The sequence below is a fragment of the Sorex araneus genome, chromosome 2 (assembly GCF_027595985.1).
Source record: "Sorex araneus isolate mSorAra2 chromosome 2, mSorAra2.pri, whole genome shotgun sequence".
Taxonomy (NCBI): domain Eukaryota; kingdom Metazoa; phylum Chordata; class Mammalia; order Eulipotyphla; family Soricidae; genus Sorex; species Sorex araneus.
Window position 1 is genome coordinate 216,217,087 of NC_073303.1, and position 144,179 is coordinate 216,361,265.

General features: G+C 40.3%; 1 protein-coding gene and 2 pseudogenes across 1 annotated transcript; 1 reads left to right on the forward strand and 2 right to left on the reverse strand.

Moving 5' to 3' along the window:
* Positions 1-17,402: 17,402 nt before the first annotated feature.
* LOC129402715 (U2 spliceosomal RNA) lies at positions 17,403-17,486 on the reverse strand (annotated as a pseudogene).
* A 26,473-nt stretch (positions 17,487-43,959) lies between these two features.
* LRIG3 (leucine rich repeats and immunoglobulin like domains 3) lies at positions 43,960-91,847 on the forward strand. Its single transcript, XM_004601958.2, has 19 exons — positions 43,960-44,367; positions 50,095-50,166; positions 50,375-50,449; positions 71,038-71,169; positions 72,338-72,481; positions 73,499-73,642; positions 73,932-74,075; positions 74,532-74,675; positions 75,633-75,713; positions 76,740-76,811; positions 79,273-79,344; positions 79,957-80,120; positions 82,886-83,206; positions 84,517-84,798; positions 85,937-86,389; positions 87,825-87,983; positions 89,376-89,519; positions 89,619-89,894; positions 91,186-91,847. The coding sequence occupies exons 1-19, from the start codon at positions 44,156-44,158 to the stop codon at positions 91,428-91,430; spliced, it is 3,336 nt and encodes a 1,111-aa protein (XP_004602015.2). The 5' UTR covers positions 43,960-44,155; the 3' UTR covers positions 91,431-91,847.
* A 3,355-nt stretch (positions 91,848-95,202) lies between these two features.
* LOC129401741 (eukaryotic translation initiation factor 3 subunit H-like) lies at positions 95,203-102,958 on the reverse strand (annotated as a pseudogene).
* Positions 102,959-144,179: the final 41,221 nt, after the last annotated feature.

Below are 144,179 nucleotides of genomic sequence, written 5' to 3' on the forward strand. Positions count from 1 at the left end.
GTTTAAGGATTCCTTCAATATCACAAGTAATCATCTAATTTTTATTCAGCTACCTCTGTTGAGAGGGAATGCATGCATTCCACTGTCTGTGTCTTACAAAGACCTCATTGTGAAACCAGGACAGAATATCACCTGTGTAGTATAATAGTCCCCAAATGTCTACCATCAGTGTCATTATAACAAAGCATAAAATAGTCTCCCAGTAGAGAACACTCTTCAAAATACCTTACCAATAGTTAAAAATTTTTCAGTCATGAAAGACAAGACTGAGAAGTTGTTACAGCTTCTGAACAGACAAAGTATGATTTCTGACACACAAAAAAAATTTAAAATGGAATAAATGAAGAAACCAAAAATTATTGTTTTTAGTTTTGATAAGTATACCACAATCACATAAAAAAGTTAAGACATTTACATATATGCCATGCTTTATTTTAGGTATTACATTATACAAAGTGATAAGAGGTAGCTGTGTGGAATGTATATAGAAAGTCTTCATATTAGCTGTGTAAATTAGCTAAGTAAAATTGTTTAAAATAAAACTAAGGAAATGTGTAGGAGCTGGAGCTATGCTACAGCAGGGCAGGGTGTTAGCTTTGCATATAGATGACCCAGGTTTGGGCTCTGACATCGCATCCTGACTGCTGACCAGGAGTGATTCCTGTGCATAGAGTCAGGAGTAAGCCCTGAGCACAGCCAAGTGTGGTCCTAAAAACCAAAGAATAAAAGTCTCATATGAAAAATAATTTCATTAACCCATCATCTGTTATGGCACATCTACACAGTGCAATACTATGCAACTGTTAGAAAAAGATGAAGTCATGAAATCTGCTTATAAGTGGATAGACACGTATAGAGAATCATGCAAAGTGAAATGAGTCAGAAAAAAGAGGGACAGACATAGAATGGCTGCACTCATTTGAGGAATATAAAATATCATCGTATGAGACTTTTGAACACCCAAGGACAGTAGAGACAAGAGCTAGGAGGATTGCTCCAAGGTTGGAAGCCTGCCTCATGAGCTGGGGGAAAAGTCGGCTGGAATAGAGAAGGGAATCACTAAATCAATGATGGTCGGAGGGATCCCTCGGAGGGAGATGTGTGCTGAAAGTAGACAAAGGAACAAGCATGATGGTCTCTCAGTACCTATATTGCAAATCATAATGCCTAAAAGTAGAGAAGGTAAGAGGGAAATTGTCTGCCATAGGGGCAGAAGGAGGGGTGGAACGTGGGAGGGATACTGGGGACATTGGTGATGGGAAATGTGCACTGGTGGAGGGATGGGTATACAATCACTGCATGACTCAAACTCAATCATGAAAGCTTTGTAACTGTATCTCATGGTGACTCAGTTAAAAATAAAAAAATAAGTTCTATTTTATTATGAAGAAATTGATTATAATATTACATTTACAGCAATTTTTAATTTTGTTTTTGATAAGGGACCACACCCAGCATTGCTCAGGGGTCCCTTCCTAGCTTTGTGCTCAATTATGTCACTGTCACTGTCATCCCGTTGCTCATCGATTTGCTCGAGCGGGCAAATCGACTCTCATTTGAGAGTCTCATTGTGAGACTTACTGTTACTGTTTTTGGCATATCCAATACTTCACGGGTAGCTTGTCAGGCTCTGCCGGGCAGGCGTGATACTCTCGGTAGCTTGCTGGCTCTCCGAGAGGAGCGGAAAAATCGAACACGGGTTGGCTGCGTGGAAGGCGAACGCCCTACCACTGTGCTATCACTCCACCGGTCAATTATGAGTCCTGATAATACTCAGGGGACCATATGTGTGGTGCTGGAGATTTGAACCAGGATTCCAGGCACTGCACGCACAATCTAGTCAAGTGCTTTAACTGCCTGTACTATTTCTCCAGCCCCGAAAGAGAATATCTAACTTCAAAAGTTTTTCTTTATTTTCTGGGACTTCAATTAACATTAAAATGAGATGCTACACAGTTTCACTTTGAACTCAGCTTCTGCCACTCATAAAGTGGACAAGTTCTGGACAAGTTTCCTCAGCTATCAAAAAGGTCATGGTGACTGGCACAATAATGGTCCTCAACGACAATTAGCCTCCTAAGGAAGACCCACCAAAGATCCATAAACTGCCAGCTAAGGCACTTTCAACTGTCCCCAAACTTGGCTGGATACTAAAACCAGTTTGAGAATTGAAAAATATAAATTTCCAGGCCTCATTGCATTTTTATAAGCTTCCACTGTGATTCAAGTGTATAGTCATCTCTGGAAACTACTGTTGTCTGGAATATAAAGACTCACTAGCAGGAAGTTCTCATGTAGTTCTTTATAGAGTGTTCCTTGAAAGTAAAAATATTCAACCTAAACCTCTGAATAAAGAACCAAGAGATCTCTTATAATAGGTAACATTTTACAGAGGTCTACCTTCCTTGAGCGAAAGCAATGCAAAGAGGCATTTGTGTGTTATTTAAGGAAATGTCTAACCACAGGTACTTAATCTCCTAGCCAATTCTAAATATTACTGCATTTTTATGTAATCTCATTGTAATCATTCTGTACTTAATCCACTTTCATTTTTCAGTTTATTAGAGCCAGAAACATGCCCTTTCGTTTAGTTTGAGTTTGCTCTTTCAATTACTTAGCTGTCATTTTACAGAAAATATTCATGAAAAATTGGAGTATAGGCGGCAAAACTTGCCTTAGACATAGGATAGTAAGAACACTGAGTAATGACAAGTAATATAGTGGGCCATCAAACGATGTCTTCTTCTTCATATCTTCATATCTTCTTATCTTCTTCATATCTTCTTCTGAGGTTAATGGTAATGAAATTACCATTAACAGTATTAATGAAAACAGTATATACACTGTTTTTCCAAATATATGTGTGCATTCCCCAATATATAAATGTGTGCATATGTGTCTGTATGTATAAATATACACATGCACAAATTTATATTCATGAATGTATACATGCATAAAAATAGAAATTTAATTGGATAACTGGTTTTCTCATTTTTGGAGTCTAGGGAAAGATAAACAGCAATTAAAGAACTATGATAGAGGCTACCAGAGAGCAAAAGGAAAACAGTATGATGAAAAAAATAAGACTAGGGATGGGGGATGCAGAAGTAGTATAGGGATCAAAGCTCTTTCCTTGCATGCAGCTGACCCAGTTTGGTTCTTGGCATCACATATGGCTCCCTGAGACCCAGGAGAGATCCCCAGGAGAGATCCCCGGAAAGATCCTTGAGCACAGAGCCAGGGGTAAGGCATGATTACTGACTATTGTGGCCCTCCCAAACAAAAAGAAAAGCCAAAAAAATTAGAGTTGGAGCTAAAGAGATAGTACCGCTAGTAGGGTGCTTGCTTTGCACACTACAGACCTGGGTTAATTAGTCCCTGGCATCCCATGTGTCCCCCCAATCCCTGCCAGAATTGATCTCTGAGCACAAATGTACGAGTGAGCCTTGAACACTGCAAGAATGGCCACAATAAAAACAAAAACAATCCCCAAAAAAGGGGGTTCAGTTTTATTCATCCTTGCCCTTCCCTTCTATTGTTGCTGATGCTATAATAAATGGGAGGTCTACATATTTGCTTGTGATGTGCCTTGCTCATGACCTTGAGGATTCCAAATGCATTGTATCTGGGACTGAACTCATGTCCTCATGCACCGTCTGTCCTTCAAGGCAGATGCTCTACTACTAAACTTTCCCAGAACGCTGCCCTCACCACCAACACCCCAACCCTGTTTGTAGCTTTCTGTTGTGAAGTTGTATGAGTTCTTTATATACCTTAGATATTAAGCCTTTACAAGATGTGTAAAGTGCAAATATTTTCTCCCATTTCAACAGGCAATCTTTTTGTTCTGCTTGTATTTTGCTTATATTTTCTTTTGCCTTATAAAAGCATTATCAAACTGATGTTCACAGTGTTCATCTTAACTTTCCCTCTTTGGGGATGGTTAGGGACCCCAAATTATCTCTAATGTCAATATCACAAAAAATTTTCATCTATGTTATCTCATATGTACTTATGGTTTGGATCATAAGTTAAGGTCTTTAATCCATTTTGAATTTATTTTGCACATGGGATTTGAGAGTAGTCCAGTTCAATTCTTTTGCATTTGGCCATCCAATTTTCTCAGTACCATTTGCTGAAGACACTTCTTTCTCCATTATATCATCTTAGGTTGTCAATTAAACATCAATAAGAGCATAATTTTTATTTCTTTTAAAATTTTTATCTTTCTGTGTGTTTATTTTTATTCTATTATTCCAGTTTCAATTACTGTCACCTTGCAATATAGTTTGAAGTCATGAATCCTGCCCGCATGGTAGAGCCTGGCAAGCTACCTGTGGTGAATTCAATATACCAAAAACAGTGACAGCAAGTCTCACAATGGTGACATTACTGGTGCCCGCTCGAGCAACTCGATGAAAAATGGAATGACAGTGATATAGTGATACAGTGATGTAATGTGATGCTTTCATTTTTCTGTTTCTTCCTCGGGTATTTCATAACTCTGAAGCTTTTATTTTATTTTATTTTATTTTTAATTTCTTATTAGAGAATCACTGTGCTATACAGTTACAAACTTATGAACTTTTTATATTTGTGTTTTACTTATACAGTGATCATTTACCCATCCCTCCACCAGTGCCTGAAGTTTTTAATGGTTTCATATAAACCCTGATAAGATGTTTTAGTTTCTTTTTAAAAATCCAGTAGATTTTAATGTATCCAGGACTGAATAATGATGCATTATATCTATATATTGTTTTAGGTAAGGTGAACTTGTTATTTTTTTGGGGGGGAGCCACACCTGGCATGCTGAGGGCATACTCCTGGCTCTGCACACAGGGATCACTCCTGGTGGTGTTCAGGGGACCACAATGAGGTGCTGGGAATTGAACCTGGGATAGTCACATACAAAACAAATAACTTTCAGGCTGTACTATCACTCTAGTCCAAAATAAACATTTCTTTTTTTTTTTTTTTTTTTTTTTTGCTTTTTGGGTCACACCCAGTGATGCTCAGGGGTTACTCCTGGCTTTGCACTCAGGAATTACTCCTGGCGGTGCTTGGGGGACCATATGGGATGCCGGGGATCGAACCCAGGTCGGCCGCGTGCAAGGCAAACGCCCTACCCGCTGTGCTATCGCTCCAGCCCCCAAAATGAACATTTCTAATTGTATTAATTTTCCCTATCTATTTAATGACTTTTCTTCTTGAAGATTGCTATAGTTTCTGTCACACAAGTCATTATTTATTTTATTAAATTTATGATGAGAGATTTAATTCTTTTGGTTGCAATTGTGAATGGGATTGGAGTATAGGAATAGGATAGATAAGGCTAAAAATTTTAAATGAAGTGATAAACAATATAATGATGAGGAGGTACATTACTAAAGAAAGTCAGGAATCACCCTTTCTTTATTTCATTATGTATTTTGAAATCCCCACATTCTTTTTGCTGATGGGGGGGGTAGTTGAGTGTAGGAGCTACTCCTGGCTCTATGCTTCATTACCTGGCAGTATAATCAAGAGATTGTATGCAGTGTTGGTGCTCAAACTTGTGTTGGTTGCATGCAAGGTAAGTAACTTAAACCCTGCACTATCTCTGCAGAACCTGGAATTACGACATTCTTTCCAGGAACTAAGTTTTATTCAATTATTTCAATTTTTTAGCAAATAAGTTTATAAGAATTGTGATTAAAAATAGTTTTATTGTGCCTTTTAAAAATAAGTACATGTTTTGCAGTCCTTATTTCTCTTCTTGCTGTGTGCCCCCTGAAAAGGCATTCTAAGAACATAATTATTCCAAATCAGTGGGCAGTCGTGTGTGGGTTAATTCCAGAGGTTTTATACAAATACAAGGCAGTGGCTTATTCATGGGCAAAGGTCAGATATGAATCAGTCAATGGTTTCACCATAGCATAACCTCCTGCCTTTTCTCATCACATCATAAAAGTTTCTAAATTTTAGGACTCCCATTGATTAACTTTTAAGGAAAAATTCGGGTTTATTTGTAGAGGTGGTTGTTCTTTCAAAATTGGCTTATACTGACTATAATTTTCAAAAATATGACATTAAAATGTCATGACAAGAAATATTTATATTTCTAAAAGCATATCTTAACAAAATTATAAAAATGTGAAAGTTTATATACAAGTAACTTCATAGTTGCATTATTTATAATATAATAATTTTTGAACAATGCCTGATTTAGCAGGGATAAATTCATACAAAAATATAGCTTTCTGATAATTCATTATATAACTATTTTGTTTATGAAAATTATTAACATGAAAAATCTTTTTGCTAGTAAATTTGGGAAATAACAAATTATTACCTTTTTTCTAAAGTATGACTTAAGTATATGTGAGCATGTATATGTAGCAATGTAAGTTAATGGTTAAATATTCAGATTGGGGTCAGACTCTTTAAATACAATAATTCAGACACAGGGCTGGAGCGATAGCACAGCGGTTGGGTGTTTGCCTTTCACAAGGCTGACCCGTGTTCAATTCCTCCACCCCTCTCGAAGAGCCTGGCAAGCTACCCCTGCGTATTGGATATGCCAAAACCAGTAACAATAAGTCTCTCAATGAGAGACGTTACTGGTGCCCGCTCGAACAAATTGATGAGCAACGGGGTGACAGTGGCAGTGACAATTCAGACACAATAGTATTGCACTCTAGGCTTTGGGACACATCACTTAGCCTCTCTGTGTTTTATTGCCCTAAAACATAGGAAGAGTAATATTACCAATCCCATAACATTTTTGTAAGAATCAAATGAGGAAACTTATATAAAGAAAGTAGGATAGTGCCTGGTTCATAATTTATGATAAATGTCATATGCTATATAATTATGACATTATCATAATTATAAGATATGCTTTTTGCAGCAGGAAAAAGACCCAGATCTTAGCGGTGATTATCTCTATGTAGTAAATTTGTTATTGGAGTGTTAGTTTTTATTTGTAATTTTGATAAATTTAGAACAAGTTTCATGTGAGGATTTTAAAAATCTAAGAAATGAAATACCTGATATAAATATATAAATAAAAACTACTGTATCACTGTCATCCCATTGCTCATCAATTTGCTGGAGTGAGCACCACTAATGTGTCCATTCTGAGACTTGTTGTTACTGTTTTTTGGCATATTGGATACGCCACAGGTAGCTTGCCAGGCTCTGCCGTGCAGGCAGAATACTCTCGGTAGCCTGCCGGACTCTCCAAGAGGGGCGGAGGAATCGAATCCAGGTCAGCTTTTGCAAGGCAAACGCCCTACCCACTGTGCTATCGCTCCAGCCCCAAAACTACTGTAACTATTTTCAAACTTTAAAGACAAAATGTATGCTAATACATTTAAGGTGTTATGGTAATACATATCACAAATACAGAACACATGTCACACTCCATACATCTAACACAGTATTTCTAAGTGACTGATTTCACTTTAGAGTAAGAAGGGTTTCCCCAACTGCTGAGCTATAATTTAAGCATGCTTCTACCCGCATAATAGTTAAAGTTAGACTAACCCATTCCTAATTGATATTATACACTTCATCTATGTCTTGCCTTTGAAGAAATACCGTCAAATATAATATATTCAGCAATGAGTATCAGTTTGTTTTGTTGTGTTGCACTTCATCTTCCTCATCAAAAAAAAAAATCAAATAAAAAACAAAGATCTGTGCAATAGAGACAACATCCCGTTCTGAAGCAGCATGGCGTCAACCCAAGTGAAATAAGTAGGGTTATTACCACAGGGAAAAAAATGTGAAAAAAGTACCATGGGATTTGCATATCAGTAGAGACACATCTTAATTTGTTTTACATGCTGCCACCATCAACAGAGTAAATAAGGTTTGATAAGACCTCTAAGCTTTCCAAAACTCTGATTCATTTGTCCCTTCAATCAAACCCTAACACTCCCCGAAAAGCTCAAGTTTCCACTCTGGGAATCTCATGTCATGTTTAATTTAACTGACACAGGAAGAACCTCCCCTTCTAAGAAAACCTTACAGGCTCAATTTCAAAAGACCCTTTTCATATGTTTCATATTTAAATATATAAAAGTAGAACCAACCAAATTCTGAGACAAATAATATACAAATTCTACAATGAATTTGTTTTCCTTTAATTTTATGTCTTAATACTTATGTATTACTCAGGACATGGTTCATTCATTTCCATGTAAATATTAAAACTAAAGAAGTCCCTCAAACTAATTTCCTTGACAAAGGAGACAATTATAAAATAAAACCATGTATAACTGATTCATGAGAGTCCATCATGCAGGTCCTGTCACATGTGTAGCTAGTAAAATTATCAGTAGATTCACTCGTATTATCCACAATAATGAAAGAATGGGCCCACTTCTTGAGAACAAATGCCAAAAAAGTACTAATATACTTTTAGTTGAAAATGATTGAAAGAAACCAAAAGCATTACATTTACTTTATGTGAAGAACTAGCTGTTTGGCACTGTGTGAGATAGTAGAAATTCATCCAGGTTGCCTTGTTTCTGTCTACCATATTGACTATGGCCTTGGAACAATTCCTTCAGCCCTCCTGATCTTTTTTTAATTAAAAAAATAAGGTTTGGGTAAATTTATTAAAATAATATAATATGTGCTTCAAAAGTTCTGTAAATATAAAGAACTTTTTCTCTATTGCTATTTGAAATATTAAGAAAAAATAAAAAACAAACAAAACAAAAAAATAACAAAGGCCAGAGCAATTGTACTGCAGATAAGGTATTTGCCTTGCATACGGCTCACTTGGGTTAGATCCCAGGCATCCCATATGGTCCCCCAAGAATTGTCAGGAGTAATTCCTGAGCATTGCCAGGTCTGACTCAAAAGGCCCTCCCACACACACATAAAAATCTGCCAAATTTGGAAGACAGTTTGGTTTTCAGACTTAAATTATAATTTTCATGGAATATTCATACTGGAGCACCTCAAAAGTAGCAAGCCACTACTACTACCAAAAGTTTAGGTATTTTAGAGGCCGAAGGAACAAACAATCCAAACTTCAGGAGTTGATTAGTAATAAAGTTGCTCCTTACTTGGGTAACTTCAATAGCTAGCTCAGGATAAAGAGGGGGTAAGAACTTATTAATTTGAAAATTGTTAATTAGTTTTCTGGAACAATGCCAATGCAATTTTAACATCTCCATCCAAGATGCTGTGGATGGAGAAAATGATAAAAGAACTATTGCTTTAATAATTCTTGGCAAAGCACTTCTGTGTCTTCCTATTATTTCCATGGAACTCCATCCCCACTCTGTAATGCTAAAACCTTATCTAAGACATAATTTATCCACTATTTCCATATTGATCTGTTATCAACCATTCTTCTTCTTGAATTTATTTTCTATATCCTGCAACCTTGGTCATTACCGCAGCCTAAAAGATCCAATGCCTTTTATCTAACAACATTCTTCATTTTTGGGGGGGGCGGGGAGGAATGATGAGGGTAAACCCTGCAGTGCTCAGAGTTTACTACTGGCTCTGCACTCAGAAATTACTTGCAGTTTCCCTTGACTTCAGTTTTTTCCTCTATAACATGCTGGTGACATTAGTAATTGCTCTTCAGTGCTATCAGGAGACTCAAGAGGTGGCAAAATGAATTTGAAGTTCTTAATCAAATGTCTATTATATTCCAAGCACTAAATAGGAAGCGACCATCATAATCATTTCTCAATCTTGTGGGGTGAAGTTCAAGTCTCTTATGTATATTATTGCTGGGCATTTAACTTCCTCTAAGTTTACCACTCATTTTTCACTTGACTTACTGTTATACCCTTGGATTTCCCCACCTATCACATTTATCCACCCTTCAACATTGAGAGGTAAATAAAATTATTCATGGCTATACTTGGGGCATCATATGAGATGCTGAGGATCAAATCCAGGTTGTCACTGTCAAGGCAAGCATGCTATACCCACTGTACTATCATTCTGGTCTCCTTTAACATACTTAAAAGAATTGTCTGTCTCTGTTTTAGTTACTCTTTCATCTCGCCCACCCCTTCCCTACTCAACCCACTATATTTGGACATTTGATCCTGACCAAAAGATCAAAGACCCTCCCCAGATCAATTCAGTGGCCTCCTTTTTCTTGGCTTGTTTGGTGGTAGCCAATGTTGTTTGACCTATTCTTTCTGGAACTTATTTTTATCACAATAGGTACATTGTTCTTTATTTTTTGCCCTGATCTCCCTTATAAGCTTCTAAATAAGATCATTGGCTGACTGACTAACCAATTCACCTTCAGTGCATTATGGACACTTGAGATTCAAAATCCAATATCGGTATTCCCCCCTAAATCTGTTCATTCTTTCTATTCCATTAATCATTTGGTGATACCACTATTTCGTCAAACTTTCAGCCCAGTAGTTAATGGCTATCATCCTAATTTCTTTCTCCATCACCTCTCTTAGTTTTACATCTAAATAAATGTCACTCTTTCTGTTTTGTTTTGTTTGTTGTTTGGGACCCAGATTCCATGTTGTTTAGGGCTTATTCCTGGCTCTGGCTCTGTATTCCGGGATCACTCCTGAACTGGGGCAGGGGAAACTTATAGGATGTTTGAGATCAAACCCCCATCTGATATGCCACATGAAAGGCAAAAGTCTCGCCTGCTGTACTTTCACTCTGGCCCTAAATAAGTCTTAAGTTTAGAGTCTAGCTCCATATCCAGTGTTCCCAATAGTTTAGAAAAGGTGTAGTGTCTTCAGAAATAAACTGCTTATCTCTAATATCACCTCTAAACTATTCTCCAACTTCAGTATCTCAAGGTTCTACCTATGCCTCTATTTTTTCTCTGGGATCTTTTCCTGAACAATTAGAGTCACATTGAGAGTTGCAACCATGCAGGGCAGCACACTATTATAATTACCAACCCCAAGTTGTGTTTGAAACATCAGTATAAAATCACATAATAGCAGAGACTTGGAGTAATAGCTCAATGGGTCAGAGTACATACTTTTTATAAAGGAAGTCTGGACTTGATCCCCACCACCATATAGTACATAAAGCACCCGCACAAGTGACCTCAGAGCACAGACCCAAGAACTGTCCCTGACCACTGCCACGTATGGCCTCCTTTCCAAAAAAATTACCCAGTGAACAAGGATTTTTAGTATATAACAAAAGCATAACATATTTTCTTCTTCCCAAAAATCTTTCTTTCCTTGCATTAAGTTTGGTTCTTTGCAACACTTAACATGTCTAAACTGAACTAAATTATCTTCATCCCAAACTTGTTTCACCTCTCATTTGGAGAGTACCTTGAAATTTTCCAGAATTATTATGAATAATCTTCTGTTCCCTCTTCATAATTATCAGTCACAGCTACGGGTCAAGGACCCCTCCCGATTACATGTCTAAAATCTCTTTTCCAAATATATTAATGCTTTTCTGTTTCAGTTTTCTATTTTTTAATTTTTTTCTATTCTGTATGTAATTTAACTACATTATTTAGGCTCATAATTAGAGAAAAATAGCCCATCAACTTGATGCAACCATTTGTTAGCATTTGGTGTATTTCTTGAGTGATCTCAAAATATATCCATAATTATGATATATGTGAAATTTATATTCCACATCTGCCAATTAGTAATTTTATGATTTTTATTCATTATGTTGTGTATGTCTTATATTATTTTCTTAAATGACTATTATAATAAACATAGCAATAGTCCCATATTTATTTCACAGCTTTTCTAAGATGAATTCTTTTGGGATATCTTTTTGTCTGATATTCTTGTTGAGGTTCCCCAGGACTAGAAAATTTCACAGAAATTTATAACAGATGGAACTTTTCAGAAATTATTTATTTGACATATCTAAATTATAACCAATAATGCTTCCTATCATATCTTTTATATGTACCTATATTCACCAAGAGAATAAAGATTTTGTTAGCTGATCCTCAAATCAAACTTATCAAGAATATATTAGTTTCATAAAGCTTAATTCCAATCTCACTGTAGATTACCCTGGGAATCTTTCCGTCTTCCCGTCCTAAAGAACTACTGGAAAAGGTGCAAGTGTGCTCTGAAATCGAAACCTAAGATCAATACTAGGTCATTCATTTACTTAGCTGTAACATCAAGCAGGTGTAGGTAGTTTCCCATGATTTCAGTTTCTTCCTCTACAACATGCTGATAACAACAGTAATTGCTATCTGTGCTATCAGGAGACTCAAAAGATGGCAAAATGAATTTGAAGTTCTTAATCGAATATCTTATGTCAAATGCTTATACCAAAGCACAGCAGGTAGGGCGTTTGCCTTGCATGTGGCCGACCCAGGTTTGATTCGTCCATCCCTCTCGGAGAGCCCAGCAAGCTACCGAGAGTATCCCACCTGCATGTCAGAGTCTGGAAAGTTACCAGTGTTGTATTCAAATATGCCAAAAACAGTGGAGATGTTACTGGTACCTGCTCGAGCAAATTGATGAACAAAGGATAACAGTGCTACGGTGTTAATCAAATGTCTATTATATTGCAAGTACGAAATAGGAAGCACCATCATAAACATTTCTCAATCTTGTGGGGTGTAGTTTGAATCTCTTATACACATTATTGGTGGACACTTAACTTTCTCTAAGTTTACTACTCATTTTTCACTTTACTTGCTGTTATGCCCTTGGATTTTCCTAACTATCATATTTACCCACCATTCATCATTGAGAGATAATAAGCTGAGTGATGATTATGTTTTTAATTTAGTCCACACAAGGCCATATTTTCTCTAAGAGGAATGCAGACATCGCAGCCATTTGATTCACTTTTATTGTGATTATCCCATCAGAGTGATGTTGAATTAACTTCTGTCTACACTACTTCCCCAAAGTAAACACACTTTAAGATCCTTTAGTTAGGGCTGGAGTAATAATACAGGAGGTAGTGCCTTCTAATTGCATGCAGCTAACCTAGGTTTGATCTCCAATACCCCTAAAATCCCTGAGCACTCCAAGGTTGATTCCTGCACGCCCAGCCAAGAATAAGCTGTGAGCACTGCCTGCTATGGCCCCAAAACAAAACAAACAAATAAACAACTATCCTTTAATAATTTATTGAGCTAGTATTTTGATGAAGAGAGTCTCTTGCCCACGAGCCAGGCTGTCTTCTCCGGGGCCCTTTGGAAAGGGTGGGCTCCAGCTTCCCTCCCCACCCCGTGCAGAGCTCCCACAGCCAAAGTCCTCTGGAGCCTAGCCACAGCCTTGCTCAAGGCCCCTCTCCACATGTTCGGACGGACCTCACACATGAAGGTACCAGCAAATGAACCCAGGTGTGTGGGACCCGGGGATGAGACCTCCAAGCCTGCTTGGATCAGGACTGGGCCTCTTCTGCCCAGATTTCCCATTTGGGAAATAGTAGCTAGGTGGTCACACCCAGAGACTGCCCCGGCACTGGCTGTGTAATCCCACAAACTGCCAACACTCAGAGACTATAAAACCAAGCTCCCTGAAGACATCTTATAGTCTAGTTATCCCTCTGGGAGAACCTGGCAAGCTACCGAGCATTTCCTGCACACATGGGACAGTCTTGCAAACTCCCCATGGTGTATTCTTATCCAAACCAGTAACAATGCTGGGTCTCATTCCCCTGACTCTGAAAGAGCCTCCAATGTGGCATCATTGGGAAGGATGAGTAAAGAGAGGCTTCTAAAAATCTCAGGGCTAGGACAAATGGAGATGTTACTGAGACCTCTCAAGAAATTCAATGATCAATGGGGTGATGATGATGATGATGATGAGTATTTTGACAATGCTCATGAAGCACTCCTGGTGGTATAAGGTATCAGACATGGTGCTGGGGATTTGAACCAAGGTCTGCCACATGCAAGGCAAGGGTCTTACCTCCTATACTAGTGTCTGGGTCAAAGCGATTTATTCTTAAAAGGTTTCTGTTTGCTTGTTTGGGATCACACTTAACAGCACTCAGGGTGCGCACCTGACTCTGTGCTCAGTAATCACTCCTGGCAGTCTCAGGGGACCATATGAGGCACTGGGGGTTAAATCCAGGTCAACCATATGCAAGGCAAACACCTTACCCTTACCCACTGCTTTATCTCACTGGCCCCCCATTTTAAAAAAGGTGTTAAGAAGCTACTTGAACTATCATTAAATGAAACTTTTTCTTTTCTGTGAGTAAATGCATCCATGTGTGTTAATTTTGTAGAAACTTGACTTTAGTCACCACTTATTTTCATCTGAAGGATGCTGTGAAAGTGTTTACTATTAGTAACAGTGTTAATTGTGTTATTGAATTTTTCTGATGAATGAGTTCTTTGACAAGAAATCTCTGGTATTCCAGGGCTGGAGCGATAGCACAGCGGGTAGGGCATTTGCCTTGCACGCAGCCGAACTGGGTTCGGTTCCCAGCATCTCATATGGTCCCCTGAGCACTGCCAGGGATAATTCCTGAGTGCATAAACCAGGAGTAGGGGCTGGAGTGATAGCATAGCGGGTAGGGCGTTTGCCTTGCATGCGGCCAACCCGGGTTCAAATCCCATCATCCCATATGGTTCCCTGAGCACCGCCAGGAGTGATTCCTGAGTGCAGAGCCAGGAGTAACCCCTGTGCATCGCCAGGTGTGACCCAAAAAACAAAATAAAATAAAATAAAATAAAATAAAAAAACATAAATCAGGAGTAATCCCTGTGCATCGCCGGGTGTGACCCAAAAAAAAAAAAAAGAAATCTCTGGTATTCCATTCACATTTGTATCTTACTTTTTTTTACCTTTTTCCATTCACATATATATATGAAAACCTACGTAAAAAGAGCAGGTTAATGGAAACAAATAATTTTTTTAAAGAAGTGATCAAGTTACATCTCTTACTTAGGTTGTAAGTAAGAGGAATTGTAAAACCTATTCCCCTCAAAATTTGCAGACATCTACATCTTCAGAAGTTTTAACTATACCTCTTATAAAACATAGTATCCCTTGCAAATAGGCACTTAGTATTTACTATTGAAATATTAAACAATAGATCACCTTCTTTAGCTAATTAGAGAATGTCTCAGACTTTGGATTTTTATAAAGAAGTAACATTTCCATTTTCTTCTTTGAAAATGTTTCCAAACTTAATTTCTTAGAGTAGCTGTATATAGCCCCAAGCATTAAACAATCTAATTCTAAAGTCAGGTAAGATTGAACTAGTTTCTCCATAAAATATAATTAATAATTTAAAGGCAATATTTGAGGGTTCACCTTGAAGGTTATTTTTTTCTCCCAAGTCAATGCATGTATTCAAAATCCTAAAGTAATCACTATTTAGGTCGTTAAACATGACTTTATTGTTCTTTATATTAAATAGGAGAGGGGGGATGTTGAACAATTAAGAACTAAATGTACCTAATGAAAAACAAAACAGGATATGCAACTATTATCAGTTCAATTAGAGTTGAATGGGGAGTTAATTGAATCTATTTACTTCCAACAGTGACAGTCTTCCTTCCTTTGCAGAAGCTCTCTTTTATCCATTCTATTTTGTATTATGATTTAGTTTATTACTAGAAATACTCAGAACTTAGATGCATATAAATTCTCAGCTCATCTTTTACGGAATTTTGCTTGCAGTTGGTTAGGAATAAAGTATTGGTGTTGTTTGATGCTGAGCTTTTTTCATGGCATGTTTTTGTTTGTTTGTTTGTTTGTTTGTTTGCAGGGATGGGGATTTGGTGCTATATCCAATGTGGCTAAGGGACAAATCTAGTGTGTGCTTGGAGGTTGCTCCCAGTGATGTAGGCATGTAGATAGGGAAAGGCCCTCGGCAATGAAAATTGAGATTTAACAGAGTCTCTGGGAAGGAGACTCTTAAGACTTGCAGATTCAAGAAAACAAAAGACCCAGAGGAAACCATCAGCAGACCCTGAGGATAATGGACCCCTCCCCAGGAAGTTCCATAAGAAGGCCATCACCACTCCCAACCTCCCTGGTAACCTTAGCAACGAACAGAGGGCGTGCATATGCTGCCTGAGCTCATGTGCTGTTTGCCCCCGCGTGGCCGAGCACATGTGTCGCCCGCATATCCCCTCTTGAGATGTTTACTTTCATGTTTCATACTTTTGTGTCTAATGCTCGGTTATGTGTAGGGGCTTCTACACCCTTGGAGAAGCCCGAGTTCTCCCTTGAGTGCGTTATTCTTACTATTCTCTCTCCCACTTATCCCTTCCTCCTTCCCTCAGAAACCTCTGAATAAAATCTATTTACTTCACTGCTTGGCTACTCCTGAAATTCTTTTCCGAGAGCGAGACAAGAACCCGGTAACCCTGGGTCCCGGGTGTTAGAGGCGGTTGGGAAGAAAGTGACCGTCTTTCTCCTCCCCACTTCATGTAAGTCACCCGTGGGGCCCAGCGACATCACCAGCAGTGCAGGGAGATCAGGTAGTACCAGAGATTGAACTCGGGCATCCTGTGTGCAAAGCGTGCACTTGGTCCATTGATCTGGTTCACCGTGCCAGACATGCGTTACTCATAAACATATTTTTATATTTGTAGCAGATTATAGTTTCACTTTTGTTATTGTTTTCGGCTACAATCACTTGTGTTTGGGAAACAGGGGAATGAACTGGGATTCATTCATATGTAAAGTGTGCACTCCGTCTATTGTCTATTAAGCTTTCTCTCTAGCCCTGGGATGTTCATTCCCCCACCTTTCCTGATACACCTCAAATCACTAAATTATGACATGTTTTGTGAAATAATAGTGTCAGTCAAGGAACTTTCCTTTTCAAAATTCATTAAGGAAAAAAAGTAAAACTATTAAGTAGATATGATTGTCCTAATATTTCTTTAAAATGACAGAAGAGTAAAACCAATAAAACAAAGCAGAAACACCAGTAACTGTTCCACTTGTAAAAAGATGACTATAAACAGATCGAAATAATGTTAAAAAAAATCTTACCAGTAAAGTCACAATTCTTCCTAGCAACATTTTATATTATTATTTTTCATATTTGGTCATGTTTTATTGTATGCTTGGCTTATAAATAGTAAGCAAAAAAAAAAGTCAGTAAGTCTGACAAAAACCATCTGAAATAAATATTGTTATACCCATCATATAAATTAGAAACAGCCCGAAAAACAATTAGAATATTGCCAACAATCATTTAGGATGTGAACCCAAATTCTTGACCACCTTGGACCACAACACTCTCTAACTTTCTGGTTCTAAGTATTTACAGGTTAGAAGATGCCAAGCATTGTTCATTATTATGTAATAACAATAGCACTCAAATCTATTCATTAGTTTAATGACAAGACACATTAATCAACTGTGAATTTTTGTGACTTTTGTGGTTGTATTTAGTAAAACATTTCCTGTAAATTTTTAATTTTATTTGAGTACCCAAAAGTTCTTAAATACTTTTTATCCCTCATTTTCTTTAATATTTTAACTGTACTCAAAAAACTGTAAAAGAGTCCCAGATTGTTACTACACTTGATCTCAGCCAAAAGGCCGAGAAGCGATGAGTCCCAGATTGTTAACAACAACTAAGTGATTCATTAGGTCTATCAAGCTTCCCATGTTTAATATCTATATTCAAAGTCTCTTGAATTTAGTGCTTACTCTCAAATGACATGCCCATTGCGCACATGGCATGGGATACTTTCTCTGTAGTAAGATAGTGTGGTTTATTGGACTGTATTGGCTTCTTCCCTGAAGAGGTAGAATGTAGCCTGACATTTAATATTTATCAGCCAAGCGTTTCTCAACTTAGTGTTGCCACTTTGTATGTGACTAGCAATGTTTTCTTAGTCTTGCCACTTCTCGTTTTATTCAAAAGAGATTATCCAGCATCTATGCCTCAATGCCCAGCTCCCTTTTCTTAACATTGTTGTCAAGATTCATCCATGTTACCACCTCTAGCTATGATTCTCAAAGCATTTCTTTGTATGAATACTGAAGAATCAATCTATCAGCTATTGATGCGATACATTGAGATGAATCTAGTATCTTGCTGGTATAAGCATCCTGCTGCTCATAAACCAAAAGGTTTATGCAAAACATATACCCAAATGATTTCTCTTTCTAGTATATTACAGGTCAGAAAAAATTGCAACCTATGGGTCAAGTCCAGCCTGCCTCCTATTTTGCAAGTAAAGGTTTACTGAAACACAGTCATTATTTGGTTACATGTTGCCTGTAACCATGTTTGTGATACAGTGACAGAATTGAGTCATTACCAGAAAATTTATGATCTTCAGAGTATAAAAAATTTACCATTCGGCCCATTACAAAAAAAAAGTTTGCTGGGAGCAGAGAGAGAGAGAGAGAATACAGTAGCAAAAATGCGTGCCTTGCACACAGCCAACCTGGGTTCCATTCCCAGGATCCCATATGGGCCTAAAAATGCCAGGAATGAATCCTTAGTGCAGAGCCAAGTGTAATCCCTAAATTGGGGATGCCCTCTACTCCGAAAAATGTGTTTGCTAACTTCATTTTTCTATCTTTGAAAACATTTGGTAATTTCTGACTTTCGAAAGCTTTGATAACTTAGTACATATGAAGCATCTCAGAGTATTTCACACATAAGTACACTGTCGACTCCTAATTGCTTATGATGCTTAGCATCTTTTCATACACTTATGAGCTTTGCCTGTTTCCTATCCTGCCTCATGTTTATTCATACCTGTGGCCAATTTTCTCTATTAAATATTGTTGAGTTTTGGCTAGAATTTTGACCCTTAGGAGTACCTTAAACATAGCAAATGGCAATAATGTCTCAGTAATAAAGTCAGGAATTTCCTCTTTTGAGTCCTATCCCAAAAATGTTTTGTTTTAGGGCAGGAGCGATAGCACAGCAGGTAGGGCGTTTGACTTGCATGCAGCCGACCCGGATTCGATTCCTCCATCCCTCTCAGAGAGCCCGGCAAGCTACCGAGAGTATCCTGCCTGCATGCTAGAGCCTGGCAAGCTACCCGTGGTGTATTCGATATGCCAAAAACAGTAACAAGTCTCACAGTGGAGACGTTACTGGTGCCCGCTAGAGCAAATTGATGAGCAACAGGATGACAGTGATATGGTGATACAGTATCTTTTGATGAATAAAAGTATTTTATTTTGGGGCTGGAGCAATAGCACAGCAGGTAAGGCATTTGCCTTGCACGTGGCCAACCTGGGTTCGAATCCCAGCATCCCATATGGTCCCCTGGGTAACGCCAAGGATAATTCCTGAGTGCAGAGCCAGGTGTAACCCTCTGCATCACCGGATGTGACCCAAAAAGCAAAAAAAAAAAAAAAGTATTTTATTTAAATGCTTGTAAAATATGTTAAGAGGTATACTGTTATTCAATACCAAAAAATAAGAATATTCTGTTAGTTTCTTTTTGATTGTTTATTTAAAATATTTCATTTCAGGGGCTGAAAGTAAATTATCTACAGTTATTGGCGACATGCCTTGAAGGTAACACCTGGGTTCAACCCCAGCATCACATAAGGTCCCTCAAGTTCTGCCAGGAGTAATCCCTGAGCACAGAACGAGGAATAACCCCTGAGTACCACCAGTGTGGCCCCCCAAAAAACAAATGAATAAAAGAAAAGAAATAAATATTCCTTTTCACAGCTAAATTTCTAATCCATCTGGAATTGTATTACTATATGATTTGAGATAAAACTCTAATTCTGTTTTTACCAAGAGGATTATCACCTTTCCTAGAATCACTTATTTAACGATCTTTCCATTCTGATTTGCAACGACTGTTCTTTCAAAAATAAAATTCCAAATAGGAAAAAATAAAAGCTGATGTTTTGTGTTGCATCTTAAAATTGGATCAAATTGATCTTATTGCCTTTCTTTATGACCAGACCCACTGTCATAGCATCTGATTGGACAAATAACAGTATATGACCTTGCTCTTCTCTCTGTATTTATGCATAACATATATGTAGACATTTGAATGCATAACTATATATATATATGTTTATTTTTTTGAGTCATACCTAGTTGTGCTCAGAGATTACTCTTGACTCTGTGCTCAGTGATTACTCATGGAAGAACTTGGGGGTCCCTAAGTGGTGCTAGAGATAGAACTGGAGTCAACTGGAGTCAATTATATATATATATATATATATATACATACAAATTTATATACTTGCACTGTAGCACTATCATCCTGTTGTTCATCAATTTGCTTGAGAATTGACTCAATTTCATGAAATATCAAATTGGAATTATAAATTTTAGATAAAAATTCAAAATAACTCATTTTTTCAGATAAAGATCTTTCTTAATATCTTATAATAATAGATCATGGCCATAATTTTTTTGATAAACACATAAATATAATTCTCAGGCTATTTTGTTGTTGATGGTGTTCATTAGACATTAGTGTCTATTAGTAAACATTAGAAATGTTTACAGTTTTATTTTAACTATATTTCCTGGTTGCTAATAAAAACATGAATATAGAAGTAATTATTGTAATTTTGACTTTGCTATCAAATTTACCAAAATTTTGTATTGTCTTTGGTTAGAAGCAATGAGTGGGCATGTTTGACTTGTTGTGGATTAGTTTTAGAATGTCTCACAATTTTTTAGATGAAGGATGGTATTAGTGAATATGTGGAGGTATAATCTTTTCCATATTAAGATGTCAATTTGGGGTCCTTGAAGAATTTTTCGGTTCCTTAGAGCAACTGCCATGTAAGCATATGGTTAAGAGTCAAATCTCTGCCCTTTCAAGATGCAGAGTTAAATCCTGGCATTCTACTATCCGTGCCTGGCAGTTCTGTCTGTTACTAATCCCCAGCATCACATGCAATTCCTGGTCACACTGTTGCAGGTACCTATAAGCACCACAGAAATAGACATTATGCCTAGCAAGCACCACAGCCAAGAAATGCAAGCCCTAGCATTTCATGTGTATGATATGTATGAGTGTGACAATTAATGGGGTACAAACCTCAGTCAGCACTGAAGCAGCTAAAAAAAATTATTTTTTAAAAGTGAGCACCAGAGTCCAGAGAGAGAATGAAAATGAGAGAGAAAGGGAGCAGAGATAAGAGAGATGAGACAAAAAAAAAAAAAAGAAAGGTCTGGAATGATAGCACAATGGGCAGCGCGTTTGCCTTGCACACAGCCGACCCAGGTTCAATTCCCAGCATCCTATATGGTCCCCTGAGCACTGCCAGGGTAATTCCTGAATGCAGAGCCAGAAGTAACCCCTGTGCGACCCCAGGTGTGACCCAAAAAAGCAAGAAAAAAGAGAGAGATAAGACAGAGAGAGAGAGACAGAGACAGAGAGAGACAGAGAGAAAGACAGAGAAAGGGAGAGAGGGAGGGAGAGAGAGACAGAGAGACTGGGAGAGACAGAGAGAGACAGAGAGAGAGAGCAGGAGTTAAGGAGCACACTTTCCCAACAAGCCAAGCCCAGTTCAATTCCTGTCATAACATGGTCCCCCAAACTTTGCAGGGGTGCAGCCTGGAGACATCCTAAGCACTAGCTGTGGCCTTAGAGGCTCCCAAGCACTGCTGGGATGTCCTGGCTACCCCCAACACTGCAGGGCCTACCAGCATCGCATCCTTGGGCCCACACAGTGAACCTCTGCTTTGATTGGCAGAGAATCACCAGGAGATTTTCACAGATACCCTACGCTCCACTTGGGAGGCCTTTTCCCACGAAACTATATGAACCCCACATCCAGGCATGTGAACAACCCCCAGGAGTCACAACAACGTTTAAAAAAAAATGAGGGAGGGGCTGGAGCCAGAGCACAGCGGGTGGGATGCTTGCTTTGCACGTGGCTGACCTGGGTTCGATTCCCAGCATTTCATATGGTCCCCTGAACACCGCCAGGGGTAATTCCTGAGTGCAGAGCCAGGAGTAACCCCTGTGCATTGCCGGGTGTGACCCCCCCAAAAAAAATGAGGGAAAGAAGGAATAGAAGGACTAGAGAGAATATAAGGGAAATGCAATTTTATTCTTAGTTTGCTCAGACCTTTCATCACCAATGAATACCAAATACAATACAGCAATTTTACTTGCATTTAATACAATTAAGTACTTTTTATCTTTAATCTATTAATGTAGTAAATGGCATTCATGTATCACTATATTACTTGATTTTCAACTTTAAACCAACCTTGCACTGCCTGGATAAAGAACTCACCTATTAGTTTTAAGCCTACTTCTTATGAAAGTATTTTAGGCTATAAAAATTCACTATGAAATATGCTTTATTTATACCCATTGTTTCTTAAATTTGTATAAAATGATAGGTATTATGACTTCTAACCAAAAATTAATTTCTTCAAGGTTTTCAACAAAGGATATTCAGTGTTTCTAAAAGGTTAATCCTGAGACTGAAGAGATGATATAGCACATAGGACCGTTGTCTTCGAGGGTGCCGACCTCGGTTTCATCCAGGTGTCCCACATGGTCCCCCAAGTACTAACAAAAGTACTTCCTGAACATAAAGTCAGGAGTTATCTCTGAACATCCCTGGGTGTGACCCTCAAACCAAGATTAATTAAAATAGAAGGCTAATCCTTCTTTCCCAACCCAGTGTTTGAACCCAGAGTTTTATAATAGTCTTATTACAATTTGGTTTTATATATATATATATTTATAAGTTTAGTCATGAATTTTTAACTGAGTTTTTTTAGGTATTTTTAGGTATTTTATGTGTTTTGGGTATTTTTATTGTGGTTTTTCATACTAGATTCACATTTGCTATCAGTTTCTCTGTTAAGAAATGAGTTCCATGATTTTGTTTTTGCATTTTATGAAACTGTTCTAAAGTAGTCATTTTTCACTATTGCCTATATTTATCTATATTTTAGAAAGAATAATTTTCCCAGGGGGAAGTGAATGTTCTCTGACTGTTAGAGATCAAAACTGCTAATTGTGATGTTCAAATCTCCTTTTGTTGATGTTTTATCTGCTTGGTCAGTTACTGAGGGATGATTTATTAGACCTTCAACTATAATTTGGATTATATTAAAGAATAGAACTATCTTGGGGTGACTTAAATTCTTTACTTCTAAGGAGGCTCTATTTGATTGAAAGTTTGCTTTTTCTTAATTGGTAATAAAATGACCAATTCAATTTTCTTTGACCCCATTTGGCATTCGTTTTTAGGTTCTTTCTGCTTTCTTTGTTCCTTTTGCCCTTGAGCCACACCTGGCAATACTGGTGTGGGGGAATTGCTCCCACATCAGTGATCGGGGGACCATTTGGTGACAGGGATAGAACCCAGGATTTTCACATGCAAAGCATGTGCTCTAGCGATCTCCTGACCCCTTTCTTTATTTTATCATTCTTTCTTTTTATTAAAATCAAGGAAGTTGGAGTTTTATTAGCACTGTCTGTCCCTTAGTACTGTCGTCCCATTGTTCATCGATTTGCTTGAGCAGCCACCAGTAACGTCTCCATTGTGAGACTTGTTACTGTTTTAGGCATATCAAATATGCCACGGGTAGCTTGCCAGGCTCTGCCATGCAGGCAGGATACTCTCGGTACCTTGCCAGCTCTCTGAAAGGGATGGAGAAATCAAACCCGGGTCGTCTGCATGCAAGGCAAATGCCCTACCGGCTGTGCTATCACTGGAGTCAGCCTGGAGTTTTATTGAAACTATGAAATTAAAACTGCAAATATAGATAAAACTTACATGATTTATAAAAGAAGAAACACAGAGAAGGTGTAAAAATTTGCTTAAGTGCAACTAGAACTCCCATTTGTATTACCGTGGTTCAAACCTGTCCACCTTTTTGTTATTTTTCATATAATCAGTTCAAATGTATATAATGAAATTTGTATCCCTATAGTGTTGATATTTTGGGGGCAACATCCAAGAGTGCTCAGAGTTTATTCCTGGCTCTGTACTCAGGGATTACTCCTAGCAAACATGAAAGACCATATGGGGTGTCAGGGATCAAACCCAGATAGACTACATGCAAGCCAAGTACACTACCAGTTATATGATCTCTCCAGGCAGTATTGAGGAGAAAAACACATGTTCTGAAATAATATTTAAAGCAATTTCCATAACAGTATAGCATATACTGGAGGAATGAGATTAGCATTATAAACTAAAATAAAGAGGCGTAAGATATAACTGCACAATTTTCTGAGTATAAGATAAAAGCCTAGTTGAAATACATCTGAGCACTTAATATGTACTTCTTCTTGAGGAATATCAGTAAAATGAAAGCCCAAAGTTGCATCAAGTTTGAAATGAAATCTTCAGATGGCCACTATTATTAATGAAAGACATTTAAAAGTCATAATTCAAGCGTAGTTTAAAATCATCAAGACTATTTGATGATTTAAATTCCAGTTGTGTGAAATAGAAATCAGTCTATTCTTGCAACCTCTTGACAAGTGATTGGAAGGTAAATTAGTTACAAAAGGTCTACTCATCCGCATGTCATCAAATTAAATTGGGGTTATAGTTTACTGAATTAGCCAGTTGTTTAAATGTTGCATAAATATGGCCTTAGTTTTAAAATTAAGAATTGGCAGCATTTCTTCTAAAGTTTGCCAAGTCTGGGGCTATTAAAGGTCGTCCCATCCCAGGAACTTTCCACTTGTAGCTGTCAAAAATCTGTTTTCTTAATTAAGCCAGAATAGTTTGATGTCTGCATTACTTCCTGATCACAAATGAAGTGTCTTTAGAAATCATTCTCTGGGTTCCAGACCATCTCACAGTTATGTATAGATGGAAATTAAGCTTACTTTAGGCGATAATGTAGCATATATACATGTGAAACTGGGATGGTGCCTGAAGTCTATATAATGTAATAAAGCAATATTCATTCAATGCTTCATTTTAAGGAGTTATGTAGACTCCCATCGGGAAAGCTTACGGAGTTGCAGTGCACTGTGCAGTTAGACAGGAGTCACTGCAGTGAGACAGGCATCACTGAACAAGGTTTAAGATATTGGGAGAAAAGGTGGTCATGGCAACAGAGGTGTTAGACCTGGGGACGTTGCGGCCATTACACTCTCTGTAACTGGAGGGCTGGCTTGCTTTCCTCACTGTGGGGTGCTTTAGGAAAGGCACCTAATATCCTCAGAGTCCTGAAGAGACATGCTGCTGTATCCAGCATGCAATAATCTAGGCTTCCCCCATCCAGAAACCTGTATGGGGGAGGTGTCTAGTAGTTCTCTGAAAAATGGGTACTGTTGAATCTCTTAATCAGCACCATTTTAGTGTTCTCTCTTTAAGTTCTTCCTTCTCATTTTATTCTCTTTTCTTTTTTTCACTTTTGGGGTCACACCCAGCAATGCTCAATGTGCAGCCAGGGTTCATCTTGGCTCTGTACTCAGGAATTACTCCTGGGGGTGATCAGGGATGGGGTGGGATGCCGAGGATCAAACCCAGGTCAGCCGTGTGCAAGACAAGCACTTTCTCCGCTGTTCTATCGCCCCAATCCTCATTTCATTCATTTTAACACACACACACACACACACACACACACTTCTTTTGAGCACTTAAAATGTACTAAGAACACTTGGTTAGATTCAAGGGACATAGTGGGAATAAAAAAAACACAGAAACAGTACATGATGGCTAAGATCATCATTCATCTTCATTCTCAAGCTTTCAACTATTCAGATGATCATTCTTCTCCAGATAACCCTAATCCAGGAGGCTTTGTATTTGTGACAACTTGAGCATTCCTCTACCCGATGTGGCCATGCAGGATCCTGAGCTGTGATATCTGGGTCTGCTGTGAGACTGCGACCTGCTCCCAGTCACATCACATAAAAGCTGCGACATGCAGGTGAGCTCTGGTATAAGAGATGACCTCACTTTAGCGAAATGTAGCTGGTTATTTATAGTTGCTGGGTGTCGTTTTCATTTTCCTTATTTGGGGAATAGCTCTTCAATGAAAATTCAACCGTGAATCACCAAGACCCCACAAGGAGAGGTCTACTTTCTGGAGGACACCTGTGAAAGGCCACCATGGCAGTTCCCTGAAGAGGGGGGGTCTGCTGGGCACTCCGCCACCCACCCCACACCCCCACAAGCTGGCTCTGACCCAGGTTATAGTCATGCTAACTATTTGCTCTCATCCAACCAAAACAAGGTTGGATTTGAAATTCTAAAACCTTTAAAGGGAAAAAAATTGTACTTTCACCTTTGACCCATTTTATTTTTCTTTGGATAGTTAAAGTTCAAAGACACTATATGCTTGTACTTTTGTTTCCAACCAGAAAATCACCGATGTTGCTTTTGATTACCTTATTTTCATCTGCAGACCTGTTTAATAATAAAGAACGTGCTATAATTTAGTGTAATGTGTATATAATAATATCAGGACTGTTGTTTAACTTATTAAGTAGGAAATACATAAAACACTGGCCTTGCTAGTAACTGTCTTTTGCATCCATTTTTTAAGCATTATTTTGGAGCTCAAGAATTGCAAGAGCAAGGTTTTAACATGGCTCCTGGGAGAATTATAGCAGGCTTTATGGAACACATTGCTCACAGCTGTGGTGAAATATCCATCACTAAACATCACAGTCCTTTTTATTCCATGTCACTGACATCATTGGTGTAATTTAACTGTATTTCACATGTGGGAAGCAGTTGTCTAGCAATGTGAAATCCTCAAACTGATTCTTAGGAAGGAGAAGGGGTTGTGATATATTTTTCAAATTATTTTTGTTCATCTTTACTGTCATTTTCCAAGCTCTCTGGATACCTTGATCAGAAGACACACATCCTCATTTATGAGTGAAGATGATATTTTCAAGATATACCTTAGGATTTCTTATTAAGTTATTAATAGAAAGGCAACTTTTCATAAAACCATAGTATTGTCTGACAGTATTCAGCTTTTCAGTAATACATGTTCTAGTGCCTTTGTTGTTTGTTTCATAAAGAAAGACTTTATGTTAAGAAGTGTGACAGTGAGGTGTTATGCCAAAAAAAATCTCTACTGGTATACTCTAATAATTTGAAATTATAATGGGAAGAATGCCCAAAACAGACGGATTGCTAAAAGATATTGAAGTTCTCAGTAGTGTAGAGGGAAAAAAAGAGAAACAAGTAGAAAGACTCATTATTGACCTGTCGCCTTATCTCTGATATTAATTTGTTCCCTGGTATCTTGAATGTCACCTTATATTCAAGCATTGGACAAAATTAATTTGTGATTATTTTACAGGATAAAATAGGTCCCAAACTATTTCTGTAATTAATGAGAAGTAGCCTTCTCCTTGACATCTTTCATCCAAGTGGAGAAAATAATGTTTTCATGTGAGAATATGATCAAGGAGGTAAAAGGAAGACCAGGTAGGAACACTCACAAGCATAGGACACATACTGCCCAAGGGAATATTAGCAACTAGAAACACAAAGCATCTAATAGTCATGCAATTAGACTCTTTGCTGTGAATATAAACCTCTGATTAGAGGCAATCTGGGGATACACACATCCACTGAATTTTCACAAATTGCTTTGTCCGACATCAAGACATCGAAGGTATGGAACTTTAATGACAAAAAGGAATGAATGTCCACCATGCCAGGAGGCTAACCTTCTGGTGGAAACATACACAGTAAAAACAGTATGCTGAAGTATGCATGTATGCACATATACATACACATATGTAAAGTGGGTATATATGTAACTCATACATAATATAATTTCAGGTACCTCAGAGATGAAAAATAGTACTTGGGAACTGGCTCTGGCCTGAGGATATAGAGGACCCGGTGACTATTTAGAGCTGTGGAAAAAGGAGTTTCTTTAGGAGGTGAAATTTGAGCAGAGACCTTAATGAGGTGCGAATGAGCTAGAGGGTGATCAGAGAAGCATTTTCCAGGCCAAATGAATAGTCATTGAAGGCATCTGAAGGTGAGAATAGCCTACTTCTGGCCCAGAAATAAAAGACAGTTGAGGGTCAAAGAGATGGTACAGGGGTTAAGGTCCTTGCCTTGCCCTTGGCCAACCCACGTTTATTCCCTGACACCACATGTGGTGTTCTAAGCATGAGCACAAAGCCAAGAGTAAGCCCTGAGCACAGCCAGATGTGCCCCTACGACCGCCATCACCACCACCAAACCCAAACCAAATTAAAGAACTGGAAACAACGGTGGTGTTCCCTGAGGGAAACTGGTAAAATATCTGAGCAATGCCAACTGATGGGATAGGAATAAGCAAATTCTGCTCGTCCCTAAGATCGGGGCAAACTTTAGAAGTTTATTCCAAGTGAAAAAAACTACAGACTACATTTGTTTGAGTGTGACAATGTATTCTTTTTTTTCACATTAAAAAAAATAATTGAATCGCCTTGAGATATAGAGTCACAAAATTGTTCATGACTGGATTTTGGTCATACAATGTTCCAACACTCTTCCCTTCACCAGTGTGCATTTCCCACCACTGATGCCCCCAGTTTCCCTCCCCACCCCCATCTCACCTGTCTGTGTGCTCGCTCTCTCTCTCCTCTCTCTCTTCTTCCTCTTCCCCCCACTCTCTCTCTTTCTCTCACTCTCTCTGCTTTGGGGCATTATGATTTGCAATATAGATACTGAAAGGTTATCACATATTTTTCTTTACCTACTTTCATCACTCTGGATAAGGTCCAGAATGATCATTCCCAACTATTGTTGTCAAACTAGTCTCTTCTCTATCCTAACAGCCCTCCACTCCCCACACTCTTGTGACAACCTCCCAACCACAGACCAGTTCTCCTGGTCCCTGTTTTATCTGTCCTTGGATATTAGTCTCATACTGTTTTTATATACCCCACAATGAATATAATCGTTCTATCTGTCCCTCTCCTTCTGACTCATTTCACCCAGAATTATACTTTTCATCATGCCCATTTCTTTATAAGCAAACTTATTGATTTCATTTTTCCTAACAACTGTGTAGTATTCCATTCTGTAGATGTATTATAGTTTCTTTATCCAGTCATCTGTTCTTGGGCACTCAGGTTGTTTCCAGATTCTAGCTATTGTGAAGTGCTGTGAACATAGAAATGCAGATGGAGTTTTTATTGTGTGTTGCTGGGCTCCAGGGTATATTCCCAGAACTAGTATTGCAAAGTCAAAATTTCTAGTTTTTTTGAGAAATGTCCTTATTATTTTCCAAAACGGCTGGACCAGTTTGCATTACCACCAACAATGAGTGAAGTCCCTTTCTCCCCACATCTGCTCCAATGCTGGTTGCTCTTGCTCTTTTGGATGTGAGCCAGTCTCTGTGGTGTGAGATGATATCTCATTGTTGTTTTGATTTGCATCTCCCTGATGGTTAGTGATGCAGAGCATTTTTTTTTTCATGTGCTTTCTGCCCATTTGAATTTCAGCAAAAAAAATCATACATTGTGACCAAGTAGGATTCATCCCAGGAATGAAAGGGTGGCTTAACATCTGCAAGTCAATGAACATAATACACCATATCAATAAAATAAAACACAATAAACATACAATTGTATCAAAAGATTTAGAGAAAGTATGTGACAAGATCCAGAAGCTTTCCAAAAGCTTTAACTCTCAGATCAGGCACAAGACAAGGGTGCCCAATCTCACCACTCCTATTCAATATAGTACTAGAAGTACTTGCCATAGCAATTAGGGAAGAAAAAAATATCAAGGGCATCCAGGTAGAAATGGAAGAAGTCAAGCTTTCACTATTTGTAGATGACATGATACTATAGTTAGAAAATCCTCAAGACTCTATGAAAAAAGCTCTTAGAAACAATAGATTTTTATGGTAAAGTGGTAGGGTACAAAATCAATACCCAAAAGTCAATGGTTTTCTTACATACAAATAATGAAAGAGAAAAAAGAGATATTAAAAAACTATCTCATTCACAGTTGTGCCTTGGAAAACCAAGAACCTCAGAATCTGCTTAACTAAAGAGGTGAAGGCCCTATACAAAGAAAACTACAAGCAGTACTTCATACTTCAAGAGTTGAAGATGACACAAGGACATGGAGACACGTCCCTGCTATGGATCAGGAAGATTAATATTGTCAAAATGCTTAGGGATCACTCCTGGCTGGCTCTGCACTTAGGAATTACCCCTGGCAGTGCTCAGGGGACCATATGGGATGCTGGGAATCGAACCTGGGTCGGCTGTGTGTAAGGCAAACACCCTACCCTCTGTACTATCACTCCAGCCCTTATGTACACACTCTTAGGTTTCATCACCCATTAGAAAAGTTTTCCAGCTATAGTAGAATGAATCTCCAGCAAGTTCAGAGTAGCGACTTGAAGGTTCTTAGACTTTGTAGGGTATTTTAAAATACATTCTCATATCCCATCTGTAAAATTTATGATTCAGTAGGTTGTGAAAGGGGCCAATAGTATTTATTTATTCAACCTTTTCCAAGTATGATATACAGTTATGTAAATCAACCTTGAAGAAATATATTCACCTAAAAGTTTTTTCATGTTATCCTGTGCCTTCTAAATATAATACTAATCATATTCATTATACATTTTTCAACAAAATATCATTTTGAAATAAATTGTATTTTTCTTTTAAATATGAAGGATTTAAGAAGGCAATTGTCCTCAATTTCATCTCTATTAACATATAAAGCACATCATAAAGAAGTAACTAAATTATCAAATATACATTGCCCTAGGATATTTTAGTTATCTTTAATGGGGACAAACATGCTACATTTGAATGATTTCATAAAAGCTGATTTAAAATTTTTTTTGTGCCTAGGGCAAACTTTTAGAAAGAGCCTTTGTGACTGCAATCAGTTTGTTCAAATTATGCATAATTTGTTTCCAACATTTTCTTCTTGGATCACAAGAAGTCAAGTTTAATTACTAACAAGATGGAGAATTCTACCTTCACCTTGAGACATTTAGCTTGTACTCTCATTAACACTATAGGAACATATCCAAAATCATAAGAAAAAATAGAGTATACTTAATTGTTCCCTTCACAAGCATATCTATTTCAATGAATAATCACAAACTTCAGGAAAATGCTCATCAACTTCTAATGCCACAGAATCCTTTTGGGCATTTGACATGATTAATTATTCATGTATCCACAAACTTTTTATTGTATTTGGAGGACCATAACCAGTGTCTCTTGGGGGCTACTCCAGATGAGTTGCTTCGGGTAGGGGTGCTTTCTGCCTGGTGCTGTTTGAGAAACTGTGTGTTGCTTCATCTGAGCATAGGGTTTTTTTGAATATAAAGCAGGTGTTCCAGACTTTTCAGCTATTTTCTCTGCCCTTTGTGAACTATTTGCGGTAAACTCTCCTTAGATAAAAATTAAGATTTTATCCAACTTTTTATAATTTTCTCCTTTGGTTTGTGGGCATTTGGGGGCTTCTATTCCTAGTTTGGGGCTTGGGACTTGGGGTGGCTCCAGAGTACCGTATCAAGCTCCTGTGTGAGAAGCTAGGCCTTTGACTGGCTCCCCTGGCTTCAGATTTCTGTTTATGAGATACACCTTAATTTTTAAAACTGCTACCGCCAAATTAAACCATTTCATGTTCCATAACAAACTGTCAACACAAAAACAAACTTTGTTTTAGATGATATATTTAAGAAGAAGCTACCAAAAAAAAAGTGATGCACTTTTTGTTGTTGTTTTGGGTCACTCCTGGCAATATTTAGGGGTTATCCCCACTTGTGTGACTAGGTTGTTTCCAACAGTGCTGGGTGGGGGGGGATGAAAAGAAACCCCAAGCGTGCAAATCATGTACTTGGTGCCTTGATCTGTCTCTCAAGCTTGATATACTCTTTTATATAAATTATTATAAATTATTTTATTATACTCTTGTATCCAGCAGATTCATTTGAAGAAGAATAGAAAGTTTGTTTTGTACTTAGAAAAAAAGAAAAAGTAATATGAGCATTATGCTCTGATCTAGTTTACTGGAAATCTCTCTACTGTAGCATAAGTCCTACCAGTAAAAAATGATCATGATTATATTGGATCAGAGAGATGGTGAAACCACCATCTGGAGAGATAGCACAGTGAGTAGGGCATTTGCCTTGCACGCAGTCAACCCGGGTTCAATTCCTCCGCCTCTTTTGGAGAGCCCAGCAAGCTACTGAGAGTATCCTACCCGCATGGCAGAGCCTAGCAAGCTACCTGTGTCATATTCGATGTGCCAAAAACAGTAGCAACAGGTCTCACAATGGAGACGTTACTGGTGCCTGCTCAAGCAAATTGATGAGCAACGGGATGACACTGATACAGTGATACTCACAAGATCATAGATAAGCATTCTTAGAGATGATAACGGAAGTCCAAAATGAATTAATAACTTTTAACATCAGGGAGCTTGTATCTCTAACACCTCCCATAACATTAAAAATATAGATTTTCATCAGAGTTCCAATAAATTAATTATAATTATTCCTGTTATATTATTCATCATAAATTATTTGTCATGGTGATAAATAACTTAACGAGTATAAATTAAGATAACGAAAATAACTACTTGTAACCTGAGTTGTGTCTTAAGCACTTCCAAGAAGACTAGGGAATAATTCCAAGAAGAAAACCTTCTGAGATGTATTTGGGGAATGGATTGAAAGGTACCTTTTTATAAAATAATTAGAAACCTAGAATTTAAAACTAGTCAATCTGGAGTATCTAAAAAAGTTCTAACGCTCCACAAGAGTCAGAAAAACACCAAAATTTAGGATTCACTAATAAACCAAAAGCAAGAATAAAATTCTGCTACAATATGAAAAGTATCTCAATAGTTGAAATATAATCTCTGATATTAATATTTCATTTCTCTGGGCATCTTGGATCAAACGCATCCCATTCATGGCTTCCTTAATTAGGTGCAGCCCTCAACAAATTTGTAAAGTATGCAAAGCCTATTTTCCTTTCTGAATTGTTTGCTTTTTCAGATCCCTAACCACCTACGTTCTCCTGCAAGCCATATGTACTTTTATAGAACACTGGTACTTAATGCCAAAGATACACTATGCAACACTCGGAGAGGTAGAAGTGTGTTAACCTTGTAGGAGAAAATTTGGGGGAAACAGTCATAATCAGAACATAGAGTTAATACCTGAAGGTTCCATTTCAAACACTACTCTGATGACTAAGCAAGGATATCAACCTTCCAAAAACCAGAACTTAAAGTGACTACTTCACACATCTGCATAAGTCAAATTTTAAAATTTAGATCCAAGTTGGATCAACAAAAAGAAGGGAAGGAAAGGAGAGGAAATAACTATAACCTCCTTCGAGAATTACCAGAGAATTTATAAATTCATTTTGTTGGGGAACAAAATGAATTCATCATGGAAGCTTTACGAAGGGAATTTTAAAGATAGCACACTATTAGAATCCTGGCAGAAGATGCATGCAGGGACTGTGATTTAAAATTAATGTGAATTGTTCAGTCGCTGATGATGTCCACGTAGTTAAAATTAGATTGTGGGAGTAACAAAAGTCAATTTAAGTATATATAATTGGATCAAAAAGAGGGTATGGTAATTATCAGGTAAATTCTATTTTTTTTCCTAATTGGAAACCCTTCTCTTGAGGATGACTTGGGAGATTCTGGCTTCTTCTAGTCTAATTGAAAGCATTGTGATATCATGGTTGAAATGAAGTCAAATCAGATGACTGGTTTGAACCTCAGCTCCACCACAGCTAAATTCCTTAAAATCTCCACCTTTAAGTTGTCTTATAGAATAACATGGAGATGTCTTATAGAATAACTTATAGAGTTATATGAATTCACATGTATCTAATATTTGGTGAGTTGTAGGAATAGAGCAGGACAAAAACTAAATAGCGTCACTTGTGGAACAAGAATCTCTTAATTTCAGCTTGTATCACTTGTATCACTTGTCATCCCGTTGATCTTCGATTTGCTCGAGCAGGCGCCAGGAATGTCTCCATTTGTCCCTATTATATCTAGTGTAGCCCAATGATATCTGCTCGCTCCAGGAACAGGAAGAGCCTCAAACTGTTCATGCAGGGTTTTGACGAAGAAGTCTGACCATCTCATTGGTGGGCAGCCATATGGTCTTTTGACGTCCTGTGGAATCCAGTCGGTAACAGCTCTAGTCCAGCGGTCGTCTCTGAATCGCATTACGTGCCTGGCCCATCTGATATTTGACACCTTGGCAAATGAGACAGCGTCTCTGATTCTTGACTGTTGGAACTTCAGATTCCATCTCTCACTTGAGTGAAACGTGATACTTTTAGCATAAATCTTTGGGATACCCAAATAGCATTCTCATCCTGTTTTCATAGGATCCAGGTCTCTGAGGCATAGGTTAGTGCAGGAAGAATGGTGGAGTCAAAAAGATGTGCCTGGAGCAGGAGGTTCTTTGTCCTCTTAACCACTTCTTTGACGCTCTTGAAGGCATCCCACGCTGCTCTCTTTCTCCTGCGCAGTTCTGGCACCAAGTCATTCCTCATGTTGATTTCTCGACCCAGGTACACATAGCTGCTGCATTCGGAGATGTTCATTCCATTGAGAGCAAATGGAATGTCAGGGACCAGTTCGTTTTTCAAAATTTGTCCAGTAACAAATTCAGCGTATCATTCTTAAATTAAATTAATGAAGAAGAGACAGTTCTACTCCTTATGAAGGTGGCAGATAAGGAAAGAGAAACGCTTATGAGAAAGTATCCACAATATTTGTAAATTGTCAAAGGGCATAGTTTGTCCTTGGAAACTAAGGAATATTTCTGGCAAAAGCTTCTATTTTGCACCCCAAAAAAGGGCAAAAGAGTTAAAATGGCAGCAAAAGAGCAGGAGTGCTTTATTTATGTGAGCCATAAAAACAATGCTCTGATTGAAAAAGTTGTTCAAGTCTGAAGTAACTGCCTTGGGAGTGGAGGAGGCTGCGGCTGCATACACAGTGATGCCTGGGGCAAGTGCAAGGATGAGCAAATTGCCCTTTAAAGCTTCTTCATGCTCTATGTCAGTGGGTCTGTGGAAATCTTTTTGTCTGAATGTATAAATATAATAGAAGCATGTGAAGCCTTATGTCCCAAAGTGAAAGCTTTAGCAGGAAGTATTTTAACTGTGCTTTTTAAAAAATTTTTATTAGTGAATCACTGTGAGGTACAGTTACAAACTTAATGATCTCTCATATTTGCATTTCACTCATACAGTGATCATTTACATCCCTCCACCAGTGCCCAGTCTCCTCCACCAATGTTTCTAGTATCCCTCCCACCACACCCACCCCAACCCCCACCACCCCACCCTGCCTCTGAGGCAGGGCATTCCCTTTTGTTCTCTCTCCTGTTGGGTGTTGTAGTTTGCAAAAGAGTATTGAATGGCCATCGTGTTCGGTCTCTAGTCTACTTTCAGAACGCATCTTTCAACCCAAATGGGTTCTCCCAACATCCTCTACTTGGTGTTCCCTTCTCTATCTCAGCTGCCTTTTGCCCCAGCATGTGAGGCCAGTTTCCAAACTGTGGGGCAGACCTCCTGGTTCTTATCTCTACTACTCTTGGGTGTTAGTCTCCCATTCTGTTACTTTATATTCAATAGATGAGTGTGATCTTTCTATGTCTGTCTCTCTCTTTCTGACTTATTTTTCTTAACATGATACTGTCCATGTTGATGCACTTATATGCAAATTTCATGACTTCATATTTTCTAACAGCTGCATAGTATTCCATTGTGTAGATGTACCAAAGTTTCTTTAACCTGTTTTTGTACACTCCATTTTTTTCCAGATTATGCCTATTGTAAACACTGCTGCAATGAACACACAAATGCAGATGTCATTTCTACTATACCTTTTTGCCTCTCTGGGATATATTCCAGGAGTGGTATTGCTGGGTCAAATGAGAGCTCAATTAACTGTGTTTTTAATAACAGGTGGACATAAAACACTGACCCTGATAAGCATTAAAAAAAATCAATCCTGGCTGGAGTGATGGCACAGCGGGTAGGGCATTTGCCTTGCACGCGGCCGACCCGGGTTCAAATCCCAGCATCCCATATAGTCCCCTGAGCACCGCCAGGGATGATTCCTGAGTGCATGAGCCAGGAGTGATCCCTGTGCATTGCTGGGTGTGGCCCCAAAAGAAAAAAAATCAATCCTTTTGCTATTTTTTGTTTGGGGGCTACACCTAGTGGTGCTTTGAAACTAATAGTTGGGGCCAAAATTACAGCACGGTGGGTAGGACATTTGCCTTGCACGCGGTCGATCCAGGTTCGATCACCTGCATTCCATACGGTTCATCAGTGGAATACCAGGAGTAATTACTGAGTGCAGAGCCAGGAGTAACCCCTGAGCATTGCTGGATGTGATCTAAAAGTTAAAAAAAAATAGAGAAAAGAAATAAAGAAGGAAAGAGAGAAAGAAAGAAAAAGAATGAAAGGAAAGAAAGAAGAAAGAAGGAAGGTAGGAAAGGAAGGAAGGAAGAAAGGAAGGAAGGAAGGAAGGAAGGAAGGAAGGAAGGAAGGAAGGAAGGAAGGAAGGAAGGAAGGAAAAGGAAGATGATCTTAGCTTAGTGCTTGGGAGTCTCTCTCATTCAAGCTGAGGGACCATGAGTTGTTGGTAACTGAACCTAGACTTCCCATATGTGAAGCATTTAAGTATTTGCACTAACCCTGTGCTTTACCCCCCCCCCCCAAAGAATTATCCTTTACTTGAAAAACATTTATGCAGAACAATATTATTAATGTGATAACTTGATGCAGAAATAGAATCATTTTTTAATGCAGGGAACTTGAATTTGAGAATATTCATGACAGTGTCACCTTAATAATTTGAAAGCCAGGTCTGCGTACATATCAAACATTTAAGGTAGTAGAGATAAAATTTACAAGTAGTAAATAGCTTATTTTTATGAGAGATCTCCCAGTTGGAAAACACAATGAAATTCTTAGGAAAGTGTATAGATCAACTCTTCATCATTAGTAAACGTGCTCAGTAATTTTCTTTTACTCTATGATAAAAACTCATAATAAAATGGGTGTCAAAGCAACTTTTTTCAGATGATATAGTAAAATTCCTATTTAAAAAGTCTAGGATATTGGGGCTGGAGTGATAGCACAGGGTAGGGTGTTTGCCTTGCACGTGGCCAACCCAGGTTTGAATCCCAGCATCCCATATGGTCCCCTGAGCACCGCCAGGGATAATTCCTGAGTGTAGAGCCAGAAGTAACTCCTGTGCATTGCTGGGTGTGACCCAAAAAGAAAAAAAAAAGTCCAGGATATTAGGCTAGGGATATTGGTAGAGGGATAGTACCCGTGCTTGAACAGGCAGGAGAGATCCAGGCTTGATCCCCTGCCCTTTTCCCTGAGTTGTCCCAGGAACAACCCGTAAGGACAAAGACAGGGATGGCAGCACCAGATTCTTACTGGGAACAACTTCCCAAACACAAGTAAAAGAAACAAATCTCAGACTCTCAAGATAGATGGCATGATAGATAGATAGATAGATAGATAGATAGATAGATAGATAGATAGATAGATAGATAGATAGATAGATATAGAGCAATGATGAAGGCTCTAATATTAAGGTTATAGGGCGTTTGCCTTGCATGCGGCTGACCCGGGTTCGATTCCTCTGTCCCTCTCAGAGAGTCCAGCAAACTACCGAGATTATCTCGCCCGCATGGCAGAGCCTGGCAAGCTACCCATGGTGTACTCGACATGCCCAAGACAGTAACAAGTCTCACAATGGAGACGTTACTGGTGCCTGCTTTAGCAAATCTATGAACAAGGGCAGTGCAGTGCTACAGTCATTTGCATTTAAAACTTTTCTCACTTTACTCTGGCTTAAGGGCTGAGGGTTTTCTTAATTCCAACATTCCAGTAAATTGGTTAACAATCTCAGCAAGAAGATGTTTATTTAGCTCACACTTTATCTCCCTGAATAATGAAAAGAAAACAGCACTTGGAGTTAAGTAATAGGAACTAGAATCAACGTGGGACTTGATACCAACAAAGTGCTACTGTGAAGAAGTCTGTAAGCTTTCTCACTTTGTTTTACAAGTAAGAAAATGAGGTTCAAAGTTTTTCATTTAGTCAAAGTCATAGTCTTATATGCTCACGGTCAGGCCACCTTGCTTCCTCTAGAACAAATTCCTTTTTTTCTATATATATTTCTTTAAATTGAATCACTATGAGCTACAGTTACAAGCTTTCATGTCAGAGTTTCAGTCATACAATGATCAAACACTCATCCCTCCACCAGTGCACATTTTCCACCACCAATGTCCCCAGTATCCCTTCCCCCGTCCCCATCGCACCTCTTCCTCTGCCTCTATGGCAGACAATTTCCCTCTTACTCTCTCTCTCTGGGTATTATGGTTTGCAATACAGATCAGAAAAAGCATTTGAATTTCTGTTTTTCAGACAGGGTGGATTCACTTTTTTTTGTTTTTGAGATTGCCAGTGGAGCCTTAATATGACTGTTTCATATGGGGGGAAAAAATGAGAAAAAGGTGCAAGGATTGTGGAAAAAAAGGAGAAAATGTCTGAGGTTCTTAAAGGAATGGAGAAACTAGACGCCCTGAGCGGCTGTTACTGGAGACGGACATTCAGCAGAAGGGAAAATCTAGTGTCACAGCTGCTTCGAGCTTCATGGATTCCTACCCAATCTCAGCACTCCGCTCTCAGCAGCAGTTTCATCCAGGTGATTTCCAGCATAACCAGTTTCATCCAGAAAATGAGTTTTCCTGAGACCACACAACATTCATCCTAAGAGGGTGACCCAAGAAAGTAAAATCCAAGATACATTTAAATTTTGGTTAAAAGAACGTTCATATAAAATCATGTGTTTTCGATCTAAATAACTTTGCACAGTGGCCAACTTGAGAAAAATCAGATGGGTAGCTATCTGAATTTTCCTAAATATATTCTGAAGAGCTAAGACCTGTTCATAGATGGGCTTTTGTAAAGCAAGTTGCTACAGCCCTCCTGTTTTCTAAAAGAAACATTACTTACTCTTACTTCTTTTTCTTCTTCTTTAAAAAAAAAAAATTGTAAGGAAAGAAGGTTATCTATGGCTTCTAAAATGCCTTAATGAGTGGGAAATGATATGGTTAGGTTTCAGAGTACAGCAACGTTTGCTTTTTGGCCTCATTATCTGGGTTTTGTGTGTGTTTGTGTGTGTGTGTGTGTGTGTGTGTGTTTTTCTTCCTCCTTTGCCTTTATCTCTTCCCCTTTCACAGTTCACACTTACACAAACTGTGTCATTCACTGTAATGATAAAGCCAGTACTGAGTGTTTGGCTTTCAGTCTTGTCCTTGGATGTTATAACTGACAGCTTAGCACCTCTATTACTTTTTATCGTGAGTCATTGCCCTTGCCAGCACTCAAGATAAGAAAGTCTCACACTTGCCAGGGGGTGAGAAAAACAGGAATGCTGAAGAGAACGGCCAGGGCTGGGTAATACTGAGCACAGAAAGGACAGTAGGAGGCTGTTTGGAAAATGGATGGGACTTGCCATTCACTGGGACAAAGTTATAAATGAGAAACTGTCCATTGTGATTTAGGTCATTTGCAATGGGAAGCCAATTTCCAACTACCCACTTAACCAGGGCAGACCTCTGAAGAAGTGCTGTTAAACAACAGTTTCTCTCATCTCCATCCAACTGCTTTAAAACAGCAACACTCCAACCCAAATGAATCTGATAACTTTATGCTCAATTCTAATTTATCACTCAGGACACCCAGGAGCCTCATAGAAATACATTTGGTACCGTTGTACTGTATGTGTTTGAGGAGTCATTAAAAAAAAAAAAAACAAACTCAGGAGAAGATGAAGTACTGAGCTTATTTCTAGGTCCCTGTTCATCACTGAAAGTTATTTATACTGAAGTTCTTTCTGAAAGAAATTCAGAAAGTTAAATAGAATTGTATGTTCCTTTCTCCCCTACAGATTCTCTTTCCTGGTATTTTACCTTTGTTCTTTTTTTTTTTCCTGCTCAGTGCCAAGAAGAGTCACAGGGCTGGGAGGACTTCAAAGGGCATTGGGTTCTCACCTGCCTAGAGAGATAGCCAGGAGGAAGTTCCATGCTGTGATGTGCATGTGTTCGCGAAGTCTGTGGAAATAGTTTCTTGCTGGCAAGTTCCCAGGACAGACTTGTTCCCTCTTCCTCGTTGACTATATGGGACTGCATATTAGAGAGCCGATCAGAATGGTGGCAAAGTGCTCCATTCTGTGGGTTTGTTCTTTGACTGACCAGGTAAGGTTCTAAATCAGGGAAAGTCACACCCGTAAAATACTTATTATCCTCTTCTGACTGATTCTAGCTAATGGATATTTTATTTATTTATTTATTTAAATTTTATTGAATCACTGTGAGATAGTCACAAGCTTTCATGTGTGGGTTACAATCACACAATGATCAAATACCCATGCCTCCACCAGTGCACATTCCCCACCACCAATATTCCTGGTATACCCCCCTTTCCCACCCTCCCCCTGCCTCCATGGCAGACAATATTCCCCAACCTCTCTCTCTACTTTGGGGCTCTGATGAACACTTTCGATTGAGAATTTCTCCCCAGTTTTGGCAATTGCCCTGCCCCTAGCAAATTAATTTGACATCTTAGGGGTTGCCTTTAAAAATCTCTCCCAAGCTTATAATTCATTATTATAGAACCTTTCAGGTTGCACTTGTTTTTATTTGGCTTACATAATATGAGGCACAATTGTGCAATTATAGATGTAAAAAACTCTTAGGTACTGTGAATCAGCATCTATCCACAGAACAAACATAAAAAGGTGACCTAGGGAGGGACTAATAGCCTCTAGATTTCAATTTCAGGTAGGCAGAGGTGTTAGTCAATTAATCTTATACAGGGAACAGAACATGGCAGTTAATCCAATGACTGATAAATGACAATCAGATAAAAGGGCATCATTTCTTCAGTTTACAAGAGAAATTGAGGTAGTAAAATTTTAATTTAACATTATATATCAGGTTTTAAGAAACCTCCTTAAAGACATGCAAAACATCTTTATGAGGAAATGCAGCATTGGCTAAGCAATAAATAAAAAGTTCCAGTTAAATTCCAGGGGACACCAGATGTTCTGGGAATGTGTCAGAAGAATCAGAAGAATAGAGAAAGCAGGTCTCAAGGAAGCCACATGGAAAAGAGGAATGCTTCATCTGAGCCCAAATATACCAGACAGAAAAAGGGTAGAGTCGGTTATCTGGCCTGATGGAGGAGCATGAGAAGGGAAGCCAAAAGAATAAGTGTAGCCTGGGCAGAGATTTTTAAGCAGTTTGGAGAGAGAAGAGGCAATATGAAATAAAATCTGCTCAAGAGATAGAAGCCACACACACACACACACACACACACACACACACACACACACATACACACACACACAGAAAGCATATGAAACTCTGAAGAAGCTAAACATATATCAAGGATACTTTGAAAGTTTCACAAAAGGAATCGGGGAGTTCAGTCATGGGTGCAGATCTCAGTTTTCAGGGCATAATTTGAAGAGAGGTTTGGAATGCCAAATGGGATAGAAGCTGTAGCAGTAATCCAAGCAAGGGTCCACTAGCAAGGTGGTCTCAGCTTGCACAAAGTGTTTGGAAAGGCAGAGGGAGAGAAATGTCTTGCTTGCTTCATCAGGACCCGCTACATGCTTGAATGCACAGCTGCTGATGAGAACGAGAACAAGAGTGAATGAGGCTTCCGGAACACTAGCAGCTGAACAGCACATGCCGTTCAAGAATCTAAATTCATGAAGCAAAAAAGGAAGTTTTAGGATGCTGACATTTCATTCTCAATGTATTACATTTAAACATCCATGTCACATTTTCAAGAGGAAGATAGGGCCAGAACCCCTATATGGAATGAATTCTAAGTCCATTCGAATTCACAAAAGATAAAATAACGCAAAGAGAGAATAGAACGGGAAAGACAATTAGCAGCCACTACTCTCTATGTTTAGTGGGAGACTCGTGTCACCATGCTTATATGTTAAAATATGTGTATAGTGGCATCTTTTTAAAAACTCCAATACCAAATTTTTATTTTATTTTTTGCATTTCGGGTCACACCCAGCAATGCTCAGGGGTTACTCCTGGCTTTGCACTCAGGAATTACTCCTGGCGGTGCTTGGGGGACCCTATGGGATGCCAGGGATCGAACCCTGGTCAGCCGAGTACAAGGCAAACAACCTACCTGCTTTACTATTGCTCCGGCCCCCCAAATTTTGATTTTTTTTTTATGTGTGATAGGTAGTTCTAGGTAGTCTCAGTCAGAAAATTCACAGTAGGCCAGTGATATGTCTTTCAAGAAGATAAGCAGGATAAATGATAATTTAATACCAAGCTCCATAAAATTTTACATACAATTAAGTTGCACATCATCAAATTGCAAAATGGGATGTGACTCAGTGGCAGATACCCTGGGTTAGGTCCCTCCAAGTCCCACATTACTCATAGACACATGAACATTGAAAAAGATGGTGGAGTTGATAATAACAGCAGAGGAAATGAATGGAATGATGGGATATCGCTAAAACTGTGCTTCAACTTTAGTCTCTGTTTGTGAAGTCACGAATGGGTAGGTTTACCTGGGTGATTTGCTACAGAGGAAATTGATTGCATTGGAGTTAGAAGTATCAATAATATGGGATGGAAAATGTGATTCAAGTGGCTAGACACATGCCCAGTCATGGGCCAGTGCTGATTTCTCTTCCTGATACCTTGTACCTCCCCACTTACCACTCCTCCACCTTAGCATTAACAGATGTACCCCTGAAGGCACTGAACCCTCCACGGTGTGGCCCCTATAAAAACGTTTGAACAGCTCAGCTATGTAAAACAATCTCCAATCATCACTCCTCAATAGTGCAGTACAATGAAGTTTTTGGTAGGTCATGGGTAAGGAAAAAAAAATGAGTGCAGAAGTGGAAGCATGAAATAATGTTTCTAGCTTTTGCCCCAGAGGGTTACCTTCCCTGGGTGATCTCCTTAACCAGAGAGGGTTATGCACAGGTGGTCCCTGAGGTCTCCATCAGTTCCAAACGCTGTGGTCCTATTCACCTGGAAGGGTAAGACAAACTTCACTAGGAAACACTGTAAGATGGATCCACTAGCTGAGAAGGTAGCCTATACACCCATCGTTAAAGGTATTTTTTTAATCTCCAGTGTTCATTATATTATTCAGACAAGATTTATTATTCCTTGCTATTGCATTGACATGACTGCGACCAGAAGGTCAAATTCCATTTTTTCCCAGTCCACTCAGGATGACTATTTGTAACTCAATATCCCATTACCAGCATGTATGCCTTTTACATTTTATTATCATTTTCTTTTTGGACTTGACATGCTGCAAAAAGTCTACCACTATGAACATAGAAAAGAACTGTATATGCGCTGAAACCATTGCTGCCTCTACAAACGATAAGATCATCCAAACTTAAAAAAGAGTGTTAATGAAGTGGTCGAAGTGATAGTATGGCAGGGAGGGCATTTGCCCTGCATGACGGGCGACCCAAGTTCGATCCCAGGCATCCCATATGGTTCCCCGAGCACTGCCAGGAGTAATTCCTGAGTGCAGAACCAGGAGTAACCACTCAGCATCACCGGGTGTGACCCAAAAAGACCAAAAAAAAAAAATTTTTTTTTCTTTAATGGAATTGAAACGTTTCCTGAGAGCACCCAGAAAAACTTGCCTCCCTTCAAATTCCTTTAAAAACCTGGGAGAGAGCGGGCCTCATCGTTGCTGCCTTGTTTGCACACTCCCTTTTCCCCTTGCACTCCTTTTTGATATACGGAGAGGAGGCTGCTGGCGCGAGAGGCTGGAAAAAGTGAACTCGGAGTTTCCTGCAATCTCGGCTCCACTTTCTCCCTCCACTCGGGCTCCGGGAGAGGCGGGGGAGGGAGCCTTGTTATTGTCACGTGGCCTCGGGGAGCCCGAGGCGGCCAATGGGCGCGCCCGCCACTCGGCTCGCCCCGCCTCCCGGCCCCGCCACGCGGAGCGCGGGCCAGTCTGCGCGGCCGAGCGGACGCCCAAGTTGCTCTCGCCGGCGGGACCGTGTGTTCCCGAGCGCCGCCGCCGCCGCCGCCGCCGCCGCTGGTCCTGCCACCGCGCCGCCGCCCCCTCCGGCTTCCCCCGCGCGCCGCTCCGGGCCATGCCAGCGCGGCGCTCCTGAGCGCACGGTCCTTCCCGGGAGCGCGAGGCCAGCCGCGCGGCGGCGCCCGGGGACTCGGCCGGGCCGTGCGTGTCGCGTCGCTCCGGGCCGCCCCCCGAGGCCGCGGCCCCGCGATGGGCCGGGGGAGGCTGCGCGCGCCCGCCGCGGCGCTGGGGCTGCTGCTGTGCGCCGTGCTGGGGCGCGTCGGGGCCCTGCCGCCGCCCCCCGGGGCCCCCGCGCCGCGCGGGTGCCCTGCTCCCTGCCGATGCCTCGGGGACCTGCTGGACTGCAGTCACCGGCGACTGGCGCGCCTCCCCGAGCCGCTGCCCTCCTGGGTCGCCCGGCTGTAAGTATTTTTTGCTGCGGGCCGAGGGGGCCTGGGCATGAGTCCTCCGCTCCCCCCAACACACCCCAAAACTTTCTTCTGAGCAATTCCCTCTTGGTCCTGCTTAGTGCAAGAAGGTAGGAACTTCAGAGCATCCCGGGGACCTCGGGCATCCTGGCGGGCGGCGCAGGTGGGCCCTGGGCGCGCCCCGCCTGGCCACCCTTGGGCACCCGGGAAGGAGCGTCTGCCAACTGCAGGGGGCAGAGTCCCCCGCCTTGGGCTCGTCCAGGGCGTCCAGAGGCACGCTCCGGCCGGCCACCTGTGGATGGGCACAGGCAGCGGTTCTCTCTCCGACTGCCCGAGACGCCGGATTCTTTGTAACTAGATCAGGGATACTTTGTAACTAGTTCAGGCCGCCTGGCCTGTGTTCCCCGCTGGAATCGCATGAGCACCGCGGGTGAATGGGCCCTGTGCAAGCTAGGGTACTTACTTAGACGGCCTTTTGTTCTGTGTGTAACTTCGAATTGGCAGGCGCCCTTAAGCCCCCGCCTCCTGGGCCGAGTTGTAGCGTGCCCGGGACCCGGTAAGAAGTTGGCAGGATCGATCCGAGGACACGGGAAGGGGAGAAGAACCCAGGACTCGGAAAGGGAGGTGTTCAGACCCCAGGGCAAAGTTTTGGTGGCTTCTCGGGATGCCCAGACCTGGGTTTTCGGAGAACGCTGGGCTCTGTTATGCAAGGGGATGCTAGCGTTGAAGGCTGAGAAGTCGAAATCGTTGCCAACTGCGTGGAAGAAAGAGGAAGAAAATAGTTTCTTTGGAAAGGGTTATTCTTTCCAAATGGCATCTTCCTTCTTCCCTTCCAGCCCCAGTTTTGTTCAGATCCGATCCGCGTAAAATGTTAAACAGAACAAAAGCAGATCTGCTTGGGTCTTAAAAAACGAAAAGGTTATCCCCTTGAAAATAAATCGAAGTGCAATGCATCTGTTAATTCTTAGGCTCGGGCCTAGCAGAATTCCAATGGAAATTCAACTCCAATAGGAACTCTGATTTCTTAAACACTTGCATGGACTTTCCCAACGGCCTAGAAGTGGCGATAGAAACTTTGTTTGGTTGCTCTAAGAAATTGTATTAGTCAAAATCGTTATTTGTGAATGGTAGAATTGTTGGCAATCGAAAGCATTTTCTGTGTGCACGTTGATAAAGTAGAATTACGGAGTTAATGTTTAATCTCTTATCAGGGGATATCTTTTATTTAGGAGTTTTTATTACAATTGAAAAAGGAGATAGGGTCTTTAACCCAAAGCAGGAAGACTTTCAATTAGTTGTGGCTAATTCTGTTCAATTGCCTCTCGTGGAGGTCATGCTGTCTTATTCATGAAATGTGAATGGCTGATTGACAACATATGGAACTGAACATTTGAATGACTGGAGGTGAACACCTATGAGGGATAAGAGGGATAAGGAAAAGCAAATGAATATAGTGCTTCCAGGGCACATTTAGAAATATTTGAATTATTCCCTGTTTCAACTTATATTCTGTTCTTTTCTCAGTTTCAGATGGCCGATTGGGTCATGCCATTGTGTAGTGTTTGGTGTGTGAATGTGGGCATCTTTGAAACAATGAGCTGTATTGCTTTTGATTAGAAGTTGAGTTAAACCAAAAGGGGTTTGATACCTATTTAAGCGTCTTAAAAGTAGCTGACCTAATTAGGATTTTGTTTTGCAGATAATTTGGTGGCACACTAAAAACAAATTACAGTTTATTTGGTTAGCACAATCTTTAATTACATTTCTGCCAGCAGTAAATTGTCTCAATACAAGTCCACATTCCTTAAATGTATGTGAAAATAAGTTCCACTTGTATAAATAAGCAGGACTTCTGTTGTCAGAAGCCCCACTGTGATCACTCATTGGACAGCTCTGTCATTCTTGTACTTGGTGACTTTTAGCCAACTTTGTAGTTGTCACCAAACCATGTGGCCTGAATTCTTTATTGTAAATGTTTCTTTTGTTTGTGCTTGAAGCTCCAGTGATTCCTTCTCTCCACTTTTGTGAAGAGAAAAACACACACTCAGAATTGAGCTTTGTCTTGTCTGTTATTTGGTGTTTGGAGCAGGAGGCATGAGAGATGTTTCTTAGTTTTTTTTTTTTTTTTTTTTTTTTTTTAAGTAATTGGAAAAGCTTTCCAGCCGGCTGTTTCAGAGTTCAGAAATGAGAAAAATGCACATCGTTTCTTCCCCCTATCTCAACTTCCCTTTTGTTAGGCAACTGAAATGGTAGAAGTTTGTTTGAGGACTAGTTGGTGAGAGTACTCCGCAGAAAAAGTTTAATATCCATCTTTTCTTGCATTTGTGGGATTTGCAAGATGAAAAATAGAAAGTCTATTATATGGGTGTGTTTTTCCACTTGATTCTGTTGTCGTTTATAGTCACAAAAGTTCCACGTGTGAAAAGTTGGATGGTTTGACTTGTGAAATAATGTATGCAGCTCTTTCAGAAAGTGACTTCTAGCTATTCCTCTAGAGAAAGTGGTTCTTCAAAATAGCAAGTATTTAAAGGATGGCTTACAATTGCCTCTAAAGACAGACTTGAGTTTACATCTCGAATTTGTGCTTGCAGAGCCCTGAACTAAAGGGGAGAGCTTGGTAGACTGTGCTTCTGAGCCAGAAGTGGGCAAACTCCCTTGCCAGGAGAACAGCAAGTGTTCCTAAAATCTCCCTGGCATGTTAGAATTATTTATCTCATCGCCAAACATTTGAGTTTGCTGGGTCCCAGCAGAAGTCTGAAAGGCACTTTCTGTGCCTTTCAAGGGTTCTCTTGTGACTTTGCTCTGGTCAGTCCTAGAATTAGGGCTGGGGTCGGGCTAATCGTCCTTATGGTTTTCACAGCTGTTTTTCTATATTTTCCAGACTACAACTTGAGCATAGCAGGCTGATTTATGAGTCACTTTGGATCAGTGTCTTAAAACGGCTACAGCCTGGCTTTTTGTTTTTCAGCTTCCCAGATTTCTGCTGAATTAGCAGCTCTGCAGGCTCCAGTGGGATTGATTAAGAAGCTGTGTTAGATTTGCATTTTGAAATTGGTCTTGGAAGTCAGATTCCTAAGTGCTAGAAGCAGGGGGGAAAAAAAAAGATAGCTCAAACCAAATGTTGTAAATTAATTATTTTTATCTATATTTATGTGCTTGCTAATAAGGCAGCAAGAGAGGCTCTACCAGGTAGGGTTTGATTTTCAAGTATTTGGTCAGCTGAGTTCTGGGTAAATATTTAGCACCTCCCTGCCTCACTACTTCTGCCATTTAACCCCACTACCAAAAAAAAAGTGTTTTGGAAAGGTTTCCTGGGGAAGATGTTCATTAATGACGCTCTCAAATTGAAGCATCTGCTTTTCTTCTTGAATGCTTTTATGGGTTTAGGAAAACGTGGGCATTGTAGAACTTGAATTTCTTTTTAATGGCCCTAACCCTAAATACATTATAAAAAGATTTGGGAAAATGTGGCATCCTTTAATTGGAAAGTAATTGTTTCTGAAGCAGCCTGTATTACATCTAAATTTAGGTACATTAAATGCTTCATGGCTTTTAGAAGTTTCATGGTATTTAGTAGTAAAAGTCACTGAAGGGGGATTTTTTTTTTCTTTCCTCTCCAACTTATCACCGGGTTTTAATAGTACACAAAACTCAGTCATGGAGTTTTGTGTACTATTAAATGTATAGGAATAGAAGTGTATTGTAATAACTGAAATATTTAAGGTCCTCAGCTTTCTCTCCTGGATCAAATACAAGCGGCCCCCCAAATTTTCTCTGTTCTCAGGAAGGCATTTCTCAATTTGGTGATCTTTTGTTGGCAATCTCTTCCCCTTCTGGCTGGAAAAAAAAATGTGGGGGAGGTAGGGAGAACTCAATCATTTCTCACAGGATTACCCTGTGAAATAGCCCCTAAGTTGAAGAGCAGAGTGTGGTTTTAGTTTATCTAATTAAAAAGAAAACCACCTGTGTTAAAGGCGAATGCCTGACTGGCTCCCCCTCCCCTGTAAACCTTGAAACAATCGGGGATGCAGTTTTATGCTTGTTCCAGGTTCTTTAGTCCAGTGGGGCCCAGGGAGACTGGCTGTGCTCTGGGGCCGCCCCAGGTGAGGTCGTTCCGTAAACCCGGTGGGAAATCTGCGACCGTCTGCGGTGCTCTCAGCACACCGGTTTTGTTTGACTCCTAACGTGAGTTGTTGGGCTCACGGTTTCCTTGATGAACTCCAGATGGACGTGAGCAGGGCTGTGAGGGAAAGTGTCTGGCTCCGGCGTGGTGGGCATGCACAGCAGTGGTTGTAATTGCAGGATTTTTATAGTTGAAAGACTGTGCCAGGTTTTTTTTTTTTTTCATGTTATAACTCTACCAGAACAAATCTACTCATGTCTGTGAGTGTCTGGTAGGTCTTTAGGCAAACATGTTTCAAATAAAAATCTCTGCAGGTTTTTTTTTTTTTTTTACTTTTTAGGTGAAATAGGGAAAGCCAAGTTGGTTCTCAAAACAGAAATTCAAAGCCGGAAAGGATCTCTGATTTCTAATTGTTCAGTAACGGACGTGCCCCAACACTGCCTCTCTGATTGTGTTTGCTCTAACTTTCCCCCCACCCTCTCTTTCCCCCTTCTCACTGAGGCATCAAACAGGAAGGTCCATGCTTCTCACCAATGAAAGGTGGTTATCTAAAATGTTGGTTATTTGAAATTATTTATCTGTAAACGCTGGAGAAATTAACGGCATGGGTTAACCTGTTTCAGTGGGAGGACTCACAGCTCCCCAGGTGGTTAATCTGATTTTCAGCAGCTCTTCCACCACTTCCTTTCTGTCACCTCACCTTGAAGGTCCATTTTCAGTACATCAATCCGCATAGGGGTGAGAACCAATGTTCTGTTTCATCTTTTGAATCTTTAAGGTTCAGGTGACTTCCTAACCTAGAGCATTGCCTACATAGAGGTTCTGTTTAGCTATTTTCAAACATAATTGTAATGAGGAAAATGGTCCCTGAGTTACTTTGAGTAAGAAAGCAGGTTTATTTTAACAATTGGAAAGAAATCTGATCACAGTTTTCTGTACAGTCTTGTTAATGTTGTGAGCTGATCAGGTTTAAATTATTCATTACCATACAGGTATTGGGGTCCGGGGGGGCGGATTCAGGAAAGCAAAAGATTCAGGTTGGTTTCTGTCCCTAACTTCCATGTTCACAATGTAGCTTTAAATAGTTTGGTGCCTGAGCCCAAAGAAATCAATATGAGTGAAAAGCAATTTCTGTTTTGTTTCACTGTAATAGGACTCTGATGCTTAATTTTACGATAATAAAAGGTTCTTTAGAGGTTTTGGTTTCAGCAACCTGCCTAATTAGCCACTTTTCATAAACCATGACTTAATCATATCAAATTGGAGTTGAGGAGAAGGTAAAGGATGGGGTGGGGGAAGCAAAATAACCAGTTCACAAAAGATCTGTTCACTCTTGGCCAAAAAAACATCTCCTGAAACATTTGTGGGCCTCAAGACTTTTGATGCTACCAGTCTCCTAAACTAATTTTATCCTCAGAGCTTGAATTTGGCATTTTAGTTTGTGGACAGGGCGGGGTGATTTTTTTCTTCTGTTGTCACCAGCTTTGCTAGTTCATAAATAATTTATAAACAGAGTTCCTAAGGCCACTGCATGGCACACTGCTAAGCTGTGTTACTGTTTTTCCCCCAACAACTCAAAATTTTGTTTTTTCTCCTAGGGACTTAAGTCACAACAAATTGTCTTTTATCAAGGCAAATTCGATGAGTCACCTTCAGAACCTGCAAGAAGTGTAAGTCTTGTTTTTCTACTTGAGATTTGAGTAAAATAACCTGTTACGTCCAACTCCTTAACTGTAAGGAATATTTAGACTGCACACGATTATTTAACACTTATAACTTGGAATCTGTTTTAAGAATAATTTGACAAATGTCTTATGAATTACAGATTCCCTAATGACCATTTTTCCTTCTCTTTTTTCTTTCCTTTGGCATTTATAGGAAACTCAACAACAATGAATTAGAGACCATTCCAAATCTGGGACAAGTCTCGGCGAATATTACACTTCTTTCCTTGTAAGTGAATGTTTGCAGGGCCATGGGTAGCAGTTCCTATGGGATTACGATTTACAAGTAAAATATGAGTACTTCCTTCAGCGTAAATAAGAAGTGTTCTCTACATTGGTTAACTTACCCCCACCCTTCTCCCCACCCCTTACTGTTTTAAGTACTGCTGTCATAGCACACTTGTTATATTCTGTTGTCATTGCTGAACTGTTCTCCATGGTTCAGAAAAGCTGTCTACACTCCAGAGATGTGTATCAGATTATATCTTCTGATACTAGAGTTCTTAACTCTTTTTCATTCTCTGTGGATAGCTTGGGCTTTTATAGATTAAATATTACATATTTTCTGGTGGCAAACGGGTAACATTTTGTGAAGAGAAATTGAAAATAAGGCATTAAAGGCATCCCCGTTACATGGGGCCTACAGTGGAAATTAAGGTTCAGGAACATCAAAACAAATATCACGCCTTCTAGAGTTAAATTAAATATGTGACTGAAGTTAACATGCCATTGCATGTTGTTTTGCAAAAGAAGTTTTCAAATGAAGTGTGTTAAATTTTCTGTATTTGTCAGGCAGACGTTTGGTAATCATTTTTACATTTGGCGTTTGAAAGTAGCATTTAGAATGTACATGGTTTCATGAATAAAATAAGTAGTTTACCACCTTAATGTTGAGTCATTAAAAATATATATTATATATACACACATATATATATATGCCACTGAAATTAAAAATGTTTCCTCGAACAGCATTAAAAAAAAAAAGTATACCATTGCTAGTTGTTTCTGGGAAAGGTGTTGGGAGGGTTGAAATTATATAGTAAACTTCAGGAAAGCTGTTCAATTAATTAAAGTGATCACTACCCAATTGCTTGCATCTGGTGATTTATGAGGTTTGTTTTTACGGAGGGTCCGGGTCAGCTAAGCCATGGCTGTAGCCGCTGTGTCTGCCTTTCTCTGTTTGAATAAGAACCGAGTGACATTTGATACCGATGTGGTTTTTCCAGAGATCAGAACCAGAAAGGAATGAAAGAAAAGGCAGTTGGTATTTGACAAATAAACACTGAATTTAAAAAAAAATATTTCTCAGTTCACATTAATACCTGTTTTCCATGTATTTCACAATTGCTTAAAATCTCAGTGTTTAAGTGGAGTACTGGTTTTGCTCTCTTAAACATCTTTCTCGTTTGACCAGTTGGGCCTTTGAAATGCCAGAGAACGACCCCTTTCCCTCACTGTGCTACCCAGTATATTGGCAGTTTCTGTCAGCATGCTCAAGAGAGCTGGAGGGTCCTTGCATGCTTCATTGCCGAGGGTGCCTGCATAGGGAGAGTTTCAGAATTTGGCTTGTATAGGTAGGAGAGGGAGAGCAGTTTTCTCTTTTGCATGATGTACAGTTGAACATCCAAGGACCAGTGGAGAAAATATAAAAAATAACCTGCCAATTTTATGAATTCAAAACTAGAATTTGAATTTAGAAAACCAAGCCTGCAAAATTAGAAACTCTTCAAAACTCTTCATCTTCATGTTTTTGTGTTTCTCTTTAGTGAATTCTGAGTAATCTCACTTTCCCCTTGTTGCAATAAGCCTACCAGTGATTGTTCTGTTTATATTTAGTGATGATTCATCCCACTTATTACCCAGATTGCATTGATTCTGTGGAGTAATTTACCTGGTAGGCTTGTTAATTACTGAGATAGTGAAAAGTTGTTTTGATACCTGTGAAAGTCTTGACATTTTGCTTCTCTGTTTCATAGCTTTTACCCATATTTCATTTTTTTTCTGTAGGTGTTTTTGATGTTGCAAAATACCATCACTGTTTCTGAAACAGTTATTTCTATGTTCTGTTTTTATAAGATTGAATACTTTAAGTAGAAGCACTTGAAAATGATCAGTTAAAATTCAGTATTGAAATACACTTCAGATATTTCAAAAATGGAATTGTTAAACCACATAAGATGACTCAGCTGAGAAACTTGTGTGGTAGTCCCACAGTTGAACCCCATGGCTTTCAAAGTAGCCCTCAGGACTTTTAGTCTATCAAAATCTTTTCTTTTTCTCTCATTACTGTTCATGGAGAAAAACATTTTGGCAGGCCTAAGTTACACAAGACAAATCATTCTTGAAACCTTGCGTGAAGGAAAAAAAAAATCAAGGTCTGGGCAGATAATACAGTGAATAAGGTGCTTGTCTTGCATGCATCTGACATAGGTTCCATCTCTTTATGTCCCCTGGAGTCCACCGACTGTGATCCCTGAGTGCAGGGCCAGGAGTAAGCCTTGAGCACTGCCATGTATGGTCTAAAAAAAAAAAAAGAAAAAAGAAGTTGGGAGCCAGTATTGTGTGTTGTTGGCACACCTCCAAGTTGGAGAGACGGTTATGCAGAAGACTGCAGCTGGTGGGCCTGTCTTCTCTCAGCTGCAGGAGCCAGATCCTGACATTGGGTCACATGGCATATCAGGCCAGAGATAAGCCCCTTAGGGACCAGTTTTGAGGATGCCAGGGACACCTAGTAAAATGCTAGGATCTTGGAATGCTGGTTGGTGAGTAGTGGTGCTTCCTCGTGACCAAAGCTCACCTCCGAGTGTAAGGGCTCCTTTAGAATGCACACGGCTGCCTAGATCTGCTTTGGTTTCAGAGCTTGCCAGAAGTCAGTTGAATGAAAGGGGTCAAGTCATGCTTTTTGTTTTGTCATTTTCTCTCAGTTTCTTAGAGGTGGCTTGACAGATGGCATCTTCAGGGCAAGAAGAGGAGTAATCACTGGCATGAATGTGGCTGGGCCTATGTGAATTCATTTTACTGCATGTGATGGTTCTGACATCCTGTGATGTGGCATGAGCAGCACAACTGTTGAATGTTTTTGAAACCTGTGATCTGAGTTAGGACCGGGCAGGTTTGAATGTGTGTCATATACTATTGCTAGATAGGGGAGGCCTTGTTGATGCAATTGCAACTTATTTGCACCTCAGACTTGACACGCAAAGTTTTTTATATTGCCCAATATGCAGCTACCTTCAAAATGCTTAGCGTTAGTAAGGACATAGGGTATTTGTAAAAATTGTAGATTTTTTGATTTCATCCCTAGGGAGTCTGAGTTAATTGGCTTGAGCTGGGTGGGGGCTGACGAATATTCATTTTGACACATCAGACTTGTTATTTCTGGTCATCTGTTTTATAAATATTTCTTGGATTATTGAGAAGGTTCAGTACAGCCAAATAACCCCCTTTAAAAAAAATTAAATCTTAATTCAAGGTTGAACATTTCTACTTAGTCCCTTATTTTCTTGATCATCGTATATCATTTCCCTCCCAGAGTTGGCACTGCCCTCCTTCTAGAGTATTACCCCAAAATGTATACTCCCAACAACAGACACACCTTGAATGGATTTAAAGCAAAGTGAGGTGATGGTATTTGCTCTTTGAAAGTGTCACTCTGACTTTGTTGTGGAGAATGGCCCAGAGGTGGCAGAAAGGTGGTTCCGAAGTGCAGGTAATGAGGAAAGCACTGCAGTAGACCAGGAGTGATAAAGACAGTTTTATAGTGCAGCCTGTGGCCATGTCACTAAAGCTGTAATTAAAAGCAAAGTTCAGGGCTGGAGCAATATTCCCCAATAGCAGGTGGGGCACTTGCCTTGTACACTGCCCAACCAGGTCCGATCCCTGGAACCTCTTATGGTTCCCAAGCCCTAGCAGTAGTGATCCCTGAGAGCAGAGCCAGAAGTAAGCCCTGAGCACTGCTGGGTGTGGCCCCCAAATAAAACTAAAGAAATGCTCAAGTCACATGACTTGGAATTAATGAATTGGGTGGGGAATGTATACATAAAATATTTGACTGGTGTTTAAGGGCATACAACTGTGGATGGCTTTCCCTATCCACTGACTTTTGAACCTATTGTCGTGCAGATCTGTTTCTGTCCCACCATGTGTCCTTTTTGAGGGGTGTGCAGGAAGTCTCATGGCATTGAGGTGCTGCAGTGGACACCCCTGCAAAGGAGGGAATGTTAGCAGTATCTGGCGGGATCAATGGCTGTGTGTAGAGTTCCGAGATGGGTGGTGGTTTTTCATTTTTCTTCAGTTTTGAAACTCCCGCATGTGTGGTGTGATAGTTCTCCAGTGGCATTTTTCATGTCTTTTTTTTTGTGTGTGTGAGAGTCTCTTGCCCACATGCCTGGCTGTCTTCCCCAGGGGCCCCTCGGAGGGGATGGGCTCCAGCTTCCCTCCCCACCCCGAGCAGAGCTCCCGGCAGCCAAAGACCACCGGAACCTAGCTACAGCCATGCTCGAGGCCCCTCTCCACACATTCGGATGGGCCTCATGCATGAAGATACCGACAGAGGAACCCAGGTGTATGTGATCCCATAAATGGCCAACATCCAGAGACTTAAAAGCAAGCTCCCAGAAGCACGCGGCCGCAAAGTGATATCTTGAAGCCTACTTCTCCCTCTGGGAGAAACTGGCAGTCTTCTGAGAGTTTCCTGCCCACATGGGACAGCCTTGCAAGCTTCCCATGGTGTATTCATATGCTAAATCTAGTAACAAGCTGGATCCCATTCCCCTGATCCTGAAAGAGCCTCCAGTACGACATCATTGGGAGGGCCGAGTCGAGAGAGACTTCTAAGTTCTCAGGGAAAGGACGAATAGAGAGGTTACTGGGCTCGCTCGAGAAATTGATGATTAACGGGATTTTGTGATCGTGATCGTGATTTTTCTGTATGTGTGTGGGAGGGCTATCCCCAGGGATGCTTGGGAGGGTGTTCCTGGGGGAGCCCAGGAGGACCACGCGATGGTGTATTGGGTCCTGAGCCTCCTGATGGGCCCTGGCCCTTTGGGCCATCTCCCTGGCTTCCTTCCCCACATCTTCTTTCAGAGTAGGACTCAAACCAGTATCCTCCGTATCCTCCACAGTGCAGTGAAGGTTTTGGCCTGCAGGAGTGGTCATATGGATGAGAGACATGAACAGGGAGATGCAGATGTTTTTGTCTCGTCTCCCAAGAATGCCCTGTCTGACCTCTGGCAGAGTTAATTAGCTCTCCTTTGTTTATCTGCAGCAGGGGTGTAAGATGTCTGCTCATCTATCTCGGGCGGTTCCGGTAAAGGATCAGATGGCGGAAAGTACATGGACGGGCTCTGAAAAGTGTGAGCAGCGGCAGCTGTTCTGTTACAGTTGCAGGGGGCTTGGCAGAAAAGCCGGGACCCACGGCCGTGGGCCAGCTGGATTCTCCCCCAGGAGGGTCACAGGAGGACAGTGGGGTGTAGGAGGGCTATCCTGGCAGCAGTCGATGGGGGGGGGGGGAGAAGTACACATTTGGGGTAAACCTTCAGGAAAGCTTTTGCACTTTCCAAGTGGTTTTCCCGAAGTTGCCAAGTCGTGTTATAATTGATAATTGAGCAATATTTCTCGTGGAGGACTTGTGTATCCATAAAGTAGATTTTGGTCTTTTCAAAGTGACCAAGCCTGCGCTGTGCTAAATGTGAGTGAACAAAGACTTTGAGGACGTGGCCTCTGGCCTCGAAGGACTTCGTATGACACAACATAACACAATGGGCAAAGAAAGACAGTCCATAAAAATGTTCTCCAAGCAGGGTGATGAAGGCATCGTAGAAATATACCTGGGCCAGCCTCTTGGCAGAGAACCATGATTTCAAGGTGAGAGTGTGAGGGGGACTGAACTCCAGAGAAGGAAGAAAACTTGGGACTTGGGTAAGCTACTGGGGATCAGTTTAGTTCTTTGGCAGTTTGATGGAAGCATTCCATTTTTTTTTTTTTTTTTTGCTTTTTGGGTCACACCTAGCGATGCACAGGGGTTACTCCTGGCCCTGCACTCAGGAATGGCTCCTGGCAGTGCTCAGGGAACAATATGGGATGCTGGGAATCGAACCTGGGTTGGCCGCGTGCAAGGCAAATGCCCTCCCTGCTGTGCTATTACTCCAGCCCCAGCATTCCATATTTTTTAATTGGAAATGCATTTCAGTTAAGCTCAATCTCTGCTCCCCACTTTTCAAGAAGTCATTAGTTGATGTACATTTTCAAAATCAAGTGTCCCAAAGACAACAAGTAAATACAACTGATAACTATATTTATTTATAAATAAGTACAGTTTTTTTTTTATATCAGTACGACTACGACTTTCTGAATACCTGCTGTCCTTCCACCTCAGAACTGCTTTTTGTGGGGAATCCTCTGTATTTTAGCGCCACATTCCTTACTGTAAGAGGATGTAGAGAAAGTGTTAAATGAGCATTTTCTTCTGGATGATGCAAAGGGTTGAATTGAACTTGTGCTTTGAAATCGGGTGTGCATTGCTGTTATTTGTATACTTAACCCAGCATAGTATTAAGTGGAGATTTTACCCATAATGATTAAACACTTAAGGAGTTGGAAAGCATAATTAAGAGACTATCACTTAGTGACATGACACAGTTGAGTGATTTATTTTTGGTTTTTGGACCTCATTTGGCGGAGCGCAGGGGCTACTTTTGGACCTGTGCTTAGTGCTCACTTCTGAGTGGTACTGGGGGATAGGTAGGGCTCAGACCTGAGCCTCCACCACGTGTGACATGTGTGATCCAGCCCTTTAAGCCAAATTTCTGATCCTAGCACGGCTTAAGTTCCTCAAATTCAGTTTGTAGCATAAAGCATGATGGCATTTTAAGAGGTTTTTGCTCAGAGATAGAGTTGCTTATAGAGTAGGAAAGAATCATAGAGAGGCAAGAAAAAAATTTTTAAAGCCCAAGCCTATATGTAGTAAGTAAATATTTGAAAAGAGGTGAACACTTTGTCACGATGATTAAGGAAGTTGAAGAGCATTGTGAACCCAAATTAAAACCTCAGGTCTTCTGGAGGGACTTGAGAACTTTGTTCTAATTAAGTGGATATTAAACATATTCCATTTCTTTACCCACACCTAGTGTAGATGAGTTTGACCACCTTGACTGAAAAATTCACCCCAAGTGCATGCTCTGTAGTTGTGGATGGACTAATAGTGTCTTCAGGTGTAAAAACACATTGCCTTTGGAAGACCGAAAGCTTCACCAGTACAAATAAGCCAGTTTTGTTGTGCTTAATGTAAAATAGGCCTAAGAAGCTCAAGCCTTATGAAACAAGCATAAGAATATCTTTATAGGATAGAGATATTTTTTAATTTGGTTTTAAACTGTTCGTATGTGATTTGTACATAATAGCTTATTGTACACAGAGCTTGTGTTTGTGACAAACAATAAGTTTATCCTCACATTAAACGATAAACCAATTCCAAAAATACATGTTTGCTAGATTTTTGAATTTTCCGTGTAGAACGATTCTATTTGAAACATAAATTTGTGCCCATGTCCTGGCTTTTTAAACCGGCCAGGAATATCACACTGCTCTTAGGCCAAGAGCAAAATCCACAGTGCTCTGAAGGGTCCAAATCGTCTTTTCCTAACTTGCCTTCTCTGGAGTCTTTCGAGGATCTTTGCCTGAGTTCCTTTGCGTAGGTGTTTCTCTCTGCTCGGAATACTGGTCTTCACCCATATTTCCTAAATAAGAATTCTCCTCACAACTTCCTGAGGAGGACTGTCTAATATACACACAGTCGCATTCTTCAGTTGCAGACAGAAGATTATTGTCCACCACCCGTATTAGTGGAGCTGTGTTTGTTTTTATCCCCAGGATAGCTCTGGCATTAGCATAAAACCTGGCATATATAGTGGGTACTAAATAACAAATGAACAACTATATATTCTTGTTCAAATTGATACATATGTATGTATTTATAACTATATAGGTATGTATATAGTTGTAGAAAGGACTTTTTAGCTCCTACTTTTGTGTACACACACTAAATTTAGTTCATTGATTGTTTTAAAGTTGGTCTTTTAAAAAGAAATCTTTGTTAGACTTGACATAGTTACACTTGAACAACTATCTGGAGTGGTGGTTCATACGGCTATAAAACTTGACCCTGCTGCCTGAACTTGACCTCATATAACCTGACAAGGAACTCTGCTATTGCCCAGGTTTATCCCAAACCTACACCATTTTCTCATCCCTTCCCTTAAACTTCTTTCTGGCTTGTTAGATCGCTGCTTTGAAGTCTCAGCATAGCTTCTGCCAAATACTTTTCTTGTGCTGAATGAGACTAGTGCTGCCAAGATAGACAAAACAATAAAGTTACAGCCAGTGCTTTTCATGATTCGGGCGGCAAGATTCAACATGTGTTTGTGTCTTGGCTTAGTTACTTTTGCTCTTTCTCTAGTTTAGTATCTCCGCTCTCTCCATAGACCAGTGTGGTTCAAGATTCTACTGAGCACAGGCACTCACCCTCTGCGCCCGTGGAACCAGACTCAAACCAGTATCACCCTTTCTGTGTACGGCTGCAAGTTGCTTAAGTCCCAGATTCCAAACATGAAAGGAAAAGCCATTCTAAACATAAACAGCTTCTTTTCTAACAATCAAAATCCCTTGCTGCAGTTCCCAGCCTCTCACCCTCACCCTGAAGCTTTAGCAATAAATAGAACAGTCTCTGGACTAAGGTTGAAGGCATAATGAAATATTAAGGTCCTTTTCATTCTGCAGTTACCATATAGCACAGGATAAATGCGGTGTCTATTGGGGGGGCGGCTAATTTTCTTCTACATGTGCAGCTTTAAATGTTTTCATCACAGAACAGGGGGTAGAACTGGAACTGGAGCTTCGTGGTCACAATTCTACACCACAAGCCGGTCTAGGAATGGAGGCAGGTGCTCTGGGAAGGGGAGTGCGTGCTAGCCGAATGTGAAATGTGCTCCCTTCATCATGTAAATTCCTCTTTTGTTCCTTTCTTCCTGTCTCCTAATATTATTTTCTCATCCCCACCGCATCTCCGTGTAAGTATCAAGGAGAAGTTGAATGGAATTAGGAACACCTTGCTGTTATTTTATGACCCTTTTTTTGTTGTTAATTTTGAGTGCATGCCTGCCCTAGTAACTAAGAGATGGTTAGGAGACCTAGTAACTAAGAGATGGTTAGGAGAAATCAATAAAAGATAGGTTATCTAACCTCCAGTTGAACACTTGCAGGACCCAAACCTCATTTTTGGGCATGGAATCATTTTACCCTGTAATAGTTATGACTGTTACACAGCTTGTGTGTTATATAGCATTGGCCTATTGTTCTGCTGCTGGGGAGAATTGCTTCCTTTGATTTTCTTCTTAGAGATGCTGGAAATACAAGGCTTTTAAAGCTTTCTCTTCTAGAGTCCAGTTCCATTTCCTCTATTCTGTATGGACATGGAATTAGACTGGTCAGTAGCACTTCTGGAAAGGCGGTAACGTTCTGTGCTGCCCACTGTGGTAACCACTAGGCACATAATATCGGACACTTGAGATACAGGTCGTGGACCTGAAGATTTTTCATTGTATTTAAATATAAGTTTTCAATTAGCAATAATTGTGCCTCAGATAAACCTCATTGGCTACGATACTGCTTAAGTGGACTGGAGCCATAGCACAGCAGGTAGGGTGTTTGCTTTGCATGCAGCTGACCTGAGTTCGATTCCTCCATCCCTCTCTGAGAGCCCGGCAAGCTACTGAGAATATCCCGCCCCCACAGCAGAGCCTGGCAAGCTACCCGTGGTGTATTCCATATGCTAAAAACAGTTAACAAGTCTCACAAATGGAGACAGTACTGCTGCCCATTCGAGCAAATTGATGAACAACGGGGTGGGGGAGGGACGACAGTGCTACGGTGCTACATGCATTTAAATTTAAGTAAACACACAAGATCACTGGCTGTTGTCCTTGGCAGCGCAGGTCTGGACACTTTAAGTTCTGCCTCCGACCCCTTGTCTTCAGCATAACAGTGTGAATGAAATATGGCGCTCAGAGTAAGATGTCTGAGGTGCGTCCAGAATGTAATGGGGCTTTCTCTTTTAACCGGAATGCTGTCGCTAGCCGCTCAAGATTAGTATCAGTGCCAATTAATAACTTAAAGGACGTATTATATTACTGGCTTTTATTGACTTGTTAACAGAGATTCCCCAAGTACCATATACTTGACATAAGAGTTGCTTTTAAATGGGCCTTTTAAATGGTGATTAAAATTTCAGAATAAGCCTTATCCCAACTCGATTTCTCTAGTTGCTTCTAGACCATTATTTGACTCTGTTGAGAATTGACGGCCCTGAACCCTCTGCAAAACGTGTAGCTTTGTGACATTTACACTTGATTATATTTCTAATCATGTTTGTGGAAGTATTGATGGCACCAGGCCATAAAGGGCAACTTCCTTCTCCGAAGGTTCAGGCCAGTCTAGAAAAGATACTACTTGCCTCTGTGGTCACCACATTTGCTAAATCATAGTCCTGAGTTAGTTGGTGGAATCAGGACATTCTGTGACTGTGGTGTTCCTAAATTCCTAGACCTGTGAACCATGTCAGAAAATAGAATGACATTAGCTTAGCCTGATGTGTTTCTGCAGAGTAGAATCAATGCTCTGTATAATTATGTTAATTAGAGAGAGGTTAGACAAAATCATGCCAATTTTTGATCTTTCACAAATGCAGATTGAATGGGTTTTCAATTTAAAAGAAACGGAAGGGTTTTTTGTTTGTTTGTTTGTTTTACCTTTTTTTTTTTTAAACAGGAAAATGGCTTTTATCCACTGATGGAATTTCTATTGAAAACTTGCCATTAAGTGTGATGGACTGACTGCATATGTTTTACTTTGCTCCTTCCTCAACTCTTTTCCAAAATGAGAGTCAGGCATTATATTTTGAAAAGCACACCCTGTCAGAAACAAAAGACAAACCAACTAGTGGGGGGGGGGGGGGAGTCGAGAGGAACGATGCCATAAACATCTTGCAAGCAAACTGACGAACTATAACTGACTTTAGAGAAAAAAAGTAGAGTGGCTCCCAAAAACAGCAAAAACATGTTTTGTTTTTGTGGTTGTTGCAGAACCTCAGAGTAGTTCTGGAATTCAGAGCTCGTAAAAGGGGGGGGTGGCAGGGGCATTGCTGAGTAGGACTTAAAACGGAGTATTGGTTAAACATCTTACATAAAAGAAGGGAGATGTCCAGGCTTTTCCTCCGTAAAGTCAGTCCATCACTACTAGCAGCGACCGCCCTGCTGTCGCTGTAGTCGGACGGCAGGCTTGTCCTCAGGGAGTTGAAGCAGGGAGAAGGGAATCTGGGCCGCGTGCCCAGGAGGGCAGAGGGTGGGAACTGAAGACAGCATCTCCTCCAGCCAGGCGAATGAGGCGAAATCTGACTACGGAGTGGTCTCGCCTGTTCCCTGCTGCTTTCCCGCTCGCCTCCCCAAGCCCTGGCACTGCTCCCCGTCCTCACTGGCACTGGAGACAGGAGATTGTTACAAGATAGGTTCCTCTCGCCCCCTGTGGTGGGATGGGGCCGAGTCCATTTCAGGGATGGATGTCCTTCAAGGAAGCTCTTGAGGGCTGTTCTTTTGACGAAATGTGCACGAATAACCAGCAATCACCAGATTTTAAAGAACTTTCTTATACTGAAGTCTGAGTCAGAAGGAAATGGAACCAGAGACACTGGAAGGAGAAGGAATACAGCACAGCTGAGGCTCTCCGGGGAGGGGAGAGAAGTGTATTCACAAAGACAGGACATTTCTTTTTTCTTTTTTTAATTTTACACTTCAAAAATGTTTTATTATTATTCGTGGATCGCCTTGAGGTACAATTACAGTTATAAACTTTTGTGCTTGCATTCCAGTCACACATCTCTCCACCAGTGCCCATTCTCCACCACCAAGAATCCCAGTATCCTCCCAACATCCCCACCCTATCCCACCCCTCACCCTCGCCCCACCCTCCTCTGTGGCAGGGCATTCCCTTTTGCTCTCTCTCTCCCTTTGGGTGTTGTGGTCTGCAATAGAGGCATTGAGTGGCCATCATCTTCAGTCTATAGTCTACTTGCAGCACATATCTCCCATCCCAGGTGGGTCCTTGAGTAGAGCACTGTAGCATGGTCATCCCATCAATCATCGATTTACTCAAGCGGGCACCAGTAGCGTCTCCATTTGTCCCAGCCTTGCCTGAGATTTTAGCATCGTAAACTTGATGCCCTCTGTCTGCAAATGCAGCATGCCAACTGGATGTCCTTGGGCCTAATGGTGACGCGCTTGGCGTAGATGGTGCAAAAGTTGGTGTCCTCAAAGAGCCCCACCAGGTAGGCCTCACACACTTCCTGCAGCACCATGGCAGCCGAACTCTGGGAGCGCAGGTCGGTCTTGAAGTCCTGCGTGATCTCACACACCAGCCGCTGGAACGGCAGCTTGAGGATAAGCAGCTAGGTGGAAGTCTGATCCTTGAGTATAGAGCCAGGAATTAACCTTGAGCACTGTCAAGTGTGACCCCAAACAAAACAAGCAAAGGGAAAACACACAGAAGAAGAAAAGAAAAACAACTGTGGTGTGGAGATTGAGGGGAAGATACGGAGACATGAGCATTTTCTGCAACCAAAGAACACTTTCCTAGGCTGAAAGACCCTCATGAGTGGCAACCAATGTAGAACGAAAAGCTTCTTGATTAATGTATTGGGTCAGTCCTGTGTTTTCTTTTTCCTGGCTGGAAGATATAATTGACAGTTTTCTGATTTTCATCTTACATAAACACTCTGTATGGACCTACACAAAGCCTGATTCTAGACAAAGTCACAGCTGTTCGAATGCACTTAATTGATCTTGAACTTGGGAGAACCCAGGTGAATTTGCAATCTCCCTAGTTTTCTCCCCAGTAAATCACAAGCTGCTGGGGAGATTCAGGTGCGGAGCTGAACCCTGACAGTAACCTGGCTCGTGAAAATAGCTGTGAAGTCCTCAAAAGAGGAAGAAGGGCTATGTGCTGTGACTGTGCTCGGAGGTGGAGCACATACATGCTTTGGATGTGTGAGACCACAGGTTTGATTTCTACAACTGAGTAAAAAAGTGGAGAGGAGGGATTTTAAGTTTTCAAAACTCAAGATAGTCAATTAGCTTAATCAATGGCTGAATAAACAGCCATACTCCTACATTATTTTAAAAAAATCATGATTTTTTTTTTTATTCAACAGAGATCATTTTAGATTAAGACAAATTTTTCTGTTAGTATTTTCTTTAGCATCCTGACATGTGCTAGCACCTGCCTTTAAATTTATGTTTACTTAAAGGATTAAATTGAATTTATACTTGGGAATAGAAAAAGGTTAGTTTTGTGTGTGGTGTGAATAGGTTTTGAAGCAGTATCTTTTTAACCATGGACTGGAGCGATATCACAGTGGGTAGGGCGTTTGCCTTGCATGCGGCTGATCTGGGATTGAATCCTTGGTCCCTCTCAGAGAGCCCTACAAGCTACTGAGAGTATACCACCTGCACAGCGGAGCCTGGCAAGCTAGCCATGGTGTATTCGATATGCCAAAAACAGTAACAATAAGTCTCACAATGGAGACATTACTGGTGTCTGCTCAAGCAAATCGATGAACAATGGGATGACAGTGACAGTGATCTTTTTACCATGCATTACAATTACTATATACATTCTGTCAGACATTCAGTGGTAACAGTCACTGTCACTGTCATCCCATTGCTCATCGATTTGTTCGAGCGGGCACCAGTAACGTCTCTCATTGAGACTTATTGTTACTGTTTTATTGTTACTATATACATAGTGCCTGTTTATTACAGAACTTCTGTATTATTACACTGCGGCTATCTTTTATTTTTATGCTCATGATCTAAAACTCTATTTTATGTTGATCTGACATTTAGCTGAAAGAACAGGTTCTTTACTCCTTTACTTCCTAAGCTCAGTTGCTGCTTAGTAGTTCTTAATTAATTCTCTTTAATTTTAATGCCTAACTTGCCTCTCAGTATCATTAATTCTTTTGTGTGTTTGTCTGCACTTTAATTTTTTTTTATTATCAAATCACCGTGAGATACAGTTACAAAGCTTTTATGATTTTCAGTCATACAATGATCAAAAACCATCTGTCCCACCAGTGTACATTTTCCACCACCAATGTCCCTAGTATCCCTTCCACCACTCCACTCAATCCCTGCCCCTATAGCAGACAGTTTCCTTCTTATGTCTCTGCTTCTGGGCCTTATGATATCAATACAGATACTGCGAGACCATCATGTTTGGTGCTTTATCTACTTTGAGCACACATCTCCCACCCCAAGCCATCCCTCCAACCATCATTGACTCAGTGATCCCTTCTCCATCCCAGCTGCCTTCTCCCCCAGCTCATGAGGCAGGCTGCCAACCATGGAGCAATCTTCCTGGCCCTTGTCTCCTTGGGCGTTAGTCTCATGTTATTTTATATTCCACAATTGAGTGCAGTCATTCTATGCCTATTCCTCTCTTTCTGAACTAGTATCATTAATTCTTAATCAAGAATCTTTCTTCTTGCAAAAGATTCATTAGATAGCTTTATTCACTAATTCCATAGTACCACTGGACCAGTCTAAACATGCTTACTTTTAATGAAACTTGTTAATTATCTTTTAAGAAAAAAAAAAGATGAGTAGAAGCAGTTTATTTTTATCTGCAATGGGAGAGGCTCTTTGCGTGCCAACTCTCTGTTGAAAGAAGCATATATTATGGGATGTTAGGTATTTTTTTTTTTCATAATCAAGGTAGTTTTCTAGAAAGCTTTTTTTTTGGGGGGGGGGGTGGTAGCAGGGGAGTGTGAGTTACTTCTGTAAAATATGACCTTTAATGTGTTTGCAGAATGTAATGTTTTATTTAGCAACTTGTACTTCTTTCCTTGGGAAACAAACTAGCTATCTCAGTCAATACAGTTAATATGCTTACTCAGTAGTCCTAGGGAATGACCATGGCTTTAGAATTTGTTAGCTGTAATGACTGAATTGGATTTAAGGGGTATGGTTAGAATAATGCATTCTAAGGAGAGACATGGTGACATTACAAGAAGAAATTTCAGATTAAATTGTGATGCATATGCCTTTTCCAAACGAGAAATACCATATGCACATGCCTGAGTCTAGCAGAAATTGCTCATCTTGCACGTCAGGCTATAAAGCCTTAGACTGCACCTTGTGCAATAGGTAGCAAACAATTCAAACTATTGACAGATATTGCTTGTTCATCAAGAAGCTATTTTATTGGTTCAGGAATTCCAGTGTGGGGGAAAAAAAAAACCTGATATTCTGGTTCTTCATAAAGAAGAGTTCCACTCTGTGGCTTTGCTTTCAGACTCTGAAAAATAAACTCTCATCATTTCTCTCCACTGAGTGCTTGCCGTTCTTTTGAGATGTTCTTTGTGCTTGTACAAATACTCGCGAGTCCAAAAATTGGTCACAGCACTGACAACATTTTACTGAGAATAATTTCACCTGGATTGACGCGTTCAGCTCAGGTGTTCAGAGTATCAGAACAAACACATATGCGTCATCTAGCAAACAATAACACAGTTGTCCACTTGGGATCACATCCACCTTAAAATATCACTGGCAGGGGGTGGGTGGCTGGAGAGGTACTACAGTGGGCAGGAGTCTTGACTTGCACATGGCCGGGCGGGTTCAATGCCCAGCACCCTGCATGGTCCCTGGGCTTGCTAGGAGTGATCCTGGAGTGCAGAGCCAGGAATAAGCCCTGAGCAACACCAGGGGTGCCCTCCACTTCCCCCATGCCCTCACCCCCCCCAAAAAAAAGGTCAGTGCAGGCTACTATAGTTAACAGAATCTCACACCCAAGCAAAATGATACCCTCATCTGTGCTCCAGGATTATAAGGCCTTCCACATCAGGAGCACTAATACTTGGGAACAGATGGAATGGAATTCTACCAGTGCTGGACTGGATCCACGTGGACACTGGGTTCTGCGTTAAAAACAGCTTCCCTGTCAGGGCAGACAAAAGAGACCCTCTGTCCTGGGAAATGAGAGGAAGAGGAGTATTTTAGCCCCCCAAGTGGGGCCAGACAGAGTGTGCCTTCTATAGAACTGCATGGTTCCTGGATAGCACGCACTTCTGCCAGATCTTGCCTGACCCTCACCCAGTCTCTAAACACTGTGATAGCACAGTGGGTAGGGCATTTGCCTTGCATGCGGCTGACCCGGGTTCGATTCCCAGCATCCCATATGGTCTCCCGAGTACCTCCAGGAATAATGCCTGAGTGCATGAGCCAGGAGTAACCCCTGTGCAATGCCGGGTATGACCCAAATAAAAGAAAAATAATAATAAAATATAATTAAAAACACACAATACTGTGTCCTGAGCAGCCTTTATTAAAAAGTATGTCCAACATGACCACTTGAAATAATCTCCATTTTTGTCCTTGACCCCAGTTAACAGACAGTTTACAGCCCCCACCCCTTCATCAACAGTCATCTTCCCCTGCACACACACCCACACACACACACACACATACACATACACACATGTATCTGTGGAAAATTTCACTTACTCTTCACGCTTACATTCTAGTGACCACCTCCATTTGTCATCTCCATTTTCCACTAGGACGTAAGTGCCAGAAAGCCAGGGGCCAAGTTCATTTGCTCGTCAGTAAGTCAGTAGACATTCAGAACAGCAAGCCAGGTTCGCCTCTGCCTTTTCAAGGTGGTTTTGCAAAGTTGGCTGAGCGATGAAATTGGCCACAAAGTTAAACCATTATTGTTGGGTCTGAGCAGCCAAGGTGGAAAATATTGGGAGTTGCTGTTTTACCTGTGGCCTCTTAGACGCCTGAGAAAACCATCTGTGTTCCGTCTGACCAACCCCCCAGACCTGTTTTTGTCCACAGAAACAAATTTTACTTGACCTCAGCAGTGATTCGATCATGGAACACCTTGTACTATCAACAGATGACAGAAATCGTAATGGTACTTAAGATGGGTTTGCATGAGAATAAAATCCCTTTCCATACTCACAGTGCCATATTATGCTCTTTGAACAATGGCAAGATGGCATTTCCACATTAATTTCAATCATAGAGAAGGTACTCTGGCTTTTTTAAAAAATTAAAGCATTTGCGCATTTTCTGCCAAAAATGTTAATGAATAGCAGCGATTTTTAAGGTGTTCATCAAGTTGGGCACTAATTCATACTTGAAGGAAAGCTAGAGTTGGAGTTGAACATCTGTCTTCTCAGAAGGCATTACTTGTGACCTACTCCGACATCAAATGTTTACTTTGAGGGTTTTAGGTGATTAAACCGAGTTTTTGTCCTCTTGTGGTTGTGTGCCCTTCTTTTCATAATACAAAGCCAATTTGTTTTGTTTTTGTTAAGCTGGTACCTATCAGGTGATTATTTGCCAGTTAGTCTGAGAGCTAATATGAAACGGCTTTTTGGATTTAATTCAGTTCCATTAGGACAGAGCTAAAATTTTGTGATACAGGGACTATTATTCTGGTAGTTATAAGGGATTTTTGTGCTGAGAGGCAGGGCTGACAAAGGCAGCCCTGTGCACACTCCATCTATAACTTGAGCACTTTCACACTGCAATTTAGGAGGCGTGCAGCTCAGGAAATTGCTGGCTTTGACGGGCGCACACTTAACTGCAAGGAAAATTTTCTTCGTCACTCAAGTAATTGGCAGTTTTAATACCTTGTTCATAATTACCTTATAAACACGCGAATATATAAACCAAAGATTGTATGGCCTGTTACCTAGCTCGTGGGCCTTGTTTGACCAGCGGGCTGCAACACCTGCGGGGTCCCCCTCTCTCTTCCACAAGCAAAACAAAAAGAAGTTTGCTCTGTTGGTTGCAGAAATCCATAACTGAGTGTTGTTGTTGTCTTTTTCTTGATGATAAATCTGAGTGTAGCTCTGCTGGCTACAAACAGATGCAGAGTTTGATGGGAGACAGCGGTGAGGGTCAGGGGAAAGGGGAGGGGGAAGGGGCACTTGGGCACTCCGGACACTTCAGGGTTACTTCAAAGTTTGTGGGAGGACCTCCTGGTAATGCAAACATTTGGGTTATACATTTCACTGTATCACTGTGAAATGTCATCCCATTGCTCATCGATTTGCTTGGGCAGGCACCAATAACGTCTCCATGTGAGGCTTGTTGTTACTGTTTTTGGCATATCGAATATGCCACGGGTAGTTTGCCAGGCTCTGCCATGCATGTGGGATACTCTTGGTAGCTTGCCGGGCTCTCCAAGACGGGCGGAGGAATCGAACCTGGGTTGGCTGCGTGCAAGGCAAACGCCCTACTGCTGTGCTATCACTCCAGTTAGTTATACATTTAAGAGAAAAAAATTTTGCCCCCTACAAGCTGATTTTATTTAGCCCACACACCCTGACCTTAAAACCCTGTGGCTTTTCTGTTGGACTGACTCCATCTCCCAGACCTAGAAATTGACTAATTGTCTCACTTGCATTGCCCTGTACCTCACAGCTAGATCAAGGAGTTTTAGACATTGGTGTATACCAATGTGGGAAATGGTTAAAATCAGAGGACATGGCTGACTTGACTCTAAACAAAGTCGGTAGAATTTTATGACAATCCGAAGAGCTTGATACTTGTGACTGGTGCATAGAACTGCTAATACATTTTTTTTAAAAGAACTTTACTGTTATCACAAACAAAACTGCAATGCTGGCATCTTAAGATATACATTGCTTACGCTTGTTACTTTAAAAAGTAGGGCAGCAAGGCCAAAAAGGTAGTGCCGGATTAGGTGCTTACTTTATATTCGACCTGTTCTGATATAATTCCTGGCACTCTGTATGGTCTCTTTTTGCACTTACAGGAGAGACCCTTGAACACAGAACATAGGAGTAACTCTTGGGAACCACTGGGAGTGGCTCAAAACCACTTCCTCTTCTAGATGGGGTAGATTCTTTTTTTTTCTTTTTGGGTCACACCCAGCGATACTCAGGGGTTACTCCTGGCTTTGCACTCAGGAATTACTCCTGGTGGTCCTTGGGGAACCATATGGGATGCCGGGGATCGAACCCGGGTTGACCACATGTAAGGCAAATGCCCTACCCACTGTGCTATCGCTCCGGCCCCAAATGGGGTAGATTCTTGGGTGACTTGGATCAAAATAAATGAGTCCACCTCCACCCCTATCCTATCATTACAAGTAGCATTTGGGGGATTTTAGTATGTGGAGGTTTGTTAGTTGTTTAAATCGAAACTTATAATCCATTTTTCTGCTCTTATTATTCTTTCTTCCTGTGAGAACTGCACCTGACATTTGTACCCATTTTTGCAGTTAACCTTCTGCTCTGGGGGATGCCCCATGTGCAACTGTGCAGGCCCCTGGGACAAGCACAGATTTGTGCCCTGTTTTCAGAGGCTCCATGTTTAGGAGCCTTAATCTGCAGCTTGTGCCACGTTCATTTGCAGTCTGAAGTTCAGCATGCTTGCAAGGGCAGGGCATAGTGGGAACTTTCAGGGGTGATCCTCACTGGCCAAAAGATCTCTGAGGCACTCTTCTGTGAATGAAGCCTTCTGGGATTGCTTGGAGTCTAATTCAGGCTTATTCTGGGAGGTGACTTGAAGAGTTTAGACTCGTTAGGCCAAAAGTTCTCTTTTCCCAAAATTATGTAGCCCCAAGAAGGGTTATTGTGAGTATATGGCATAGTATATGAAAGAACAAAAAAAGTAACTTTGCTTTGGCCTTAGTATCTAATATGCGCTTAATAGCATGATATTCTGTGTACATTCTGAGACAGAGCGGTGGAGATCTATCCCTCCTTTGAAGGCACGTACAGTCTGGCAGGGAGGGCCCACAGGGTAAGTGCTGTGTCAGAACGCAGCACGGGATTTTAGGAAAATGCATGAGGTTTAACTGACTCAGGAGCATTCGAGGGACTCTAAGCTCTGTGGGTTACAAGTAATGAGAATAAGTTTACCAGATCCAGAGCACCCTAGGAGTACAGTGTTGACAAGGAAGATTCAGATTTGAAATCGGTGTTTGTTTTTTTTTCCCTTCTATTTGCATGAAGTGCATGATTTACGGTACCCCTAATGGTAGAGTTTTGTTTATTCAACATTCCTATGCCACAGCCTCCACCAGAATGTTTGCGGCCCTCCAGCAATGTCCCAAGGAATCCTTTCCTTCCTGCCCACCCCCGTGCCCACTCCCCCTCATACTCCCACTTAAATTCAGTTCTATAAACCAACTCTCAGTAGTTCTAAAATAAATTTATAAATTAATGTTTTCATGGGCTGCAGCCATAGCACAGCAGTAGGGCCTTCGCCTTTCACGTGGCCGACCCATGTTCGATTCCTCCGTCCCTCTCGGAGAACCCGGCAAGCTACCGAGAGTATCGCACCCGCATGGCAGAGTCTGGCAAGCTCCCCATGGCATATTGGATATGCCAGAAACAGTAACAATAAGTCTCACAATGAGAGACGTTACTGGTGCCCATTCGAGCAAATAGATGAGCATCGGGATGACAGTGACAGTGACAGTGAATGTTTTCATATATCTTAATGTTATAATTTTTCTACTTAAATGCAGTTCAGGTGATCATAGTATTATGGATGAAATTTTATCTTCTTTATTTTTTGTCATTTGATGATTCAAGTTGAAATATTCTGCATAAAGTGTTTTGCATGCTTCTGAAGGACAAGCTGGGAATAGATAATATTTTTCACCTTTTAGATTGCCGTTCCTCTCACCATACTATGTGTGTTTGCTTTGATTTGCTTTTAGAGCAGGAAACAGGATTGCTGAAATACTACCTGAACATTTGAGGCAGTTTCAATCCCTGGAAACTTTAGACCTGAGCAACAACAATATTTCAGAACTGAAAACTTCATTTCCACCCCTGCATCTCAAATACCTGTAAGTCAAGCTTCTTTAACCAAAACTTGGAGTTGTCATGAAAATGTTATAATTACTAACCCTCCCCCCCCCAAAAAAAAACCTTTAAGATATAATACATCCTGTAAGTTTTACAGCTGATCTTAAAAAATGTGACTTCTTACTGGTGTTTGAGTTAAGCCTGGGTAATCACAGTCTTCATTTTATTCTCACATTTTTGTGTTGCAAGTGGCTGATCTGAGTTTGGTCTCCGACATCCCATATGGTCCCCAAGCACTGCCAGGAATAATTCCTGAGTGCAGAGCCAGGAGTAACCCCGAAACATCACCGGGTATATCTCCCCCACCCCCCAAAAAATGGACATATCCTTGGAAAACTATATGGGGTTAACTGTGTTTTTAAATATGAAAATGAAAGTACTGCTGTGTTTCCTTAATAGATGAAAAAAACTGAGTAAATATCTCTGATGGACTTTTGTACCTTCACATATTTTATTTATTTATTTATTTTTTGCTTTTTGGGTCGCACCTGGCGATGCACAGGGATTACTCCTGGCTGTGCACTCAGGAACCACTCCTGGCAGTGCTCAGGGGACCTTATGGGATGCTGGGATTCAAACCCGGGTCGGCTGCATGCAAGGCAAATGCCCTACCCGCTGTGCTATCACTCCAGCCCCCCTTCACATATTTTAACCTCTCTTCCTCCCATTGATAAGACTGAATCATTGTCTCATTGTCAACACTGATTCAGAAGCACCTAAGGGAGCACTTGTGTATGCGGTGCTGGATATGAATACCAGAGCCCCACACATGCAAAGCAAGTGGTCCACACTTCCCTCTAACCTGTCTTCTCTGAGTGCCCATTTTCACACTGAAGACCAGGTCCTCTGGAAATTGTTTTTGCAAGGGGTGGGGAAGGTGGGGTGGGGGTTACATCTTATGGTCTCGAGGACCGCTTACAACTCTGTGCTTGGGGTTCCTTTCAGTGCTTGAGAGGATTTGTGTGATGCTGGGGATTAGACCCAGGCCGCCCATGTGCACCGTACGCCCCCAGCCCCTTGAACAGCCACCCAGGAGGAGTTTTCTTTACCTCATGCAAAGTCTGAGTGCACTTGGAATTTCCAAAGAAACCAGAAAGAAAAAAAATATATATCTATATCTATATCTATATATCTTCAAACTTTCCACAGGTATATCAACAGCAACCGAGTCACATGGATAGACCCTGGGTATTTTGACAGTTTGGCCAACACCCTAGTGGTGTTGAAGCTGAACAGGAACCGGATATCAACTCTCCCACCCAAAATGTTCAAACTGCCCCAGCTGCAGCACCTGTAAGTAAAGCCCCTTCTTAAACACTGTTCCAGCATCCCCGCTCGGCCTTTGGCGTCTGTCCTCTAAAATCCACAATGGAGCAGAAGTGCAGAAACAGGAGACGGGGTCCCTTCCCCCTCCCTCTGCGGGCCTGCCCGCCTGCTGGCCCTGTTGAATCTCCAAAGCACCCAGAGCCCTAAAAGTCACCGGGTCCCAGCTTCTGCCCGATGAGGCACGTTAGATTGTTACTGGAAGCATGAAGAACGTAAGCATCAAACAGCCTCCTTACAAAGGGGTGATTGTGACCCTGCAGAAGTAGTGGGGACTCTCGGCAGCCGTGGTTTATGAGAAGAACAGTGACAACTCCGGGAGGCTCTGATCGCTTAAGTGGCTCTATTTACTGTCTCATTAATAATGGGAGAAGGAGCCGTGAACAGACTCCTGCGGTGTCGCGCTTGTCAACCTTGGCTGCGCATTACAGACACTTGGGGAGCTATTAAAAATCCCAATACCCAGACCACACCCCAGAGCAATTATATTAGGACCTCTGGGGGCAAGATGCAGGCTTCAGACAGTTTTAAAACTCCCTGGGTGATTCTAGTGCGCAACCAAGGCCGAGAACCACTTCCTTAAAGAGAAAACATTCGACATAAAAAGAATTGTGAAAGAGAGAACCAACTTCTAGAAGCGGCCAGAACAGGACCAACTTGACAACCCTGCTCTTAAAGTAGACCTCAGGTTTTAGCATTAGTCAATCTTCTCCTTGTGAACAATTTGAAAATCAGTGTTTAGTTTGCATCTGTGCTGGCTGGACCAGGTATTGTCTCTTTTCAATAATTTTAATAATTTGAAAATCGTATCACACATTTCAGAAGGAGACACAGCTAATCAAAATTCTCACTATAGAGTTTCAGAAACTTCTAAAACAGTTGATACGCTTTAACACTATTGGTTTAACAACATGTATTCATATTACATTTTATAAGCGCCTCCAGAATTTTATATAAGCTAATTTTTAACTCTACTTTCCAATGCAGTGAGTTGAATCGGAACAAGATTAAAAATGTGGATGGACTCACATTCCAAGGCCTTGGAGCTCTGAAGTCTCTGAAAATGCAGAGAAATGGAGTAACGAAACTTATGGACGGGGCATTTTGGGGGCTGAGCAACATGGAAATCTTGTAAGTGTGGTTATCAGTACTCTACTCTGGTAGATCAAATCATACATTGGTTTTTATTTGAATTCCCATTAGAATTGTATAAATCACAATCATAAAACTTCACTGTTTAGTGGTGTTCTGGACACTGAGAAGTAATAAGCCTGTGGTATTACTGCAGATACCTTTCTATGAAAGAAGTTAACCATCTACCAACAATAGGAAGATGGGATAGGTTGTAATCATGTGTTCCCTTTGAAGAGAGGAGATAATAAACTCCTGATCCTGCTTTTGATTCTTATTGTCAATGTAGGCAGCTGGACCATAACAACCTAACAGAGATTACCAAAGGCTGGCTTTACGGCTTGCTGATGCTGCAGGAACTCCATCTCAGCCAAAATGCCATCAACAGGATCAGCCCCGATGCCTGGGAGTTCTGCCAGAAACTCAGTGAGCTGTGAGTCGCCTTTTATTCTCAGGTTTGGAGCAGGGATCATGCCAGAGCATGAACTTCTTACCACTGATCTGTGAAATTTTCATAACAAAGTTTCCAAGGTGACAGATTTTTTTTTTCCTTTCATTTCCCATGCAACCTAGACATATTTTGGTTGCGATAAGTTGAGGCCAGCTCTTTCTTCCAATTCTATTCTGCGGCACATAGACTAAAGGGATGATGGTAATTTTCAAGTAAAGAAGATGCTCATGGTTGGGTCTTGTTGTTCTTGTGTTGTTTTTTTTATTTTTGGTAATTACTGGGATCAGAACAAATGTTCACCTGGGCGTTTTGAAGGCTGATTTTTAAAATGAGTGGTGGTGTGGTTACCTCGATAACCGGTTTTCAGGAAACAAATTATGTTGACTTGAAAAATAAAGCTGTTATTTGTTTTCTTGTTGTGTTTTTGTTTCTTTACAGGGACCTGACTTTCAATCACTTATCCAGGTTAGATGACTCAAGCTTCCTGGGCCTAAGCTTACTAAATACACTGCACATCGGAAACAACAAAGTCAGCTACATCGCTGATTGTGCCTTCCGGGGCCTTTCCAGTTTAAAGACTTTGTAAGTTACATATTTTGCTCTCTGTTCATGAACCTAATTGGTTCCTAAATGTGCCCACTTTTCCCCAAGCAGATTTCCTTTGTTGTGAAGGAAATGTGGACCGCCTTAGAAGTAGTGTCTTAATCTTTCCCAGATCAGTTTGATTAAAATAGGCCCATTCCATCCATATGTGTTTCTTCAAGGGATTAAGAAGGACAGTGATCAGATTGTTTTTGGTGATTATCGTTAGCCTTCTCAGGATCCAGGAAGTTGGTAACTGCTCAAGAGGGAAACAATTTTAAATCCACTAATTTTTCTTTATAAAATGCAGATTAAAAATTACTCTGCAGAAAAGATACACAAAGGATAAGCAAAGGAAGGTGTCTGTTTATCACACTGCTTATATATAGGCTTTATTTCTGTCCTAGGTCGGGGAATAAAAGGAGAGAATTGGATTAATTGAGTTTGGTAAAAAAAAGGGGGAAAAAAGCTCTCAAATATTAATTTTAATGTTGTGTAATGGACTTTGGAATTTTTTTGCACTGTCAGAAACTTTTGCTCCGTTCACAACTTGAAGCATTACATAATTGAAAGACATTCTGTATGCTTTGGCAGCTCCTGTCGGCCAGTTGGAACAGCGGTTTTCAAGTTTAATGTATTTTTCAGACTATTCAAGTCTTTCTGAGTTTAGTCATGTTGACAGAAGCATTAATAGAACCAAACGCAGCTGTTCTGATTTTGAGTGAAAACTTTAAAAGTTGTTGAAGGGAGAGGCAAGGGTATGATGCTGGCAAGGACGAGTTTTCGATGATTCGATTATTTTGAAAGGGGCAGAGACACGGTGTGAGGTACTTGTTCCAAATTACAAGCCACCTGGGTGTGATTTCTGAAGGGTATCTCTCAAAAAAAAAAAGCACTTGTATTTGAAATGAAATGCAACATTACATTTGAACGGAAATGCACCCCATTTTCAATTAGGGATCTGAAGAACAATGAAATCTCCTGGACCATTGAAGACATGAATGGTGCTTTCTCTGGGCTTGACAAACTGAGGCGGCTGTGAGTATGGTTTGCCTCAAATTTTATGCTTTGGTTTTGGTTTGGGGGATGCATCTGGCAGTGCCAAGGTACTCTTTTGGCTCGCTTCTAAAGGTTATTCAGAGACCTCAGAACTTTGGACTGCAGAATGCAAAGCAAGTGTTTCAGTCCTTTGAATTATCACCCTGGTTCCTAAGAATTTAATTGAAGTCAGTTCCTCACCTGGGCAGCTTAAAGGGTTTAGAAATAGATGGTTAATCTGGCTGGTTGCTCCTTTGCCATTTCCTTGAATTAGTGCTATTCTACAAGATGTGTATTAATTTGCTTTTTTTTCCTTAAATATGGTGGTTTTATGCAACACTTCCATTAGTGTAACTTATTTGTGGTAGTGATTACTGAATTTATTATTTAGAAAGTTTTGGTGTTGCACTCTACCCCTCAAGAACTTTTTTTAATCAGGGAACTTAATATATACTGATAAGACTACAAGCAATACAGGATAAAAATATGTCTCTGTCTGGTCATCAGTGGGCTTTCACAGGTGGCCAAAATCTGTGTTCGAAGTATGTGGTTTTCAAATTGAGTTAGAGTCAGCCCTACATTTTTGTGCATGGTGAAGGGATCTTTGGGGAGAGAGAGAAGGAACAAGTTTCCACTCTTAACTATATTATTTAATAGAGTTTTGAGACAGTATACGTAGAGTAATGCTTTTTGTTTTTCCTAAATGGAACCAAAAACTACTGCTTCATTTTTTTTACCTTCAGAGTAGCTTATTGAATAACAGGGTCGTTTTCTTTGTTGTTTTCTCTGGGATCTCTGTCTAATGCCTTATAACTATGCCAAATTCCATTACTAGAGACACATATGAATACATAATAGAGAATGTAAATACATATTTTGTATGTGACAGTGAAGAAAATAGTTACTCTATCCTAGTACTTCTCAGAGAATAGAATTACTTAAATATTTAAAAAGCATTTCTTTTTATGATAATTCCATCGCACGTGTCTTCTGGTGACTGTCTTGATGGATTTCTCCCTCCCACAGAATACTACAGGGAAACCGCATTCGATCTATTACCAAAAAAGCTTTCACGGGTTTGGACGCATTAGAACATCTGTAAGTACCTCGTACCTCAAATTTAGTTATTACCCTCATGATTATCTTCTTATGTGGCATCAGAGGTCCAATACGTTGTCTTTGTTGCTATCTTCTCAGTACCACAAAATTGAGTACACCTGTTCTCTGCCCCTACCTACCTACGAGTCTCTGTGTCCATCTATAACTACATATTGTCTTTGTACTTGAGGACATGGCTGCATATCATGCTGGGGTTTGTGTTTTCTCAAGTATGCACATAGAAAGAATATACTTTACTCCTTAGAAGGAAACTGTCCAGTGACGGTCATTATTTTAAGTTAAGAAAGGCCGTGACTGTTTATTGATTCTACTGAGACGGTAAAGGGGATTTTAAGCGTAGTATTTCCACAGTCCCTCAAGCAACATTAGTATCACTGTTTTGAAAACTCTGGTTCAGATAGCCATTGCTTAATTATAAAATCTGCACCCTCTTCTTATTTTATTCATTTTTTTCCCTCTTTTGGTCAGCCCATCAGTTAACTACTTGTTAGCAAGTAATAGTTAACACCTAATAGAAACAGGACTCAAACTAAGGTTCCTGGGCTCTCTCAGTGTCTGCGTCACGTGCTCTTGTCTTCATAGTCTTGGTCTCCTCCCTCCTCAGAAACCCCAGGCATACACGCCTGCCTTTCAGGGCTCAGATTCCTCAGCCATTAGAAGAGTGAGCTAGTCTACATCTGCCAAGCCTTGTGAACACTGACCCAAGCCAACTGCTTCTAACCAGGGGCAGATGGGTTACAATTACACAGCAAAAGTAAAAACTAGTATAAAATAGGTCCCCTCTGTAAGGAATGCTGGTAGCCACATGGTTTACTGTTAGCTTGTTCAAAAGAGGGTAGTTTTAAGATGTATATTTGGTTTGTACCTTCATTTGTGCCATCTATCGAGAGCCAGTTAGTTGTGACCTGTGAACCACCTTCCCTAGGACCTATGGCCCTGCTTGCCATACCGAGAGTGCAGCAGTTCAGGTTGCGGCGGTATGATTCTGCAAAACAGAATTTGGAAGGGTGGACCAGTATTGCGAGACTTACTAAAACAAATTATTTTCAAGGGGAAACTTGCCAAAAGAGTTTGTCATCCGATCCCGTCCAGTTCTGGGAAAGTGGAATTAGTAGCTCCGTAGAGTATTAACCTCTGCTTGGGCATTTTAAACCTTGACTTTCCCAGTATCTGTCTCTGCCCGTGTTCCGTTCCTTCACTGTCTTCTGTTGTCACTTGTCTCATTCCAAATCCTTTATCGTGTATGCTAAAGAAAACAGAGTGACAGTCATGGGGAGTGTTCTTCAATTCAGACTCCTTCAAAATGAAATCAACCCTGAATGTTCTTTCATTTTAGGCAGAGTGCTCTGCCTAACGTATGTGGTTGTTGTTTTTTTTTTTTTCCTCTCCCTCTTTTGTTCCAGCAAGAACTTCTTGTCTGAATATTTCACTGTCTTTACAGTAGCAGGTTGTGCATATCAGAGTTGGCTAGTGCTTAGAAATATGAATTTAAAGTAGAAAATAATTAGAATCAAATTTTATACGCCCTTTCATGCTGAGAAAGGTAGTACTGCCATCTTTTTGGCTGCTGTGAGACATAAATGCTATGAAACGCAAGTCAGTTAATATGGTGCCCTTTGTAAAAAGTTTTTTTTTAAAATACAAGATTGTATTCTAAGAGCATAGTTTGATTTGTGTATTTACTAGTGGTTACCTGTTTGCTTAAAGAGATATAGAAATGCAGAAGAGCAGTAATCTATGTGATGTAATGCAAAGTGAGTCTTTCTCCCCATTACAGAATCTGCTTCTTATAGTTTATCCTGGTTCTACAAAGATAGGTTCTTCCAGGTTCTTCCAAAGTGACTCTTCTGACAATTTCATACCTAGAATGAGATGGGAGACCCTCGAACCAGGACCCTAAGGGGCATGAATATGGGGTTGGTGAAAGAATGTCCCCTTTAGCTAGAAGTTCAGATGTTTAGGCAAGAGAAGAGAAAGTTTATTAAGAGTACACCAATTAGAAAGATCCAATGGAGAGCTACGGAAGTGGAAAGCTCTGAGATACTTTTTTAATTATTTGGTTTGAGGACAGCTCATGAGTCTGAGGTTTCATACATTAGAAATGAAACATGAATTTCACCATTAGCCATTAGCTAAATGACGGGGTGCCCTTGTGTGGGGTTCCAGATGCCTGAGGTTTTGCCATTGTTACTTAACTTGAATAGGAAAGTGTGCCAAGGTAATTTTAGTCTTTCTTGGAATCAGCTGAAGGGCCCCAGAATCTGTAAGTTTCATCTTTGTGTAAACTGGGATCCTTTTACAAGGTCAGAACTGAGCCATGTGTGAGTTGAGCGCTTGAGCACCTCACCTAGTGTTTGGTAGCTAAGGTGGGCCTGATCTTTGCCTGGGGATGACCAGGGAAAATAGTCCCCACTGATGTACTCAATGTGGTTGATTTCAGAGACCTGAGTGACAACGCGATCATGTCCTTACAAGGCAACGCCTTTTCACAAATGAAGAAACTGCAGCAACTGTAAGCTTTTCTTTTTCTTTGAGGAGTTTCGCTTAATGCAGAGAGGGATAAACTGTGGTGGGAATTGTCTTCCCACATTCTGTGTCTATACGTAGCACCTCATATATTCTTCATGTTTCTTACTTTTATACCAGAAAGTAAAAGGAGTTGATTATGTATGTACCTTGAATAGAAATGTGGGCCAACCTTAACTTACAGGTTCTTCCAAATTGACTATACAGTTTCATACCTGCAGTGAGATGGAAGAACCTCAGACCTGGGCCCTAAGTGTGGAGTTGGTGAAAAGAGATGTTTCTTGGTGAAAAGAGATGTTTTTCTTTCATTAGAAATTCTCAACTTAAATTGATGGGACCTCGAAACTGTACAGTGTCTAATCGTAGATTTTGGTAGTACAGTATTTTTGATACGTCAGCCTATCTCCATAAGCCTGTCAAGGCAGAAACCAAAAATCATGCTATGCTACATTTTGGAGGAATTATAGAATGTCTGTTACATGGGATGTGCGTATTTGGTTTCCGCATTTAGTGCTTTGTTAATATTTACTGGAGTTTAGTTTACTTGCAGAAATCTGCATTTCATACAGAACAAATTGAATGTAATTGCTCTCCTCAGGCATTTAAATACATCAAGCCTTTTGTGTGATTGCCAACTAAAATGGCTCCCACAGTGGGTGGCAGAAAACAACTTTCAAAGTTTTGTAAATGCCAGTTGTGCCCATCCTCAGCTGCTAAAAGGAAGAAGTATTTTTGCTGTTAGCCCAGATGGCTTTGTGTGTGGTGAGTATAACTATTACCCTTCCTTTCCTTTTATTCATTTTTTTTGGGGGGCCCCCATTTGTCCCAACAATGATTTTGAATACATTTATTATTCTTTTAATAAAGATTTTGTTTATTTTTTTTTGCCACAGTAGATAAAAATGGATCTACAGTTTACTGTTTAATTTTACAGACAAGGAAGAGTTTCCTTAAAGGTCTTCCTGTTTTGGTATCAGGATGGCTTGCCTTGGTTTGGAGGAATGAGAAGAACATTTGAGCTTGGGACAGTTTGGGGGTAGTTAGAGCCCTGCTGCCTGACCTGTCCCTGACATGGGTCTCTGAGCAGAGGCAGCTCCCCTCTCCGCCTCCCGCCCACACTGCTCCAGAGACTCACAGTGGGAGCTCGCGGAGGCAACCAAGTAAACGCTGTGCAAATGTTACCCACATGTAGTAGGAAGATAAAACTAGTGATCTCAAGCGGTGATTAGTGATGACAGGCTGCAAAAAGTCTTCAACTGTCGCTGGAGAAAGCATTATAAGTACTAGAAGATTTCAATTTATTAAAGATAAAATTAAGGTCGATTGTTACAGGTCTCTTGTTAAGGTCGATAGTTACAGGGGGCTGGGGCAATAGCACAGCAGGTAGGGCATTTGCCTTGCACGCAGCTGACCCGGGTTCAATTCCTCCATCCCTTTCGGAGAGCTTGGCAAGCTACCGAGAGTATCCCGCCCGCACAGCAGAGCCTGGCAAGCTACTCATGGCATATTCTCTATGCCAAAACAGTAACAAGTCTCACAATGGAGATGTTACTGGAGCCTGCTCAAGAAAATCAATGAGCAATGGGATGACAGTGATACAGTGATATAGTGATTGTTACAGAATCCAAAAATCTGGGTCTCAGAAATTGGCATATCCATACTGTGCAAAGCTAGTCAACAGTTCGAATTGTACACTCAAGTTTTCCTTGGTATACTTTTTCTCTCTGTTGTCTTATATTGTTCCATACTATTATATTAGTTGGTAGCCTTTTTTTTAAAATAAATATGTGTATAAACTAGTCAAAAAATTGTCATCATTTGTTAAGCTATTTTCTAACCTTATTTCACATTGGCCTTTAAATTTTTATTTAAATCTGCTTTGCCTCTGAATGTTTAGTTAAGTACAAGAAATGGATATTTTTAAGACTCTAGCATTAAACAATGCCAACTATTTCTAGAAATAAAACTTCTTGTGTCATTTTTGGATCCAAATGAAGTTTTTGGCATTTGTTTTTAAAGTCTTGAGCTATTCTGTTCCCATGGCCCCAAAGCCTTAGTTCTCTAGTCCCTAGATATGAGAAACTAGTGCTTCAGCACAAAGCATTTCAAAATGTAGATATGCACTGGTACAATGGCACAGCAGCAGGGCGTTTGTTTGCCTTGCATGTGGCCGACCCGGGTTCGATTCCTCCATCCCTCTCAGAGAGCCCGATAAGCTACCTCTTGTATGCCTCCCGCATGGCAGAGCCTGGCAAGCTCCCTGTGGCATATTCCATATCCAAAAAACAGTAACAACAAGTCTCACAATGGAGACGTTACTGGTGCCCACTCTAGCAAATCGATGAGCAACGCCATGACAGTGACAGTGATAGATAGGAGCTCTCCACTACTTAAAGGTGGGTGTACAATAGCCATAAATTTTCGCTTTCTTCTGGGTGAATCTCCACATTGTTCACCAGGTAAGACTCTTAGAAGAATCACACAGAAGTAGCAGCTGTTGATTCCGACCTGCAGGGATGCCTTGGAAACTGGCCGCAGGGAATTATCAGAGCATCCCTCACACCCCACTCATAATGCACACATTCCCCCTCCACCCCCCCCCCCCCCACGTTTACGCCATCTGTGAGAAACTGAAATTCAAAAAGGTAACTTCCCAAAAAGTGAGAGAGAACTAAAAATAGCTCTTGGAGTGAAAGCGTTTCTCAGCTCTAATTATAACGTAGCTCCGACAGTGTAGCAGGGCGGCCTGAGTGATCGTCCGCTCAAAGCCAGGCTGAAGCCAGTGTCCTACAGTGAGTTTTGGAGAATGACTTTTTCTTTCACTACAGGGTTTCCCCTCACCCTCTTGCGCTGATTAAAATCTTCCCTTTAAACGGTTTCTACTTTTCAGTCGATGGGGTATTACTGTCTGTAGTGATATCATTTTGGGGGGGGGGGGTTCATTTCTTAATTTTGCCCCTCCTCCATGGTAGAGAACGGGGGAAATTGCAGCTCCTGATAAAGGCGCTTCAAGAATCATAGGCCCGGAAATTTCTTGTTTCTTGCTGCTTTTTTTAAATTTAATTTATTGATTTTTAAGTTTTTGTTTGTTTCAACGATGCTCAGGGCCACTTCTGTGGTGCTCAGGAGACCATATGGGGATTTGAACCGGGGTCATTCACATGCAAGGAAAGCACTGAACCCCTGTCCTATCTCTCTGGCCTCCAGACGTCTTTTATTTTTCTTTCTTATTGCAAAAGAGTACCGGGAATGTGGTATAAGAAACTGCAGTTCCAAATAAATTATCTTCTCTCAATAATAATTGATCAATGGGTCTCAGCCTCTGTTTGAAAGGAGCGAATGACCTTATAAACCTTCTTGCAGGGTTTCATTTCAACACCGGGACCGCCGGTCCATCTCTGTAACACACACAGAGGGTGAAACCGAAGCCACTGTTTGTTTTGAGTTTCATGGTGTTCAAGTCTGGGTAGCATTTGGCCTCTCCAGCTTCACAATGGTTTTGTTTCCTCCTCTCTTATTTTGAACAGATGATTTTCCTAAACCTCAGATCACGGTGCAGCCAGAAACACAGTCGGCGATCAAAGGCTCCAATTTGAGCTTTATCTGCTCGGCTGCCAGCAGCAGTGATTCCCCCATGACTTTTGCTTGGAAGAAAGACAATGAGCTCCTGCACGATGCCGAGATGGAAAATTATGCCCACCTCCGGGCCCAAGGTGGCGAGGTGATGGAGTATACCACCATCCTTCGGCTGCGCAACGTGGAATTTACCAGTGAAGGGAAATACCAATGTGTCATCTCCAATCACTTTGGTTCATCCTACTCTGTCAAAGCCAAGCTCACAGTAAATAGTATGTGATCTGACTTTTCCTTTCGCATTTAAAAGCCACAGATATATACAGACAGGGCAAGGTTTTATCTTTTTAACTCTATCTTCTGCGCTCCTCATTCCTTATCTAAGCCTTCCTTTCCCTATTTCTCAGTCCACACCATCAGGATTCTTCTCTGCACCCGCTGGGCAGGCAGTTGGGTCGAAGATGCTGTGTTTAGCTCGGTGGGTAGTACAGACTGAAGCAGGTAGTTTTGCTTTTAGGAGTCACAGTGTACTCATCTGATAGGAGAAGTTACACCGCATACTGCGTGAAAGCACACAGCCCTGGGGGCTGTAGCAATAGCACAGCGGGTAGGGCGTTTGCCTTGCACTTGGCCAACCCAGGTTCGATTCCCAGCATCCCATATGGTACTGTAAGCACCACTAGGAGTAATTCCTGAGTGCATGAACCAGGAATAACCCCTGTGCATCGCCAGGTGTGACCCAAAAAGAACAAAAAAAACATTGCCTTTATCTCAGATCTGGGTTTGAATCTGACCACTCTAGCTTATAGCTCTGTGACTCTCCTCAAGTTACTTAAGCTTCTGTTTCCAGTATCTACCTTTTAGGGGTAGGGTAATCACAAAATAAAATATTTTGTGAAAAAAAAACTTACAAATTTCTGGAATACAGAAGTGCTCAGCATATGCAATGAATTTTAACTGCTATTAATGGAAGTTTATCAATATTTGCAGGTTTATGGCTGTATGGTCAGGTTCTTGCCACTTGTCTGCTTAATCATTTCTTTCTCCCATGGGAAGAGATTTGGCTGTAACCAATTGATGCATTCATTTAACAAATGACTGCCAAGGCCTGACAGAATTGTGTTGAGTTTAAAAGTATAAGACAAAGATCTGTTTCACATCATAGTCTGTTATAACTAGGAGAGACTTTTAACAAAAAACATAGATGAAGTGAGTGGTCAGGCTACAATGAGGTTTATTGATTTGCCCAATATCCGGTAATTACTGAGAAAACTAAAGAGTAAGCTGAAAATAGCACAAGACCATTCGTCTGAGAATCAGGTTGCATGTGTTTCATCCTGATTCCTTTTTTTTTTTTTGCGGGGTGGGGGGGTACCTGTGTAACCTTGAGGAAGTCTTTTAATCTTTCTATTTGAACTTGAGTTTCTTTATTTCGTAGGTAAAAATAATTCCTGCCTTTGCTTATGTCAGAGATTGGTAGCCCTGTAAAAATGAACCAAAAGAATGAAAGTGACTCTCCAAAATTTCATAGCACTTACGCATGGTTGTTTTTTGTCTGTTTGTTTGTTCGTTTTCCCACTTTCAGTGCTTCCTTCATTCACCAAGACACCGATGGATCTCACCATTCGTGCTGGGGCCATGGCTCGGTTGGAGTGCGCTGCCCTGGGCCACCCAGCCCCACAGATAGCCTGGCAGAAGGACGGGGGCACAGACTTCCCTGCCGCCAGGGAGAGACGCATGCATGTCATGCCAGAGGACGACGTGTTCTTTATTGTGGACGTGAAGATCGAGGATATCGGCGTGTATAGCTGCACGGCCCAGAACAGTGCCGGCAGCATTTCTGCAAATGCAACGCTGACTGTTCTAGGTGGGTCGGCATTTCCAGATCATGTGACCCAGATGAGCCTTAAGCATAGTGGTGTGGGGGCTGGAGCGATAACACAGCAAGGGAGGGCATTTGCCATGCACACAGCCAACCCAGGTTCGATTCCCAGCATCCCATAGGGTCCCCTGAGCACCACCAGGGGTAATTCCTGAGTGCAGAGCCAGGAGTGACCCAAAAAGCTAAAAAAAAAAAAAAACAACCAAAAAAACCGTAGTTTTCCCAAAGACCCCGAGTGCTAGAAGTAAGTGGTTCAGGTAAGAGCTGATTCAGAGGGCAGAGCCCTCGCCTGAAATGCTCAGGTGACCTCTTTGAGCTTTGAACTCGGGGACACATTGCGTTTTCAGAGTTAGGGTCTGCTGAGATGATTCTGTGCCCTCTAGAGGAAGAGAAGGTTGTGATGCCTTCACCATTCACAAGCACCAGCTTTAATGCTTCCACTCTCTGCAGGATCACCATCTTCTTACAAAGCATATCATGCCAGCCGTGTGCATATGCGTGTTTGCATGTGTGCCTCTGCATGTGTACGCATCTCAGGGGTTCGGTTTCAGGTCTGGGCTTCTGCAGAGCATGTGTTCCTGACCTGACCACTGAACCGTCCCTTCAGCCTACTAGAGATCATGTTTTATCAAGTATTTTGAGAGACACATGTGTGTTCATCACATGTGCCTTGGGCACTCCACATAATAAAAGTGACTTTCAGCCTATAGGTCTGCATGTTAAAAACTATAAGGTTTCCTTCTAAGCATTGAATCATGTTGATTTGATTTTTTCTTATCCATCACCACACTCTTAGGCTTAAAGTTATTTTTTGTGCCATCTCTTTTTAATTTTTTCCAGAAAATAGTTTAAATATCTTGCTTTGCTGGGGGGCATTCCTCTTCCATCATTCCTCGGCCTTGTCAAGACTGAGGGAGGTCGAATTAAAACAAAAAGCTGGAAATACAATCCTTAACTTGTGTGTGAGCCAGATCACAAAATAAAATCCCAACAGGCGCACACGTGTCCAGACTCTTAAGAGAAGCGTGTGAAGGTGTGGGAGAATAAAGCTTGGGCTTTGGGTTTGGATAACCTCACGTGCCCCATCTCACGATGTGCCAAACCTGACTTCTCGTCCCTTCAGAAACACCGTCATTCCTGCGGCCCCTGTTAGACCGGACGGTCACCAAGGGAGAAACCGCCGTCCTGCAGTGCATCGCCGGCGGCAGCCCTCCGCCACGGCTGAACTGGACCAAGGATGACAGCCCGTTGGCGGTAACGGAGAGGCACTTTTTTGCAGCCGGCAACCAGCTGCTGATCATTGTGGACGCGGACGTCAGCGATGCCGGCAAATACACGTGCGAAATGTCCAATACTCTGGGCACCGAGAGAGGCAACGTGCGCCTCAGTGTGATCCCCACGCCCACCTGCGACTCCCCGCAGATGACGGCCTCCTCGTTCAGTGACGACGGCTGGGCCACCGTGGGCGTCGTGATCATCGCGGTGGTGTGCTGTGTGGTGGGCACGTCGCTCGTGTGGGTGGTCATCATCTACCACACGAGGCGGAGGAACGAGGACTGCAGCATCACCAACACAGGTGGGCAGATAGAGGGTTGGCATAGGTGTGTGTGTGTGTGTGTGTGTGTGTGTGTGTGTGTGGTTCCTAGGTGTGCAAATAGAAGGCTGGTGAAGGCTGTTGTGTGTGTGTGTGTGGTTCCTAGGTGTGCAAATAGAAGGCTGGTGAAGGCTGTTGTGTGTGTGTGTGTGTGTGTGTGGTTTCCAGGTGTGCAAATAGAAGGCTGGCGAAGGCTGTGTTGTATGTGTGTGTGTATGTGTGTGTGTTTCCCAGGTGTGCAAATAGAGGGCTGGCAAAGACTGTGTGTGAGGGGAGGGCAGGGGGTTCCCAGGTGTGCAAATAGAGGGCTGGTAAAGGCTATGTGTGTGTATGCGTGTGTGTGTGGTCCCCAGGTGTGCAAATAGAAGGCTGGCAAAGTCTGTGTGTGTGTGGGGGGGGGGGTTCCCAGGTATGCAAATAGAGGGATGGCATAGGCCACTGTGTGTGGTGTGTGTGTGTGTGTGTGTGTGTGTGTGTGTGTGTCCCCAGGGTAACTTTTCTCCTCGCATGTGTGACTGGTAGTCTGAGGCCATGTCAGCAGGGTGACTCATTTGCTTCAAGTTGCAGAAATAAGACCAGTGAAAAATAACACCCCACCCCATAAAAGAGCTGTTTAAAGATGAAGTTTGGGTTGGTCTTCTTGGGGGAGTTGTTTGTTTTGGGGCCACACCCAGCTGTTCTCAGTGATTACTCCTGGCTCTGCCCTCAGGAATCACCCCAGGCGCTGCTTGGGAGACTGACTCTATGGGATGGTGAGGCTCGAACCCAGCTCGGCTGCGTGCAAGGCGAATGCCCCACACTCTGCCCTGTTGCTCCACCCCCTGGCTTTTTTTTTTTCTTTCATGTTGCTTCAGAATAGCCTATCAATTGTCAGATTGTTTGAATCAGAGTAAAACCACAGTGATGGCTTTGGATATGTTTAAGAACAACTCTTTGGCTCTTTGGGGATGAGATTCATTCTCTGCAGTAGTTTTGTATTTTGTTGACTGTGTGAACATACGTGTACACACCTGCAAGCTCACAGCCACTCTGGCCTCTTAGGAGACTCCTAGTTACCAATGGGAGCGGGGCCACCTCCTGATGAACAGGTACACACACCTATTTCTGAAGACAATTTAGCCAGGAATGTGGCAGAAATGCGAAGTGCTTAGATCCTGCCCCATGAAAATTCTTAAGGTTTGAATTGAGGGTTTTGATGTTTGGAGAGAGGCATCCAAGAGGCACTAAAGCAGAAAATAAGAAAATGACATTTCCCAGAGCAGCAGCACCCTGACTGCCTCACCTGCACCGTCAGGATGCCTCTGTGCAGTAGCTCTGTTTGGTTTGTTCGGGAACGAGCGTGCAGAGTTCCTCAGGGCAGCCCGTGGGGCAGTGACAAATCACTCTTGCTTAATAAAACGCTGCTATTTGCTTACAGATGAGACCAACTTGCCAGCAGATATCCCGAGCTATTTGTCATCTCAGGGGACGTTAGCTGACAGACAGGATGGGTATGTGTCCTCAGAGAGTGGAAGCCACCATCAGTTTGTCACTTCCTCAGGAGGTGGATTCTTCTTACCACAACATGACAGTAATGGTAAGTATTCACAATGGTATAGACTTAGTTCTTTTCAGCTCTTATTCATATGGAAAGCTCGGATGTATTTATTTTCCTTCGAATGTGATACTCTGAACATGTTTAGAACCTGACCCCAAGATCACTTACAAAACTATGAAATTAAATGATTCCATGCCCTCCTAAATACTAGAAAAAAATCTATGAAACAAAGAGAGAGAGGTTAAAGGAAAGTGTAATTTTTACAGGCACTGTAACTCTGTAAATGTTCTTTGACACACCACCCAAATGAGACCACATACTCCGGGAGCATGAGTTCAAGACCATTTTGTATCCTTAAGATAATAGACCATTTTTCTATTAGCTGGTTGTGAAAACTAAACAAGGTGACAATGAAAAGCTTCATGGTGCTTGGCACAGGATACAGACTCAAGAAAAGGGAGCTGTTGATGTTGCTCTCAAATATATTATCTTCCCACAAGCATTTTTTGACTGTCTGCTTTGTGACTGACTCTGTTCTGGAGCGCGAAGAATACTTACTTTCTTGTTGAGACCAGAAATGAAACAAATAGGTACAGAACTTTCGGCATTGCAGTGACGTAGAAAAGACTATCTTAGCATAAGAGGGGAGCAGTCTTGTTCATCCGACCTGGTTGCAAGAACGCAGAGGCCCAAATGTGCTAAAATTTAGCAGGACTCACTGAGAAGACATTTACAGAAGCCTAAAGCAGAACTGAGGCATCGTGATACCTGAGTAAGCGGGATGCTAAGGCTGGGATTCATGAGCTCAGAGGACAGCTGAGAAGCCCCCAGCATTACTGAGTCCAGCTCTGCAAGGCTGCTCCTCTCCGTGGCTGTGTCCACCACTTGTCTCTGCACCCCCCAGATTCCGACGTATGAGTCTCAGCAGGGCGTCTCTAAGTCTCTAAGCTTCAGGATATCTCTTGTCTTCATCACTGTGTCCACAGCTGGCCTCTCCCTTCTGGGTTATTTTGTTTAAGTAGTAGTATTATGGTAGGATTTTTCTTTCTGGCTGAGCTCACCGTCTCAGCCTGGTATTACGTGGTCCCGGTTCTGGACGGAGGGAAGCAGTCGGTACAGATGGTATCAGGTGATTTGAACCGTAACTGCTTTGGCTGCAGGACTCACATGCTGGTCAGACTTGGGGCTGGTGACAAGAGTTACGTGTAGCGGTTAATCAAATACTCCTTTAGTCAGATGTCACAAGTTTATTTAGTTGCTGATCCAGAGATCTTGGTAATTTTTTTTTTAACCCGGCTAAACATTTCCGTAGTTTTTTTTGAAATAAATTTTCTCTACGTGCTCTTCTAAAACTTGCATTTATAAATGTAGAGAATGCCGAAAGTGGAGGGAATGTGGGATGTTACATTGACCCAGATATTTGCTTTAAAGGAACATGCCATGTTGACAACAGTAGTGAAGCGGAGGTGGAAGCTACCACGGATCCATTCCTGTACCCCTACTTGGGACCCTCGGGCCCCGTGTATCTGAAGGGGAACGTCTATGGCTCGGACCCTTTTGAAGCCTACCATACAGGTAAATCGTTTCCCTGTCTCAACATCTGTTCTGGCTCCTGGAGTGGCAACTAGACATGTTAACTCTTTTTCCTTCTGACATTGTCCCGAAATGTTAAAGGCTGCAGTTCTGACCCAAGGACAGCTTTAATGGATCACTACGAACCCAGTTACATAAAGAAAAAGGAGTGCTATCCCTGCCTTCATCCCGCAGAAGAGACTGGCGAACAGAGCATTGGTGAGCTAGGATGGCCCTCCCATGTCAGGAAACTGATCAGCGCTACGTACTCTCAAACTGAAGGACCCGGAATGAAAACGTTGTGTCTAAACAAGTCCTCTTCAGATTTTAGTCCAAGTCCGGAATTAGCGTCAGTTACTCTGAGTAACTCTTTTATGGGTAAGTTTATTGTTGGATATTTGGACTTATCATATTCCAAGTTGCATATAGAAGGGCAATGAGAGTTTTGAAAGCAAAATTGGTGAAAAGAATTTCTTTTTTTTTTTTAATGAAACGATCATGACCTATTAGTATACATGCTTCTAAAAGCAAAGTCAGATGTGGGGGAATTTTACTTGATTATGTATTTAATCCATCACTAAGCCTCGGGAGCTTTCTGGGTAACACTGTGGGTGGCATCATCCAGAGACAAGAATTTGGAGAGGCTGAGGGGTTCAGTTTGTCAGCCATGTGGAAAAAGTGGTTTTGGGCTCTAGCAGCCTTTGGGGTGGAGTCGGGAGCACTGCATGATTGTGGTTTGGGATGTCTGGTGGTTTGACTCGAAGTCAAAGAATATAGATGCCTTTTCACCTGGCTCATCCGCTCAGCTGACTCGCCTTGGTCAGAGGAGGTCTGGGGAGCCTTCAGCCCCATGCCAGTGGTGGACACCGGCTGGCCCACAGACTCAGTCTGCAGATGGTGACAAAGGGCTGAAAAGAACTGAGGTTATCCTTTCACTAAATGGAGAGAGACAAAGTAGAGCCACGGCTTGGCCTTTACTTATAAAAAATAAATCAATAAGCTTAAGCTCTTTAACAGATTTTTGCCCTGCTTTTAAGAAATTCTGTTTTTTTTTTTTTATCGCAACACAACAAAACAAATTGTACTGCTCTTTTACAAAAGAAAATACCTTTCATGTGACTGAGGCAAGAATTGGAGTCAGTTGAGTGTTCTGAAACTAAAGAAGAAGGGGCTAGGCCTGAGATTTGCATCATGAAAAAGGAACATCTGTATATGTTGCATTAAATTCATCACTGGCAGTTGATGATTTTGAAAGACACTGAGAGGAATTTTGTAAATTTAGACACCAGGAACTTGTAGGGTATGACTTAAGCACCCGTCCTGGTGAACTGTGGACTCTTGCTTACTAAAGTTTGAATTTGAGAACACTTGTATTGTGGATCTTCATTGCTTATTGTTCTATAGATCATGAATAGTGAGAAAGAATGGACGCACTTATTAAGGGGATTAAGTCAACCAAGTGATTAGTCAATAAGAGTCACATAGACCCTTGACTTAATTCTGTAAGTGCTCATCATAAAACCATATCCATGGTTGTCAGTTGAGTACCATAAAGTGCACTTGTAGAAAATAAGTCGCAGGTGTTCTGGGGGTAAGATACTAAGTCCCCTGAAATGTCTTTGGCTCATTCACATGCTAGTCCAGTGCTCACAGCGTCTCTTTCTTTCAGGAACATTTGGAAAGCCCCTGAGGAGACCGCACCTGGATGCCTTTTCAAGCTTGGGCCAGCCGTCGGAGTGTCAGCCTAAAACCTTTTCCATGAAAGCTCACTCTTCCCCAGACTTGGACTCTGAATCAGAGGAAGAGAGGAGAGAAAGGACAGAATTTCAGCAAGAAAATCACACACGTGCCTATAAACAGACCTTAGAAAATCACAGGACTCCAAATTTTCAGTCTTATGACTTGGACACATAGACTGAATGGAACCAAGGAAAAGTTCTAACGTACTACCTCAAGTGGACTTTTATTTAAAAGAGAACCCTATGCTTTAAAATGGAATTATGAATTTCAAAAGGAATAAAAAACTTTATTTATATAAATGGACTGAAATTACAAAAGGTTATAAAATTTTTATACTGGGATTAACTTTCATATAAGAATACCTTTTAAAACTATTTTATAACTTGTGTGTTTCATGAAAAGAGGTATCTTATGTAAATTAATGATATAAATCCATGAATATTTTATGTATTTTTATAATGCCAGATTTCTTTTCATTGAAAATGAGTACTAAAGCATTTTAAATAATAATATCTGTGTTGTATTTTTTCTGAAGAGATTTTTTTTCATTTTCTTATGCACATTTAATAAAATGTGTCATTATGATATTAAGCACCATCTATACAATAATAAGTTTTATTCTTTCCAGTACATTACAAGCTTTATTTTATATTATCTCATTATGACTTAGATTGATGAAAATCATATTTAGCACATTAAAATTGAGTCAAGAAAGGCCATTTCATCTACCTCCCAAAGTTAGTGTACTACAGGTTCAAATCAGATTAGTAGATGTGAAAGCACATTGTAAATGAAAAGGAGCTACAGAGCTGTGAAATACCTTAAATGTACCTAACATTTAACTCTAACTCTACAAACAAAAGGAGATTTGTTTTAATAGTCATCTGGTGTAATACAGTACAACCACCATTGCTTAAAATCACTGTTCTAGCCATGTTTCCTTAATTACCATAATGCCTTATGTGGTCTAATGCCGTATGCTTTTCCAAATAGTTTCACATTCACCATCCTTTTAATTATAACAAGAAAGCAGTTTATTGAACATTTTTATAGTCACAATGGCTGTAGCAGAGGTGAATTTTCATCTACTATTCCATGTTATATATAATGTGATGCTAATAAAAGTGTTTGCTGTTCTTAGCGATTTTCTTGTGGATGAACAGTTACAGAAAAAGAATTATTCTCCAATATTCTTTAAGTATTAAAATATTGTCATATTTTGGTCATCATAGCTCTTTTTATTAAAAACTATCAGATCTGTTAAAACACAGTACTGTTTAAAATACTTGTTCTGAACAGTAGATGAAAACATCATTATATACCTCTCACATTAGACCCCACCCCCAAAGGCAAAGACCATCATTTGCAAAATTAAATGACATAAATTGAAGTACTTCAATAAAACAAAGTTATTAAGCTTAGGTAGTGAAACTGGATTTTTTTTCTATAGTAAGTCTTGGTTGTGTGATTTAAAAAAGAAATCTTTTACCGAAGATAGATTGGCACAAAAGGAGTTAATGTGACACATTAAGCTTTAAAATCTACTAATTATGGAAGGTGTGAGTTTATGCCATTGTCAGTTCTTTGAACTAAATTAAAAACGGCTCATAGAAAAGCAGATTCTTCCAACAGGGTATTTTTGGAAGTGAAATTTTCTTGCTTAGTGAGTGTAAAGCTTTGTTGTTTGTGAGCCAGAAGCCTGGAACCCAGATTGCAGTAATATTTTCCTCCTTTAATTTACACACCAGAGTCCAAGACAGGAAGTTGATCCTTCATTAGACCAAGACCACCAGTGACTAAGTGCTGAGAAGTGATTTCGTATGCTTTGGCTTTATCAAATTGCCAGATTTTCAAAATCATATTGTTAATTTGTCTTCATTATTGCCAGATGTGATGCAAACACTGATAGGGGCCTATTCAATGATTACAAACTTCTTTTAAAGGATTTCATTTTTCCAGACTTAAGCACGAAGGTTTAAATCATTAAGTCCTAAAATTCACAAATGAGATTTGGTCTACATAAATATAATTTTCCCTTTACTCAGTTTATGTGCTGAAAATCATGGTTTACATATAATCAAATGTCTGGAAAAGATGGAGTCAATTTCTCTGACATTTGCAAAAAAAAAAATAGAATTTTGAGACTCCATATTGAATTTAGATGAATTGAGTAGGTACTAAAACATCCTAAGTAACAAGGTAAAGGAAGTGTAGAAAAATGTCAGATTTCTGAGATTATTCATGAGGAATTATTTTTTAAAATCTTAGTTTGATCTTTCAGTACTTTCTGATACAAATTCAAGAGCAATGTATTTGAGCGTGTTCATGAAAGTTTCGTAATCTATCTTGATACTTAACAGATAGTTACCAGAGATTTTTGTTTGTTATTTTAGTTGTTTTTGTTTTGCCTTTGGGTGCCACACCTGGCAGTGCTTAGGGCTTAATTCTGGCTCTGCACCCAGGGATTACTCCTGGGTTTGGGATCGAACCCTGGAAGACCATATGTGGTACCAGGGATCAAACACTGGTTGGCCGAGTGTGAGACAAGCATTCTGCCAACTGTACATATCTCTCCAGCCCTTATAGTCATCTTTTTAAAAATATATATATTTTCAGAGATACAGCATCTTACAAAAGATAAATTTCTAAGAAAATTTACAATTTATTTTTATAGTACTCCAATAGAGGGAAACCAAAAGTTATTTCTCAGAATAAAGCCAGTAACATTTTTTAAGATTGATAACTAAAAAGAGAACATGATCTGAGCATTTCAGTCATTGATTTAATAAGATTGCAATACACATTACAATAAATAGGTGTGCTACACTGGTCCTTTTCAGAGACTAACAACCCCTCGGACGTGATTGCAAAATGCCTTCTCTGTCCCTGCAAGTCCCCCCTCTTGGAATCCGCAGTGATTGGACATGTGTAATAGGATAACTTAGACTCGCTATTTTTTAAGACAGCGTTCTGTTAACACATTGAGTAACACAATGTTCTGCCAAAAAAACTATTAGTCTTCAAAGAGGGGTACAGTTTCTTCATGAATAATTTCAGTTCTCAAGAAATATCCAGTTACCAGAACTTATCTCTTCCATGAGGCATTTCTTAATCTAATGTATAATAAGAGAGTACTGAAATAGGCTTGAGAGGTTTCAGACTTGACCTAAAATGACACAGAGGTTTTTTTTTTTTTAAAGTTGGCTTTCCCTTCTAATAGAGAAGAGAGTTTGCCCACACAAGTTTTCTGAATCATACCAATATTCTGAAATATTCTGGATCTATTTTTTTTTAATATTGGTGTGAAGAGGCTTTTATTTAACAAAAGTCTTTAATTTTAATTGAGGTATATTGTCAAGAAAAGCATGTGACAGGGACAGATGAAGGCGTTACTGGCACCTGCTTGAGCAAATCAATAATCAGCGAGACAACAGGTGATACAGGTGATATTATCAAGATAAAATATGAATGTCCTAGATATTTCAACAGCAATTATTGCTGTTGAAAAAAATTGCAAGTTCATTTTCCTTTCCTCTCTAGTGCTGAGGAACTGAACTCCATAGTGTCCAGTACGATTGATACCCATGAATATAATTAAATAGAACATTTAATATATGAATAGTTTAACTTTTTATTAGGATGATTTTTTTTTCTTTTTGGGCCACACCCAGCGATGCACAGGGGTCACTCCTGGGACAAGCACTCAGGAATTACTCCTGGCAGTACTTGGGGGACCATATGGGATGCTGGGACAAAGGAATCAAACCCCGGACAGCCGTGTGCAAGGCAAGCACCCTACCCGCTGTGCTATTGCTCCAGCCCCTAGGATGAATTTTTGTATTCCATTCCAACCTATTTTTCTTTAATTTTTTAATTTATTTTTTAATTTATTATAGTTTAATAGGTTAAAAAGTATACAATGTAAAGTTTATAATAATATTCACATTTATGATGATTGTACACAGTTCTCATACTGTTTCAGCTCCTTTTGTGAATTTGGCCTTTTTCCATTTAGTAGCCAATCCTGACAGCAGGGATTAAATTTGTATCAGTACCAATCAGGATGGCACTCATTAGGAACTTGTAGCATTGCTATTTCAAGGTGATTGCCAGAGAGTGCTGAAATTGTACTTGCTATCTCAACCCATTCCATTTTGAACCTCTCTTCACTAATCTGTACAGTAGCACTGTAGCACTGTCATCCAGTTGTTCATCGATTTGCTCGAGCGGGCATCAGTAACGTCTCCATTGTGAGACTTGTTGTTACTGTTTTTGGCATATTGAATATGCCACGGGGAGCTTGCCAAGCTCTCCGAGAGGGGCGGAAGAATTGAACTCAAGTTGGCCACATGCAAGGCAAATGCTCTACCCGCTATGCTATCACTCCAGTCCTCTGCAAGAAATGCAGTAATTAAATAATTCTAGCAGATTAAAACAAATTCCATTTAATTAGTAGATTAACAGAGAGGAGTACAGGGGTAGATAAGGTCTTACAGCCAGTCCACCCCGATTTTATTCCCAGTACCACATACGTAGCCCCACTAAGAATGGTCCCAAAGTATTCTGAAGGTAGCCCCCATGCTAAACAAAACAAGCCTAGAATATATTTAAAGATGTACAGGAGTACTATCATTTAATATTCTTTCATTCTAGAGCAGTTGTTTGGTTATATTATTTTCAGAATATAACCAAATAAATAAGTGAACCCCTGCTGTCAGAGCAGAGATAGCTCAAAGGACTAGCACATGCTTTGCTAGCTGAAGGTCCAAGGTCAGTCCCCAGCACCACATGACTCCTAAACGCTGCAAGTCGTGCCCCCTTCTAATATTTAGTTTAATGATCTGCATAGGCGATGTCAAATGAATAAACTTCTCATTCTAATCACCAGTAATCAATTGTAAACAGCACTGCACTCGGACTGGAGTGATAGCACAGTGGCGTTTGCCTTGCACACAGCCGACACGGGTTCGATTCCTCTGCCCCTCTCGGAGAGCCCGGCAAGCTACAGAGAGTATCCCGTGTACACAGCAGAGCCTGGCAAGCTCCCCATGGCGTATCCGATACACCAAAAACAGTAACAACAAATAACACGATGGAGACATTACTGGTACCTGCTGACAGTGACAATTACCAGTGGCACCAGAAGTAGGTTATAATGCCTGTGGATACAGTGTGCTCAATGTTACTGCTTAGTACGGCCCTATGGCCAGCCCCTAATTCTGTTTTTTCAAGTTGGAAAATTTGAAAACATAGAACATTCTCTTCACTCAGTATGTCCTGGGATGAGCTGATTGTCTGTTTTCTTCAACTGCAACCCAAAACAGTTCAAGTTCTGGTAGTCTCTTATTTCTTCATTAGTCATCACCATTCCTGTTGATTTTGCAACTGAATTTTCTCTCATGCGTTCCGTTATTACTGTCACAACCACATTCATTCCCTTGCCTGTCTCTCTCTTGAAGTAATTTCTTTTATTCCTCTCTTTCTTTTTTTATAGTTATTTAGTTACCAAATTTTTTACTTGAAAATAGACTCAGTTGGTCACTCTTCTACTTCATAATCTTTGATAAACTTGTAATTCTAGTTGCATCATCACACTCTTTCACACATTGAATTCTAGTTCACCCTTCTAACTACGTCCTCTTTCCCTACTTATTTCCGATTTTCAACAATATAGCATCTACTTAAGGCCCTAGACACTCCGATGGCTTTATTTGTACAACTGTATAGCTCAGAGTTGAAATTTGGTAGCAATAACCAGTCACTGGTCCGTGTACATATATCCTCATTTTGGGTTCAGCAAATATTCTTTTGGCAGCTATTGTGCCAGCTACTAACTGTTACATAGACTAACACCACTCAAATAAGGAACCCTATCCATAAAACTTCTAGATAGAAACCATTTGCTAATACTGACAATTATTGTTGTATTTTGTTCTTTAGAAAGTTTATACTAAAAATTGGACATGCATTAATTCCTCTAGGTTTTCTTTGCTCCATTCCTTCCTCTCCCTCCTTCCTTCCTTCACCACTGTCTTCCTTCCTTCCCTTTTCTGTCTTATTAGTTAATATATCAAACTATATTGTTCTGACACACTGTTTTCATTACTTCCTAGACCTCTCTCTTCACTGTTTCTAGAGTGTGTCCCATAGTGTTTTTAGATGTTTCTAGAGTGTTCTAGAATGTTTCCTGTAGAAACCAATTTGGAGGCTGGGAGTCACTCCAATAGAGTGACCGAAAGTGATAGCACAGCTGGCGGGGTATTTGCCATGCACACAGCCGACCCGGGTTCGATGCCTCAGTCCCTCTCAGAGAGCCTGGCAAGCTACTGGGAGTATCCTGCCCTCACGGAAAAGTCTGGCAAGCTACCCGTGGCGTATTTGATATGCCCAAAACAGTAACAAGTCTCAATGGAAACGTTACTGGTGCCTGCTTGAGCAAATCAATGAACAATGGGAGCAAATGAATGAACAACAGTGCTACGGTGCTATTGTATTCTTGAAGAAACTGGGCCATAAAGAGTTTGTCTAAATTTTGAGCAGTGAACTTCTTAATATCCTGACAATAGATGTTAACTTGGCCTGCAACGAGCAGTAAATACATCCTAGGAAGGGATTGGGGGGTGGAGGGGTGGTGGGAAGTTGTTAAAATTTTTGGATGAATTCTTCTCAGGGGGATGGGGTTTCCCTCAACTCTGCTGCTGCATATTTTCTGGGGATGACATTGCTGACACAGGGGTTACTGCTGCTCCTATTTACTCAGTTCTCAGGTATGTGTTGTTGATATTGTACTATATCTCAGGTTATGGCATCCTCTCTATCCATCAACAGTAGACAATTCTCTAAATGATCGCTTCTAGCAAAATGGAGCAATTCATGTTTATCTAGTATTGCTGACTTCTTTTCCAAGCTCCCACATTAGGACATTGATCACATGCAAATATTTAATGATAATCAGTACTTCTTCAAGCAAGTACTCAAAGGTGATATTTGCTTTTATCAATGCTTCAGGAGAAATGGATATTTCTCTTCACAAACTTCCATCTCTTTAAGAGTTTGTGTGCGTGCAATGAGAGAGACTTTTGGGAAGTTTTAATGGGATTATAAAGGAGGACAGATTCTTCTTTAGTGGCATGTTGGTTACTGTGCTGAGAATTCAGAAGTGCTTCACAGATTTTGTCCCTGATTCTATAAGGAAGGTTTTCAGTTTTACATCACTGTGTGATGTTTGCTGTGGGCTTGTAGTGATTGGCTTTAGCTATGTAAAGGAAGCTTTCTTCAATTGCTATTTTATTGAACACAAATGGGTATTGGATCTTTTCAAGTGCTTTCTTTGCACCTAGTGATTAATGATGCGATTTTTTTCTTCCTTGTATTGATTTGACTTGGAGATTTTGGACTGTAATTTGACGTGGAAATTTATTTCCAGATTTATTATTTTTATTTATTCCTTTTAGAGCCACTTTCCCCATCATTAGTTGTTTTATTAGATCCTTAGTCTAGGATCAGATTGGTATTAGGGACTAGGAATGATTTAGGAGCACTTCTCAGAGTCAGTCCATAGTAGTTGCCAGGCAACTTGATTTAGGTCCAGTCTGCTCTCTTCAAGCATTCTAAGTACAATGACTGACAAATAACTAAGCATTTGCCAATTGTCTTTGCTCTTCCTGTCGCATTCCATAGGTAGAGAGCTCAGCCACACTGTCTAAATCAATGCAGCAAGAAGGCTGGCTTCTATTTACTAGTTTCCTGACTTAGAGTTTTACAGAACCAAGGAGTTAGCCTCTATCACTGCTATGTGTGTGTTTTACTATTTTATTTGAGTCTGGTCCACAGGAATGTTATATATCTATATACATACGTAGGACACATAATATATGATACACATATATCTTTATTTGCATCCACATATTTTTTATGTTTTCTGATGATGTCTACAGCAAAACATCATAATTTCATGCTGCAAAGAAAGAAATTTGGAGTGACTGTAAAAAACAAGGTTCTAGCTCAAGTGATTCACTGTATCAATGTCATCCTGTTGTTCATTGATTTGCTTGAGCAGGTACCAGTAATGTCTCCATTTGTTCCTGTCACCTTCAGGGTCAGGGGAATGAGGTCTATTACTGTTACTGGTTTTGGTGTATCAAATACGCCATGGTTAGCTTGCCAGGCTTTGCCATGCGAGATTCTTCATCGCTCTCTTTCAGGAGTTTTGTTTTATAGTCTCTGGATCTTGACTGTTGATAAGATTACATGGCGCCGGGGGGCAGTTTCTGGGTGTAACTGCCAAGCTACTAGAAAATTGGGGATCTGGGTGGAGGAGGCCCAGTCCCAATTTGAGCAGGCTTGGGGTTCTCAGCCAGGGGTCCTGCATACCTGAGCTCAAGTGATTAGATTGGCAATAATGCTGTTAACCAAAATATAGAATATGATAAATTTGGAACAAATGGATAATGAATTGTGTCTCATACAATATAAGGAACTTAAACCAAGTGAAAATTTTCATAACTTTGAAGCACGCATAATTCAAGAGAGTAAAACTTGCTATAGATCAAACAACATGAACCATTGGCTTAAAAATTAGCTGAGGTTTAAGAAGTTATGAGATAAAGATTGATAAAAGGAGTATGTAAAAAGGGTCAAAGTGCCTGAAACAAATAGATTAAGCGGAATTAGCAACGAAGCCTGAAATGACTTTTCAGTAAGGTAAAGGAAAACTAAAAAACAAGAAAGAATTTTAACTGTATTCTTTACCTGGGTTTGGGGAAATAGTTCATGCATTAGCTCACATGCCTGGCATGTGTGAAGCTCAGAGTTTGATTCTTAGCACTACAGGGCCTCCAATCACCCTGGTTGTATCCCTGGTAGACTTGCGCACTACCATACACCATCAGATGAGTATGGCTATGAATGGCTCTAGATTCCTGAAGAATCCTGAGTTGAGACTATAAAAATAAATCAAATATGGGCTAACAAGACAGTATAGTGAATAGGGCATTTGCCTTGTGTGTGGCCAACCCAGATTCAAACTCCCGCATCCCATATGGTCCCTTGAGCACTAGAGTCAGGGATAATCCCTGCATATCATTGGATATAGTGCCCCCCAACAAATAAAATGTATTAATTGCCTAATAAAAATTCATTTATGTATATTGATTATTTTTCTGGCTGTGCCTTACAAATGTGAGGCAGGCTTTCTGCCACTAAGCTGCATCAGGGTCCATTAATAATCTTTTCTATGTCATTTTCTTCTTGCAAGAAATCCAGGGATCCACAAAGTAGAAGGCGCTACTCTCATTGAACTTATGGTGGAATACATGTATAAAGCCCTGAATGAGTACACATACATATATGATATATTACATAATGTCGAGAGAGAGAGAGAGAGAGAGAGAGAGAGAGAGAGAGAGAGAAAAGGATGAACTAGAAAATTAGAGAACTAAGAAAGGAGTCAGATTGTGGGGTCTGATGGACCATTTGCAAGACCTTAGTAGAACATATATAGACCTTAAAGAGTTTTTAATCAAAGGAAAGATATTTATGTTAATAGACTATATTGATTATTATCTCAACAGACAAGGTTAAAAGCAAACAGATGAATTATGTAGTTATTTTACTAATCAGGCCAGATTTGAGAGTTCATTGCAGTATATTGTAGCTGCAAACGTAATGAGGATTACATTGTTTATAAATCTTGAATTTAGAAGCAACAGAATAAACTATTATAGGGTGTGAGAGAAAAACTGGAATCAAGAATGATTACAGGGCTGGAGCAATAGCACAGCGGGTAGGGCGTTTGCCTTGCACACGGCCGACCCAGGTTTGATTCCCAGCATCCCATATGGTCCCCTGAGCACTGCCAGGAGTAATTCCTGATTGCATGAGCCAGGAGTAACCCCTAGTAACCCCTGTACATTGCTGGGTGTGACCCAAAAAGCAAAAAAAAAAAAAAAAAAAGAATGATTACAAAGGATTTTTGCTCTAAGAAGCTTGATGTCTTGAGACACTTTGGTCTTGACAGAACTTGGGTTTTCTAACTTTTGAGGCAAAGGACTATAGAGTATGAGGTTAACAGAACCGTAAGCTCAGTTTGGGGAAGATGCATGGATTCTGAGGGACATCTGAGTAATATGTAAAGTAGGCAATTGAGCATATGAGTAAGGAATGAGTTTATACATAGAAAAGTCATTAGCTGAAAGATGATACTGTCACTGTCATCCCGTTGCTCATCGATTTGTTCAAGCAGGTACAGTGACGTCTCTCATTGTGAGACGTATTGTTACTGTTTTTGGCATATCCAATACACCATGGGTAGCTTCCCAGGCTCTGCCGTGCAGGTGTGATACTCTCGGTAGCTTGTCGGGCTCTCTGAGAGGGGCAGAGGAATCGAACACGGGTCGGCCGTGTGAAAGGCAAACACCCTTCTGCTGTGCTATCGCTCTAGCCCAGCTAAAAGATGATATTCAAAATGTTTCAGCCGGGGTTGGAGATGTAGTACAGGTTAAGGTGCTTGCCTTGCTGACCTGAGTTTAATTCCATTGCCATATAAGATTCCCCCCGCCCCCCAGTGCCACAAGAACAGATCCCTGGGAACAGAAACAAGGTAAGCCCTGAATAAGAGACAGGAGTCATCCCTAAACACAGCTGGGTGTGGTATCTACCCCCCAGCATCCAAGGAAAATATAAAAAATAATATTTTTAGGCCAAACTAATTCCCCGGGAGAGTGATCAAAGATGAATAGCAGTCCTGTGGAGTCTGGCGTTCTTCAATAGTAAGAGGTCTGGAAGATGAAAATCCACGTAAACTGACTGTGAAGGAGTCACTAGTTATAAAAAAAGGAAACCAAGCAAAGGCACTATTGTTCTGGAAGTCAAATGTAAAAGTATGTCAAAGGTCCCCTGAGTACTGTCAGGAGTAATTCCTGAGTGCAGAGCCAGGAGTAACCCCTGAGCATTGCCAGATGTGGCCCCCAAACAAAGCAAAACAAAAATCAATGCATAAGAGAGAAGTTCTTCAAGGATATCATTGTTGCATGATGAATTTAGCACTTTGAGATCAGTTTAATACAAACAGTAAACGTGGTAAAATTACATATTTACAAATCCACAATCAAAAGGTATCAACAACTTTCTGAAGGAAAGTTGGGAAGGGATGCATAAACTACATTTATTTGTTGTTTTGATATATATTGTTGAGTTTATTTTGAGGAAATGTATATTTTGGAGAAATGTCACTTTTATATGAGATTTATGTTAAGGGGATGAGAATAAGATAAAAACATTCTAGTATAAGCCAGTTAGATCATACTACATCAACATTTTTAAATGCATTTGTGAACCAAACATTTAGAACATTATACAAATAAAGTAGTTATAATTTAACTATGTATATCAGTTTTTCTCTGAGGTTCTAGAAGCAGAACTCATACATCCTGCTCTAATTCCAGTTATCTAAAATGTTAATCATTTAATATTGCAAAGTCTCCATTTTTCTATGATACAGAAATTACACATATTTTGTAGGGTTTGTATAGATTATAATATAGAAAATACAATTTCAAGCACGTGAATTAAATACAATATCTTCTTTACTTGTTTATTTTTACTTACTTATTTTTGCTATTGTTGATTAGTAAACCTGGTTTCATTTTTGCCAAAATCTTTGATAAAGTCTTTCTCTGGTATGGAACAATAAGCTCTGCCATGGTGCTCACCTGATGCTGAAATTATGAATTTAAATGAAAAGCCCTTTTTATGATCATATGTGAGTGAACATGAGACTCCGATGCTCCATGTGACATAAAAATACACTTGGAGTACTTCAAAATTATTTTCTATTTCTTCACATCTGAAATATGGTCAATAAGGTAACAACAGTTTTCGTCACAGGCATGTTGTGGTAATCAAATGAAATAACATATTTAAAAACACTTGAAAAATGATATATCCAGAATCTCCCCACCCACCGGGTGAAAGTATATTGTAATGTTCTCTTTTCAAAATTGTTATTTTTGGGTGTGTGTGTACACCTGGTGGTGCTCAGGGGTTACTCCTGACTCTGTATTCAGGAATCATTTCTGGCAATGCTTGGGGGACCATGGGGAGTTACGAGGGATTGAATTAAATCTGGTCAGCTATTGTGCAAGGCAAATGCCCTTCCCACTAGGACTCTCAGTTAGGCCCCTCCAAATTGTGATTTAATTCAAAATTCACACTTAAATATTCTGAGGCAATATTTTTGTCATATGCATGAGTCTATATATTCATACTTATATTTGATATACATATTGTCAATATATATATGCATATGTGTGTTTATACGTATACATGTGTGTATATATATGTGTATAGCAATGCATGTACACAAGACTTGGTTTAACTGGCTGTATGGTATTCCTTTTGCTTCATTTCAGAACCCATGATTCTCCACCTATCATGAGGATACCAACATTTTAAAATTTATAGTACTAATGACCATTTCCTAAAAACAGAAGTAACATTATAGTCATATAATGTTGTAACTCGGTTGAAGCAAAATCTAGGCATAGTCTGACCCGGATGTGCATAAAGTGTCCATGATGTATGTACTTAATGGGACACCCTGGACATTCTGAGCCAAGTATCTGCAGACAGATTCACATGAGCTAGGGCAGCTGTGATCCATCCACATAGATAGAGGCATCGCAAAACAAGTATGCTCCGATGAAGATGAACCCAGGTGAAAGCATACCTTGGAGCCATGATAAGATAAACTATGTCAAAGTCAAAGAGGTTCTGTGACCAATATTCCAGGACCAAGATCTCTGGGGACCAAGGAGAACTCTAACCCAAGCATGATGTGTTTAAGATTTGCTCTGCTCAGGGTATGTCAAGTTTAAGGGGTCTGCAACTGAAGTGGGATCAAAGCCAACTGTGTCCGTGGAATGGGAGCCTGCTGTGAACAAAGTGAACTGTAGTCCAGACCCCTGGAAAAGAAGGAACAGTAGAACCCAGGTCTTATGTCCAGTCGCTCTGTAACTGAGGTCTACTGCACGCCTGGGTCAGGGTCACTGTTGACAAGCCTTAGTTCTCTGGCCACAGTAGAGTCAGTTGCTCACTCTCCCTCCACTCCCAGATCCTCTTCCCAACATCTGGAAGTTCCTGAACCAGGTGGGTGGAATATAGGTTGAGGCACACAGGGTAAGGATGTCGCACAATGCGTAGTGTGTGTGCGTTGCACGTTTGTGTGTGTGCGCATGCGCGCATTTGGGGAACATGGGAATAAGTGTGCACCCAGTTGGAGGGCAGAAAGCAAATGATCTGGGACACTCAGAGTGTCAAAGGCAGCTGAGAGAATGGAGGGTCAGGCCTGAGGTATTGCTAAAAACATAATCAGGTTTCTGGGGGAAGTTGGGATTTCTCTGGGTAGCTGGAGAGATTTGGGATAAGAATTCCTAAGTGCCTGGCCACTTGCCGATTTCCCCTGAGACTCCTTTGAAAGCTGTTTATATTCCCTACTGTTAATTTCTTCCCTTATAAAACTATTTTTCTATTCTCCAAGCCACACAATTCCTAAAAGACTTGCCAATATAATGCTTCACCTCCTCTTTTCCCCATGAATTCACCCCACTTCAGGCTTCTGTAAAATGAAAAGATTCAGACCTCCTGGAAATTGCATCCTAGTACATCCATAAATTCCATTTTTTTTTTCAAATCTAGTATTTAGTCCTCAGTCCTAATTCTACCCAAACTACAAATAGCATCTGACGGTTAACTTCTTCCACCTCCATAGGTCATTGCTGTTTTCCTTTTAGTATCCAGGACATTTTTCCTGGTTTTCCTTCTCTCCCAAGGCCGGCTCCTTCTCGCCCCTTGCTGATTGTTCCAGGCTCCTCCAATTTGAACCTAATCTCAGACCAGGTGTTTCTAAATGAGCAATAGAGATTTATGTTTCTAATCCAGTAGGAGTAGAACCTAAGTGTGAAAAAAGAGCTGTTAAGGCCAATGACTTTTTTTTTTTTTTTTTGGTAAATGAATGCTGTCAAGGAAAAACCATTTTAAAAGGAGTGACTTGGTTTCTATTCCTCTCCCCTCCTTCTTCACCCAGGGAAAAATAAGCTGCCTATTAGGACCAGGTGTTCTTTATAGCTAAGTGATAGCATGGTCAGGAGAGGCTAAACTTAGTTAACGTCTTGCAAAGTAATTAAAGTTTATGCTGGCTTTGTTAACATCAGTAACTTAAGACTGCACACACACAAAAATAAAACAAAAGGGAAAAATGGGGTGTCTCTGTCCAATTTTGTTTTCAGATCTCTCATGTCCACAGACGTTTGGCAACCATGTAGTCTGAAGGGGTCCTAGCATCACCCCACCTTGTTCCTGCACATGCTAATATAAATCAATTAGAGGCTGACACAGCAATTGGCTGCCCGACAAATGTTCCATAATAATGCAGCTCAAGAGAATGTGGAATTTCTGAGGCGCTGGCTATAACGCTTTCAATATAGCTGTAAATTCCATGCCATGTCAGCACAGGTGGAAAGCTGAGTCGTAAATAAAATGTTTCCCCAATTCCTAAAGAGCTCCCTAGCTGATTGACCAAAGCAAGTAGAGATTTAATTCAACCACTTAAACTTTCAGAGAGTCAAAAAACCAGACTTTCATCAAATTCAGACACACACATACACAAGAAAAGAGGGAGGGAGAGCGAGAGAGAACTTGTGTCTAGAGAACAGAGAGAAAGAAGAAAGAGAAAGAACGCTGGGAGCCAACTGTTCAAGTGAGCGAAGCCTGCTGCAGCTGAAGCAATTAGAGTGCTCATTATTTGGAAATAGTAAAAGAAAAGACCTCGGCTAGACATGTGCTCAGTTCCTGGGGAATAATTAAAAGAGGGGCTCTATCCCTTCTCCCTGTTCCATAGACCATAGCACGCTTTGCATATGGTATTGGAATTTCCACTGTACTTTAATGGCTAATGATGGAAGCACTCAGAATTCATTATGATTCTACCAGGCCTGCTTCTATTTTGAAAAGTCTTGTGGACTTCAGCCAAGTACCTTCTTGATTAGGCGATACACCGGGAACTCTTAGAATCTTCCCAGGGCTAGGAACTGCTTTAACTATCCTCCAGAGCTTTTAGCATAGCTGTGAGAACGTGGTAGACTCACCCGTGTTCCGCTGGAAATGTGAATAAAATCAGAGGAGTGTCCAAAAAGTTGCATTCATCAAAACCTAGAAGATAATTAAGATTTGTTAGTTTACTTAGCACTGTAAAACTGTCGTAGCAATGTTGTCTCCGTTATTCATCGATTTGCTCGAGTGGGCACCAGTAACGTTTCCGTTGTGAGACTTGTTGCTGTTTTTGGCATATCAAATATGCCACAAGGAGCTTGCCAGATTCTGCTGTGTGGGTGGGATACTCTTGGTAGCTTGCTGGGCTCTCTGAGAGGGACAGAGGAATCGAACCCTGGTCAGCCGCATGTAAGGCAAACACTCTACCTGCTGTACTATCTTTCCAGTCCCTTAGTTTAGTTAAGACCTAAAATTTAAACTTACCTAAAATGTGACTCTTTAAAAATCAGAGTCTCACTGCTCTGTCATATTTGCTCTTAAATCTCTGTAACTACATATGTCAATTTGCCTAAGAATACATCAATTATTTATGGGGAAGGTAAAAACCTTCTAGATGTAAATATTAAAACATATCAACATTGCGATGGATGTTGGAACATTTTATGACTGAGACCCAGTCATGGAAGACTCTGTACCTGTTTATCTCAGTGATTTAATAGAAAATAATTTTTAGAAATCCCACCATCTTCATTGATGCTAACGTGTACTCTTATTTTCAGTGAGATGTCTAAGAGGAGAGAAATAACTCTTATTTCTAAAATAGTAATTTTTAAATATTTTTACATTTTTCATTTTATTCAGTTTCTTTGCCAATATTATGATTGTATACATGTGTCCATATGTATATGTTTATGTAATTCTGAGTATGTTCTTAGCATACTTTTACTGAAAGTATACCAGTGTATCACTGTCATCCCATTTTTCATCAATTTACTCGAGCGGGCACCAGTAATGTCTCTATTACACTCAGCCCTGAGATTTTAGCAGTCTCTCCTTACTCGTCTTTCCCAATGATTGGAGGCTCTTTCAGGGTCAGGGAAATGAGACCTATCGTTACTGTTTTTGGCATATTGAATATGCCATGGGTAGCTTGCCAGGCTCTGCCGTGTGGGCTATATATATATATATATATGTATGTATATATATATATATATCTGTTACTGTATGTGGGATGTGAATATGCCATGGGGACCTTGCCAGGTCTCCCGAGCGGGCAATAGACTCTCAGTAGGTTGTCAGGATCTCCAAGAGGGAGAACTAGGCTATTAGATGTCGCTGAAAGTAATAAATCACTAATCACTAAAATGCTTTTTTATGTAATAGTTACATTAAAAGAGCTAAAAGTAATATAGTTTATAACTGAAAAATGATGAAGATTCTCAGTTTTGAACTGTAGGTATGCCTCCTTTTCTATTTATAGAACTAATTCGTAAGTTAATTGATAATTAACTAAACTAATTTTATTCAAGTATCATTATTGCTCAGTACATCTGTTTTTCACAAATATTTATACTTCTTAAATCTTACACTTCAAAAACTGAAGCTAATCTATTAAATATTTTTGTCAGATTTGTTATACCACACCAAACCCCTGATTAATTAAAAGTATGTAAGTAATTAGGAATAATGATCTGCTTATTAATATATTTTATATTAAATAAATTTTTGTATCTTTATTATACATATCATCTATAAAGTCCTACTACATATAAGACCTGGAAACCAAATCTTTTGCCTGTCTGTACAAGTTAATTCCTACACTTTCTATGAGTATATATTCAGCAACTTAAAAGTTTTATGTAGGGGCCAGAGTGATAGTACAGCAGGTAGGACGTTTGCCTTGCACACGGCCGACCCATGTTTGATCCTCGAAATCCCATATGATCCCCCAAGCACCGCCAGGAATAATTCCTGAGTGCAAAGCCAGGAATAACCCCTTGAGCCTTGCTGGGTGTGATCCAAAAAGCATATATATATATATATATATATATATATATATATATATATTACTGTATCACTGTCACTGTCATCCCATTGTTCATCGATTTGCTCAAGCGGGCACCAGTAGCATCTCCGTTGTGAGACATGTTGTTACTGTTTTTGGCATATCAAGTACACCACGGGTAGCTTGCCAGGCTCTGCCATGGTGGCAAGATACTCTCTGTAGCTTGCCAGGCTCTCCAAGAGGTGCAGAGGAATTGAACCCGGGTCGGCTGCGTGCAATGCCGCTGTGCTATTGATATTTATTTTTGTTTGGGGGGTCACGCCCAGCAATGTTCAGGGCTTCTTCTTGGCTCTGTACTCAGGCAACACTCTAGAATGTCTCAAGAGCCCTGTGAAGTTCTGGGATCAAATCTGAGTCTCCTGTGTGCAAAGCAAACACCTTGCCATCTGTACTAGCTCTCTGACCTTATTTTAATCTTCTGCATCCCTGAACCGTGAACGACAGAAGGTAATTTCAGTCACAAAAATAGTGTCACAGAGAGCTCAGTCATGTGGGGAGCAAGAGAGGTAGCCTAGAGAAAAGAGCTTCCATCTCTTTGCTCGACCCACCCGGGGCACCCTGGGAATTGCCACTCTTGGGTCAGGACTGATAAAGTTGGGTGAGCTCCTAAGCACCTACACAGCACAGGTGCTCCTACCAGCCCCATGAGGCAGCAATCAAGCTGTGCCTGATGCCCCCTTGTTCTCTAGTGTGGGAATGGGTCCCTACCACTCGATTCATCATTCTTGGGGAGCTGGGGACTCAGGCTGGAGAGACCAATTGCTCTTTGGAGGAAAGGAAAATTAGTTCTTACCTCATCACAGGCGTTCCAGGTCCCTGGCTCTCTATGTGCAGAAAATAACTTTAGGAAGTGGCAGAATAGAGAAGGAAGACAGATTTTATTTGAAACAATTTACTGAGACAGATGTGAGGGGAAAGAGAAATATTTGTTAAAAATCTTAAAAGATTTTTTAAAAGAGCAATTCTTAAAAGAGCAATTCTTATTTTTATATTTAAATATGCTTTACTTTTCCTAGTAACCAGAGCTTACCAAATACTATATCCCCTTTCCCAGAAGGTAAATATATCTATTTGATGAACCATAGCTTATTCTGTGGTCTCAACTTTAATACCCCTTTGCTAGAAAGTTTTCATTTGATGCTGGACAAGAAAAGTCCTCCCTGGTTTCCTCATCTTTTTATGCCTCCCTTTGTCAAGAGTGACCCAACACCACTTAGAGAATCCAAGAACTAAGGTTATGTTTATCCACTTTTAGTTCTTCTATTTTTTCAAACCACATTTGTTATAGAAATCCCAAGCTTTCAAATTTAGTTTTCACATGTCAGTCCTTCTATCCAACTTACCAATAGAATCTGCTGGTTCAGACTCTTTCTTTTGTTGACTTTCCTTGACTTTCCCCAACCTAGTATTCCTTCTACCTCAACATCTGTTCTTTCTAACTTTCCTTTGATGCACCTACCTCATATTCCCACCTCTCAACATTAGCATCTCTAAGTCTCTTCTATATTCTGCTGAACTCTGTCTTTACAAATGTTGTCCGGCTCCATAACTTCAAATACTGTCAAAATACTGGTGAGGCTCATGTCTTTTTTTTCCACAACTCTAATCCATTCCATAAGTACCTCTACCTCTTGACATCTCCACTTAGACATATTAGTCTTATTAAACTTGACAAGTCAAGCACTGAACTTATCTTCCCTCTTAACAGATGTTCCCGCGGTAGTCTCAATTTTATTTAATGGCAATTCCACTCTTTCTGCTTGTGGCTAAAAAATTACTGTATCACTGTCATCCTATTGCTCATCGATTTGCTTGAGCGGGCACCAGTAACATCTCCAATGTGAGACTTGTTGTTACTGTTTTTGGCATATCCAATACGCCACAAGTAGCTTGCCAGGCTCTGCCGTGCAGGCAAGATACTCTTGGTAGCTTGGCGGGCTCTCTGAGAGGGACGGAGGAATCGAACCTGGGTTGGCTGCATGCAAGGCAAACACCCTACCTGCTGTGCTATCGCTCCAGGCTAAAAAATAGTAGTCCTTTTAACTCATGTGCTATTTCCAACATACCAGCAAATACCAATGAGCACTTTAACAATATATCCAGAATCCAGCAGTGTCTTATTCACCTTTTCCTTTTCTGACCTCTTCCAAACTACTGCCCTTCTTACCTGAATTATTGAGTCTAATCAAAATGATTATCTTTTCTTTTGTGTATCTTCCTTTCTTCCATCTATTGTGTAGAAAACTACCAGAATGGCTCCATTATAACATAGAAATCATTCTCTTCCCATTCTCAGAACACTACGGTGGAGGAAAGAACAGAGGAAAAGACAAGGCTTTGTGTGTGTGCAAGGCTGGGATTGCTCTTACCTCTCGGACCCTGCTACCTATCACATTCTTTCCTGCTCACTGCCTCCGCTCACCTGGACTATGCAGAATTCCTAGGAAATCTGCCCTACTCTCACCTCAGATCTTTGTCCTTGCCAAACGCTCACTCTTCCTTCTTTTTGCCTCTTCTAAACTGATCTTCTACTGAATATTTACAGAGACCACTCCTATTTCACTTGATCAATTTATTAGACTACCTCCCTCCATTTTTTTACACTTACAAACCTCCTTTATCTAATTGCAATAGCTCAGCTTTCTTCATGCTTCTTCCTGTTTTATGTTCTCTGTGCAATGTTCCAGCATCCCACTAACCTTATACTTCAGCTGTGCTGGACTCCAGAATAATAGGGATTTGAACTCTGTAGGTCAATTTATACTTATAGTTTTTCCAGCCATAGTTTTTTTTTCCTCCACAAATTCAACTGTTAGAAATTCGGTGGTTTCAGATGTGGAACTTTCAGATTGGAAGGGCTGAATAAAAATTATTCCAGGATTTTTTTTGTGGAGGCTCTCTCTAGTGGTGCTTAGGGAGCCTGGAATCCCCTCCCAGAAATTCTTGGCTGGGAATCACTTTAAGGCAAGTGTCCGAGGATGCAGTGTGGCTGAAGCCCTGTGGTGCAAGGAATTACCCCGGCAGTGTTTGGGGGCGTCCAGAGCCACATCTAGTGATGCTGGTGCCCCCAGGCTGCACCCAGCAATGCCAGGAAAGCCATGTGGCATCAGGCAGCGAATAGAGGTCAGCTGCATGCAAGGAACATGCCTTAACCTCTATACTATCTCTCTGCTCTCTCTCTATTTCAGGATGCTCAACCCTCCCTCCCACCCCTATCCTGCACTGGGGTTACATACCCCTAATCTCTGTGTTGTTCAGAAGTCATATTGTATTTGCTCCATTGTTTTCTTTTTTTCTAACTAGAGTATGCACTGTAGCACTGTCGTCCTATTGTTCATCAATTTGCTCGAGCGCGCACCAGTAACGTCTCCATTGTGAGACTTGTTGTTACTGTTTTTGGAATATTGAATGCACCACAGGGAGTTTGCCAGGCTCTGCTGTGTGGGAAGGATACTCTTGGTAGCTTTTCAGGCTCTCCAAGGACAGAGGAATCAAACCTGGGTCAGCCGCGTGCAAGGCAAACGCCCTACCCGCTGAGCTATCACTCTTTGGCTAAGATCAAGTATGTGACTAGAATATAAATGTCATAAAGGCAGGGATCAGAATATCCATGGCTACCTCCTGCATGTGTGACAGCACTTTGTACACTTCATAAAGCCACTCTATTTCCTCGGTGCTATATTTGACAGTGAGCACTTGTTTTCAGAAACAGGGCCAGGAACTCTATCTTCATTTATCTGTTTATTTATTGGGGGGTTGGACCATCCTGATAGTGTTTAGGAGAGACCCCTTGCAGTGCTGGGGGGACAATGTGGTTCTAGAGATTGGACTGGGGTAGGCCACATGCAAGGCAAGTGACTTGCTCCTGGCCTGTGTCTCCAGTTCTACAATTACTATTGTTTTTGGTAATACCCCAAGGCTTACTATCTGGCATGGAGTGAGATAGTCTACAAGTATCTGTCAGAATACTTAATGCAATTTTTCTGAAATTCACATGAATTACAAATTTACATTAATGTAGAGGATAATTGCTCATAGCACAGCAGGTAGGGCGTTTGCCTTGCATGAGGCAGACCCAGGTTCTATTCCTTGGTCCCTCTCGGAGACCCCGGAAAGCTACTGAGAGTATCTCACCCATATGGCAAATCCTGGCAAGCTACATGTAGCGTATTCAATATGACAAAAATAGTAACAACAAGTCTCACAATGGATATGTTACTGGTGCCCGCTCGAGCAAATTGATGGACAATGGGACTACAGTGCTACAGTGCTAAACATGTTTAATATAGAGCTAAAGTTTATTATCTTTTGTTTGTGGGGAGGCTGGGAGATGGTTGGGCAACATTTAGTGGTGCTTAAGACTTACTCCTGCTATCTGATCAGGAGTCACTCCTGACAGTGCTCAGGGGACCATATGTGGTGCCAAAAATTATTACTGAGTCACCTACATTTTTAAGATTGATTAATTTTGTTCCTTTGAAAGACTCCATAAATTTACATTCAACTAGCAGTGTATATGAGGAAGAATATTTCAACTGATTATCAGCAGTATTGATACATTTTTGGGACAATTTAAAAAATGAAAGATGAATTCATATTGTTATTTTAATTTACCTTTAAATTCTTCAGTGTTTTTTGCATGCCAGACATATTAAAGCACTTAAAATGAATTTGAATTATATCGTTTAAAACTCAGATTAATCCTATGAAGTAAATACTATGAGCTAACTACTATTAATATTTCAGGAAAGAAAAATAAACACAGAAGTTAAATATTTTTTATAGGTTAAAATATTAAACTAAATAATTTAACTTACAATTAAAAATAAATTGGCTTGTAGCCAATCTGAATTTGAACATACATATTCCAATTCTAAAATTTAGCTACTTAATAACTATGATAGTGATTAAATTTTTGTATATTTGGTCATTATTCATTTTTCTTATTTTTGTGAATTTGCCTCTTAAGCTATTATTCCCTTGTTCTTTTAGGGCACTCATCATGTAATGATATGTAGGAAATATTTATATGTTAACTGTAAAAATGCTTTGCTTGCAAATGTTTTTTGGGTGATTTACTTTGGTGTTTTGAGTTATGGAAATTATAAAATTTTGTGAACAAATCCATCACAATTTTCATTAGTTTTATTATTTTGTAAAAATAGTAAAAGTCATATTCATGCAAGAATAATATAAACTTTTTACTATATTTTCTTCTATTTTTGGGATTCACCATTTACTTTTACAGTGGTCCATTTAGGGTTAATTTTGAAGTTAGAAAGTGACATTTTCCAAGTGATTTCATTAACAATGTATCAAGTATAATTATTAAATTTTACATTCCTTTCCCACTGATATAAAATAATTTCTCTATCATGTACTAATTTATTATGCCTACTTGGATTGCTTATGTTTTTTTCTTCCTTAATTTTGGGAAGATATATCTTAAAATGCCATTTTATGGGTTTTGGGATGTGATATGGACAGAATATGACTTTGTGATTTATAGGATATGTGATTATAAAATAATTTTTGATTCCTCTTTCTTCTGTAAAACAAGGAAATAGTATATATCCAATATATGAATAATATATAATTACAACCTAGGACCTACAATTTCATTGCCTCTTAGTTTTGACAAATCTTTCTAGAACAAAGCCTCAGGAAAATCTTCAACCCATTGAAGGTATTATTGTCAAAAAGCTTAGTATATAGTTGTGCTGAGGACTTCAGCTAGACACAACTTCAACTTTAGCGAAAGCTGTCTCTCTGGAAGCCTCTCTTAAACACAGTTGCATCCGCCACCCTTTGTTTAAATATCACTTGTGTACTGGGTACCTATTTACCCAAAGTAAACTCATAAACTGTTCAGTTATGGCACAGAGCCATAACAGAGCTATTGCTCAATGTCTGTGAGTTGATGGGAATAAAAGTCAGTGTGTGGCAGATATTACGAAAGACAATAGGAAATTTGAACACATAAAGGAAAATAAGAACTGTTTTATCATCAGTGCAGTTTTCGCTTGCAGAATCCATTAAGGAAAGATACATTTATTGTTCTTCAAGGCTTTTCACATCCAAGCCCACATCATTGTCTGCTGGTTGCTCCCAAAGTTCTTCAACAGCTTCTCCATTCTCATCAGGACCAGAAGTGCTAGGAACCCATGCACAATGCTCCTCTCTCCTATATAGATATTTCCCATTTGTGAATGCTCATCTCACAGGTTATTTCTTTTAAGTAACATATGTTCTTTCTCATATATTTATCTATATGTTTGCCCCCACGCCTGGCTGTCTTTACTGGGGCCCCTCGGAGGGGTTGGACTCCAGTTTCCCTCTCTGCCCTGAGCAGAGCTCCCGCAGCCGAAAACCTCCAGAGCCTAGCCACAGACATGCACAAGACCCCTCTCCACACGTTCAGATGAGCCTCACGCATGAAGGAACCGGTAGAGGAACCCAGGACATTTTTATAACCTACTTCTGCCTCTGGGAGAACCTGGCAAGCTACTGAGAGTTTCCTGACCACATGGGAGAGCCTCACAAACTCCCCATGGCGTATTCATATGCCAAAACTAGTAACAATGCTGGGTCTCATTCCCCTGACCCTGAAAGAGCCTCCAATGTGGCACCATTGGAAAAGACAAGTAAAGAGAGGCTTCTAAAATCTCAGGGCTAGGATGAATGGAGACGTTACTGAGACCACTCAAGAAATTTGACAATCAATGGGATGATGATGATGATGATGATGATGATGATGATGATGATATATACATACATATATGTTTGTTACTGGGAGAGCCTGACAAGCTCCCCGTGGAGTATTCATATGCCAAAAACAGTAACAATGATGAATCTCATTCCCCTGACCCTGAAAAGCCTCCAATACGGCACCACTGAGAAGGACAAGTAAAGAGTGGCTGCTAAAATTTCAGGGCTAGGATGAATGGAGACATTACTGGGCTATGATCAACGGAATGACAGTGATACAGTGATATATTTGTTACATTCCTTGTTAAATATTAATGTGCATTTAACCTAAAGCATGATATTACTGGCTACTTCTTATATGTTTATGTTATGTACAGCTGTAGTATTAATTTTTTGAGGGTGCATATTATTTCAATGCATTTTAAAATCATTTAAAAATCTATGCCATAACTCAGTTGATCCTAAGCAAATATTTGCTTAATTAAATTGCCTTCCTAGCATACTAGGTATGTCTTAGGATCTTCCTAGACAGCTTAAAAGCTCTCTGGAAGCTGCCCTTCACTTTCTCATTCATTTCTCCTTCTCTTCTTGTTATAGCCCATTGTACCCAAGGGCTGTTCAAGAAATGTTAATGACCATGATCTTTTCAATTAGCCATTTATAAAGTAGCTGATTATTGTCTATAAGGAATAAGGAAGACACCATATTTTAATTCATGATAATAAAATACTTGACATATGAAGGTATTATCCACAAACAGTAAGTGAGAAACCTAAATTCCTTGCCTCTTCCAAAGCAAATAAAGTTCAGCAAATAGAAGAGTGACCCCTATTGTTTAGGAATTCTCACTCCTATTTCCTGTTGTCCTCTCCTGTGTTGATACCCACAGCTACATTTGGCTTGTTTATTAGATGTTCACACATCTGGAAGCAATGTTTTATTATTATTATTATTGATTGAGATTCTGTGGTTTACAATCACTGTCACTGTCACTGTCATCCCGTTGCTCATTGATTTGCTCGAGCGGGCACCAGTTACATCTACACTGTGAGACTTCCTGTTACTGTTTTGGACATATCGAATACGCCACGGAGAGCTTGCCAGGCTCTGCCGTGTGGGCTGATGGAATGCTCTCGGTAGCTTGCCAGGCTCTCCGAGAGGGGTGGAGGAATCGAGCCTGGATTTGCTGCGTGCAAGGCAAATGCCCTACCTGCTGTGCTGTCACTCTAGCCATCTAGTTTACAATACTATTAATAATTGTTTCCCAGGTACATAATTCCCATACCGAACCCAGCACCAATGTATTCATATCCCCCCCCAAATCCTCAAATCCTTCCTGTAAAGCCCCTTCCCAATTTCAATTATAAGCATCAGTGTGCCCTTTATGTTGCCAATTGCTCTTTGATTCTACCTTGCTGTATGTATCTTTAAGTTCCACATATAAGAACAATCATTCTGTATCTATCTCTTTCCTTCATGACTGACCTCATTCAACATGATACATCTAGTTCTATCCATGTTGTGCAGCTGTATTTTAATCTGTGCCCATTTATTTTATTTTATTTTTTTTGTTTTTTTGTTTGCTTTTTGGGTCACACCTGGTGATGCACAGGGGTTACTCCTGGCTCTGCACTCAGGAATTACCCCTGGCCATGCTCAGGGGACCATATGGGATGCTGGGATTTGAACCCGGGTCGGCCGCGTGCAAGGCAAACGCCCTACCCGCTGTGCTATCTCTCCAGCCCCTCTGTGCACATTTAGTTAATGATTCGTTAAAGATGGGAGAATCACTGTATCACTGTCATCCTGTTGTTCACCGATTTACTCGAGCAGTCACCAGTAACGTCTCCAATCATCCCAGCCCTGAGATTTTAGCAGCCTCTACTTACTTGTTTTTGCCAATGATTGGAGGCTCTTTTCAGGGTCAGGGGAATGAGACCTGTTATTGTTACTGTATTTGGCATATCGAATACGCCACAGGGAGCTTGTCAGGTCTTCTGTGTGGGCGGGATACTTTTGGTAGCTTTCTGGACTCTCTCTAATATATATATATATATATATATACATATATATATATTTCCCTTTATGATGATGTGTCCAGGAATATGTTCATTCATGCATGAGGCTCGGCCTGAGTGTGTGGAAAGTGGCCTGGAGTGTGGAGGTGATGGGATAGTAGAAGTCAGCTGCCGGGGCTGGGTCCCTTGGGACGGGGAGGGCTCCCACCCCCCTCCCCCCTTCATCCCGTGGCACCCCTGGTGCAGAGTCCAGTGGCATGGTTATGGGGGCCTCATTTTATGCTCCCTTCCGGAGCATAAAATGAGATGGGAGAATAGGGATATAAAAACTCAGCTGAGGCACATCATTCATTTACTTATATTATCATTGTGGAGACATAGTTTGCTAACGGTCCCAGGCTTTTCTCCCATCCTAAGCACAGTTAGGCCTTTGCTGTGAAAGAGGCAACCTACTGGTGACATATTTAGTTTCCAGGACGGGAATGACTCCTTGGTTTGGAGCAAGACAGCAGGAACTTGAAGACAGGGGCCCTGGAAACGGGACTTAGGCAAGACAGGAAAGCCTTTGAGCACTTAAGGACGTGACAGCATTTGTAGGTGAGGAAGCACTGGCACAAAGTTGGCTTTGTCCTGCTTGCCTCTGAGAGTTTCCAACATCGTCGAGGAGTCCCAGCAAAAGACCGAGCCAGAGAGAGGAGGAGCCTTGGAGTGAGCTGAGTTAGTTGCCACTGCTAAGAGCTCCCTCCTCACCACAGAGATGAACTCGGGGAGACCAGGGAGGGCAGAGGAGGTTCCCCCACTCTTTTTCTGGAGAGCAGAGCAGAACTCCACTACGAGAAAGAGCAATGCTACCAAAGAGAGGCCTCCTCTGGGGAAACCCTGACAGGTGGGCATGAGACAGTGAGTGTGGCTCCTGTGACGAACGCTAGGAACCTCCCTCATGACTGGTCTCTTCCTCTGGCTACCTGGACCTCCCAGACCAGAGTTTCCTGGGAAAGGAGCTCCACAGTGGTAAAGAGAGGAAGAATCCGTAACCCCAGTGGTCCAGCACTGTCTGTCCCCTCCCTGCCATGTTTCTGGAACCTGGTGCCTTACACATCATTTACAAGAGGGTTAATGCATATGATTTTGCTCTACAGAGTTATGCTCCACCACGACCATCCTGATGTGAGAAACCCTGACTTCTCAGGGCTGCTTTGGCTAAAATCAGAGTTTCATGATTCCATGCACATTTTAATAGTAGTTATTTTATATGTTACTGTTTGGGCATATTGAATACGCCACAGGGAGCTTGCCAGGCTCTGCCGGGTAGGCAAGATACTCTAGGTAGCTTGCCTAGCTCTCTGAGATGGACAGAGGAATAGAACCTGGGTTGACTGTGTGCAAGGCAAACAACCTACCCTCTGTGCTACCACAAATCAGGAAATTCAGAAAGCATCCAGAAGGAAGAAGAAATAATAAATAAGTGGATTTCCCCTTGTGGACACCCAATTTTAGATTTCTGGACCCCAGAACTCTGAGAAAATACCCTGTATTAAGCCAGCCCACATATTGTAGCAATAGCACAGCAGGTAGGGCATTTGCCTTGCATGCAGCTGACCCGGGTTCATATTCCTTCGCCCCTCTTGGAGAGCCCAGCAAGCTACTGAGAGTATCTCACCCATACGGCAGAGCCTGGCAAGCTACCCATAGCGTATTTGATACGTCAAAACCGGTAGCAACAGGCTCACAATAGAGACTTTACTGGTGCCCACTTGAGCAAATTGATGAGCAACGGGATGCCAGTGACAGTGACAGTGACAGTTATGACACAGGAAATGAATACATACTCCAACCACATTTTTCTCTTTTATATATATTTTTGCTCATTGTGTGTACTTGTAAATAAATATGTATCTATGTATATATACATAGGTACATAAAGTTTACGAATAGTTTACAAGTAGTAGCAGCAAAATAAAAATAAAAGGTCGGAGGAATTTTGTAATTGCATTGAAATTAAAACAGGTTGACTGGGGACAATTATATCCTTCACTGAGTTGTGTCCGTCCATCTCGGGGCATGTTCATCAGGCTCTGCGTGGCTCATGCTTCACTGTGCTCTTTTTTGGGAAACTTCTCTAAGCTGAGGGCTAACCTCATTGGTTTTCATCTCTGAGATGATTCCACTTTGTTGCTTTAATTTTGATATCATGGAAAATATTTCATACATTTAAAAAAAATTTTTCAGTGGCACTAGTTGAAAGGGTGCATCTGATCCCTGTTATCAGATTCTATTTGGAAATGTAAAGAAACTGATTTGTAGGGGTAGGGGAGAGTAGAGGTTTTAGGCTCCATGGAGGGCTATTCCTGATTCAGTTCTCAGGAGTGACTCTGGTGGAGTTTGAGACGTCTGTGGGTAGTACCAAGTATCAAACTGGCAAGGCAAGTCTGTTATCTCCTATACTGTCTTTCCAGACTGAAATTAGATTTTGAATTCCAACTTATTTTAAAGAGTTCAGAATCAGACACATTTGTTATACTGAGTTGCACAGAAAGTGCTGATTGGAGAGGTGTTTCACTTTGTGGAGTTTCACTGAACTGAGCCCGGAGAATTTATACATTTTTTTGTATATGTGTAAGTACTCACCAAAAACATTTGATAATGAAGCTGGAGTGATAGCACAGCAGGCAGGGTGTTTGTCTTGCACGCACCTGACCCGGGTTCGATTCCCAGCATCCCATATGGTCCCCTGAGGACGGCCAGGGAAAATTCCTGAGTGCAGAGCCAGGAGAGACCCCTGTGCATCGCTGGGTGTGACCCAAAAAGAAAAAAAAAAGTTTGATAAACTTGGAGCCAGAGCGATAGTATAGTGGATGTTGCATTCGCCTTGCATGCAGTCACCCATCATCTGTGGCATCCATCCCATATGGTCCCCCAAGCCCACCAGCAGTGATCCCTGAGTTCAGTCAGGTGGAACCCCTGAGCACAGCTAGGTGTGACCCCCAAATTTTGAAATGTTTTAAGAACTAACATATTTTTGTAAAGCATTCTCATCACCATGATCCTTTTTTTTTTTCAAGTTATAATAATAAAAAAGGCAGAAGTTTGGGCTTTTTCTTTAATTAAAATATTTCAATAGGGGGGGCTGGAGTGATAGCACAGCGGGTAGGGCGTTTGCCTTGCACGCGGCCAACCCGGGTTCGAATCCCAGCATCCCATATGGTCCCCTGAGCACCGCCAGGGGTAATTCCTGAGTGCAGAGCCAGGAGTAACCCCTGTGCATCGCCAGGTGTGACCCAAAAAGCAAAAAAAAAAAAAAACAACAAAAACAAAATATTTCAATAGGGGCTGCGTGATAGCACAGCGGGGAAGGCGTTTGCCCTGTATGATGCTGATCAGGATCGATCCCCGACATCCCATTGGGTCGCCTGCCAGGAGTAATTCCTGAGTAGAGAGCCAGAAACCAGGAATAATCCCTGAGCACTGACAGGTATGGACCCCAAAACCACAAGTAAAGATAAAAAGAATATAATATAAAATATTTCAGTAAAGACAGAAACTTCTTAAAATTTCTATTTTCTCTTCGGGAAAGAAAAGAGATGAGTGTTAAGTAAAGCATATATACTTAAACTTAAATACTACTTTAACATTATGGAATTAAAGTTAGTATCATTTTAAAATCGAAAACTGTTAAATTGAGTGAGAAAAGACCTATAGGGGGTAGTATTTGCTAAATATCTTACATTTGGTTCATCCTTCTTTCATACTTGACTCTGTTCAGTTTAAGACCTTTCTTTAAAAAGTAAATTAAGGGTCAGGAAAATATTTCAAGAGGCTAAAGTCCAAGCTTTGGAACCAAGAATCCCAGATTAGATTACTGGTACCACATAATCATCCAACCACCAACCACCATCATGAGTAATCCACAGCAACCTACACGCTGGGTATAGCCCCTGGGCACAACTGGATATAGTTCCCAAATACAGGATAAATAATAAAGTCAATTAAGGACTTGACTTGATCGTCCCATAGTTCATCAATTTGCGTGAGTGGGCACTAGTAATGTCTCCATTGTGAGACTTGTTGTTACTGTTTTTGGCATATCAAATATGCCACGGGTAGCTTGCCAGGTTCTGCCATGTGGGCGGGATACTCACAGTAGCTTGCCGGGCTGGAAGGGATGGAAGAATCGAACCCAGGTTGACCTCATGCAAAGCAAATGCCCTACCCGCTGTGCTATTACTCTAGTCCAAAGTCAATTAAATATGTAATTAATGGGAATATACTGCTGTATAGTGTGACTTCACTAGCAATACTGTATCATATATTAAAAAAAATTCTAGAAGAGTAGATTCTCTGTTGTCTTGGGGCCACACCTGGAAGTGCTCAGGACTTATTCCTGGTTCTCTGTTCAGGGCTCTTGACAAGGCTCAGGGACCATATAGGTACCAGAGACTGAACCCAGGTTTATCTCTAGAAAACTGTCCATCCAGATCCCTTTACATAAATGATAATAATAATACTTTATTAAAATTTGTTATTGTCATTGCTCTGGAGTTGTGTGAATTTCTATCACTTCTGGATAATTTAATTTTATAAAAGAGCTTCGTCTGTTTTGATGCTCTGGGTTAAACATCTTTATTTCATCATTGATCTTTCAATTTTGTTTTTGGGACCACACCAGTGGGGCTGGGTAGAGTGGGCATTTTTTTCTAGCCATGCTTGGGGGACCATAAGTTGCCTTGGGATGAATGTAGGCCTCCCGCATGAAAAACATACTCACTGGCCTTTGAGCTATCTCTCTGGCCCCTATTCTTATTTTTAATTAGGCAAGTGTAATGGTGACTAAATCCTTCCTTCTGAAAGTAACTGATACAGGCATGTTATAGACTTATTTATGATAAAATTATTCTTTATCATAATAATTATTTCTTATGAGCTTCAATTCTTACAATAATTCTTTCCCTTTCAATTAACTTCCTAATGTCATTGGATTTTTCAGGGTGACTCTCTTGTCAGATACAATAGACAATAAAGAGTGAGTATTAGGTTTGAGTAGTGTGGACTTGACCAACTTCCTTGAGAATTCTCCATTTCTACTTCTGCAAGACAGTGATAACATACAACATAACATAAGAAGAGTAGGGTTATATTTAAGTTTAAATTAATTTATGCAATTAATTCTAAGTAGAGATTTATAATGTAACATTACAACTGCTGTTCTTTTATTGCCAAAATCAGTCTGTATAATAGATAAGATTTCTACTTAGAGGGATGATATAAAAGAAATATTTTCAACACTCTATTCTGCAGTTTCTTGTAGCTCTGCTCAGGGTATGTAATTTAATTGCTCTTGCTTTATGGGATTCTCTGTTTCTTTTTTTAGACCTCCTAAATAGAATTATTTACTTCATTTAATAAAAGGAATATTTTCAATTAAGAATTAATTTCTTCAGCTTATATTTACAATATGCTTTAAAATTCACTCTTAACAGTGTGTCAGTCTCTATTCTTTCCTCTTGAAGTATAAAGAAAGTTTATAAAAGATTAAACAGACAGAATACAGTAATACAGATAATGAGATCCAAGTTTTACTGTGTAAATTGGGAATTACACACTGTATTTTATGATTTTTGTTCTGGGTAGCATGAACAATTTACCCCTAACAAAATTAAAAGTGCCTCAGGACTGTCACCACTGCATACTAGGAAAGAATTTGCCAGAGAGAATTTTATTATCAAATGAGGTTGATCTGCACAAATACTTGTTTCAGCTACAAATGGGAAAATAACTTCAATTAGTTCTCCAAGGAGCCTTGATTTATGCAGATTAGGTGGTGAATCAAAGAAATTGAAGTTACTGGCTTTTCAAAACTCAATTTAAGGTACTACTTTGGGATAGCACATAAAATGCTTCATTCAGTAAGTATTTATTAGCAAAGCAAAATGAAATAATCATTTTTATGCTTTTATAAGCGATCATGATTTTACTCTATTTCCAGAAGAAAAAATATTTAGAGCTGCATATACATGCTATGAATTGAAATCTGTAACTGTTAAAAATGTATAGAAACTAGAAAACAAAATATATTTAGTGTTTGCATTTAAACATTATCTTCAAAACAATGTCTCAGGAACTTCAAAGAATCTTAAAAAAAAAATAAGATAGGCATATGTTTTTACTTCTAAAGCAACACTTTTTTTTTTCTTTGCACTAGTGTTCTTGAAGCTTCCAGGATACAAAGAACCCAAAGAGCAACGTGGATAGACATAATGGGACAGTCCTGTGGAGCTCTGCATTCCCAGACATGATCTTCCTCCTTTAAAAGCTGCCATGTAACTGGATCAACCCAAGACAGGGCTAGAAAATGCAAATGGAGCCTTCTTTATCTAACACATCTTTCTAAGCACTTTGGTGTTTGGGGAAAGGGTGGTGTTATCATTCGGAGGTTTTCAGAAACTCAAGTCAAAACAATTTAAACAACAAAGAGCATTTATTATCTTACAAAGCAAATAGATCCAAGGAAGAACAGCTCCTAAACTGGTTAATTTAATGGTGCAAACACATCACCCAGGATCTCGATTCTTTTCACACTTCCTTTCTGTAATCCTCACCTCTAAACACAACATCTAACAAGAGGGGGCAAAAAGTGTTTTTCTTTGGATGAATGGAAACCTTTCCCCGGACCCCCTGCCCTCCAGCTGTGTTCTTTACACATCTCTAAAGGTAATTACACTCTTAGACCCTTTCCAAAACCTAGTGCTGGCACAAGAGAATGAATGGGATCATCCTTTAACCAGAGAACCAGGATAGGCAGTTTTACTCAGAAAAGGGCTACATCCATAGTGAATATTTTGTGGGTCTTATATTTTCTGTGGAAGCTTTGCATCTTTGCTGCTAGTGTGCAGAGGACCCTTGAAAGATTCACATACAAGTGCGCAAGGCTGTGTTCCGACACATCATTATTTATAAAAAAAAAAAAAAAAAGTTGTCAGCACTGTTGTTTGGTCTATAGGCCATAAGTTACTGACTCCTGCCTTAGAGAGAGTTGGATTTACATCTGAGTGTCTTAAGCCCAAGGGAATTATGGGTTGGTATAAACATTTTCCTTTTGTTCCTTTGCTGCAGGGTCATGCCCAAGAATTTAGACATAGTCTGTGAATTCTGAACTACCTGCTTAACCTTATCTTTTCTCACTTTGTCGACAGGAAAGAGGTGCTGAGAATTTTAACACTTATTTGCCCACTTCTCTGGCAGTAAGAGAGTCCGCTTGCAAGTTCTTCTATGAAAAGATTCTCCTCAAAATAATTTCTTCTCAAAATAATTTCTTTTACCCTGCTTATAATTCCACTATTCAATGTAGATTAACAATCATGTACAATTTTTGGAAGCAGAAATAACATAATTTATTGACAACTTAATATATATCAACTTAATTTGGCTAGTTTGCTTTTCAAATTCTGATAAGAGGTATGTGGCATCAGAGAAATAAATAAATAAGCAAGATCTAGATTATAATATAGCTATAATTTAAATCTATATAGAGATATTTTATATGATATATATAGATGTATGTATATACATATACACACATAAAGGTAAAAAAGAAACTTCTCTATAGAGTATTGTGTAGGATTTATTTAGAAATAGAATAGAAATAGAACAATTTCTGTTTTAATTATGAATAAAGCATAAATATCACTTTTCTTCTTTTGATTCTATAGTAAAATAAAAATAATGGAATAAAAATATCATAAATTCTCGACAATGAAAAGAATGGAGTGAATCTTCAGCAGGTAGAGATATGAATGAATTCCTGGAAGATAGATTTAAAAAGTATTTACGGATTAATTACAGTAGAGAAAGACAAATTACATCAACATGCAAAGAATATGTTCTAGACAAGGAAATTGCCTTGTACCTTTGCAAAACCGTAAAGAGATTTACTGTTAATGATGATGGAACTGTGAGCACAGTGAGGACCAGAAACAATAAGAGGATTTGAAAACAAAGGGAGAGGATAAGTATCTATGCAAAACCATGACTTATCCCAACACCTTTTAATCATTTCTGTGTTTATAATGGCTGTTTGACCCAGGAAAAAATAAAAAAGGACTTGTCTTTAAAAGTACAAAAACATGATAACCTCTCAGTGTCAGGGTCTCAGAGCTTAGGGCCTAGAAGGAGAGAGGAGAGAGACAGGCAGAGACAGAGACAGAGACAAAGAGAAGGAAAGTAGGAAAGTGCCTGTCATAGAGACATAGAGGCCAACTGGGGAAGAGGGATAGTTGGAGGGAAACTGAGGTCATTGGTGGTGGGATATGGACAGTGGTGTAGGGACAGGTGTCAAATTATTATATAACTGAAACCCTATCATGAACACCTTTGTAACTGTGTCTCTCATAGAGACTCAATTAAAAAAAATGACCGTAACTATTAATTTTTTTTTTTTTTTGCTTTTTGGGTCACACCTGATGATGCACAGGGGTTACTGCTGGCTCTGCACTCAGGAATTACTCCTGGCCGTGCTCAGGGGACCATATGGGATGCTGGGGATTGAACCCGGGTCGGCCTCGTGCAAGGCAAATGCCCTACCCACTGTGCTATCGCTCCAGCCCCACTATTAAAAATATTTTTAAATAAAAAATAAAAGTTTAAAAATTTGTATTACCTTTTAATTTGTTTATTCATTACATAATTAAAAAAATGTTTAACAAGCAGTGGGGAAAAATGACTTCTTTTTCTTTGGAACTGGAGAGATAGTATAATAGGCAATGTGTTTGCCTTGCATACAGCTGACCCAGATTCAAGCGCCAACACCCCATATGATTTTTCAATATAGCCAGGTGTGATCTCTGAGCACAGAGCCTGAACTGACCCTGAGCACTATCAGGTGTGACTCAAAAACAAAACAAACCACCCCTAAAATTCTCTGGTTTTAAAGGACTCAGGTAATTAGTTTGAACTCCAGATAATCTTCCTGTCTCAATGTCAAGATTGCCACAAACATAACCTAATGAATGAAGTAAAGCCCATCATATGCTCAGATCATGTCCTTTATGGAGGCGATAGAGACCCTAGAACCAACCACCTGTTACACATCTTAACTCAACCATTCATCTGAAATTTTAAAATCTCAAAATGGTTCAAATATTTCAAAATAGAAAAAAACATGGCATAAAAATATTTTTGTATAAGAATTATTATCAACACCAAAGCTTTTCAAAATATAATAAAGCGATGCTTTTGAAGTTCTGAATCATTTTCAACCACAATCATTTTTTTTTAAATTATAAATCATTAATTTCAAAGTTAAAAGAAAATTAACAGGGCCCAAAGAGATGATACAGACGTTAAGGCACCTTCAACCATGGTTACATCCCAAGTAACACACAAGGTCCCCAAGAACTACTAGGAATTATTCCAGAGCACAGAGTAAGGTGTGCCCTCCCCTGATAAAAACAAAAACATTGGTTTAAATTGATAGAATACAGATACTTTAAGACATACAAGCACTGTAGCACTGTTGTCCTGTTGTTCATCGATTTGCTCGAGCGGGCACCAGTATTGTCTCCATTGTGAGACCTGTTGTTAATGTATTTGTCATATCGAATATGCCACGGGTAGCTTGCCAGACTAATGCATTAAAAAAAACACATACAGAGTAATAGTATTTCTTACATCCCATATATTACTCTTTATGTTGTTTATAGCATAAAGCATAATTTTGAGGGGCCAGAGTGATAGTATAGCGGAGAGGGCATTTGCCACGTGCATGGCCAACCCTGGTTCTATCTCTGGCATCCCATAGCGTTCTCTGAGCACTGTCAGGAGTGACTTCTGGGTGCAAAGCCAGGAGTCACCCCTGAGCATTGTCAGGCGTGGCCCCAAAGCCAAAAAGAATAATTTTCATGGTCTCCATGTAAGCTGAGCCCGGAACACAAGAATGAAGCCTTAGCCTCAAGTCTGGGCAGCGACTAGTCAGAGGTGCCATACAAAGAGTCAAAATTTTATTCCACGCAAACTATTTTTCTGTGAATTAAAGGAGAATGAAAATTAAATAGAGGCTACTGGAGATTTACCTTAGAGGATACCACAGACTTGCGTAAGAGATCAGTACAAGGAACCCCCCAAACGGGAGCTACTTGGCAGGTCTAGATAATCACAGCACAGCCGTCTTCAGTAGAAGTCTCAATTTCTTCCATCGTAAAGTAATCGTCATCATCATCACCATCATCATCATCATCATATTAATAATAATACCTACTTTGTAAGATCAATACAAAGAAGAAAAAAGTTAAAATTTGCAACTTAATTCAAAGTACTCCGAGCATTCTTGACATTCATAGCACTTGATAAATGTCTATGACATAAATTTTAAGTTAAGTCATAAAAACTTATGGAGACATTCATAGAGAAAGATTAGAATTTTTTTTAATTCTTTCTATTCAAGTCCTCAAATTGGTACTTGACAATACCTAATACTCCACTGAATAAGAGAACGACTAAATGTCTCCATTGTTTTTTTTTTAATTTATTCTAATATTGAATCACCATGTGTAAAGTTACAAAGCTTTCGGGTTTAAGTCCCAGTTATACAATGCTCGAACACCCATCCCTTCACCAGTGCACATATTCCACCACCAAGAGTCACAGTATACCTCCCCCTCGCGCCCCACCTCCCCAGCCCCCCACCCCACCTGTGTAACTGATAAATTTCACTTTGCTTTCGTTACATTCAATATTTCAACAGAAAAAAACTCACTATTATTATTTTATTTTATTTAATTATTGTTTTTAATAATAAAAAAGCAAAATGTTAGCTCTTTCAGCTTTATAAAATCAGAAACTAATGCGTTTACAAGCAATGGGATGTTGTAAGTAATTTAAGTATCTCAAAGGGTTCAGCTGTAGGATTATTTGTGGAGTGGGTCACCCCTTGTGTTTGTTCAGAGCTGCTGCTGGTTCTGTGCTTGTGAATTATGATGGTCAGGAAGAAGCTGCCTGTGATGCAGGGATCGGACCTGAATTCAGCATGTGAAGTGTGGAAACAGCCCTCGGGCCCCGAAAGTCCTTTTAACTTGACGGTAGAGGAACAAACCAAGATGACAGCAGGAAGGGAATTCTGAGGACATGCTATTTTTAAAAGGGCAGGAGAGAAAAGACAATGCCTCAGTTATATTATTCTCCATCCCTTCTCTCAAATTAGTCCATAGATAGATAATTAAATCCATAGGGTGGCTTAAAATTTACATAAGATGAATAAAAACATTTTCAGGGGGTGGAGAGATAGTTCAATAGGTAGGCTGCTTGCTTTGTATGTGGCCCACCCATGTTCTATTCCCAACACCCATACAGCCCACAACCTCCCACCAGGAGTAATGTGGCTTACCCATTACTAACGGTAATGGCTTACCCCTGAGCTCTGAGCACAGATTCAGGGGTAAGCCCTAAATATGTACAGACAGGTGTGGCCCAAACACACACACACACACACACACACACACACACACACACACACCTTCAGAAAAACTAGCTTGAGCAAATTGAGAAACAACGGGATGACAGTGCTACAGATATTGATGTTTATCATGTAAGGTAAAAATCTAAATGCTTATCACACAAGCTTAGCTTTGAAAAAGGGTGTGTAGTGTAGCTCTAGAGTTTTCAGGCATTACCTGGAGAGTGTAAAGGAAGCACGTCCTAGGAGGATTTCAGGTGGTTTCACTGCGTGCAGAGCAAGAGTAGCCGCACAGAGACAGGCCGAACAGGGTGGGCTCAGACCCCTTTACCCAAGTAGTTTCCAAATGTTGACATCCTCTGGAAATGTTTCTTGGAAGAGGGCCTAAGTGAAGACTGAGTGACTGAGACAGTGGATTGAGTTTGCTTTCTGCTCATTCTGAAGCTGGTAGGAATTTTCCTTTAGCATGTGTCTCTGTGATTTGAAGATCTTCACATGTGAGGGACTAGTGCTTCAGCACAAAGCTTTTCAAAATGTAGATATGGAGCAGATAGGGTGTTTGCCTTGCATGAGGCCGATCCGGGTTCGATTCCTCTGTCCCTCTCAGAGAGCCTGGCAAGCTACTGAGAGTATCTCGTCCACATGGCAGAGCCTGGCAAGCTACCCATGATGTATTAGATATACCAAAAACAACAGTAACAAGTCTCACAGTAGAGACATTACTGGTGCCTGCTCGAGCAAATCAGTGAACAACGGGATGACAGTGCTATAGTGCTACAGATATGCACTGACATCGCTCCAGGAACCATTTGTTACCAGGTATGGTGGTCATTCATAGTAATTGAAATTAATTTAATAGCAAGGTTTTACTTTTTGAACCAATCCTTAAGTCTTGGAATATTTTGTTATTTTATTTTCATTTTTATGGATTTTGGTTTTTTAATATTTCACCAAGATTGCCAATCAAAACAAGCAAACAAAATGCTCCTCCATAGAAAACTGGAGAAACACCACTTCAGAGAAACTGCAAGGAACCCTAAGCGTCCTAGCTCCTTCCCACCTCACCAGAATGAATCAGTTAACTTTTCCAAGACTTTGCAGCTTCATAGTTTACACAAGTAAAAAAATTCCTCCGTCAAAGATACTCTCTACTAGCAGATGGGTATAGGATAGAAAATGGACCGATTGCATGTACTGAAAACATTCCAGGTGATTTGGACTGTCAGAGCTGTTCTATCCATGATTAAAGAAAGAATTCCTGCATAAAAATTATGAATTACTTCATAAAAATGTTTCGTGTCAGAATTCATTTTAGGGTTCTTTTGCAAAATACATCACTCTATGTATGTACGGAGCTGGAGGTGACAAGTTTCTTTTTAAAGTGATTAGTGAGCAAGTGACAAGGCTAGGGCTTTTATCTCCACTTGCATTGTTCTGCTTATTGGCAGTGCCTTGCATTGCTAATTTAGTGGGTAATGAATGAAATATGGTTGGCAAACCCTATAATGTTGAATTATAATGTCATTAATCTTTCACATCCCTTCCCTAAATTCTGCTGATCTTATGCAAAGCTTACTACCTTCAGAGACTCATCAAACTACCTGAGGGAATGCAACTTCTTTAAGATCTCTTTTCTGTTTTATTTTATATAATCTTGCATTTTAATAGCTGATTGAAATGGGATCCATGCATGAGAGGTTTACAGAATTTGCATGCAATTAGCTAAGGCTACTTTTACTCTTTAGCTGTAGATGCAATTTTTTTAAACTGTCAACTGTGAATTTGTATGAATTAATTCTTTCTTAGTCCTTCTTAGACTTGGTATTCAAGACAGAAATTGCCCTTTTCAAAAAGTTTTACCTAGTGGGATGTAAATCTATAATATCTTGGCAGTAAAATAGACCCAATAGGACAATTTTGTGCAAGCATTTCAATCTTTATACCAATTAAATTGGTATGATGTAGCTCATCAGCATCACACAAAACACATTTCTAGGCCATCTTCTTGACCCTTGCTTAGAGAAAACAATCAGATTTATTTGACCCTACTCATATATCTGTTCCTCAGAGTTTTATGGCTTTTGATAATAATGAAAGACCACAGAAACAAACCTATTTTCTTGTCTGTCTTTAAATCATTTGTAACACACTGTGTTTTGTCTTCTCTAAAATACTTTAAATTGTACTTTCAATTCCTTCATATATACATATATATGAGGAGTGGGATTTAGAAATATATATATGCATATATATACATATATATATAAACGGACTATGATATCATCTCTAAAGTGGAAACTTTTTGAAATGGTGTTGTTAAGAAGGCTTAGAGAAAGTGTTTTTTCAAGCCTGTAACCTCATTCTAGAACAGGTTTTATTTCCTTAGAAGATACTAGCATCCTTTTGAGATTAAGAAATTGCTGTAATTGCTGTGTGAAATAACAGGTGGAGAGATAGGTTTTGCTGATAAACTTTAAGGTGCTTTAGAAAAGAAAGAGTAGCTTTAAATATCTCGCCTCCTTTCTCCACTCCTAATTGCCCCAATCCAAATCTTCCACACCCTTACACCTCATCCTTCCTACTTAGGGCTTTAGTTCTCAGCACTTTGTGACACAACTTTAATGCTTTCTATGCAATTTAGTCCTTTAAAGAGACATCTGCTACATTCACGGGAAAACAAGCATCATAAACTGAGCTGAATTCATTGTTTTGTAAGACCATGGTTTTTTGTGTATTAACTCCAAGAAATAAAACAATAACAACATAACAACTATGAATTGTGGCTATAATATATCTTGATGTGTATTCCCTACTCTATACTTAATGCCTAATTAAGTGCTATTATCAGTTAGAATCACTGACTGTGTTTTACCTTTTTTTAATAGATGCTAATTTCTCCTATTCTTCCCTAGTTTTCTTTAGCACTTTCTGTAGGACATCACTTTATGTGGCAGATGGATTAACTTTTGGAGAAAGAGATTTAATCGTTAACCTGTGTCAATAGGCTGTACATGTACCTAGACTATTCTTTTTAAGAAAACATCTTAGTTAAAGACACGGAACAATTTGGCTCTTGAGAAAAGCTGTATCTCATGAATCAAAATGGAAAACATGTTGAGGATGAAATGATTCTTGTTAGAAGTATTTGTAAATGAGAAGAATACAGAAACAGAAGGCATTCATAGAACATTGATTTTCTACTATGTCTTTCAGAGTATGGAGGTGGTAGGTGGTAGTGGCAGAATGACACAGAGTAGAATTGATATGAAAGGGGATTGATATTGGAATTGATATAAAAGGAAAACATTGGTAATGGATTATGGAACTGCTAGATCACCACAAGGGAGAGCTCTCATTTCTTTCTCAGCTGGATATAGCTGTTTCTGTGAAACAACTGGTCAATGTTGGTTTGCCGTATTGATCAGGCATGGACTATAGCCCACTAAATCTTCCTGTTCCAAGTCAGATTCTGTACCTTCTCTCATTGAAATTAATGAACATTCTCAATGCTATGGAAGGCCACATTTCGCTTCTTCACACAAGCAAAATATTCTACATGTAAACTTATTTTAATATTTCTATGAATCCATTCTGATTTCTTAAGTGCAAGTTCACTCCTATTTGTAGACATATTTATTGAGTAACAACTAAATGTCACTGATTGTTGTAGATGCTGGGGAAAGCACCATCTCTGATGTCAGAAAGTTTATAGTCTTCCATGAGAAAGTTAGACTCTAAACTGAAATTACTCACATCCTAAAAGATAAATTGCAATCCAGCAATGCATTAATGCACTTAGTAGTAACATGAACTAGGAAGACTGTGTTCTTTTAAGCAAATATATTTAATATTTTTCTTGCACCCCCAAAATATTTAGGCTTGCAATTTTTCAGGCAATGGAACTAAAAAACAAAATATTGGATTACCTCCCAGTCTTGCTTATAGGTGCCTGTTTGTTTGTTCTCTGTCCCTATGGCATATATGTTTCTGTATTATCACTTTAAATATGCTTTTATGATGTGGAATTAAATCATTAGTCTTTACTTTTTACTTTGAAAAGCATGGTGGAATTCCAGATTGAAGTTTACATCTAGCTATGATCTTCAAAATTTGAATGTAAGTGTTTAGCAAACCACTTCAAAAATATGTAATTATAGGAAATCCTGAGTACCAGAGCACATAGAGAACAAATAAAGCCAGAAAAAAAACAATTATGGTGATAGGAAATTAAATACAGTGAACAGAAAAGAAAAGGTTTTTATAATAAGAATGATAGGACTTGAAAAACGGTTTCAAAAAAGAGTCATGTGGTACCTTTCTTTTAAGTTTATTATTTAGTTTAAAGTACCATACCTAGTGGTGCTGAGTGGGCTATGGAGGGTCTGTTAGTTCAGTGCAAGGGGCCATTGAGTTTATATTCATTCATAACTCATGGGATCATATAGTGCTAGGATCAAATTCAGAATCTTGTACAAGTTCGACATGTATTCTACTACTTTAACAATCTTCCTGGAACCAAGTTTCTCATTCTTTTTTCCTTTCTTTTTGGGTCACACCCGGTGATGCACAGGGGTTACTCCTGGTTCATGCACTCAGGATTACTCCTGGCAGTGCTTGGGGGGACCATATGGGATTCTGGGAATCGAACTCTGGTTGGCTGTGTGCAAGGCAAACGCCCTACCCACTGTGCTATCACTCCAGCCCCAAGTTTCTCATTCTTTGGGATACTTATTTCTCACATTGACCTCGCAGGCATGGTCATGACAAGCATGAACTTTAGGGGTTCAAGTCTTGCTGAAAGCTACGTGACTTGACAAGGAAGGACTAAGCTCAAGTTCAAACTCAGGTCTTCCAGATTCAAGCGTACTATGAGTTTTCTAAAGGACAATAACCCCTCTTTTTAACCTCCATCTCAGTGTGTAACATTCATTTGCTCTTCATGATCAAAGATGAGACCAGAGGAATTAGGTTCAGAGCACCACGATTCTACTTTTGAAGGGATCATTAGAAGTTTTGCAGAAATAATTCATGTCCAGGTTCTGGATATTGTAAATAGTGCTGCAATAAACATACAGGTGCAGATGTCATTTCTACTGCGTTTTTTTGCATCTCTGGGATATAGTCCCAGAAGTGGTATTGGCGCATCAAATGGGAGTTCAATTTCTAATGTTTTGAGAAGTGCCCACACAGTTTTCTGAAAGGGTTGAACCAGTCGGCATTCCCACCAGCCGTGAAGGAGGGTCCTTTTCTCCCCACATCCTCGCCAACACCAGTTGCTTTTGTTCTTTTGGATGTGGGCCAGCCTCTGCGGTGTGAGATGATATCTCATTGTTTTTTTTTTTTATCTGCATCTCCCTGATGGTTAGTGATGAAGTGCATTTTCTTCATGTGCCTTTTGGCCATTCAGATTTCTTCTTGAGAAAGTTTCTGTTTATTTCACCAGATAATATGAAATTTAGCATATTATCTGGATGTTTTGGGATTGGATGTTTTCTTCTTGCAGAGTTCAACCAGTGCCTTGTATATCCTTGATATTAACCCCTTATCAGAAGGGTATAGGGTGAATATCCTTTCCCATTCTGTGGACTGTCTTTGTATGCTTGGAGGGCTCACCTAGGATGGGAAATGAGTGCTCAAAATAGACTATGGAACAAACATGATGGCCACTTACTACCTGCATTGCAACCATAAGACACAAAGGAAGAGAGAGAGAGTAAAAAGGAATGTGCCTCCTACAGAGGGCGAGGAGGGGAGGGAAGGGATGGTGGTGGCAGGAAGGATACTGGGAACATTGGTGATGGAGAATGGGCACTGGTTGATAGATGGATACGCGATCATTGTATAATTGAAATGTAAGCACGAAAGTTTGTAAGTCTGTAACTGTACCTCTCTGAGCCCTTTAAACTATTTTCTTGACTCCTAATGATAACAACATCTTAACTACAAATAGGTAGTGCTTTTTTATTTTGTTTCTGTTTCATTGTATAAAAGATCTAAGGAACATGGGACAACCCTTGAGATATAAATATATATGTATATATGTATATATACATAAATATTATATATTAGTAAGGACCAAGAAAATTAACATCATCAATAGAATTAACATTATCAACGGAATTGATAGCTCAATGTGTAGGACATTTGCCTGCACGTGGCTGACCCAAGTTCGATTCCTCTGTCCCTCTCGGAGAGCCCAGCAAGCTACCGAGAGTATCTCGCCTGCATGGCAGAACCTGGAAAGCTACCCGTGGCGTATTTGATATGCTAAAAACAGTAAGAACAAGTCTCACAATGGAGACGATACTGGTGCCTACTAGAGCAAATCGATGAGCAATGGGATGACAGTTATACAGTGATACAGTGATCAATAAAATTAAAACATAATTTTTTAGTCTTTGTATAAGTTTTCCTATAAATTGAAAGTTGGAATCAGACTGACTTTTTAAAACATTAGAGTCAAAAGCTCATTGAAAATCACTTAGAAGATATCGACGGCTTCTCTTGAAACATGTGGGCTTATAAACAATTTTTCTGCAGCTTCGTTTTGTTGCTTTAGAGCTTGACTTTACAGAAGCATTGATTGAAGGATTGGTTGGTTGATTATTTTCTTCTATTTTGCTTTTAGGGTCACACTTGGTGGTGGTTCGAGTACCATTGTGGTGCACAGCACTGAATCTGGGTCTCACTGTGCAAAGCACAGCTAACTAACCCACCCCCATTTCCGGTCCCCCTGTGTGTTGAGCTATCTTTCCAGCCCAGGATTGATTTTAATTTTAGAAAACTCACAGAGTCCTCTCCCTCCTCTTCCAATCTTCCCTTTCCTTCCCTTTACTTCCATTTTGCTTCCCTTAGAACAGTGGCTTGCTTTTAATTAGCTTTAACGTGCAATGTTTTATTAATGAAATTAATCATGAAGCACGGGTATGGGGAAATAATTTTCACACCCCTTTGTAAACTCAAATTTCAGTTTCTTCTTTGGTATAAATAGATTTTTTTAAAAAAATTTACTGTTTATAAGGTTGAGTTGAAAAAAATGTTCTACATGTTTTTGTTTCATACTCTATTCAGTTTTGTCTGTCAGAAATACACCGAAATAATGATGAATGAGGACATATTTTTGGCAGTTTTTTAAAATTGAATCACTGCGAGAAATACAGTTACAAAATGTTCATGATTAGGTTTCCATCATACAATATTCCAACACCTGTTCCTTCACCATTGTACATTTCCCACCACCAACATCCCTACTTGCCCTCCTGCCAGTCCCAACCCCCCATCATGCCTCTACAGCAGGCACTTGTCTTCTTTCTCACTCTCTTGCTCTTTTTCTCTCTTTCCTTTTGGGCATTATGGTTAGCAATACAGGTGCTGAAAAGTTGTCATGTTTTTCCATTTACCTACTTTCAGCACTCAGTTCGTGTGCAGAGATTTCACTTACTTCTTGAGCCCATAGCCCAAAGTTAGGGCAAGTTAATTCTCAGTGAATTCGGTCCTGAGATGATCGAGTCCAGCTGGAGGCATGCTGGTGAGTTTGGAGTGTGGGAGTGAGCAAGTGACTGCTGGGGCTCTGTTTGAGCAGGCACTGGACTGAACCGCTGTCCCCTCTGGGGTGCTCAGGATGTCTCAGGCATCTCAGGCATCAGTCGGTGTCAGAAAACTTTTAGCTCTGGTTGATTTGTTTTAAGATTTACTTACGAGTTTCTGGAGAGGGACCAATAGATGAGGTTACATGGCTGTGCTGGAGGTGTTTCGTGGGCATGACTGTAGGGGCTTCTGGAAGTTCAGAGAGGTGGGGGCATGTAGCCCATCCCAACTTTCAGAAAGCCTGGTGATTACGGTCACAAAGACCCTCATACCTAAAATTTGGGCAGGTCAGTTTCTTGGTAAACTCCATCCTGAGACACTAGAATGTATCTGGAGGCACAGCAGCAACTTTGGACTGGGGAACCGAGCTGATAGGGCTCTATTTGAGTGGGCAATGGACTGATTTGCCCTCCTCTGGGGTGCCCTGGATGGAGGACACATATTTTGCTTTTGTAGTCAGTCCTTTATCTTTTCAATTGTGTTTCTTGGTCAGAGACTACAGGTCTTTAGGAGAAGCATGACTGTTGTTGAAACATCAAATTACCAGATGAACATGGTTAAAATTATTTACTAAACAATGCGATTCAATACCGAACCTCTCTCGTCAAGTATACAATGGATTTTCTTTACAAAGCAAGAATAATGAACTTCTTCCTTAGGTGCAACCAAAGCCTTTGAGACTTGTCTTTGGAAAAGTAGGGATTTCTTTTTGCACACATGGAAGAAGAAATCATTTTTTTTTATTTCTTACAGACTTTTAAAAGAAGTTCTATTTGTATGACTGAGACAGTCACTACAATAGTCAAGCTTGCTTCAAGATAATTGTCCAAAAAGCCTGATGTTAATAGGCTCTGATGTATTTATAAAAATGATTTAGTAAATAATTATTGTGCCTCAACTATGTATCCGGACCTATATTAGACCTTTGGGATGTAATAGAAACTAGGAGAGATAATTGCCACAGTGAGCCATGATGTCATATACAGCTTCTTTCTTCAGCCAGCAAAAAATAACAATGTACTGACGAATGTTTCAAATGTTCCACCTAGCAATGTTCCCACATTTCTCTTCTAGTCAAAGACACTCTATTTTTCTTTTTAACAATCCAAAAGACATCAATTTCTTGGAGCTTCAGGAAGAAATGTAAAATGAGAGTTTTTTTGATGGCATCATAATTTATATATTCAACATATATATTGAAGACCTACTGTATTTCCTTTACTGTAAATGCAGCGGGAAGCAATATAGACTTGATCCCCAGCTGTCAAGTAACCTATAAAAGAAGAAAACCAGGAATTCTTAACATTTGGAGACTGTAATTCCATCCAGTTTATGCTGAAGGAAACTGGTCTATCTGCCAATTCTTCTAAGACTGCCTTCAAAACTTTCAGTAAAATATCTGCATTTTCGAAGTGGATGATGCAGAGAGAGGCACAAGCCACAGATGAAGGCACAAACCACTTCTGTTTATCTAGCATGAATTTATTGAAGGTTCTTCAATTTGTGTCACATCTCCACTTGGTAAATTAATTTAAAAACAACTCAAAACAAAAAATGACCGGGAACTTTTTTCTTTTTCTTTTGGACTAGAACGACAGCACAGTGGGTATGGCAATAGCGTTTGCCTTGCATGCGGCTGACCCGGGTTCGATTCCTCCGCCCCTCTCAGAGAGCCTGGCAAGCTACTGAGAGTATCCCACCCGCACATCAGAGTCTGGCAAGCTCCTGGTGCAGTAGTCAATATGCCAAAAACAGTAGCAACAAGTCTCACAATGAGGACTTGTGACAACTGGTGCCCGCGTGGGCAAATTGGTGAGCAACAGGACGACAGTGCTACCAGTGCTTTTTTGCTCCAGGACTTTGCAAATGGATTCTCTTCATCATAGCTTTTCTATTTTTATTTTTTCATTTTCTAAATAAACTGGAGCTATCAGGATTTTAAAATAGTACCTTAGTATCCTCTCGGAGAACCCGGCAAGCTACCGAGAGTATCGAGCCTGCGCGGCAGAGCCTGGCAAGCTACCCGTGCGAATTGGATATGCCAAAAACAGTAACAATAAGTCTCTCAATGAGAGACATTTACTGGTGCCCGCTCGAACAAATCAATGAGCAACGGGATGACAGTGACCTTAATATCTGCTTCTAGTTATTAAACTAAGAGATACCCTGATCCAGACTGGACAAATAGATTTTTCTTGGGGAATTTAAGTTCAAAATGAATAAGTTAAGGAAAGAATATACTCTGGTGCCAGGATCATAGTAAGCAGGGCACATGCCTTGCATGTGGCTGACCCAGGTTTAATTCCAGGCAACCCATGTGGTCTTCCAAGCCCATCAGGAGTGGTCCCTGAGTACAGAGCTGGGTGTAAGCCCTGAACAATGCCAGTTATGTCCCCCAAACAAACAAAAGAATATATTCAAGGGAGGAATATCTGAATTATCTAATAGGAGCCAATTGTCTTAGGTTTTTGTTGAGTCTATTTAATTTTGTTTCTTTTTTGGGGGGGGACCCACCCCTCAGTGCTCAGGGCTTACTCCTGGTTCTCTGCTCAAGGATCATTCCTGGTGAGGATCACAGATATCACATGGGGTGCCTGGGATCAAACTTGGGTCTGCTGCATGCAAGCATTTCACCCCCTATAGTGTCTCCAGCCCCTAAATTTCCTGAGTTTAAATATATAAATCATACGTTATTTTACCCTAATTAAAATTATTCAATTGGGGCTGGCGTGATAGCACAGTGGGTAGGGCATTTGCCTTGCATGTGGCCAACCTGGGTTCGATTCCCAGCATCCCACATGGTCCCCTGAGCACCGCTAGAGGTAATTCCTGAGTGCAGAGCCAGGAGTAACCCCTGAGCATGGCCGGGTGTGACCCAACAAGCAAAAATAAATAAATAAATAAATAAAAATTTACAATTATTTTTTATTGCTCTTAATGGAAAATACAGTTCTATCTATGTTTGAGTAGCTGTCTAGGACTGCTCGCTCCTGTCTGTTTGTCTTCACTGTTATCACTCTAGGATTCATTCGGTTCATTAACCCTTCCATCTCTGAAACAGGGCATGCTCATTCCAGCCTGAAAGACTTTCCATTTAGTTGTCTTCTGAGTGTTAAAACCATTGTTCTACAGTTTCCCCCAATGGAACCCACTTCATCTTTCAAGTCAGAGCCTTCTTTCTCATGTGCTTAGGGCATCTTGTACATGCTTGGCGTGAGTGTTACCACACGAGCTATCTTCCTGGCTGTGCCCAGAAGCCTTGACCTAACAACCACTACTCTGTTATGATAGGAGGTTTTTATCTGATAGTGCAAGAGTTTCTTTTTAACCTCACAAATCAATGATGAAATATTTTTTCTAGGTAGCAAGTTCTTACCCAGTGCTTATTTTTTTACCCTGAAAATTTAATTTAATTCTCATGAATTATTCCAAGCACATGGAAATCAGCCATCAGATGAGAAAAAGCAGGAATAACAGAATACAAAGATGCAAGCAGGTGTCTCTCTTTCATATGGGGAATATTTAATTTCCAATTACTGATCTGAAAGAACACAGCCAAAATATCTCAGAACTTATTACTACACATATGATGTTTTCCTGCTGCGTTACTAGCCAACATTCTATTTCTTCTTGTAAACACTTCTTCATTTCATTTTTCAGTCCAGAGAGATCTTCCTTATGTTGAGACAAAATTCTTGGTATTTCTGCATTAAGAAAAAAATAATCGATAAAAGAACCAAAGAAACAACAAAAAGTTTTCCTGTGTCTGGAACATTGTTCTTTCTTTCTTTTTCTTTTTTTTTTTTTTGCTTGTCCTCTTTTTCTTTTTTGGCTTGAGTTGAGGTACTGGGAATTTCAATCATTGGAAAATAGGAGGAAAACACTGTTGTCATGTTTTAAAAGATGGAAATATGCAGAAACTCCCTTAGGCTCGATTAGAAAGCTTCAAATGAACAGGAGTCTGATGTTTACAGCACTGTAACATTTTGTGTTATCTAAAAATTAGACCTGGTAACTTCCTATGTGATTCAAAGGACTCACATTAATATACAACATTGCCTGGAAAATACCCTTACTCTAACAATCTGTTGCATATTTTAAATATGTTAGAAGATACAAAATGACACATAAAAATAAGTCCGATGGAAATAGAGCTGTTATGTGGGATTTACTACAGGTGATTGGCTTTATGCAACAACTTGGAGATTTGGAGTCTGGATAAGTTAGGAGCTCTCTGAATTGTCTCTCTCTTACATCAGCAGAAAGTGAGGACTATGAAGCACTTCAAGGATTATTAGCATGCCATTCTTGAGTATGAATTGCCATTTTTTTCCACTTTAATAAGATATTGTCATTTCACAGGGGATTCAATTATTACGTATCTTATAAGGGACTTGATGTGAACTTACAAATTAATTTTTATTTTGTACGGTCTATCTCTGCTCACCTCAAAACTGAGGATATCCAGGCGTTCTTGTATCAATTAACCTTAACTCCCTCCCCTGAAAATAACCCACAAAGAGAAGAAGCTCTAACTATGATGTAGTAATGGACAAATAGCCAAGTGTGATGAAGGCAGCAGTGAACTCTCAAAAAAATTGACTTATTTCTGAACCTCAGGCTGCCAGAGAAGCAGAATCAGCTAGCTGTATCTTGGGACTTGCAGCTGCCAGGAATGTTTTCTGGGTGGTCACAGAGATCATTAATCACTTCTTTGTGTTCACTCGGCTGGTGGCAGGTTGATGTGCAGAAGCCTAAAGGAGTGGGTAAACCTGGCAAATCTCATCATTTTATTGGCTTGCTTAAACCCCTTCAAAGCCCAACTTCCTTTGGAAGGCATATGAGGTATTTCCCGGTGCAACCTTCGCCCGCTTTCATATCATTCCCAGCTACTCCCCTTGGCCTAGCCTCACCTTTCAGTTATGCTTTTATACCTTTAGACATTTGCTGCTTCAGTTGCAATTCCTTTCCTCTCCCTGTCAATCTAGAGAATCCTGAAACTCAGATTCTGCTAAAATTCCATTTCTCACGAGCTGTTGATCCATGTTGCCTTTGTGACTGACAATTGGGTGACTCTTTGCTTACTACAGTGCCAATGTTTACTATTGTCACTATTGTTTATTACACTCATTCCTGTTTACTACTGTAACTATTGTTTGTTATTGTAATTATTCTGCAAGGGCAGAGACGGACTCATTCAATGTCTTTTTTGTTTGTCAGGGATCACTACTGGTGCCAGAGATCAAATCTGCATGCAAGACAAGTGTCTTAGACTCTGGACTATATCTCTGGCACCTCATCCATGGTCTTATGTCAGCACACAGCCCAATTCTTGACACATGATTAAGTTTAATAAATATTTGGTGTTCAGACCCAGCCAATTGCATAGATCAGTGTTTCTCAATTTTTTTTCTGGTTCCCTCCAACCTTGTTTTCTTCCTGGGGCCTCTCTCTGACCACTTAGCCCCCTATCTCAAACATGCCCAACCCCATTTATACAACTTTCACCTGTGACTCCCTTGGAATATCCTAGAAGTCCACAGGGATACTCACAGTACCTGGTTGAAAGTCTAGGTCTTGATTATGACTGAGAAGTCAAAGGAAATCTCACTTTTATTTTAAAATCAAAATGTTGAGCCCAAAATTGGGGCTTGGAAATAAAGTCCAGAGGGAGTTAAAAAAATCTAATTTGATTAGAAAGCTCCATGGCTTGGAAGCTGACCTCAAATGGGGGAAAAGGCAGCTCAGAGAGAGAAGGGAACACCAAGTAAAGGGTGTTTGGAGGACCCACTAGGACATGGGATATGCGTGCCCAATGTACACTATAGACCTAACAGGATGGCTACTCAATACCTCTATTACAAATCACAACACCCAAAAGGAGAGAGAGAAAAAAAGGGAATGCCCTGCCACAGAGGTCAGGTGGTTGGAAGTGAGGTGGGGTGAGGGGGGTGGGAGGGATACTGGGATCATTGGTGTTGGACAATGGGCACTGGTGGAGGGATGGGTACTTGATCATTGTGTGACTGAAAAGCAAGCACAAAAGTTTGTAAGTTGTAACTGTACCTCACGGTGATTCACTAACAAAAATTAAAAAGAAAATCAAATATAAACTGAAAAAAAACTAATTTGAAAATATAATTAAAAATCAATTTCCTTAGTGCATTGGGGGATGGTAGACTTGAGAGAGAAGTACAAGGTCAGCAAACCACGTCCATGTTTCAGGTGTATTTGAAAATGCAGAGCAAGTTTGTAGAAATATATTTTTGGATTCAGGACTAAAACACCCCAAAGAACAAAATAGGAACTCAGTTTGTAAACATTTTGAGGAACAAGGAGGAAAATCTAAACACAAGGAATAGATAAATAAGAATGTCTTTTACTTGCCTATTATGTACATATCTATGATTGAGCTATCAATCTATCATGCATCTATAATTTTTATATTATATATATTTAATATATAGGTTCATCAATTTGCCAAGGACAATGCCCATTCAAAAACTATTTTTTTCCCATGGAATGGTCATAGCAATGTTTAATAGTTGAATGGTGGGGATCAGGGATAAAATCCTGAGTCCTACACTTTGCGGTTTTGAAGTATTGGCCAATTCAGTAACTTCTGTAAGGTATAAAATAAGGTTGAAAATGACACTCATTTGACAAAGCTATTGGGAGAATTCATGAGTTAATCCATGGAAGGAACTTAACTCCAGTTACTGGAAGATTCAGAATGAATAGATGGTCAGTGAATTGTCCTGCTTAGAGAAGTTCAAGTCAAGAAACACATTTTAGGAGTAACTGTAGACACGTGCCTAGCATGAATGAACCCCTGAGTTCAGCCCCTTTTAAAGATAAGAAACATATTAAATTTTTCATGAAGAACTAAACTCAGTTCCTTTTTGATTTGATTTTTGTCAAATAATCGTCACAGTGTCCTTTAAAATAAAAAAAATCTGCCAATCCAAAAAGATACTGCTTCAAAGAAAGATAAGAACACAGACATATATGACTGTTCTAACACTGCTTGAAAAAAGTAGCATTTTATTTGTCAATTGATGTATTTGTACAATGACGATATACTGAATTGTCCTGCGATTCTCTCAGTCTGACACTTCCAGTTTTTTGGAATCAGCATTGCTAGGTGATCAGTAATAGTTCTTACAGTGCAAGATCAAGATTCAGTCTTCACAATATGTTTCAAAGTAAGCACTGTAGCACTGTCATCCCATTGTTCATTGATTTGCTAGTTCAGGCACCAGTAATGTCTCCATTATGAGACTTGTTGCTGTTTTTGGCATATCGAATATACCACGGGTAGCTTGCCAGGCTCTGCTGTGTGGGGGAGATACTCTCGGTAGCTTGCCGGGCTCTCCGAGAAGGACGGAGGAATCGAACCAGGGTCAGATGCATGCAAGGCAAATGCCCTACCCACTGTGCTATCGCTCCAGTTCCAAAGTAAAAGAGGAGGAAAAAGGAAATGCATTTGCTTATTAAAATTATGTCCTAGAAATCGCCAAACTGATTCACAATGTTCATTTGCCAGGATATAGTCATCTTACCACAAACAGTAACAGAGAAGATTGAGAAAATAAATCTGTGTTCAGGTGACTATATACTCATTAAAAATTGTTCTAAGAGAAGAAGAGGAACTGAGGTAATGGACAGTCCTTTCTGGAGCTGCCATTTATGTTCTTAGCTACTAGGAGTAGCATATTAACTTCATAATGCTGCTCTGATAAAAAGCATTTGTGTGAAGTAAATTTGTTTGCCTGCTAGCAACTCATTCAAGTTGGACATTCACATGTTTCTCTAGTTCCTTGTGTATTACTTCAAGGTCATAAGTGTTTGTCAGTTATTTCCAACTGAAAATGATTTTTCTCACAGCAAACTTGTTTCTGGGGCTAAAAGTCTAATTTCTAGATCCAAAGCAATATTCGGGAGGACATCTCAGAACCCCTGGATTGTGTGAGATAGCTCAATACGTCCGCACATACTCTTTTCAGATTTCCTTCACAGTGATGGAAGGGACAAGAAGGGCAAGTCCTCCAAGA

What these genes read in the sequence shown, in the direction of transcription:
- LRIG3 (XM_004601958.2), top strand. Translation starts at nt 44,156, where the DNA reads ATGGGCCGGGGGAGGCTGCGCGCGCCCGCCGCGGCGCTGGGGCTGCTG. An exon ending in TTGGACGCATTAGAACATCT is followed by an intron (nt 76,812 to 79,272) that starts GTAAGTACCTCG and finishes GGTTGATTTCAG; the next exon opens with AGACCTGAGTGACAACGCGA. An exon ending in TGCAACGCTGACTGTTCTAG is followed by an intron (nt 84,799 to 85,936) that starts GTGGGTCGGCAT and finishes TCGTCCCTTCAG; the next exon opens with AAACACCGTCATTCCTGCGG.